The 122,561-nt window shown below is 36.4% G+C and overlaps 13 protein-coding genes and 2 pseudogenes across 13 annotated transcripts in view; 6 read left to right on the forward strand and 9 right to left on the reverse strand.

Annotated features, from left to right (window-relative positions):
- The window catches only part of LOC137944814 (cell division control protein 48 homolog C), a 10,521-nt gene extending 10,485 nt beyond the window's left edge, over nucleotides 1–36 (forward strand). Inside the window, exon 11 of the transcript XR_011110855.1 lies at nucleotides 1–36. This exon is cut by the window's left edge and continues 230 nt beyond it. The gene's annotated coding sequence lies outside the window, so the exon portion shown is untranslated.
- A 6,170-nt stretch (nucleotides 37–6,206) lies between these two features.
- Nucleotides 6,207–6,641, forward strand: LOC137944815 (protein SMALL AUXIN UP-REGULATED RNA 12-like). The gene has a single exon (XM_068790576.1). It carries the CDS (start codon nucleotides 6,220–6,222, stop codon nucleotides 6,553–6,555), a length of 336 nt encoding a protein of 111 aa, XP_068646677.1. The 5' UTR covers nucleotides 6,207–6,219; the 3' UTR covers nucleotides 6,556–6,641.
- Nucleotides 6,642–10,162: 3,521 nt separating this feature from the next.
- Nucleotides 10,163–10,789, reverse strand: LOC137944817 (protein SMALL AUXIN UP-REGULATED RNA 12-like). The gene has a single exon (XM_068790578.1). The coding sequence runs from the start codon at nucleotides 10,687–10,689 to the stop codon at nucleotides 10,375–10,377; it is 315 nt and encodes a 104-aa protein (XP_068646679.1). The 5' UTR covers nucleotides 10,690–10,789; the 3' UTR covers nucleotides 10,163–10,374.
- A 4,294-nt stretch (nucleotides 10,790–15,083) lies between these two features.
- LOC137944818 (transcription initiation factor TFIID subunit 14b-like) lies at nucleotides 15,084–28,008 on the reverse strand (annotated as a pseudogene).
- Nucleotides 28,009–60,502: 32,494 nt separating this feature from the next.
- LOC137943790 (auxin-induced protein 15A-like) lies at nucleotides 60,503–60,865 on the reverse strand. The gene has a single exon (XM_068789224.1). It carries the CDS (start codon nucleotides 60,863–60,865, stop codon nucleotides 60,503–60,505), a length of 363 nt encoding a protein of 120 aa, XP_068645325.1.
- A 5,098-nt stretch (nucleotides 60,866–65,963) lies between these two features.
- Nucleotides 65,964–66,257, reverse strand: LOC137943791 (auxin-responsive protein SAUR21-like). The gene has a single exon (XM_068789225.1). It carries the CDS (start codon nucleotides 66,255–66,257, stop codon nucleotides 65,964–65,966), a length of 294 nt encoding a protein of 97 aa, XP_068645326.1.
- A 2,546-nt stretch (nucleotides 66,258–68,803) lies between these two features.
- Nucleotides 68,804–69,079, reverse strand: LOC137943792 (auxin-induced protein 15A-like). Its single transcript, XM_068789226.1, has one exon. It carries the CDS (start codon nucleotides 69,077–69,079, stop codon nucleotides 68,804–68,806), a length of 276 nt encoding a protein of 91 aa, XP_068645327.1.
- A 7,340-nt stretch (nucleotides 69,080–76,419) lies between these two features.
- On the forward strand, nucleotides 76,420–81,314 carry LOC137944820 (phosphomevalonate kinase, peroxisomal). Its single transcript, XM_068790580.1, has 10 exons — nucleotides 76,420–76,605; nucleotides 76,813–76,969; nucleotides 77,146–77,243; nucleotides 77,912–78,024; nucleotides 78,167–78,219; nucleotides 78,382–78,780; nucleotides 79,350–79,454; nucleotides 79,648–79,875; nucleotides 80,486–80,608; nucleotides 80,889–81,314. Exons 1-10 carry the CDS (start codon nucleotides 76,598–76,600, stop codon nucleotides 81,153–81,155), a joined length of 1,551 nt encoding a protein of 516 aa, XP_068646681.1. The 5' UTR covers nucleotides 76,420–76,597; the 3' UTR covers nucleotides 81,156–81,314.
- LOC137944819 (pentatricopeptide repeat-containing protein At1g31920) lies at nucleotides 81,298–83,665 on the reverse strand. The gene has a single exon (XM_068790579.1). The coding sequence runs from the start codon at nucleotides 83,290–83,292 to the stop codon at nucleotides 81,487–81,489; it is 1,806 nt and encodes a 601-aa protein (XP_068646680.1). The 5' UTR covers nucleotides 83,293–83,665; the 3' UTR covers nucleotides 81,298–81,486.
- A 1,464-nt stretch (nucleotides 83,666–85,129) lies between these two features.
- Nucleotides 85,130–85,444, forward strand: LOC137943794 (auxin-induced protein 15A-like). Its single transcript, XM_068789227.1, has one exon. It carries the CDS (start codon nucleotides 85,130–85,132, stop codon nucleotides 85,442–85,444), a length of 315 nt encoding a protein of 104 aa, XP_068645328.1.
- Nucleotides 85,445–85,981: 537 nt separating this feature from the next.
- Nucleotides 85,982–88,158, forward strand: LOC137944821 (pentatricopeptide repeat-containing protein At1g03540-like). The gene is made up of 2 exons (XM_068790582.1): nucleotides 85,982–87,761; nucleotides 88,134–88,158. Exon 1 carries the CDS (start codon nucleotides 86,023–86,025, stop codon nucleotides 87,379–87,381), a length of 1,359 nt encoding a protein of 452 aa, XP_068646683.1. The 5' UTR covers nucleotides 85,982–86,022; the 3' UTR covers nucleotides 87,382–87,761; nucleotides 88,134–88,158.
- Nucleotides 88,159–91,440: 3,282 nt separating this feature from the next.
- On the forward strand, nucleotides 91,441–93,990 carry LOC137943795 (pre-rRNA-processing protein esf2-like; annotated as a pseudogene).
- Nucleotides 93,991–94,919: 929 nt separating this feature from the next.
- LOC137943796 (auxin-induced protein 15A-like) lies at nucleotides 94,920–95,216 on the reverse strand. The gene has a single exon (XM_068789228.1). The coding sequence runs from the start codon at nucleotides 95,214–95,216 to the stop codon at nucleotides 94,920–94,922; it is 297 nt and encodes a 98-aa protein (XP_068645329.1).
- Nucleotides 95,217–102,850: 7,634 nt separating this feature from the next.
- Nucleotides 102,851–107,968, reverse strand: LOC137943969 (ATP sulfurylase 2-like). The gene is made up of 5 exons (XM_068789424.1): nucleotides 107,280–107,968; nucleotides 105,591–105,996; nucleotides 105,141–105,401; nucleotides 103,649–103,735; nucleotides 102,851–103,391 (listed from the first exon to the last, which is right to left on the reverse strand). The coding sequence occupies exons 1-5, from the start codon at nucleotides 107,828–107,830 to the stop codon at nucleotides 103,254–103,256; spliced, it is 1,443 nt and encodes a 480-aa protein (XP_068645525.1). The 5' UTR covers nucleotides 107,831–107,968; the 3' UTR covers nucleotides 102,851–103,253.
- A 7,183-nt stretch (nucleotides 107,969–115,151) lies between these two features.
- On the reverse strand, nucleotides 115,152–116,400 carry LOC137943970 (histone H3.3). The gene is made up of 5 exons (XM_068789425.1): nucleotides 116,303–116,400; nucleotides 116,031–116,140; nucleotides 115,773–115,849; nucleotides 115,598–115,688; nucleotides 115,152–115,504 (listed from the first exon to the last, which is right to left on the reverse strand). The coding sequence occupies exons 2-5, from the start codon at nucleotides 116,100–116,102 to the stop codon at nucleotides 115,334–115,336; spliced, it is 411 nt and encodes a 136-aa protein (XP_068645526.1). The 5' UTR covers nucleotides 116,103–116,140; nucleotides 116,303–116,400; the 3' UTR covers nucleotides 115,152–115,333.
- Between the last annotated feature and the right edge of the window lie 6,161 nt (nucleotides 116,401–122,561).

Genomic DNA, 122,561 nt, shown 5'->3' on the forward strand with positions numbered 1-122,561 from the left:
ATTAAACTTCCAATTCCTAAAGTATAATTAAGGATTTTTTTTGTGTTCCATTTTAAGGGCATTGGTTCAAATTGAACCTACCACCTTTCACAATATGACATCCTTAATCTCTAGTTCATTATTGATATAGACTTCCTAAGACAATCCCAAGACACCTTATAATTTGTCTCTATGAATCTTAATACAAATGCTATATGAAGTCTCACCTATATATCTCATAACAAAATGATGAGAGAGGAATAAATTTATATGGTAGCAATCTCATATTAGTCGTTGCAAACAAAATATCATCGTTATGTATAAGATTTCCCCTAGCGAATGTAGGGTCTTTTAATCGATGCATGCCAATAGAGGTGAACATGTTAGCTAATACAGTTGATATGTATCAGAATTTTAAGGTGTCTAATATGCATAAGAAAAAAATATGCCCATTCCTACTCTTGGAGATTTTTTTTAGTATTTTATAGATAAGATAGACCAAAACATGCAAAATAATATTAATATTTTGCTCACTAGATTCATTACATTATAACAATATTGTTTCTTGCTCCTTTTAATTTGAATTAAATTAACTTCTTATGAAGAATTCTAAGTTTTAGTTCTACTTTAGGGCCTTTTAGTGTGCTTCTGGGTCAAGTGAAAGTGAATTAGATTATACTGCCACTTGCTCAAATGCATCTGTGCATGCTTCAGGCACCAGTTCAAGTGGATGAATGGATTCATCCACTTGAACTCACCTATGAAGTAGGTGAATCAGGATTGCCACCGAAATCTTGGTTTATCTACTTGAACTCACGTTTGGGCTTGCAAAAGTGGATCTCTCTCTCGCTCTCGCTCATTATTCATTCAGTTAATTATTAAGTATTTTTGTTTAATTTGTTTATAATCAATTCAAGTAATACTTTTTAAATTTGTGAAAAATATATTATTTATTTATACTATGTAAAAAATCTATCTTATGTTATTAATAAAATAATATATTTATTTATGATATTCATTATTTTTATTACTATATTAAATATGTGATTTAAAAGTGGTAATTAAAATATTGTTAAATTAAACAACTGATCAAGTATTTTTGTTTAATCATCTATTTTTATCATTAATTAAACAAATGATTTTTAATTTTGTGGAAATATATTATTAATTTATACTACATAAAATATATCTTATGCTATTAATAAAATATTATATTTATTTATTTATTATATTCATTACTGTTATTTTTTAATTTTTATTTATCTATTTTTCATAATTAATTAGTGCGTCAATTAATTGTCACACATAATAATATTAATTTAGACTAAACTACGATCTATCTTAATTTATTAATAAAATATATTATTTAATTAATTATTATATTACTATATTTTAATACTACATTAAATTACTTATTAGGTATTGACCATGTTTGTTTTAGTTAATTATTTGCTTAGGTATATGATTTATTTAGATATATTATAAAAAATAACTTGTTCTCTTGTTTACGCTACATTTTTCATTTTAGGCAATAACACAAGAAAGTGTTTTCCGGTGCACTTTACATCTACCACACTAATACCAACAAGTGATTTACTTTCACATACACATACACTAGGTAAAATACACTAACCCCTCCGAACTTTGAAAATAATTATTCTAAAAGATTTACTATCTCATAAATTTTTAGAAAATAAATCTTATATGTTAAGTATCCAAAATTGTTCTAGGGCAAGACCTCTTTTTGTTGTCTCCAATTATTTGTAGCCCCTCTCTCTATTTCAATATTATATATTTTCCCATAGGTAAGCTTGGTTATGTGTTAGTTGGATTGATGGCTTCATTTTTTTTTTAAAAGGACAAGAACTCTAAAAATAGGTGATTTGAAGGATAACTAATTTTATATAATCATTTAAAAATAAAGGATAAATTTTGCATTAGTAGCTAATAATAAAGAATAAAATGTCTAATCTAGTTTAAATATATTGAGTAAGACCATTTCAATAAACCCGACCCCCATACCTGACCATGTACAAAGTCGGCTTCGTATAGTGTTACTAAGTTGGATCGAAATTTGCTACCCCTACTAACAATGCTATAGTAATGGGTTTGAGCCTGAGCCCACAAAGAGAGAGCACTTCGGTACCGAGCCTCTCTCCGTACTTGGGCATTCCTTGAAGAAAAGAGGAGAAAGAACAGGGTAATGTGTGAAGAGCAATGAGTCTGGATCAACTACCCGTAAGGCAAGTCTAGTTATAGTACAATCCAGCTAAGAGAGTGGGGGCCAGGAGCACACGGCATTCGGACATGTGGGCCTCTTGCACGGCAACCGTATATCTTTTTAGTACTAACAATTCGGCCCACAAGTCATTGATTGACGAAACTTAGCCTTTCTCCAGCTTTTACCCACTTAGGCTAATTAAGGCCCCTTGTCCTCTTCTCTTATCAAAACTGAAAGAGACCCTCCTCTTTTGTCACAGAAAACACTAAAACCCCAAATTATGATCTTCTCTTTTGTTTAGTACTCATCACTGTCCATGAAAACGACTCTCTCTCTCTCTCTCCTGTGACATAGATGGATTCCTAGTAATCTACAAGTGCATGCAAAAACTATAAATTCTTACTATTGAGAAAACAAGAAGATGAGGAGAAAGGAAAACTTCCAAGCTACCACTCAAGCGTTGAAGATGAATCCAGTTGGATGCCATGTTTTTTTTATCTGCAAAGGAAGAATATGCCAAATTCACAATTTCAATTGCAACAAGACAAATTTTTCTATAAAGTAGCCTATCTTGAGGGTATAGATATAAGCATAATCCTTTCAGTTATCGGGTAAAATCCATTGGATTTATCCCATATTGTATTTATCTTCTAATGTAAAACTTATCTTTTATATTCTAAATTGTATAAATACCACCCTTAATCAATTGTAAAGGAGTGGTTCAGTTCACCCTTTAATACAAAGTATACTTGATGTGAAGTTCATGATTCTCTATATCACCAATACATTTGAGATCAGAGATTGGAGATTGAAACTCTCAAAGTTGAATTAGATTTAAAAAAGGGGCAGTTTTGTTCGATAATAAAACAAAATTGATCGGAGTTGTATGAAGGTTAAGAGGAAGAAAGATTTGGGTAGAAGGAGTAGTTGGAAAGCTTAAACAACCGAATCAGGAAGATAACCCAAGGGGAAGCAGCATATTAGCACAGAAGGCTCCATTTAAGTCTATTCAACTTTACACTTAGAGTGTGATTGATACTTTATATTCCATAAACCAAAATATGTATGGCTCCTAAATTTTTCGCCCAGAAATTATTTATTTCTGGTTGTTTTGGGTCCATTGCCAGCAAGTAATTGTCCAGTATCCAATTTTTGAAATTCACCTTTATTTCAATCACTATAACAGTGCTTAAAAAGCTTCTTTGATCTGTTCTGGTAGCTCACTAACACAAATAAGCCACTATAATTGCCGATATTGGCTAAGGGTCTGTTTGGAATCCAATGGAAAGGAAAAGAAAAAATAAGAAAATAAGAATTTGGCATCTACTTTAATAAAAAGAACAGCATTAAGTGCCAAAAACCAAGTGATTATCACATTAAAGAAAGAGAAAGGTGGGAGTGCCCTCCTTTCTTTTCTTTTTTGTTTTTTTGCTATGAACAATTCCCAATTTTTATCAATCTACTTCTTAATGAGTCACCAAACATAAAATACAATTCTAAACTCACTCTTTTATTCACATGATGATAATAATAATAAAAAAAAAGTATTAGCAGATTTTTGTGAGAAAAACCAACAGCATTAACAAACACCAATCAAGCATAAAATTCAAAGCTCAACATGTTATTGACTAAACATTAAAAAGCCATTTCAGATTTTTTTTAGGTGAAGGCCAAGAAACCCACATGGAGAAGAATTGAATGTTCCACATCTTCTATTGTTGTGGGGTAAGCTTCACATGCCTCTTCTCCTCCCCACCATAGCTGATAAAGATGACCACTGCTAGGGTCAAAAAACAGTTAAAAAACCCTTCTTAACTAAAACAACTTCCAAGACAGGTGGACCCCCACAAACCCCCAGATCTCATCAGCTAATAAGGAGGACATGGCCCACCCACATGCATACATGCAAGACAAAAGCTCCCAAAATTATTTGGATTCCATAAGAAAGCTCCTCCCTCCTCTCCTCCTTCATTTTCACTGTGGCCAGCACCCTGTGATGCCATCCTTTTCCAGTGCCTCCCCCTCCCACTTGTACAGATTTGTACCTAGGAGTGGGCTCCATCTGAGGCACCTCTCCCAACCCAAGAAAGGTAGAAAGATTTTGGGGGAGATCCTCGCATTGAAGGGGGAGGCTACTCTCCTTTTTTGGCGCTCTTGGAAGCACAAAAGCTTGTCCCTCCAAGGACAAGAAGGACCTCTTTGATACTTGCACTGTACTAGCAAATTTTTTTTGCTTTGGGTTTAGACTTCAAAGAGATTGAGAGGACAATAACTACCTCCCCTCCAGTGGGTTGCTTCCATAATTACCAGACAGCTTTCTTGGTAGCTTCAATTCTCAATCCATTTGATCCACCCTCATTGGGAGATGCATTTTTGTGTGTATATGTGAGATGTCCCATGGAGAAGGCAGACCTCTTCTTTTGAAGTTGTAGGGTACTAGCCCTCTCCTTCTCCTTTCACAATTTTAATTTGTTAAGGGAGAGAACCAAACCAAGTTCAATCCTTCTCTCCTAGTTGGGAATCCTAATTCTTTGCTCTGTTCAATGAATGGTATGCGTATAATAACTCTTCTGGTTAGTGGACAAGGATCATCATACTCCAATCCTCTTTTTCCAACCTGGTTTGAAGCTATAAATAATCAAGCTAATTTGTCTCAGCTATAATTTTGATTATCTTAATAGTAGTATACTGCCACATTTTGAGCTGTCTTGGGTATTGAAATTTGGGTGTCCAATAAGTCGGAACTCCAACCACAGGGGCTGATCTATATTGGATTCCTGGTCTTTTTAGAATTGCCAAATAGTTAACTTTACAGGGAAGAATACGGACACTTCTGAGATATATGGTACAAGTGAAATCTCTGAGAAAATAGGGGTCAGTTGGTGGCATTTCTCATCATCCTTGAAACCTGGAAAGCTGTTCTGCAAAGAAATAACAAGAAACAGCTCCAGCTTTTTCTTTTGTTCAACACGGAATGTCCTCCCCTACGAATCTCCGACTCTGTACTTGTTCAATTATCTGGAAAAGAAAAGAAGGAACTCACCGAATTCTCTTGGCGTCTCATTGAAGCATATGAGCTGTTATTATGCTAGTCCTTGGCTTTGTTATACCGGACTCTTGCATTTTGATACCTTTCCGCCCATTAGAGGTCCTCGCCGTCTCGCAACTTGATCTTTTTTCAGAGTTTTTCTTTTTCCTTCTTGTGACATTAAAACAAATCTGAAACGCGAAACAGTAGCCGACACCGAGTAAGACATAGGCTGCTCATCCATTCCATTCCGAACAGCTCTGCCCTACACCACACCCCACCTTCCAGCACTCGCCTTTCCGTGTCCAATCGCAACCTAAAAATCAAGTTTATCTCTAGCTTATATTTTGTGGGATTAGTACAGCCAGTCTAGCTTCACCAATTGTTCCATTATTGTTAATTTTTTTTTCAGTTATACTGTTTGAAGGGTCCAAATCTCTATCGCCTTCTTTCACAGATGTTATTTAAATCAAAACTTCATGTTTGTCTAGATTGATTTTTGAAAACGACTTCTTTTAATCAATGATAGGAAATCTTTATTGAGTTTTTACAAAAAAAATTACTCTTTTGCTAATTATTGTATCCAATGGTTCAAGGAAACGCTGAACCAATTTGGATCTACCAGAGCTAAAGAAGGGAAAATCTCTGGAAGGGAGTCAGGGGATCAGGACCACAGTTGTTATGGATCTCACCACTAGAGGAAAAGAGGTTGAACCAATGCCACCAATTTCGTAAAATGGGTTACATTTGTGGCTTGTTCATTACCAAAGCTAAGAAGCAGGAATCCCCTTCGTGGAGAGATTTTTTTCCAATGTCCAATCCATGGTGGACCATCCTCTAGCCATTAAAACTCGGCAGAGCAAATGGTACAAGCACTGTACTCGGTAGTCTGTACTCTGTATCCTATACGCTCACTCATCTGAATATAAATATCTACACCTCCACCATTTCCCACCTTCATTCCACTCGCGTCAGGTGCAGAAAGGTACCCATGAAGGAGATATTCCGGAGCATCCAAGTTGTTTCTTCACCCAAGAAGGGCAGATATGGATCTTTCAGATACAAGAAACAGAATGAAGAGGAGTTTGAATTGCCTGTAGATGTGCCCAAGGGCCATTTCCCTGTCTACGTTGGCGAGCAGAGACGTCGTTACATTGTGCCCTTGTCTTTCCTCGAAGACCCCAAGTTTCAAATGCTGTTGCAGAGAGCAGAGGAGGAGTACGGCTTCGAACACAAGATGGGTCTCACGATTCCGTGCGAAGAAACCGTTTTTCGATCTCTGACTGATCTGCTCGATCATAACTCGAGGAAGCAGAGATGGCACTGATACACGGTTCCGCAATCGTTCTTGGAGACGAAGATCTCTGTTCCCTTTTTTCTCCTTTTGGAGTTTGAGTAAAAGATGTTTTTTGACTCGCCTTCTGTACAGAGATATTGAACTTTGAAAATTTTATCTGCTTCAAATTAATTGTTCCTTCCACATCTAAGTAACTTGCGAAAGTTTGTCTGTTCTACCGGACTCGTTTTTTTTTTCTAAACTACTCCTACTCAATTTGACCTGTAAATGTATTTTCTTTTCTGTAATTTGAGCTCTGGAATCCAGCGAGCTGACTACTCCCAGGAACACACTAGATGTGTGTCTTCCTCATAATCCTTTTCACAATTTCACACCGTCTAATTGATGAATCTGGTTTAGGACTGGTTAAATCCAACTCCGACACAACTAATAATAGAGTCAAGTAGCCTGGGACCCAAAACAAAAACCCAGTTGATTAACCGGTTCCAATCTGTTCAAATCGACCATCAACTCTTTGGATAATCAATAATCAAAGAGCAGCAGAAATTGAGCAAGGGTATGGTCAACAATAAGCTGCGTGGCACATGTTTTTCAGCTTCCATCCGCCATTGAAGGGGCCTACAGCGATGAGAGGAATTGTTCTTAATAAACAGATCAATCAAGGCAGTTATCCATCTCTTCTTCCATTCATGAAAGTCTTAATTGGAGTGGGGGGTCTGAGGTCCCACCCACATGAGAACTGTCCTTTGGGTTACTTGAGTGTACTCCTTTCGGAGTACAGTGACCAGTGCTCTCACAGGCCCCATTAAGTACAGAGGAAGATGGCCACCTTACATTGTTGATCTAATCATGAAGCGTGTAATTTTGACGTGAAGGTGAGTTTTCATTGGAGACATCTGAACTGGTTTTCTTTGATTTGAATAGATGCATAAAAGCACCAGCCAGGTTGTATTTGGTTTTCTCTTGCAGACATTGATGTGAAGTTTGAAAATAATGGAGGCCAAACTCAGAGAAAGTATGAATCTACAATAAGTTGTTGTCTAAGTGCTTATGATCGGGTCTTTCTTTTCTAAGCAGATTTGTGAAAGATCGGGTCCTCATCCATGGCGTAGCAACTGTCTTGCTTGAGACTCGGCCAGTCTGTGAGTCTTCATCTGATCATCTCCATTGCGCTCTTTGAAAAACTTTAGTTCACCTTGTTTCTGTCGCTGAATCCTTCTGGGTCAGCAGAGACAGAGGAACAGTCGAGAGTTGCAGCAGAAGTGGAGGCGAAATTACCCAGCAGATCCACTGGAACAAGAGTTAATTTCCCGGGACAAAAGAAACAGTAGAGCTTAAGACACACTAGGCAAACTCTGAGCTGCCAGATGTGTTGTTTTTGTGTTGGAAACACTTGGGGAATATTTCGTAAAAATATATATTATTATATCCGGAAGGGGATGAGATCTAGGTGAAGAATAGTTTCAGGTATGGATCTCTCCTATAATATGCAGATCTCAGTTTCAGGTTTTCATCTTTTCCTAACAATGGACACATTAAACTAATGTCTTCCTGATTCCTAGTAAAATCAATACCTGGTTTTCTTCTTTAAGTTTTTTTCTATTCTGAGGCGCAACCATGTCTGCCATCTTTGTTTAAAAGAGAGAGAATATTGGGCGCCACCCTATCTTTAAGCAGCACAGGTGTCACACAGAAGAGACCGAGCTCAGACATGGATAAGACTCGGAACAAATTAATCCAGGACGAGACAATCTAACCTCTGGATTAGTGACATATAAAACGATTAAGCTTTGCTTGTTAAGTCTTAAATGTGCATTTCCACAGCATCTAAAGTGTAACCAATCTCGTGGGAGAATACTCATGTCTAGGTTCCCTTTATCACCTTAAAATAGGACGCAGGTGTGATGGCGATGGAAAAGAACGGGCTTGTGACTGGTTCTCATGAATTACCCAGGAGCCAAACCAGCTCCTTCGTGAAAAAAAGTTAAAAAAAGAATTCTCCTAAGAGGTGAATGGAAAGACAGAGTCAGGTGGAGTAGACATGATCTGCATGGCTTCGAAGACTTGCATTTACACTTTACAGATTGCCCATCAGCAGGATTGGAGACCAAGGGAGAGGAAGAAGCAATGATGGGTAGATTTTTTTTTTCTCTTATTATGAGAGATCCTGGTTGGATTTTGCAGAAGAAGTAACATAAGTTATTCTTCTGGGGGTTATAGGGAGTTGGAGGAGTGGGCAAAAGCAAGTCAAAGTATACGAAAGAGCTGTAGTTGTCAGAGTGCTGTGGTTGAGAGCTAAAGCAGCAAATACTTTAAAAAAGTGGGCAAGCTAGTAATCCTACTGAGGAAAGGTGAGGCATGTGGAGGACACGAGCCATAAATAAATGACACAAGACGACTGGCTTTCAGTCTTCTGGAACTTTAGATTTCAAAAATGTCGGTTCATGGGGCCTCTTTCCACTATTATTTGGAGAAAATATGAGGGGGGGAAAGAACAGTTTTGAGGAGAGCCACCCTTACAGGGCCTTTTCATGGAGGACAAAGGGCACCCATGATTTGGTTTTACTGGCTCAAAGCTGATCAGCTTTTCCCACTTAAAAAAAGGAGATTAAGGTTTGTTTTTGTTAGGTCGAATGCTCTCTTTTCTCTTTCGGAAGGAATTGGAATTTTATTGCAAGCTAGGAGAAACAAAAAGAAGAAAGCTATGGATATGTTTAAACCTTTTCAAGTCTTAGACTGATACTGATGTTGAAAGAACAAGCAATTGACAGAGAAAGAAACAATAATTTTAATGAGAATTGGCACGGGGAATTTGTTCTTATTTCCATCAGTTCTCTTCTCTGAAAGAAATGATCAAGGATTATTCCTCGTAGTCTCATGAGAGGACCATGGGACTACTTGTACTTTTCTATTTACATAAAGAGATCAAGCTATCATTCTATAAGTCTTAAGGGTGGGATCTTACTGCAACTGTTATAAACTGGAGTTGGAGAGAGATAAAATGGTAAAGTTATTTTGAATGATTTCCGGTGAAATTTTATGATCAATTTTTTTTGAAAGGAGTCAAAATCCAAAGGGTGATGAAAATATAAAAATAAAAAATGAAACAAGCATTCAGACATATCAATTCGAAACAGCTGTTATTTGTTTATCCTTTTAATTTCTTGCAATTTGATCTTTTGGATGGTTTTCTATCTTGTCGCTGGATCTACCAAATCAACTCTCTGTAAAAAGTACAAAACGTCCTCATTCTTGATTTCAACTTGCAACTGAAGCTGCATGCTATTGTTACAGAAGGATTTGCGTATGGAGAAGTGTAATGGTGATCGGGATACTCAAATGTAAACAAGGAGTTCTATGCCGAAGCAAAAGAAACCATGAAGCGTCCGGAAAAGATTCTTTCGAAACAAAACTCTGGGATGTTTTTTCTCTACATTTTCTGACATTTACCGTTGGATAGATTCCTCTGAAACTGTTGCGAAGTCCACACATGTTCTTAATGGTTTGTTGATAGAAGAGATTCTGGTTTTCATGTCGATGGGTAGAATAAATATAGGAGGCTACCAGTTTGTACGCTCACGACTCTTGATTGCAACTGAGAGTTGAAGAATTGAAAAGGAAAAAAGACGAAAATCAGTTGTGCAAAAAAGGGAATCACCCTTCATCGATCAGCACTCAGAGGGCTGTAAGTAATTCGAGATCACAATATACAAATCCAACCCAGAAAAAAAAAATCATGGGTCTTGGGTCAGAATCATTGAACAATATCAGGATAAACCAATGAAAGAGAACAAGCAAAAACAGCCGAGGGAACAACTTCTTCTCCTACTCCAATCGTCTTTCCCGGCTTCATCTGAGCATGTTAGTTAGAGATCTAAACACGACTTCCTCGCAAGGGATGGTGAGACCCATATCATGATCGAACCCGAACTCTTCTTCAGCTCGTTGCAGAAGGATTTGGAACTCCGGATGAGTTAAGTAAGAGATGGGGACTATGAATCTGCTCCTCTTCTCTCCAACATACACGGCGAAGTGTCCTTTGGGTACGTCCACCGGGAGACCATCCGAGTCGTAGCCTTGCTTTTTCCCGAGGCTGGAGCATCTTTTAAGAATTTGCTTGATAACAGCAGTTTGAGGAATTTTGTTTACTTTCCGGATCGCCATTGAAGCAAATGCAAGAGAAGAAGACGAAGAAAATCCTCAGAGAGAGATATAGAGAGAGAGAGAGAGAGAAGCTGTGGAGAGGAGAAGAAAGGTGGTGAGGGGTGAGTGATGACTGAAGAGAGGAAAGGCTGAGAGGCGTATTTATGGAGAGGTGAGAGAGAACAAAGTCATGTGGGCTGTGGGGGCAAAGGACAGACCACGGGTGTTTTGGGGAGTGTGTGAGTAGCAAGGACATGTTGATGGCCAAACCAATTGGTCTTAATCCCTCTGCTGCCCCTCCAAAAGACAACATGGGTCCTCCCTTTCTCTCTCATAGGCCGTTTCTTTCACCAGCAACTTTCATGGGGCCATCACTCCTTCAAGAAAAAAGAAAACAAAAAAAAACCTCCTCTCTTCCATCAACCATGTCATTTTCTCTGCGTTTTGGGTTTGAAGATTAAGTGGCAACCGACTCTTGGTTTCCCATATTGTGTCTGCTTGTTTTGGGAACAGATTCAATTCTCAAGTCACCTGTTTTTTTTTTCACTGCTCCCTGCTTTTGGCTTCTTTAAGCAGTAGTTCTCATAATCTCTCTCGTTTTCACATCAAACCGGCTCCATTTCCCATAATATTAGTACTCCTGTCTCATAATTGCGGAAATAAAAGCATCCAGATCTCCTTTATCGATCCAGCCTGCTAATGTGAACTCTTTAAAGTTTAAATTTTATTCAGTCTTTTTCGTCTTGCTGTTCTTGAGTTTTTAACTTTTCTTTTCCTATCTCCAATGAAGAAGTCAACAATGAGAAAAGTGATTGTACAGGGGAGTACGGTAGTGTGGGGGTCTGGATGTTTTTGCTTTGCAAGGTGTGTGATTCTGCGGATCGATTTGCTCAGAAAGGGAACTATCTTTCAGTTCTAAATGCCCAGAAACTGCAGAACCCATGTGTTTTTCCTACTGAATTGCAGGTCTTGACCCTGTACCCAATCAATGACTGCTTAAAGCAGCTTTAATGTCTTCAAGAACTATACTATAAATCTACTCTTTCTGTTGTCTCTTTTATAGCTCGTATTTCGAAACTTTCCAAATCCAAAGATACTTATGTACTTACGAAAGCAGTTTTTTTTTTTTTTTTCATTTCTGTAGCTCCTTTTTCTGCATGATTTTACTTCTCTGTGTACTGAATGGTGATGTATGAAACTAGTTTACTGTAGACCTTTCCCCTCCTTTATCTTCATCCCTTACAGTCTTCTTCTGTGTACTTAATAGATGGAGGATACATCTTATGTATAACCTGAAAATCTGAATCCCACACAAACTACAGCAGCAGAGAGGGTATTGGTTGAGAAGAGCAGGTTTGAGCAATAAAGATTTGGAGGGCATGTGATCCTCCAACTGAGAGCATCACCACATATATAGATGGGTTTCAATCAAAGTTAAGGCCCCAGAAGATACGATCCACTGATTCTTCTCTAGCCTGGCCATGGGGGCCATGTTCTAAGGTTCAGACTTCAGAGAGCCATCTCAATAGTAAATACCTCACCTACACCTTCCCCTCTGTCTTTCTCTCTCTCCCTCTCCCTCTCCCTCTCATCTTCCCCCTTCACAACAGTATTCACATAATCTTTCAGATTTGGTTCACTGGCCACAACACAACTAGCTCAAAGATTGGGAAGGACCATTGGAATGATTGTCTTCCTTCATGAAAATAGGGTCCAAATGTCTTTCATTGCTCTATTTAATGGTGCTGCAACATCAAGAGGTACCCACCCTTTCCAAGGATCCTAATTCCAAATGCAGCAGCTTAGTGGATAGAAGTGATCATCTCTTGTAGGATTCATAAGACAAATTACACTGAACTCCCTCTCTTTTTTTCTCATCAATTCCTCCAGTAAATACATGAAGTAGGTGGTGGGGCAGAGAGAGAAAAGGGGTCAGCGTTTCTGAGGTGATTGGGTCGGCCATGAGTCACATTCAGGGAGTAGAGAAAACGAACAGAAGCCATGTTCTGTGAATGACGTTCGTTGGGGAAAGAAAGATTGAGATCAGATACAAGAGAGGAAACCCAGTGCCTAAAGATTCCATCCAAATTGAAAAACGGCCAAGAGGGACTAGTGGCTACTTCCAAAGGTATTTCTGTTGGGGCATGAAAAGGACTCTCTTCTCTGTGTTTCGCACATGAAGGCCATGTTACCTTGCCTCTTATTTCTCTCCACACATAAAGACAACACTGTAAGGCTTCCATATGAGATCAACTCTACAGTCTCACCCGTTTCATTCCTCTAATAAAACCCAGAACAGACACTCCTACCAACTCTTCCTAAGCACAGCAAAGGGTTTTTTCATAACCAACAGGCAAAGTCGAGACAGGGACGAAGACCATGAGATAAGATGATGATATCAGAAGAAAAAAAGAACAGTTGCAGGAGCAACCAACCATCAACAAACTGAAAGGGCAAGAAGCATCCTCATGTAACCGAAGAATGGGTGGTTAATATATTAATTTGGAAATTATAAACCTGTATTCGGTGTTTCCGTTCAATGGTCCAAAGTAGGACCCTTGTTTGGGGTGAGGCTTCCCTAACTGCGTGATCGGTTGGCTGAAGATGCCAATAAGAAAGAAAACAAAGGGATTCTAAAAGTCCAAATTCAGTGAAGAAATTTTGACTATTTGTCTGATGATTTGGGTTTTCAAAGGGAGCAGCTTAAAAACACAGGGACCCATACCTATAATACCTATAATATCATATACTAATCCAGGATTTAACATGGAGGGAGGGAAGGCCCTTCCAAAGAGACAGGGAGGAATGGGGTTGCCCTCCCGTAGGGTAGTCCAGTGGGGCAGAATGGAAATAATTATAGGTATCATCCAATTGGTAGGAGATAATTATCGTATTCTTTGCTTCTATAAATGGATCGAGTCATTAAGGATCTCTTTGGAACCCCTAGAAAAGAAAAAAAAATGAGAATTTAACCAACAGTAAGTGAAAATGAGATAATGATCAGATTTTTGTTTTTATTAACTATTTTTAGGAATAATAATTATCAAAATTTTATTTTCTTTTCCTTGGAGTTCCAAACAAACCCCGAAGAGTTTGACATCTCTGATTTGGAAAGGAACCGATACCTTTCCACTTCAAGTCTAACAATTTTTGCGTGTAAACCACCGATGAAACATTTTTGAAGCTGTTTTCTCGTGTTATATTAATTATTTTTGAGAATAATAATGGTCAATTAATGTTTGATATCTTCTCCTGTTTGCATACAATGATGCATGAATGTTTGATAATGACTATATTTGGGTCTAATAGGTTTTCACTTCAAGAGAGATAAAAATACCTGCCATTTCATCAAATTTTGTACTTAAAAATGAATATTGTTAAAAAAAAATGGGTGTTTAAATAGTCTCTTCCTTCTCTCCTAGTCAAATCAAGGATAAAAATAATTAATTTTATTTTCTTTTCCATGGAGTTCCAAACAAACCCTGAAGAGTTTGACATCTTTGATTTGGAAAGGAACCGATACCTTTCCACTTCAAGTCTAACAATCTTTGCGTGTAAACTGATGAAACATTTCTGAAGCTGTTTTCTCGTGTTATATTAACTATTTTTGAGAATAATAATGGTCAATTAATGTTTGATATATTCTCCTGTTTGCTATGTTACAATGATGCATGAATATTTTATAATGACTCTATGTGGGTCTAACAGGTTTTCACTTCAAGAGAGATATGCCATTTCATCAAATTTTGTACTTAAAAATGAATATTGTTAAAAAAAAAAAAAGGGTGTTTAAATAGTCTCTTCCTTCACCCCTAGTCAAATCAAGGATGAAAATAATTAACTAAGGCGCTAGAGGAAGGGGTTGAACCTTCGACCTTGTGGTTAACAGCCACACGCTCTAACCAACTGAGCAACTCCAGCTGTCTTTTATCCATAAATACATTTATAAAAATAATAGCATGATATACACATATATACGTATTTCCAATTCAACAACTACGTTTTGTTTAATTGCTGTACTTATCATGTACTCCAAATGGCATTCTATTACACCGTAGCATATGTGATATTTCAGCACAATCTGAAAATAATGTTTCAACTTCGTTTCAGTATTCCTTTTACTGCTCTTGTTTGTTGTTTCCCACTTTCCCTGTCACCAAACAAAGTCCGTATGCCCTCTTTCCTGGTTCAATAATCGACTGCGACTAGACTGAGCATTGAACACTAGTACCATCTGAAAATACCACACAGAACACTAATGGGTCTCCTAATCTCTACTCAACAACCAAATCCTGCAGGCTCCCTCTGCTCATGACCATGGGGACACTTCCCTCTGAAACGTTACTTCAAACAACTGTCTTCACTTTCCGCAAAGGCGACAACATTTGTAGCACCGATGCACAAATAAACGACCCTTGAGCGTGAAATGAAGAGTAGTGCTGTCCATTCATGGGTCTGTTTGGAACCCATGGAAAAGAACAGACAAGAAAAGAAAATGAGAATTTGCTCAAACAGAACCAAATAGCATACACTAATTTTTTTTGCTCTGTCATGATACAGGAAAGACATATACTCGTTCGAAGAGATTCTCACACATGTTTTCCATCTTCGTACTTGCATCTTTTTCGATCTAGTTGCACTCAGTGGTTTTACTGACCAGAAACTGAAGCTGGTCTCGAGAGTTGAGATGGTCCATCAATCATACTCAACTGCCTCTTGACCTTAACAATATGAGCCTGAACCTGCAATAAAGCACCAACATTGAAGATCTAATGTCATCGGCTGTCTATGGTTAAACTATTCACTGATATAGACGAGCTTTTATTCTACAATAACACTTGAAAAAGTCAAGTGCAATATAAGAGAACTTCAGAGTAAAATTTCTTCCAAGGGAGAGCTGCATGAATTATTTTGAATGCAATATGCTGCTTGTCACCTATTTGACAAGCTCTATTATTTGGCTCATGGGCAAACAGGTATCTATATAATTGTTAGAAAATAGAAGTGTAATTGGGTGAAATGATTTGTGTTAAAAACTTAGAAATTTTTACAGATTATACAGCTAATTTGGTTGAATACCTAATTGTATACTAATTTATAACAACAATATATAACTTTAACAACAGAAACATGCTCCCATTTAACATGGTACTATTGATTGCAATAATATATTATTATCAATGGCACTAACCCAGCATGCAGTACTTGGTATGATTATTATGGATTACACCAACCTAAAGTTACATAAGGTGATCAAAGTGAGTTTGACTTCAACACAGCATTGTGCACTGAACACAGATTTCAACACAGTATCAGAATGGGACCATTTTACCTGCGTTTTGTCATTTAGTTATGAGGAGACGTGGAATTGATAATTAGCCTGCACTCAACAGAATTAGACATAATTGGCCAAAGTTTCAAAAGGTTGTACAATACGATAGAGTAAATGGTTTGGTGGACTTCTTTTTTTTCTAGAATGTGGCGGACTGGTTGGTTATGCGCTAATTAGTTGTAGCTCTACAAAAGCTCTGCAAAAGCTCTTCAAAAAATATGGAAGCGCTTCCCACAATGTTATGTAACTTTGAGGAGGGTTAAAACCCCATTCACTGTTCCAGTTTCCCTACTCAGCTACAAAGAAGTATATAATTGTTTGAGAGACATTCAGAGTGAATATATGAGATATTCCAACAAAATAATAGATCGTCGTGCATTTTGATAAACAAATATGCGCATACAAACATGCCCGGGAAGCAAAAATCATGAGAATTCATGTGATTGAGACATGACCATGGGACTAAGAAAAGTGCTAAAAATAGAGTCATTAAATAATTTTTTTAGCAGAGACATTAAAGGATAATCCATGCTCCATTCCTCTATTCATTGACCACTTGAAAAGCTCTATTTCAAAGAGTACCAAAAAGCATGATACTTATCATTTCAAAATTAGTCAGTTTCCAAGATTAAATTTGCCCTTCAAAGTAAGATGCAGTAGAATATCATCAAGTAATTTTTGCTGGGCTCTAATTCATTGTCATGCTGGCAAGTGTATATATTTTTATTTTATTTCTATAAATTTTGATTACATGTGCACACTAAGCCTCCCTAAGAGACTTAGGCGCATAACTTCAGAAACCAAGCTACCCACATGTAACCATCGAGCTGAAATTGACGAGCCAAAGAGGGTTAAAGACATGTTCTGAAGATCAACCCCATTGACAATGGTTTTTATTGATATCATCAGATTTTCTGTTCCATCTCTTGTGCCCAATGTGCAGGTGTGCCTCGAAAATCAACATTAGGCAGAAATACACCTACTGACGAATACCCTGACACATGGAAATGAGGCTTAGCAATAACTCGAGAAAGCCTTGACGACTCTGGCATGAGTAGGATATTGTAAGAGGTTATATGCCCGTGTCTGATATACTGAAAATTCTAACTTCCTGCCAATTCATGCAAACTAGCAATTTAGTATACTAATTTATTTCTTCTGTTTTCTCCTTTTCAGTTTTTCATAAGAAGAGAACAAAGTCTAATGGTTCATTCCTTTTTGTAACGTCTCTCCCCTAGAAAGTGTAGATAAGAAAAAATGGTTCCTAAAAATTAGTCATAGTCATGAAATATTCTATTGTTCATTTTTTTGAAGTGATTCAAGTTCCAATCATTTTCTATCTTTGCTTGATGGGGAACTTCTCAGTTTCTAGATTTTCTTATTTACTTGAATTGGTTTTTTGGAAAGTGTTTGCTTACTTGTATTTGGACAGGAAAGTCATGCAATGTTGATTTAAGAAACTCAAGCAGCCATAACTAGTTCCACAGTTTGACTTTGCAAGTATAGATCAGATGAGTAGTATTGGGTCAGTATGGCATCTAAAATGTCTGTAAAGTTAACGGTCATTACAACGTTGATAAGGTCAAGCAGCTTCCCTTCTACATACCTGTAATTAGAGTGGCCAACTGATTCTGCTTCTAATTTCAACAAAAAAAATGAGGTGATAAATAGTTGAGTAACGAAAAAGTCCTACTATGGGCTTTTGATCTAGTCCGTAGTACCTTATTTCTCATACTCAAATCCTCTTTTTCAAAAAAATAACCTTATCCCTAGCCTCACTAGGGGCTCCAAAAACAACCTTTTAATCGAAGAAACAGAAATTAGACCAAACTTAAATTACACATGGCAGCCACATTCTGATTCTTGGTAACTCAATTGATCAAATCTTTCAAGCACTTTTTTTGGGGGAAATAGCCTTTCAAGCACTTGATCATCTAAGGATTCACCCAGGTCCATGCTCTCTACAGTTCTAGCCTTTAGATATGTTAGAAAACAGTATTGAGAGGTAATTTTGTCATTTGACATGGTCCGTATTTTCTAGTAAGGACACTATCTTACTCAGTCTCTAAAGGTGTGTCTATAATCCAATTTTTTATGTAATTTGGAGGTGTGTGTGAGGAGTTATATGCTTGTAAGTGTATAGAATGTATTTGTGACTTTTTACCCTCTTTTCACTCAAGTTAATAAAGGGAGATGCAAGACTTTTTGCCCTGATCCAGAACTGTATGCTCTTCTCCTTAATACTTCTTTCTTTGTTTCCTTATCTCTTCTCTCTTTGAACTCTCTTTCCTTCATTATTTTACAAGGTATCAGAGTAGGAGGTCTTGGTTACAAGCATGTGAAGTATCTTCTCCTCCTTGATTGAAACCAGTATCTCATAAAAAGGACGGATTTAAAGGTTTGGTTTGACTGGTTGTCAAAAATTCTACTGCCTTTAGAGCAGTTTAAAGCTTGGTTAGTGCCCTAAGTGGGTCATTTGGCTTGGTTGATTTCTAGGAAGTGTTGAAGTGGAAGTTTTTGTTCTTTGTGCACATTCTGAATTATTGCTTATGTGTGCAATTGCACAAACGCAAGGCCCATAGAGTCTAAGCAGGTGGTTGTTTTGTACAAAGTTGTAGTTGCTTGAGAAATAATCACCCCCTCAAGGGATTCTGGAAGCTCAAATGGAAACAATTTGATCTTTATTACTTTTGAGAGGTTAAATGGGTAAAATTATCTCAGCTTGTCAAAATCATTAGTTTATACCTCAAAGCCAAGAGGAAATCTAAATTCATTAGGTAAGATCCACTAGGTCCCTTGAATGATGATTAGGACGCAGAAGATAGCTAGGTTATGACCTGGCTAATCAACAACATTTGTTCCAAGTTAAGGAATTAAATTATAAATTGCGAGACTGCAAATGAGTTGTGGATGTCTCTAAAAGCCCTATATACTCATGAGAGCAATTTGTCCCATGTTTATAAATTTTATACAAAATTATTTAGCCTCAAGTATGGTGAGAGATAAGTTTACTATAGCGAGATGTTAGGAGTTCTATAGAAGAAGTATTTTTTACCCCTTCACTACTGATGAGAGAGAACTGAGGAAACAATAAGAACAACTTCATATAGCTAAAATTTCTGGATGGCATAGACCGACTTTGATGTAGTTAGGGCACAAATGTTGGCCTCAAATGACATTTCGTGCTTATCCATTGCATTTAACAGAATTATGTATGTAGAGACTGCCATTACATCCAGGGGGAGTAAAGAAGCTAAGCATGTTGATGTGTCTGCCCTTCACATTACAGGTAACTTAGAATCAATTAGAGGTCGTGGTTGAAACAATAGAGGTAGAGGCCAAGGTGATACTAGACCTGAAAGGAAATGTATTCATTATGGCCGCTCCAACCATTTCTCTGATAAGTCATAGAGTAAATTTGGTAAGCTTGCATGGGCAAATTTCCTTGTTCATAAGAACACTGAGACATCCACTAGGTTCATAGAAAGTATTGTACCAAGAGCACCTGATGAGATGCAGGTACTTGCCCAATGCATGGCACAATTGGCAGCTATATGCACTACCTTAGCATTTGTAGCTCAACCTTACCTTCCCACTACCACAATAGCTAGTTCAAGTATGTCAGCCCTACATGTGCGTCTTATCTCTATTTGGGTTCTTGACTCAAGAACTACTATTCATATGTCAGGTATGCCGTCCCTATTTTCTGATTTAAAGGAGTCATCTATCATTAAGCATGTCACTTAGCTGATGGGTTGGTGTCATCAATTCAAGGAATGGGTATACTTATCCCATCTTTGTTTATGTCACCTCAATCAGTGTTAATTGTTCTAAAATTTCTACTTAATCTGTTGTTAGTACCATCTCATTGAGTTTTTTAGGATCTCACGACGAGGAGGACAACTAGTTCCAAGTGTGAGAGATGTGGACTATATCATCAAGAAAGTCACTCACAATCTCCTTCCCATCATCTTCATGCTACAGTATTGCCCTTCAATGGAATCAATAGTTAGGACATTTGTCTCCAACAAAGTTGATTCAGCTATTTCCTGATTTTCCTTCCAGTTTATCTTTTTAGTGTGAATTGTAAGGAACAACTGTTCAAGCATCATGGGACTTCGTTCCCCTTAAACCACACAAGTAGTAGTTTATTTGAAATTGTTTACTCAGATGTATGGAGATCGTGTTACGTGTCGAGTGTCTTTAGTTACAAGTATTTTCTTTCGATGACTTTAGTTGATGTACTTGGGTATATCTCCCACAAGAGAAATCTGAAGTGTTTTTGTATTTCAAAATTTTTATAATGAGATAAAGACCCACTTTGATGCTTCTCTTCCTGTTCGTCGCATTGATAATGAATTGGAGGTTATGAATAAAAAATTTGATAAGTCCTACCAGAGTCATGGCACTATTCACCAATCTTCATGTGTGTTTACTCCTCAACAAAATTGGGTAGCTGAAGGCAAGAATCGTCACCTATTGGAAGTTGCACGTGCTTCTTCATATGAGTGTTCCCAAATCATATTGGGTTGATGCAGTTCTCACTGCTTGCTTCTTTATCAACATAATGCTTTCTTCTATTCTTGGGGGAAAAGTTTTTAGTCAGGTGTTAATGTGGGGTATTCTTATACACAGAAGGGGTACAAATGTTTCTCTCCCTCCACTAGAGAGACATTGTATCTGCTGACGTGATATTTTTTTAAGATGTCCCCTTCTTTTCTTCAGCTACCATGGATATTATTCCACCTTTTACGGGTCCGAAAATTGTTGTTCCCGCTCCTATGGAGAATGCTCCTTATTTCTCACTAGCTATTACCATAAATAAACCATTAAAGGTGTACTACAAAAGATGTGTCACCTAGCACCCAGCACCAAGCACCAATTCCCTCTCTCTCGCTAGTTCTAGTATCCTTTTCGTCTGTTGATCTTGTGGTAGTGATTTGAACCTTCCTATTGCCATTCAGAAAGGTGTACGTAAGTCTAGTAGATATGCGTTGTTCAATTATGTGTCCTTTGATTCCTTATTTCACCAATACAAAAAGTTTGCTTTGTCCTCGTCTTCCTACAAAGTTTTTTCATTTGTGCAGGATGCTCTCTTATCCCTCAATAGAAGCAAGCTATTGATATTGAGATGGAGGCACATGGGTTTTGTGTGATTTGCATCATGGTGCTATTGTAGTTGGATGTCACTAGGTATACTCTATAAAATACAGGACAAATGGTTCCTTTGAGCGCTATAAGGTTCGGATGGTAGCAAAGAGATACACTCAACATATAACATTGATGTGTTTGAAACCTTCTCTCCAGTAACCCAACTAACTTTGGTACATATTTTAGTATTTGTTGCTATGAACCAAGGTTGGCCATTATTTCAATCGGATATAAAAAAGCACCTTCTTGTATGGTTTTTTTTTTTTTTTGAAGATGTATTAATAAAGCAGAAGAAAATTCACCTTCTTGTATGGTGACCTAGAAGAAGAGGTGTATATGGAATAACCACCTGGGTATGTTACTCATGGGAATATTGGAAAGGTTTTTAGACTCAAGAAGGTAATATATGATCTCAAACAGAGCCCCTAGGGCATGGTTTGAAAATTTTAGCCAGGTTGTTATGTCCTTTGGGTTCTTTCAGAGCCACTATGATCACTCCCTATTTGTCATGAAGAGGCCATCTGGTATTGTAGTTCTACTAGTATATATAGATGATATCATTTTATCTGGGAATGATATAAAGGGTATTAAGGAGGTAAAGATACGTCTTTCTAAGTATTTCCAAAATAAAAATCTCAGTTCCTTGAAGTATTTTCTTGGAATTGAGGTGGCTAGAAGCAAGGCAAGACTCGTATTGACACCAGAAATATATCATAGATATGTTATAAAAGTATGGCTTGTCAGAGGTGAAACCAGTGGAGACTCCTATGAAAGTTGGTCATGACCATCATGATGAGCATAGCGATGAACTCAAGGACAAGACAATATCATAGATTAATTGGAAAACTGATCTATGCCATAGTTACTTGTCCCGATATATCTTTTCTGTCAACGTGGTCAGTCAGTTCATGGATCGTCCATGCAAATTACATCTCGAAGCTACTCAGAGAATATTGAGATATTTGAAGGGTTCACCTAGACAGGAGTTATTCTTTAAACGTCATGGTTCCTTAAAGATAGAAGCCTTCTCAGATGCAAATTATGTTAGATCTAAACTTGACAGAAAGTCTATTGTGCGTCCTTAGGATGAAACTTGATACATTGGAGGAGTAAGAAACAAAATATTGTGGCCCGATCTAGGGCTGAAGTTAAGTATAGAGTTTGACTCATATTGTTAGTAAGTTGATGTGGGTGAGATCACTTGTCCAAGAATTGAATCTACAGAGTGATGAACCTATAAACATGTATTGTAATAATCAAGCCACTATATTCATTGCAAAAAATCCAGTTTTTCACGAGAGAACAAAACATCTAGATGTTGATTATTAGTTTTTTCGAGATGCAGTTGTGAAGAAGGAGGTTGTTACTCCCAATGTTTGGCCAGGAGATCAAGTTGGTGACATGTTTACAAAAGCATTGGGCAAACATGAATTTGGGATTCTATAATAAGCTGGAACTTATGGGCATCTATGCTCTAGCTTGAGGGAGAGTGTTAGAAAATAGTAAGAGGGGTAATTTTGTCATTTGTCATGGTTTATATTTTCTAGTGAGGACATTATCTTACTCAATATCTATAGGTATGTCTATAGTCCATTTTTTATGTTATTTGGAGGTGTGTGAGGAGTTATATGCTTGTGAGTGTATAGAGGGTATTTGTGACTTTTTACCCTACTTTGACTTAAGTTAATAAAGGGAGATAAGGCTCGCCTTTTTTCCCTGATCCAGAGCTGTACGCTCTTCTACAAAACCCTTCTTTCTTCTTTTCTTTACCTCTTCTCTATCTCAACTCTCTTTCCTTCATATTTTACAAGAAATACACCTTGAAAATTTTAAAAGCCTAACTTCATCTATGGAATTCACATCCAAGTTCAAAGTGGCACTCTAATCAATTTTGTCACTTGCATTGGTCAAGGAAACTGAATTAACTCAAGGTGTTCTCCTATATTTTCAGAATTTAAAGAGACTTTCTTTTTTAAAAAAATTGCTATAAGCTTTGAATTAAATAATAGAGAATACAATAACGAAGGAAAAGGACATCTCATGCCTCAGGACAGGACAAGGGAAAGAACAATTCATGCCTAATGGTACAAGGAAGAATTGGACACAACAAAATGGAAGACACGAAACACCCCTCCTTTGCCAAATAATAGAACTTCATAGACTAAACAGAGGACATGCTGACAAGAGATGGTCATCAACGAACAAAGATCCATAGTGTCAGACCAATCACCAAAGGGTGCTGCTTTATTGGTCATCTAAGAGCACAATGGCAGAATCACCTTTAAAAAGAACTGGCTAGAAAACTCTTGAGAGTAGCTTCCATATAAGAAAGAAAGATCAGATCTCCGCATCAGCCAAGTCACAGATCAGAACCAGGCTGAAGTAGACTAGGATGATAGAGCTTTCATGATCTCAAATTGCACCCCACATGGTGGTGGTGACGGGGTGGGGGTGGGGGTGGAGGAAGATATAGGGAAAAGTATGGTATCAGAAATGTGCATGGGGAGATAAAGCTTGAGAAGGCATGAATGGACAATGGAGCAGGATGTCGTTGCTGATTCCTCTACCCCAACACTTTGTAAAGTTTATTAACTACTTGAAGCTTCTCCTTTTTTCCAGTTCATCCCCTGGGATGCTATCATTATGGAATGAATCGCATTGGAAGGGCTTAGAGCCTCCATGAGAGACCTGCATTCAAGACATACTTCTGGATTGATAGGTCATTTGTAGTTCATAGTAGGAGGCCACAGAGAGTTGTCTGGGTGGGGCTGGATACCGAATTGGCATATCTGAACTGCTTCCAGCTATGAAATGTCCATCAAGGAAGCAACAAGTGCAACCACTTATTGTGCTTCAATATCATGTAAAGCAGTTCTAAAGTTGGCCGTAGCCAAGGGGAGATTCATGACTATATCAAGAATTATGAACTGAGACAGGCTGAACACAAGCTAATTGATAGAGCCTAGAAAGGCTTTGCCCATTGTAGTTATGAATCTCTCTATAATACTCTCTTTTCAGAGGCTAATCTCCTCAACCTGTCAGCAAGTAAAGTAGAATTCATCACCTTGAACATTCTAAAACCCAACCCACCGTCCTACTTTCTACAAACAATGTTACATTTGACATAAGGTCAACAAAGGAACTAAAGGAACTCAATAAAGGGATTTTTTTTGTTCTTCTCTTTGACAGACTTCTCTTCTTAAATCTAGCAGATTGGTGTGCTCTGATCAAATTTATGTACAATATCAACATACTTATATCCTAGGTTTTATCACTAAACAAGGGACTTGTAGAAGTCTATTTTTCAGACTAGCTGTCCACTGACCTTTCTGACATCCTGTTCTTTGATATCATTTGGCATCTACATACTTAAGATGGCTGGATTTGAAATTGTATAAACAGGCTGACACCCTAGAATAGTGAAGAAATAAACTCTAAGAGGTGGTCATCAATGACAATTAGTTCCATCACCATTTTCCATTTCCCTGATATGCAGCAACTCACCTGTTGATACTGATCAGGTGTAGCTTTGCATAGGACATGATAGTGTATTTCTCGGCCTCATGCATGTACAGCAAATATCTACAACTAACTATTGTATGTTCATGTAGCTTTTTCTATAACAATAAGTTTATGTGCTTTCACCACCTACCATTATCAAAGTGCTTCTCAAGATCTCACATAATTCATCTTCTATTTTTAACAAAGAGACAATGAATGGAGCAGCAATGGAAAGGAGGAAGAGTAGCAAGTGGAGATAAAAGGTGAAGCTAAAGTAGCACTGGTAATATTGATGGAAGAAAAGTCCACAGAGGCAGACTTGAGAACCCTCCTACAAGACCTCAAGTTGTATTAGGGAGTGCTTCTCTTGCACTCTCCTTGTGGAAGGTGATCCGTCCATTGTTATCATGTGAACTTGGGAAAGAAAGTTCCGGCAGAGAGACTTTTTTATGTAATTTGATGAGATAGAGCTAAACATGGGACCTCCCTTCCCGCAATGGCTGTAACGGGAGGCCCCCTTAGTTTGTTTTTTTCTCTGTTAAATATTATCACTTTTATCAAAAAAAAAAAAAATTTAGTCACTTGGCTGCATACTCCTAGGTTGGCCAATAGTGTAGCCGGCTCACTACCTAGAGAGGAGCTGCTCGACAGCACCTCTCACCTCTCTATTGGCAGCTCATTCCCATTATGATTATTTTCTTTGCAGTATTGTTGTCCTTTGTTTTCTTTGGGGTTCATCTTGGCCTTCTTTGTATCTGTGCTCTTTTGGACCCCTCTAATGAATGCTTTTTTCTCATCCTCAAAATGAATGTTGATGGAAAAAAAAGGAAGCAATTTTAGAAGGGAGGACATTGCAAAGAACAATTGAAAGATAGATCCAGAGATCTAGAAAAATTCTAAATTGACATATAGCAATACCAAGTTTCTTCTGTGAATTAATTATTGTTTCTTTTTACGTAAATATGAAGCATAGAAAAATTCAACCTCTAAAAAAATCATAAAAACCACTTATTGAAAAAAAAACACTAGCAGTAGAAGAAGCCTAAAACAAGAGCCAGGTTCTCCTAGGACTTAGGAGAGAAGCCTAAAACATGAACCCTCTAGCTGAAGGATCTTCTCCTCGATTTCATCCTCATGGAACTCAGCTTATGCTCCAGCAATTGAAAGATCTAAAATAAAACCAGAAAAAAACCAGCCAATAATTATAACATCCTTTCATACCAAAGTGACTGTCAAATGCTAACATAAACATAGAGTTTTTCTATCCTCTATTACTCTACTTTATAATGAAGGATTTCAGCAAAAAGGAACAATGCAAATGCCTGAATTTAATCCTTTGATTATTGTCATTCCTCTCAACTGCTCTAACGTATGTAAAACAATTAACAGCTAAAACGTGTCTTAATAACTTAAACGATCACAAGGCAGATCTGGTTTTCTCTCTCACTTTCACCAAACACTGACTCACTAACAACCCAACAAAAACTTGAAGCTTTAGATTTGGCAGCATCACAACATACTCTCTGACAGTTCCAAAATAAAAAGGCACATGAGTACCAGTTAAACCGAAAGTACCTAGCAAAACAAGATCTCCTAAAACATTGTTGTTGTTGTTGTTGATAATTTTTTTTTTAACGCATTATCTCCAAAACTTGTTCAACAAGTCATACAACAAACATCCCTCAAGAATTGTCAAAGGATAACCGTTTTGTCTAAGACCACTCAAAGAAATCAGGTGACCCAAGTTCCCACTTGAATGAGAATGGGCTTCATGAAGCCCAACATATGCCCTAGAATGCATTCTGTCCACCTTTATCACCATAGAAGTTACTTATTAGGTAGTCTCATTATCAAATGACTATAGATGCAGTAAGAATCCAATTCCTTCACAAAGAAATATTTTCTAAGCAATCTAATCATTTCCTTTTCTATGCAATTGCAACAAACATATCTTTCATTTTCTGTCCAATTTCAACACAAAAAAGATATATCTGCCATAATTTATTTCGAACTTACCATCAGATTGCAATCATAATCCACAGCAAGCATAAACCAAAACGAGTTTGATAATCTTACTTGCTGACGAGCAGCTGCAAGTTTTGACACCTCGTCTGCCTCTGAAAAATTCTGGAACCACTGACTTAGAGGATGATCTTTGCTGTCTCCCCTTTTCTTTTTGTATTTTCAATAGGTACTGTTACAGAAACTTGTCTTTTTTTATAATCCACAGCAACAAAGCAAGAAAAATTGCATTAGATGGAGACTAACCTGGAGCAGGTAAACTTGTTCCAGCAGGTAGCCTCGGTACTATTGCCACTGGATGATTTTGGATTTTACCATAGAAGCTCTCCGTGGGATTTGGGGAAACAATCTCATCATAAGATTCCACGATAACAGGCTTTTTCGTTGATTGAGGTCCAGAATCTTCATCATGGTACAATTAGAGACCATGATACCTGTAAGATTAGTTAAGATTAACTAAAAAATAAGTTTGTTGACACATATCCCAGTAGATGACAAAGAGGTTTAAGAGTTTGAAAGTGGCAAATTAGACAAACTTACAAGTCCAACTGCTTATCACAAATATCACTGTGAAAAAAGAGGGTGATGGCTATTTCAAACTCTCCCCACCCATACTCCGACACTTCAAAGGGAGCCGATTCCACGATCCTTGTGGGATTACTAAAAGTGGGATGCAGTTGAAACACTGCTCGCTTGACTACCGCACTAAGATCTTCGTTTGTCGCCCCCCGAACATAAACAGTCCACTTATGCGAGTGACCTCTACAGGGTGAAACATGTAAATGCATTCAAAATTCAGCACAACTTCATCACATCACAGAACATGCAGCTCGAAACACTCACTCACTGGCTTTTTTACCGAGCCAAAACGAGATTGTTCCATATACTATAGGAATGCTAATCTCCACATCCTTCAGTCTTTTGGTTTGAACCTAATTGTTACCATTTGAGAAGTCTTAGTTGAATGATTCTCACTTTAGCACGAAGACGACAGCACAGTGACCGTTATTGTTGAGCTCTTCATAGTATAACCAATGCCAGTAAAATTACAAGTACCTTTTTCTCGGCCTCTTCTGCAACTCCCACCCTCTTTACCCGTGGTGTCTTTTGAGCAGTGCCACAGTCGGACTGGTCTCCCCCGTGTTTTCTCCCCGACGAAGTATGGGGCATTTGGTGGCACTTTTTCTCCTCGCAACACAAGCAAAAGGAAACTACAAAGCATGGACGAACACGAGTTAGAGAGGGAAAAATCGAAGAAGAGTGGAAGAAAGTATGATTCACCATGAAGAAGACAGACCGGGCAGAGAGGAAAAGCCTTAAAGGCTTAAAAGCAATGCAACAAATTTGAAAGATAGGAATGCATCCAATACAGAGGAAATGCAGAAAGGAAGGGCAGGGTCCTGTGTATGCGAACCGACTTTGCCTTCTCCGACTAAAAGACGAGGCATGGTTTTAATAATCTCAGTGCTACCTCGTTCATGGACCAAACATACTGTAATTTATTAAAATTTTGGTCGTAGAGCACTCCAATGAGGGTGATATTCAAATTAAGTGCAATTACTAGTTCTCAAAAAATATATTGTGATAAAATTGGATCAATTGAATGTTATTTTATGTGAGAAAGGTTATAAAATGAAGTGTAATTTTTATTTCCATTGGTGATCAAATATAGATATGTTCATGGGTGATATTCAAATTAAGTGCAATTACTAGTTCTCAAAAAATATATTGTGATAAAATTGGATCAATTGATTGTTATTTTATGTGAGAAAGGTTATAAAATGAAGTGTAATTTTTATTTCCATTGGTGATCAAATATAGATATGTTCATAAAAGCATTTGGCTCCGATAGACCATCACTTGAAATCAAACTCTATTTTCTCTTCAACATGAATTTGAAGGGGAGTATTAGTGCTCGTGAACAAACCAAATGCTGATCCATAGTTACATCTACAAGAGCCGAGGTCGGATGTTATTGTATGGTGAAACTTGATGAAGCTATATGTAGCCCCACCATGCCAACAAGAGCATTATTGTAGATATAATGTTAAGATAGGAGAATTAAAAACCCTAACTTTACAATATTGAGTCGTATAAAGATTTTCTCTCATATGTATTATTTATTTATTTTTGGTTAATTAGATTTCATTATGTACAACCCCTAGAAAATTTTTCGATATAATTTTTTAAAGAAATATGTATGAAAATCTCTAGAAAAACTCGTAGTACCTAACCAATATGATTGCTACCAATGGTGCAAACTCAAATGCATGCAAATAATCTTCCCTCTAAGTGCTTTGTTAATATTGGTTTGAGTGATTTCATTGGCCTTCTTTTTTTTTTCTTCTTATAGATGTCAAAGTTCATTGGCCTTCTATCTTTTTTTTTCCTCTTAGAGATGTCAAAGTTCGTTGGCCTTCTATCTTTTTCTTCTTCTTCTTAGAGATGTCAAAGTTCATTGGCCTGCGAACTACCTGTTATGATAGCATATATACCACGCAACACATTTAACAAGGTCACTGAAAAAAACTTGCATGAAGTAAGTAGACTAAACTCAGAAAGCAATTGGTTTAGCTTCTCATCATCTATGTTGTCATCCAGGTTCGTCAAGTACAGGTGCAGCCCTTGGTACTTGTCTCCAATCACCTTATAAATCTTCTCAAACCGTCCCTTTAATGTTCGTATCACCTTTGACCTAGCTCCAACAGCTTCAGAAATAAGTTTTTCATCACCATTTCGGTTGGTCAAGCTATCAACATTTGCAAACACACTGGCAGCAGTACTGTCAGATTCCACCTTCACATAGGCAACAAGTGCAAGAGGCTTATACGCACTGCTGTCCACACTAACTTTTTTAAATTTGGCCGCTGAACCAAACCCATCAGCATAGACAACACACCCATTTTAATCCTATCGTCTCTGAAGTCGATTTCACGCTTCACATCGGCAAAAAGTGCAAGAGGTTATATGCACTACTATCCACACTGACTTTTTTAAATTTGGCTGCTGAAACAAACCCATCAGCATAGACAGCACGCCCATTTTAATCATGTCGTCTCTGAAGTCGATTTTGCACGTGTGAAAGTCACACATGCGAGATCATAAAACCGATTTCACACGTGCGAGATCATAAACAAGTAAAAAAAAGAACTCTTTGTCCCTTCCTCACAGGTCTTGAAGAAATTGAAATGATATTTTAGTAAAAATAAGTTTTTAGAGACTATTAGTGGTTTTTTCAATAAATATTAAAAAAATATATTTAGTAGAAATATAGGGACCATTAGTGCCTCATGTTTTTTGAAAATATTTTTCTAATTTTAGTATAAATAAGTTTCTAGAGACTATTAGTGGTTTTTTCAATAAATATTAAAAAAATATATTTAGTAGAAATATAGGGACCATTAGTGCCTCATGTTTTTTGAAAATATTTTTCTAATTAGAAATTCTTGTTAAAAAATCATATAATTTTCTAAGTAAGATTTTCTTGCCAAGATGGGGTAGAAAGCCGTATAGAAAAATTTTGAATAAGTGTTTGACAGTTGATGATATAATACTATTAGTATGAAGCAATTTTGTGTTTGATATTTTATTTGATTAAAAATTTATCGATAAGTATAGTAATATATTAGATTAATTATTAATTTTTATTTATTTATTTAGAAGAGGCAATAAGAGGTCCATTTAACTTTCTTAAGAAAAATTTAAAATATTTCTTGTAATTTTCTAGTAATTCTCTAATAGTAATAGGATTTTATTTAAAGGTTTTTTTGGAAATGTGTATCCTAGGAACATTTCTAGTGTTTCCTAGAATATAAATTTTCAATGAGGGGCACTAAGGAGGTCATAGTAAATTTATGGCCAGATTCAAAAATTACAAAATAAGTTCGACAATATTTAGGGTAAAAAATATTAATATTGGTGGATTTTAATCCATTATCGAGATTCAATCCCGAACCTCCCCTATCATTCTTTTTTTTAAAATGTATGCATAATTTAATAGATAATTTATTTGACATATATTTTTTGTAGAGTATTAAATGTAGGTTAACTTTGAACTCGGCTAGAGCTCAAGCTCGAACTCGGTTAAAATTATTAGGCTCGAGCTTGATTACAATTTTAGGCTTGAGGCTAGGTGGGCTCGAGCTCGAGTTCGAAATCATTAAATCAAACTCGGCTCGAACATAGGAAGGTTTAGACTCAGCTGGATTCAATGCCACCCTTATGCTTAATTTTAAGTAGAGGTAAGGCCCAATTTTATGTAAAATGTATGTATAACTTTATATACTATTTATTTGACATGTATTTTTTGAAAAATTTTAAATGTATGTTGAAGCTCGAACTCACATGTAATTTTTGAAAAGTTTTAAATGAATGTTGAAGTTCGAGTTCGGCTCAAACTCGGTTAAAATTATTGGGCTCGAGTTCGATAACAATTTTAGGTTCGAGGCTAGGCTCGGCTCGAGCTCAAGTTCGAAATATTTAAGTCCAGCAGGTTCTGGCTCAGCTCAGCTCGATGCCACCCCTAGTTGTAGCTCCCCTTGTTCCTCTAATCTCATAAACAAGCACTATCCAGTTCAGAAGCAAGAGCCATGAAGACATCTTCATTACAAGGAATTGTGAGACCACCCATTTGATGATAAAAACCAAACTCTTTCTCGGCTTTCTCCAGTAAGCACTGGAAGAAAGGCTTCTTCAAGACGGATATGGGCACTACAAAACGATTCTGGGTCTCCCCAACATAGACTGCAAAATGGCCTATTGGGACGTCTGCAGCCGGAGCTGATCGATTCCTCGTAAGAGGCTGCCACAATATCTGCTTGGCATGAATCACTCGCAGTAACCGGAAACCCATCGTTCCCTCGTTGAAGTCCCACTGGATGAAAATAAGAGCAGGGTACAAGAAAAACTCAAGACTCTGGAGAGTAGATTTCCGAATCAAGAGAATGAATGGAAATATTTCCTTGTTGTCACGCACTTGCACTAGCGAGGGCTCCATAGAATTCGGCCTAGCCTTCAAACATGAGGCTTTGGACGTGTTTAAAGATGAGAGATTGAAGAAGTCAAGTTGTGCCGTGTTTGTAAAGCTTTGGATTACAGTCATGGTGGGGTAGTCTGAGTTTTATGAAAGAGAAATTATTAGAATGTTATTATTTTATTATTTTGTAATATTTGTGTTTTTACCATTTTACCCTTCTTCATTGTATAAAACCCTAAGTTGTAATTTTTAAAGCTACGAATGAGAAATCAATTTATTTTATTGTTTGTTTTCTCGACTTCGCCTCCCTGACGACAGAGCTCAACGGCTCTTTTCCGTTTGAGGTTTTAATATGGTATCAGAGCAATCAATCCTCATTCTCTGATTATCTCCGGACAACGGACCTCTCCTCGTCTCTTTCCCCAAAATTTTCGGCGACTGGTTTCGGCCATCGGTGGTTCTCACTCCGTTGATTAATTTTTCGTCTGGTTCGGCCATCGGCGTACCGACAAAGAGGTTAGTCCTCGTCCCTCCTCTATTTTTATTTTGTCTGGTTCAGTTACCAAGAGGACGGATTTCAGCGAAGCTTTTCGGCCTTCAACGACCTATTTTCGGCCATCGGTGTTTTGCAGCGGCTGGTTTCTTCCTCCGTTGGCTCCGTTGGTTATTTCCTGGCAAAGAGGTTAGCTTTCGTACCTCTTCTAATTTTTTTTTCTCTTCGTCTGGTTCCGCTGCAGATTAGATTTTCTGTTTGGGCGTTTCCGTTCTTGAGGAGATACGAATTTGTTGGCAGTGGTATTGGCAATGGTCGATTGAATTTTTTTTTTTAGGTAATACAAAATTGTTGGCAGTGGTCGATTGAATTTTTTTTTTAGGCAATACAAAATTGTTGACAGTGGGAAAAATATTTGTGTTGGATCTGTTTGGTTGGCATAGCGTTCACTGTTGGCTTCAGGTGGAGAATTTTTATTGGATTATGTGGTTGTGTACACGGCTTTAATTTCTCGGTGAATTTTTTTTGGCGTTGCATTGGTGGTCTGCTTTGGTCAGTGCTCCATGGAGACTTACTCATCGACGACTGCTTCCGATTCTGGTCTTCGTACCAGTTCGTCTCATTCCGTTTTTGAAGAACCATCGAACCCATATTATATTCACCACTCGGACAGCCCCGAGCAAGTTCTTGTCTTGCAGCTGCTCACCGGTGAAAATTACATCAGTTGGAATTGTGCGATGTTGATCACCTTATCCGTGAAGAACATAGTGGGTTTTGTCGATGGTTCCATACCTGAACCTCAAAGTGCTGATCGTATTTTGCTTAACTCTTGAACCCGAAATAATAACATGGTCCTCTCTTGGATCCTAAATTCGGTTTCCAAGGAAATCTCTATGAGTGTTATTTTTGCTGCTTCTGCCCGAGAAATTTGGCTAGACCTTCGGGATCGTTTTCAACAGCACAATGGTCCGCATATTTTTCAGCTTAAACGAGAATTGATAAACTTGCGTCAAGACAAGGATTTCGTTAGCACTTATTTCACCAAGCTGAAAACCATTTGGGAAAAACTAAGCAATTATCGCCCTAATTGCTCTTGTGGGACATGCTCGTGTGGTGGCGTTAAAAATCTTATTGATTTCCACCATATGGAGTATATCATGTCATTCTTAATGGGCCTTGATGACTCTTTCTCCCAAGTTTGTAGTCAGCTACTCCTCATGGATCCGATGCCCCCTATTAATCGTGTTTTTTCTCTAGTTGTCCAAGAGGAACAACAAAGGAAGACTACTCAAGCCTCGGGTTCGCATACTCCCACTGACACGATGGCCTTTACGATTAAATCTGGGAAGACAGAAATTCATAAACCTGGTTCACAGTCCTCTCAGAGATTTCAATCCAATTACAGTGCCCCCCGGAATCCGAATTATAATGCTCATCGGAATCAGAATTACAGTGCTCCCCAGAATCAGAACAAGGATAAATATTTTTGTACTCATTGCAAGATTGCTGGTTATACTATCGCTCGTTGTTTCAAGCTCCATGGCTATCTGCCTGGCCTCGCATCCAAACCCAACCAAAATCCTCATGCCGCTGCTCATCAAATTTCTATTGCTGATGATAGCCAAGGTTCTCCTTCTGTTGGAAGTTTTGTTCAAAATTTAGACCCTACTCAATATTAGCAACTCATGTCAATGCTTTCTACACACCTGCATTGCTCAGCAACAATCACTACTGCTCCGATATCTTCTACATCCAACTACTTGGTAGGTATTTATTTTTCTGTAACTTTAAATCCTCTAATTTCTTCACCTCAATCATGGATTGTAGACTCAGAAGCCACTAGACATATCTGCTCTCACGCTCATGTTTTTGTTTCCTTGCATGTTATCCCACACACTACTGTTACTTTGCCCAATAATTCTTAGCTTTTGGTCCACTTTGCTAGTAATATTAAATTGCATTCTCACCTTATGCTTAAAGACGTACTGTTTCTTCCTGATTGTTTTGTTATCCAGGATCTCTCCACCCAGAGGACGATTGGCAAGGGTGACAAAATCCAAGATCTCTATGTCTTTAGTGCTCAAAATTTGAATTATGTTTCTCATATTTTTGTTAACAATATTTCTGCCCATGTTTGGCATAATAGGCTAGGACACATTTCTTTCAAGAGACTTTATTTTTTGAAGGATCAGTTAAATTGTGATGTAACTAGATTACATAAATCCGATCCTTGTTATATTTGTCTTCTCGCTAAACAACATAGAGTTTTTTTGAATCTAATAATCATTTGTCAGCATGTCCTTTTGATCTTGTGCACTGTGATATTTGGGACCATATCAAATTGTTTCTTAGACTGGTCATCGTTTTTTCTTAACTCTTCTTGATGATTGTACTAGATTTACTTGGATTTATCTATTGAAGACTAAATCTGATGTTGTCTCTGTGATACCGCATTTTTTTAACATGGTTTTTACGCAGTTTAATGCCAAAATCAAGGTTTTTCGATCTGATAATGCACCTGAGTTATCCTTTGTTGATTTTTTTCAAGCTCAAGGAGTTTTGCACCAGTTATCCTGTGTTGAAAGGCCTCAGCAAAACTCGATTGTTGAACGAAAACATCAACACCTTTTGAATGTGGCTCGATCATTGTTTTTTCAATCCCGCATCTCCGTCCCTTTTTGGACCGAATGTATTCTTACTGCAGCTTTATTAATTAATTGAACTCCTTCACCTCTCTTACGCCATAACACCCCCTTCCATTTGCTCTATAACACTTCTCCTGATTATTCCATCTTCCACGTCTTTGGCTGTTTAGCCTTTGTTTCCACCTTAGCTGCGCATCGCACCAAGTTTCACCCTCGTGCTCGGGTTTGTGTGTTTCTTGGTTATCCAGTTGGTGTGAAAGGTTATAAATTCTATGATGTGGAAACCAAACAGGTTTTCCTTTCCAGAGATGTCGTGTTCCATGAGGAAGTTTTCCCTTCCCATACTATCACACGTTCAGATCAACTTACTGATCCCTTTCCTGATTTAGTTCTGCCTCACTCCTCCCTCCAAGCTCATCCTTTTTCCGACCTCAATTCTTCCCCTATACCTGATTCCCTCGTTATTTCTAATATTCCAGTTGATGGTCATCCACCTCATGATCTTCCCACACTTGTTCCTTCCTCATCCACTGGTGCTCTTCTTCACACATCTACTAGGAAGACTCATCCACCTCATTACTTGCAGGATTATCACTGTAATTTACTTGTTGGTTCTCCTCCATCTGTTCCACTCTCTCAGCCTTATCCAATCTCTAACTCCATCTCTTACCATGCCCTTTCTGATTCCCACAAATACTTTGCTCTCAGTCTCTCTTCTCAGGTTGAACCTCAATACTATCATCAAGCAGTGAAGTGCCTTGAATGGAGGTCAGCTATGCGTGATGAGTTGGCCGCTCTGGAAGCAAACAACACCTGGATCGTCACTCCTTTGCCCCCTGATAAATATACCATTAGATGCAAATGGATTTATAAAATCGAACTTAACTCTGATGGTTCTCTTGAGCGACATAAGGCTCGTTTGGTAGCTAAAGGCTATACCCAACAAGAGGGTTTGGACTTTGTCGATACTTTTTCTCCAGTAGCCAAATTAGTAACTGTGAAGGTTCTTCTTGCTCTTGCTGCCTCCCATGGTTGACATCTAGCTCAACTTGATGTCAATAACGCCTTTTGACTTGGTGATCTTTTTGAAGAAATCCATATGTATCTCCTTCTTGGCTACCTTCGACAGGGGGAGTCCTCTTCCTCTCACAACAAACTAGTATGCAAGCTTCACAAGTCCCTTTATGGTCTCAAACAGGCTTTGCACCAATGGTACTCAAAATTTTCTCACGTTTTAATCACCTTTGGTTTTCTTCAATCGAAATCCGATTACTCTCTTTTCACAAAAGGACATGGCTCCTCCTTTGTCGCCCTCCTGGTTTATGTGGATGATATCATCCTTACTGGCCCTTCATCTAGTGCTATTGCTAAGCTCAAATAATTTCTGCATACTCAGTTCAAGCTCAGGAATCTTGGTTGTCTCAAGCACTTCCTTGGTTTTGAAATTGCTCAGTCCAAGGCCGGTATTGTGTTTTCTCAACGCCATTACACCTTATAATTACTTGAAGACTCAGGTTACCTAGCTTGTAAACCCACTAGTATTCCCATGGATCCCAAGCTTCCTTTAACTGCCACTGACGGTGACCTGCTTCCTGATATAAACCACTATCGACGGCTTGTTGGGAAACATCTGTACCTCACTTTATCGCCTTGACATTACTTTTGCTGTTCACAAGCTCACTCCATTTGTGGCCCAACCCCGCCTTCCTCATCTCTAGGCAGTACATCTCCTGCTTCGTTATCTCAAGACTAGTCCTGATCAGGTACGCACTTACTTTGATGCTGGTTGGGGATCATGCCTTGACTCTCGCCGATTTACTACAGGCTTTTGCATCTTCATTGGTGATTCTTTGGTCTCTTGGAAGGCCAAAAAGCAAACCACCACCTCCCGCTCCTCCGCCGAAGTTGAATATCGAGCTCTTTCTTCCACTGCCAGTGAACTTATTTGGTTGTAGCAACTTCTTCAAGATTTTCAAGTCAAAGTTGACTCTCCTGCGCTACTATACTGCGACAATCAAGCTGCGATACACATTGCTTCTAACCCTACATTTCATGAGCGCACCAAACATATTGAGATTGATTGTCATTTTGTTCGTGAACGTGTTACTTCGGGAGTCCTCAAGTTACTTCCCATTCGTTCTCACTACCAGCTAGCTGACATGTTTACTAAACCTCTCCCTTCTACCCTTCTTTTTTCTTTGTTGTCCAAGATGGCTGTTAAGGACATTTACAAGCCACCTTGAGGGGGAGTATTAGAATGTTATTATTTTATTATTTTGTAATATTTGTATTTTTACCATTTTACCCTTCTTCATTGTATAAAACCCTAAGTTGTAATTTGTAAAGCTACGAATGAGAAATCAATTTATTTTACTGTTTGTCTTCTCAACTTTGCCTCCCCGATGACAAAGCTCAACGACTCTTTTCCGTTTGAGGTTTTAATAGAAATGGCAATGGAAAGCTCAATGAGACTCAAGTAGTGCTAATCTGGTGGATCTTTCTTGGAAAATCTTGGCCTTTTTCCAAGAAATTATATGATAGGGAAGACCTGAGAATACTGTGGGGTCTCACCTTCTTTTGCAAAGACAGGTCAAGAGCTTCCAGCCACTGCTCGAAAAATTATTGTGGTTGTGTGACTGAAATTTTGGTGGTTGACTTGGATTTTTTTGCCATAATTTTCAAATATCCTAATGCCAATTTTTTTTCAAAATCTTACTATTTAATGATATACAAGTTCTCTAAAGCAGAAATTATTTTACATATGAGTAGTGGGACAAACACATAGTTAATTAAATGAAGAACTTTCTATTACTTCTTACAAATTATACCCTATATGATATCCAAACCTGATAGAGGAGAGATAAATTGGAAAGTACCATGAACTCATGTAAAAATGGAAAGGGGCGGGTACGGGTCAAGTTACCCGAAAACTAAATCTGACCCTGAAACTTGAACCCAAAAAGTTAAACTTGACCCTGACCCGATCACCATCCCTGCAATCCCGACCCCTTTCCCCATGTCCTTATAAATCCGACTTAAACTAGATCCGTCCTTGCTTTGTCCTTGCCCAATCTCCAAAAACTTGACCAATTCTTACCTGTTTTATAATCGTGTTTGGTCCCCATGTGTCGGTTTTGGGAAAACCTGTCCCTGACCCAAAACCCAAGTGTTTTTGCCCCGTACCCAACCCATGGGTTGAAATTCAAAACCCGAATTAGAGTTTTCAGGTTGGGTTCCCTGTGAAACCCGACCAGATGCCCACTCCTAAAAATGGGGCAAATAACAAACAATCAAATGGGCTTAGGTCCAAACTTAGCTTTGATACTCAATTATTGTGCTAAATCTATGTATATTCTAATAATCATATTTAGATGTCTTTTCCTAGCTAATAGTTGTAGGAATTTAGTAACATTAATCAATGTGACATTAATCACATGAGCAACTCTCATATATTCTAATATGTAATATAAATGTGGTACAAATTAACAAGGAAAAAACTAGGTCATAAGACATATTCCTTCCTCTTATGTAATGTTAAATTTTTGCCAAGATCCATCCCAAGGTACTAACTGTTAATATCGCCTATTGTCTAACTTTATTAGTCAAGAAAATTCAATATCATTTTTCAAAATGTCTTGTGTTGTCTACAAAGAAAATGAAATTAATTTGAAATTGAGGTCAAAGTGGATTTATTGGTAGCTTTATTAGTTTGTGTTTTACAAGGCTTATCTCCTAGGTAAGACTTATCCACCACATTTAAAAAAATTCTTTTAGTGGCTATCTATCTACCATACAACCTGGTTGAATGAGAAGAATAATCCTCTTGCCATAATGTAACATGTAACATGATCCTCTCCCTATTTTATTTGACTTGCTTCTTTGATTTTATAGTGCGCTTAGGACAGCTACAAACATGAATAGTCTCTTGCTTTTTTGGATGCTTGATTGGGTTGGCTCCCAAGTCAAAATAATTTTTAATGGTCAATATCATAATATCATTCTCTTGATAACTTGAGTTTCACTAGTTCTCTCTTGAACTTTCAAAAGAAATAATTGAACCCTCTAGTTGTCTACAAAGGGTTCCTCCATATGGGCTAGGAACTCAATGGCAACACTTTGAATTTATTGGATGATTCCGAAGAACGGATAATTTATGCTCTTTAGTTAATAAACAAATAACTAAATTTTCCTTTGAAAATTTTCAAATTGAAGAACCATTCATTTTAATTAATATTCTTGAGTTGTCACTACAATGGCAAGAAACATAGAAATTAATTTATATAGCATTGTGCCTACATTAGTTCATAATTTCATGTAATACATTAGTCCATCTTCTTTTGCTCAAACAATTTTAGGTCCAATCAATTGAATTATGATATATTACATTAGATGTGTCAAATTTATGCCACCACTAAATTGACCCCCCAAATAGCTTATTTGATTATAAATTTTATTTTAGTCTTTATTTTGTTGGTCTTAGGATCCCATTGAGATAAATTTGATACTGACAAAGATTCAAGTTACTAATAATATATGTTAAGTATGTTGCATAGCTCATGAGTCCTATATAAAGGGAAGCAAATAACTTATGCCAAAAAATAAAATATTTAAACAACTTCGCAACATTGTTTGATTAAAGAAGAGAACGAAGTAATCATTACTATAAAAATTTGACTTTTCTCGATGAATTTTTTCCCAAAGAAAGGTGCATTTGTTTCTGCCAAAGGAAATTTAGCCAAGAACTTTTACTAGAAACAACCACTAAAAAAAGATATTATCAACGAAAACAAATTTTGTCAACAACAATAAAGCATTTCTCGGTGTAATTATTTCACCAAGAATTAATTTTAATTAATTTACATAAACTAATTCTCAGTGAAATAATTTCATTGAGAAATATTTTTAATTAATTTTAAAAATTAATTCTCGTTGGAATAATTTCATCGAGAATTATTTTAGAAATTAATTCTCTATGAAATTATTTTTTTACACTAGTTTTATTTATTTTTAGAAATATTTATAAAAAAATATTTTATGGAGAATTGTTATATTTATTTTTAAAAATAATTATTGAAATTTTTTTTCATGAGAATTATTTATTTAATTTTAAAAAATAAGTTTTGATAAAATTATTTCACCAACATTTTTTTTTACAATGAACTCCTTCAATACCTACTCACTGATCCACTAATTAGACATTGAGGTAAAAATTAAAGAAATAACATATGAGGCCATATAGTTACAACCGAAATGTCACAAGAAAATACATAGAAATGCCAAAACTGAACAAGAAATAAAAAAAATGGTAGTTACAAAAAAAAAAAAACATTACCTATACCCAATTTTAAAAAAAATAAATATGTGCTCAATATTTATTTTATGAATATGTGTATAAACAAGTTCCATATATTTAGGTTTCAAGTATTTGGTATAAATCATCATCAACTATAATGGAGATCAAAGGAAAATGCGTAAGGATCTTCATAGCAACTCCGCTCCATGCCTCACTTCTATAGAACCTAAAAGCAACTATATTTCATTAGATTCCATCCATAATTCAAATTATATTTAATATCTCTCAGGTGGAAATGTCATTTATTTGTGAAAGAGCCAATGGTGTGTCAACTTGGAATTATCACAAAATAACACCATACAGATTGCCACTCTTTCAATCCTATATATGATTCAATATTATGTTAACCTTGAATACGAGTAATGAAGCATCATTGTGTGCTTCAATATCCTGAAATCAAAATACTCCACTACATTAACAAAATGTTTTTATTTTGACTATACACACTGGTTGCTTAGAACAAGTGAAGGGTTATGGACGTAGGCCAAACCTTTCCCCTGAAGTTCTATTTATAAATGATAAAAGTACCAATATTATAATTATATTATTTACCTTATTAAGAGCGAAGAAGAGACAAAAACATAAACTAATTACATCAATGACACTCCAACTTATTCATATCTTCCAACACTCCCCTCCCTTTCAAGCAGGGAGGTAATGGTAGTGATCCCATTTTGAAACAAATAACATAGAAATAGTAATAATCTCCTCTATCACAGTGTCCCAATGATAAGTATGAAACCAGACACAAACCCTCAAAAGGTCAAAATGGGTGATAAAACACAAGTCAAAACCAACCTCAAAAGATTTCAAATAAAAAATAGTGATAATAATCACTAAAAGTGGGCAATGCCTGTCATTCACAAGATGGCGATAAAAAACTAAATGTACCAAATTAAAAGTCACACTAGAATTAAAACCTCCCATATATAAAAAGACCAACCAAAGAAACACACCAAAAGGGTCGGTGTAAGAGGGTAAACGAGATGCAAATAAAGGACGATAGGAGAAAGGGTTGCCAAATAATAAAAGGATAATGGGTAATGAAAGGAAGACAAGGTGAAGAAGCCAGGGTCATCATATGAACCAACCAACCAATGGTGACAATAATCAACAAATAATGAACCCAAGGCCAGCAACCGAGGAGTTCTTCTTCAATAATAATGTCTCAATCAAAGAGACACAATAGCAACAGCGGTAGTGAGCCAATGCCAAAATAACACATACCAAATATGTTGTTATATAGCAGCGAATAACCAATAAATAGTAAAAATCCTTAAGAGTAATAAGGACACATGTGATCATTTGTAGTAAGTCCATCCTTGAATAAGGAAAATGTGCACCAAATAATAAGTTGGAACCAAGTAATAAGTTGCCAATAAGTTGAATCGAGTGCTACCAATCTGCTCAAAAAGCATAACTGAACTGAGTGTCGCTAGTTCCAAGAGCAGTTGCAAAGTCTTCTCAAAACAAAAAAGAGTGAATAAAATAGTAATGGATGTTGCTTCCATGCTTATGCATCAGTGCTTAATTCTAATACCAAACCAAGAGCTAGTCATATTAAACCAGCTAATTACCAGCCAATGACATAAATATCTTGTTTCTGAATATAGTTCACGCTCAGAGATGTAATTAGAGAATGAAACCAATTCTGAAAGGCGAAATAAAAAATTGAAGGCAAACCTTAAGGCTAGACCAGTTATAGCTTGAAAAGATTTCACCGAGTGGTAGGTTGAGCGAGACTGCTCGCTTCAGAAGGGGATAAGTACACCGAGTGCTACTCCAACATGATGTTAATATGCTGCAAAGATTCTCATAACCAGAGAAGAAATACACAATTTGAATATGATCCTAGATCATAATCTCCTTACATAAATACTTTTGTAATTTACGACATTATATCAAATAACTACTTTTTTTGGAAGTTGCCATAATTCAGAATAGGAGTACTTCTTCTCTTTGACAAATAAAACAAGGAAATTTTTTGAAAATAAGATGATCTTCTAAAGATTCTTTCTAGATATTGTTAGTTAAAAAATAGAAATTTTCCAAGGGTAGTTCATGAGATACTTTCTTGATATTGTTGATCAATAACAATAACTCAAAAAGTGAAGAAAAAATTTGGCTCAAATTTGAATCTTCGCATGCAACAGGATACCAACATGACCTTTGATTCTCCCAATACGAATATCTCCTTAAATATAGATCAGATTGACATAAAAATTTCTCCTTTTGAAACTAGACTTAAATATATTTCATCAAAGTATAACTTCTATTTATAAAATATACTTATTTTGAGATAAATAATCTTATATATTTTGGACTTGGTAATCTGGCCGAATTTAGTACTCTTTTTTCTTTGGCCAATATGATCATTGACTCTTCCAAGATCGATATCTCCATCTAAAAAACTCAGATTGAAAATTGGTTGAATAGGTAAGAAAATAGACTTATATATATTTATTTTTATATCTAATTATCCATATAAAGTCTCGTTCTTGATGGCATAAAAAACTCGAAAGTTGAAGCCTTCTACTGATGAACAAAATTTTTTTGCTATCCTTTGTTGCTTCAGATATCCATTTCTCTTTCTATAAAAATATGATTTGAACGATTCTTTTTTAGTTCAAAAATAGACTCAAGTATATTTCCAACAATATATAATTTGATATATGAAAAATACGGTAAGAGAGTGAAACATCCAATGAAAAACAGGAATTGGGAAAGAAGACTTAAGGAAAAAGGAGAAACTTCTCTTCTTCTTTTTTTCTTGTTCTTCTTCCTCCCTTTCTTCTCCATATTATTCTCCTTTTCCATCTTAGATCTTTGCCCGCTCTAATACCACATTGAAACTTTGGATTCCATGATGTATAATCAAAGTAGAAATAGATTAGAAGAAGGAGAGTTGTGGAGAGAAGGTTTAGGAGGAGAAGAAGAAGAGTGACAAATTTGGAGAAGGAGAAAGGGGCTGGAGAATTAGGATTGTGGATTTATTCTAACCCTTCCCTTTAAGTTTTCTTTATAGATGCTAAAAGTACCAATATTATAAGTATACCCTTCACCCTAGAAAGAGTGAAAAAAGACAAAAATCATAATCTAATTACATCAATGACACTTCAACTTATTCATATCTTCCAACATACAGAATCTAGATAGAAAGGCCTAACTAGAGATAGAATCTAATAGCAATTTCTTGGGGAGATTGGACTTGTAAAAATCATATATTGAGTTATACATGGCCAAAGAGAGCCGGGATTTCTTTATATAATTCCAGCTATTAGAGCTTTTAAAATAGTAGAATTTTCCCAAGAACGGTTTCTTGGGCGGTGATTACCACTAGGGGAATATCGATAACAAAAAATCTTTTTGTTCCTATGGTGTGTGCATGCTTCAATTTACTTTAAATTGCTCTTATGCATAATTTTTAGTTACACACACAACTTGATTTTAACTTGATAATCTCAATTCACCCCCCTCTTGAGAAGCCACCTCGGCCAACACCACAAGGAGGCCAAGACTTTTTATTATCAATATTTTTCTAATGATAATCACTGTCTAAGAACTGTTGCTTGGGAATAAGTTCAATAATATGCTCTATTAGTTGAAATTGCAAAAGATATTCCGGCCTCTTTAAGCCGAGTGTAATACCTAATTAATTATCTTAATCTCTCCCCATGTGATTCACTTACAAACTAGATTCCGGCTCTAGTGGCACTCCATTCTTGATTGGAGGCTCTAGAATGCCAATTCATCTAACTCTCAAGGTACTAGAGAACCTCTAACAAAGAAAGTAAAAATACAAAAGGGAAAAATGAAACTTATATTTTACTTTAGAAGAGATAGTGCTTCTCCTAGTGAGATCTAAACTTTCAATAGTTAAATATGTGAAATGAAATGTGTGGAGTTTGATAGAATTATGCCAAGAAATTAAAGAATTTGGAAGATATGCAATTAATGGGCTTTTCTCATGCAAAAGGTTAAATTTGAATTTAAAACACAAAAATATTTCTTCAAAGGTTTGGGAGACTATTATAAGTTGCCTAGCCAAATAGTTATGTTTTAATTATTTACAAAAAAAACTACACAAAGGGTTGATCGATCAATTAATTGTAACTTATATATATTTGTAGTTACTTAGGTGCTATGATTAACCATGCTATCAATCAACCACTTTAAGAGCCTTTACAAAACAGGTTGATCGATTATCGCTCATACTTTATAATTTTGCCTTGCAACGTTCTGGATGATGGATCAATATTGTAGCATGATCCATAATGCTTTAGAATTTTTCAATGTATGGTCAATCAATATTGTAGCATTGATTGATCTTGTTTTGTGATTTAGTTGACCGATCATGCCTATAAAGGTTGATCAATCATACTGCTTTGTAGTGTATCTTATTAAGTTTTAAGCATGATTTATGCCATTTTCAAGGGATTTAAAATTTCTAAAATATATATGCACCATAAAAACACAATTTTAGAAAACATTGCATATCCTAATACTTTTCAAAGATTGGTATGATACAAAAACATGAGATTTGAGTTTAAGTGAAGTTTATATTTGGTGAAAACTTATGTTATAATTTCAAAACCTTTCTATAATATGTATATGATAACTTTGAGTATAGTTTTGAAAATATGAATGTTCCAATGCTCCATAACATACTTGCACTTTATAATTGGCAATTGGCTAGCTATCTACATATATGACTAAAGTTCTTGAGATTTATTATGACACTTGAGCTCCAGGTCTTGAAATCTTCAAGCTTTTCTTTGTATACTTTCTTCTTCATAGCAAGAATCTTCAATGAGTTTTTTCTTCGGGTGGGTCTTGACTAGGAAACTTGATTGATCATTGTCTTGTCTTGAGCTTTTGTCATAGACCATATAAATTTGTGTTGGAAGCATGTGTGTACACATACTAATAACACCATTATTAACACACTTTCAAGCTACCTCTTTTATCATAAAAATAATGGAGACTAATATGATTTTACCATTACCCTAACACTTCGACCATTGTGCATGAACGTAAATTGTAAAATTGATCTTACACTTTAAATTAATTAAAGAAAAAATACATACACATATTAAGAAAAAAAGGAGTAAATTTAATAATAAAAATTAACAAACTCATTCACCCCCTCTCCCCTCCTCTGGGTTTATTCCTCATTGGACCTAACATATTTTGCCTTTTACGGTGTAAATTTTACCTTGTGGTAACTTAATATATTCTTTATCTTCATCAATTTATTACATTATAAAATTTTCGATTCAAATACTATCTTTCAAATATGTACAAAGGGTATTTTGCATTTAATAGTTCTATATAATTAATCATTTATAAAATTATTTAAGTTATTTTTTTACTTATTAAGTTACTAATTCAATAAATACATAAGGAATCTAGATAAGAATATTATTATTTTTACATATAATATTATTTTGAATATCTTAAAATTTTAAAAGAGATAAACAATTTAGTATGCATAAATACTATTTTGTCATTTAGAACAACACAGGAAGCATTTACTTGCAGTCTATTTCAAACGTAAATTTTTTAAAAATATTTCATCTTTGCTCTTCTTTAAAATAACTTGGAATAGGAAGCTAATGTAAAAAATCAAATTAGAAAAACATCGGAAAAATAAAAGTTCTAGTAAAAAGGAATCGTTTTCCATTTTTTATTTTTCTTAAATTCTCATTCCAATCAAGCCGTCTCGTCGATATAGATAGACTGGGAGGGGGAGGGAGGAGACGGGGGTGCCCCCACCTCTCCCTGGCACCCTGTCTTATGAGCGGGGTGCCCCCTTCTCCCTGTCTTCATGAGTTGTTCTGTGTGGGTAGAGGAAGATTAGTTCTTCCGACTGCATCAGTTTGATATCTGCTTCAATGGTCGAATTCAGAGAAGTGGCCATATAGACCCGTATTTTCCCTTCCTCCAACTCTATAAATTACGCATCTAAAGGAGAGACAAAGGTCCGGTTGAATAGAACTGAGCTGACCAATCTAGGTCGAAGAACACTGATACAGAGCCAGCAACATTTTAAATCCTTTTAAATCCAATGATAGTATGCCTCATGAGCCCACACCTGCCATTGACCTCTCACTCTCAGGTCACTTCTCTTGTCCTGAGGTCCTTCACGAAGAGAGTGGCCCTTCAAGCTTTGGTACCATCCTTTTCCATCTTCGTCCTTCGCCTGCTGAAGCATTAAAGTTTTGGAACATCAGGGTCATCCTCTGATGTCTCATAATAATGCTGTTTGGTTTGGTCTTCAATTCGTTTCCAGGGTTCGATCTTTCACTCTTTCTTACAGACTATTTCTCTTTTTGATTCCTTTTCTTTTCCCTTTTTCTCTTTTTAGGTGTGGAGAACTATATTTGCTGACCCAAAAGGGAAAGCAGGAGATACCACTTCAAGAACAGTGGTTGCGCGGAAAAGGACCTCACAGTGATGTGGGTTACTGCTTCTGCAATCAGATGGTGAAACATACCTTTGCTGCAATCTTCTTTCTTGGATCACCCAACTAAACAAAGCTTAGTGATGCTTAAAAACTCTTAAATCCATATCAATGCCAGGGATGTAGTTTAAGCGACTTTAAAAGAAAAAAAGAAATTCATCTCTTTTGATGTATAGGATCCTGTCTATTTCTTCCCAATATGTATGGACAGAGATTGAATGTTGAGAAAGTGTGATTAGATGCGATCTGTTTATATGCATGAAAAGGTTTTTATAGATGAGTTAATAGCTTTAGTTATTTGAATATTCACACCAACACGGCTGATCCAATACGAGAAGCCATTTGGTGCAAAACATGCGAAACAGTTATTTCTGTTGTCCGATCTGATCATGAGCGAATGGCTAAGATAGCCGTTGATCATGATCGAATGACTGAGACATGTTTCACAACAAATAGCTTTTTGTATTGGATTAGCTCTCTCCACACCAGTTATAATAGGTTTCTATAACACTAACACAAGTTATCCTTATTTTAATAGCTATTGCATTGGAGCACGTTCTTCATAAGGATTCTTAAATGAATTCACCTGATTTAGTCCACAAAAAATCCTTTTATTGGCATGTTTTTCTTTGTTGAATCTTTATCTTGTAACCTCAAATCTGATAATCTGGATTGCCCCTTTTCAGTTCTCTCCGATTTTGAGCTTATGCTCTTAGCAAACTCTTGGTCAAGTGAAAGACAAGTCAGTACTCTAATGGAGATAAACTCAATACAATTGAAGAAATACTCACAAAAAGGAAGAAGAATGACAAGCTCTAGAATAAATTCAAGTAACAAAGATCAAATTTTCAACTGTTAGAAGTTATTTTAAGATGAATAATTCGATTGAGCTCAAGTGAAACAGTAAAGAATACAACAATCGCATTAGGAATTGCAACACAGATGAGAAACAAGAGCAACGAATACATCTTCTTCGCAGGGAATTATCAAACCACCCAGTTGATGATCGAACCCAAACTCCTCTTCCGCCTCCCTCAACAAGCTCTGGAAGGTGGGTTTCTTCAAGAACGAAATAGGAACAACGAACCGCTTCTGCCTCTTGCCAATGTAAATAGCAAAATGACCCTTCGGAACGTCTGAAGCTGGAACCGTTTCATTCCTGGTGAAAGACTCTCTAAAGATGTGCTTGGCGTGAGTGATTGCATGGAGCCGTTTACCCATTGCCTTCTTCTAAATGAAACGAGAGAAAAGAGTGAAGATCGATTGAAAGTTCTGCGTGTATATATAGAGAGAGAAAGAGAGGGAGGAAATGATAAGGTTGACCTTTCTGTGCGTATGGTTTGAACTGGGAAGAGAGACCTGCAATTTCCATGCAAGAAATGACCCGGGCATCTATCTCTCTTCGCGTGATATTAAATTGACAATATGATCCGTAGCAGCTACCATGATTTCGACAACTCCTTTCTCTCTTGTCATTTCTTCTGAGACAGTGCCCGCCCTTGGGAGACTCTGTGGACCCTCGAACAGTCGCGCTCGTGGTTTAATCGCTCTCGGCATTGTGTCGCCTCGTCTTCAGCCATCAAGAGCTCATCCACTTCGTGCCAGTAGCAGAAGTAGGTTTTTGGAGTTTTTCATTTCTTTCTGCTTTGGGGAGACAGGTTTAATGGGAAGAAGACAGGAGCATGTCTGCTCCTCTCTCTCTCTCTCTCTCTTCAACAATTGGATTCTAACTGGAAGGTCATGTGGGGAAATATCTTTCCCAAAAAGTGTAAAGAAGGCGAATGATTCAGTAGCAGCGTTGTAGGATATTTCTTAGAATCAGAAAAGACTTTCACAGGGAATGCAGATGGGAGATGATAAGGGTTCATCCACTTTGGGACCCATTACGTTGCTTTTAATAATTCTTTGCATGGTTAATTGTTGAGGATGGCCACCCCCATGAACATAAGAATCCATTGCTGGACCCAAAAAGTTCACTGGAAGAGTTCACTTTTGCGTTTCTGCTACTATGGGTTCTGCGAGCAAATTCGAAAATTCGTTTTTTACCACCGAATTCTAAAATTCAACGGTGCAAAATATAAATCTCTACTAGTTAATTTCAAATTTCACTGGTATACTATACAAAGTACAACATAGAATTTTGAAATTCACTAATAGAAAATTCAAATCTCTACCGACGAAAAAGGCGCTATTGAAGTTCAAATACACCGACGAATTTTGAAGCTCACTGAGAAAAAAATACAAATCATAAAAAATAGTGAAAAGTATATAATTTTTGGGGGGGAGGATCTGAAGAATGATGACTCTAATGCTGCATCTACTGAGTCGGTTCCCCTCCCCTTCCCTCCCAATTATATGATAAACGATTATCTTCCTTTTGGTTTAAGAGATAAGATTTCTTATTGTAGAATTTGGGACTCCTTCATAATGATCTCGAGCCAAAGGGAGAGAAAAGAAGAAGAAATAAATGAGAGAGAATTTGGAGATCAACTTTCAAGAGAAGAGAAATGAGAGTTTGGACGAATTTGAGCAGAGAGGCGAGAACTTTATACTCTATCTCTTAGTCAAGGACTTAGGGCTACAACATTATAAGAGAAGAGACATAAATAGATAAGTAATTACATATTCATGTAATCTTGAGAAATCTTCTTATTTATCAATATGCCACCTCTTGGATGTGTGGCCTTTCTTCCTTGGACATGTGGGCTTGAACCCACCTTCTAACACTTACCCTCCGTCCCCCTCCTCTCCTCCTTGATTCCCCTACCTCTTTCAAAGACATTGATGCCTTGTGTCGTTCAAGTTTGGGTGATTTGGGTTGTGTAATGGAATTTGATGCATCACAAACAATATTATAAGGGTGAATTGAGAGCAACGCATCAAAATACAATGATATTGGATGAACAAACTTTGAAATATTTCATATGATAAGATAAATATCTCACACTACACTTCCTAGTTTTATATACTCATACCTTATAGAGCAGAAAGTTGACAGCCCAATAGAACCATCTTTAAATTACCTTCTTTATTTCAACCTTTCGAGGTGGTGGTTCATGATAGAAGGTAGGCATTGACGTAGCTCTAAATGCCAAGCTCTTTCTCAGTTGCTTAATCTTAGCCTCGTGGTTTTCCTGTAAAATACCATCAGAAGAGAACCTCAATTTCCATCTCTTGTATTCAAAATCAATAACACTAATACCTTTATTTTGCCTGCAAGTCATTCTTTTAAGCTTCATTTGCTTGAATAGCCTCTTCAAGTTTTAGTAACACTTGCAAAAGCGAAAAAAAATCAGTTTTTTGGTCAATCAAACTGTAAATTGCATGCATTGGAGTAATTCAATCCCACATTACGTCTTCGTGCATGTTCAACCAAGAAAAAAGCAAAGCTTGAACTACTGGATTTCCTGAGAATACAAGAAGTGCCATTCCTCAAATAACTTCTCTATATAATAAGCATTTGAAGAGGATGAACAAGAGGAAATAATAATTTGCCCAAGGAAATAATATTTCAACAAAGGCATATTTGAGAACAAGGGAACATGTAAGATAACACTTGAGGATTTTTCCGGTATACCTGTTACAGTTGACATATCCATTGTACCCAATGCCAAATAACAGGATCGGAGAATGAACTAGAGATGGTACAAAAACTTGTTCAAGAGGGAGATGAAACGAAAGCAAGAAAACCCGTTATTCATATCCAATGAAAACAATTCTGATCATATAAAGATTGGCTTAAAAATTAGTCAAACTCCAATATTCTACATTGTCCTACAAAAGTTGGAGTCTTGGATATCTCAAAGGAGAAGGTTTCACTCCAATTTATAAGGGTGTAAATTCTTACCTTTCTTTTGTATTTTTGTTTTAAGATAGGTTCATCTAAAACTTAGTTAAATCTAGATAGAAAATGTTTTGCTAGAGCTAGAATCTAGCAAATTTCTTGGGGAGATTGAATTGTAAATCGTGTATTTGAACATATACATGGCTCAAAAGAGAGCTAGAATATTTTTTAATTAATTCCAGCTAATAGAGGTTGATTAGCGGATTTCTTCAAGCACGGGTTTTCGGTAGTGAATAACAATGTGGGAACATCGATAATGAAACATTTGGTGTCAATTCTTGTTGTATCTAAATTTTTATGGTTTACTTTGCATGTTTGCATGATTTATTATTCCACTCCTTGAAGTTTTTCAAACATGTAATTCTAAATTCACCCCCCTCTTGAGAAACCACTTGGGCCAAAACAACCGGATTTCCCCTCTTCTCCCTTGGACAACCTTCTTCCACCATCTATCCCCCTTTGCGCTTGTAATTTTTTAATTTCATTTCCTAATTTTAAATTAAGAAATATTAATTATTAATCAAATATAAGTTATTAATAATTAGTAATAATTTTTTAGTATTAATTATTAAGTATAATGATCAACAATATTAAGTATAGTTTTATTTATTAATCAGTTATTTGTAAAATTTATTTAGTGATCTAATATAAATGATGGGGTGTACATGTACTATAGTTTTTTTATAATTTTTAGTTTTTTTAAATATTTTCGGTCTAATTTAAATTAATATTTTATTAGTAGTAATAACAACAAAGTTTAAAAACTAATGATATTGCTAAAAAATATTAAGTCAATAAATAATAGAAATTATTATTAATAAGTAGATTAATACTAATTATTTTAATAGTGCCAACTTCTATTATAATTTATTATTACCAAATAATTTATATATGATTTTTATCTCTTGTCAAATAGGTACTTAGTCCCCAAAACACACTAATTTTATGTCTAAAAATAATGTATATTTATCTAATTATGAATACACTATATATATCAAAATTCAGAAATATTTATGAAATATATTTTTTGTAATATTTTATTTTTTTGAAACATATTTTTATATCAGAGTATATAATGAAGAACAAATTATGTCTATGTTTTAATTTGTCAATTATAAACATGTAATTAGTTTATTTCTAAATAATTGAAAGAATAATGTCAATTTAATTAATTTATATATTAGTATGCTTTACTTAAACATTTATGATGAATAAGGCTCTTAAATTTCTATATAAAAAATAATAATAACCAAAATACAAAATAATAATCAATAAATTTTAGATATAATAATTGATAAACCCTAAAATACTAAATATTATCACATTAATTATGTAATAATAATTCTAGTATAAGAATTATTTTTAAATTATTAATAATAAACAATGCTACTATTAATAATAGCATGTTTTCTAACTCGTCACGATGTATCCGATTTTTTATTAGGCTAGTTGAGTTGTAGGGAACTGCTCAACTCTTTTGTTTTGGTCGAATCCCTTCCTACTCAAAATTAAAATATTTTTAAAAGTTTTTTTGAATGTTTTTGGCAGATTTTCTATGTACTTTAGAAAAGATTACAAGTCTGAGTTGGGATCGAGGAAGTTGTGTATCATAATCATTGGAGGATACAAATGAATCGGGACTCAAAAGGTTATATCTAAAGTTTTCTAACTCTTAAAGTCAATTCACAACTTGTGTGAATCTAAACAAATTGTTGAATGGGTGATTCGAGTCATATTTAGAGACTCAACTCTTCTATTATGGTTAAAACAAGTACTTAGTCATGAGTCATGGCAGACCCATAATACACTAAACTTATGCATTAGAGATTATTACAATATTTAGTTGATTATATATAGCATATTATAAAACATAATGAAGATGTCCCCCTATTTTTAGTTTTTTTTTTTTGTTTGAAATTTTTTCTAGTTGATTCGCTCTATTGAAAGATATGGGCAAATCAGCCAACCAAGTTGGGATCGGCAATGCCGAGTCAGATCACGATCCTGAGTCACAAAACCTTGGTTAAAACTCTTTTATAAATATGAATTAAAAAGAACTATGTCACTTCACCAAATCAATTTTTATAACAGTATAATATTACATATAAATAACCACATTAAGTGACAATGTTTACGTAACTAACCTAATTAACCTAATACCTAAACCATTTAAGTAACTACATTAACCTAATTAATCAACAATGTGTATCTAAGTAATTAATAACCAGGTTACACTTAACTAGTCCTTAATGTTCATATATTTGATTATAATAGCCTAATTATTCTATATCTTATACAATTATTTACATTAACTAATTACTTGATCAATAACTCAACTAATTACTTAAATAAGGTTATATTATTAACACATATAACTCAATTAATATATAATGTGCATCAATATGACCATACAAATTATTATACTTTAGTTAATAATAATTTAATAAGAAACATTTGTAATTACAAAATGTCTATAGCATTGTGATTAATTATTATTTTTCATCTTGATTTTTCAGGCATCTTAATTTTGAAATTCGTTGTTGCAGGCATTCAATTGAAACAATTGGATATCCTATAATAGCAAATTTGAAAATTTGTTGGGTTAGGATCCTTGCACTTAGGGGTGGCTTTGAACTGAGCCGGCTCACGAGCTGCTCAAGTTCGGCTCGGTTCGAATCGTTATCTCTCGAGCTTGAGCCGAGCTCGATCGAAGGCAAGTTCGGTTTGTTGGCTCGCGAGCCTGCTCGAGGTGCGTCGGGATCGGGATCGGGAATAGGGGAGCGCGAGCGAGGGGGGGGGGGGGGGGGGGGGGGGGGGGGGGGATTTTCCTCCCCTCGTCACCACCGAGCCCCTCCCGTTGGCTGTTGTCGCCGTCTACAGTTGCTCGTCGGCCGCCTCTGTGGTTGTCCGTTCAATTTTTTCCTCTCCTTGTCGTCGTCTCTGTTTTCTTCGTCGTCGCAGCCTTCATCCCAAATGACAGTTCCTCCCCGGCGCCATAACCCCCTTCCCTCTGCGTCATCTCGGCAGAAAACCGAAACCAGTAAGTTCAGGGGAGAATTTAGGGGAGAAATAATCTCCCCCCTCCCCCTCGCGAAGATGATTTCACACGAGTGAGTTTGCACATGCGAGATCATAAAGTTAAAAAAAAAATATTATATATTTTTACTTAAACTCTCCTTCTTCATAGGTCCTAAACAAATTAAAAATACATTTTATAGAAATAAGTTTCGATGAACTATTAGTATCTCATGTTTTTTGTAAACATTTTTCTAATTGAAAATTCTTATTAAAAAATCATATAATTTTCTATGTAAGATTTTCCTGCCAAGATGGGGTAGAAAAAACTGTATAGAAAATTTTTGAATAAGTATTTAATAGTTGATGTTGTAATACTTTTAGCATGAAGCAATTTTCATTGCAATTTTGTGTTTGACATTTTATTTGATTAAAAATGTATCGATAAGTAAAATAATATATTAGATTGATTATTAATTTTTATTTATTTCCAAAGAAGAGGCAATAAGAGGTCAAAAAAATTTAAAATATTTCTTGTAATTTTCTAATAAGTCACTAATAGTAATAGGATTTTATTTAAAGGATTTATAGTTTTTACTTGGGTGATTGTAAATTGATATTGATATTTCATTTAATTTTGTTGTGTTTGATTATTGTATGGAGTTTACTCATAATGTTATGCAGTGTATGGAGTGTTTAGACTATTTTATGGAGTGTATAAACAATTTCATGGAGTGTTTATGGAATGTTTAGACAACTTTATGGAGTGTTTATGCAGGTATTAGTATATAGATTATGCCCAATTTTAAGTAGAGGTCATGCCGAATTTTATATCGGTATTATATACATAGATTATGCTCAATTTTAAGTAGAGGTCATGCCCAATCTTATAAATGTATTATATATATATAAGTTATGCCCAATTTTATGTAGAGGTCATGCCCAATTTTATGTAAAATATATACATAATTTTATATACAATTTATTTTATATATAATTTTTGAAAATTTTTAAATGTATGTTGAAGATCGAGCTTGGCTCGAACTCGGTTAAAATTTTTGGGTTTAATCTCGATAAAAATTTTAGGCTCGAGACAAGGTTCGACTCGAAGCTCAGCTCGAACATAGGGAGGTTTGGGCTCAGCTTGGCTCGATGCCACCCCTACTTGCACTAGTGAATTTTGAATTCATTGCTGCAAAATTTGCTATTGCAACAATTTAATGTAAAAAAATTGGAAACCCTACAATAGTGAATTTGAAAATTCGCTAGTGTAGGCTCCTTGCACATGATTTTTTTTTAAAGAATAGGTATGGAAGAGTCTGACATGATTCTAAAAAAAGAGGTCTTATAGAGTTAGAATTAAATGGAGTCTAAGAGGAGTCTCATTGAAGGAGGTCTCACAAAAGAGTCACAGTTAAAGGTATTTTAATTATGTTAGTCTTCTATTTATGTTCAATTTTTTAATTATTCTAGGACTTACCTTTTCGGGTTTGACTGTGGGTGTAACTGAGACGAGCGTAGTTTAACTATAATTGGATTCCACTCAAATTACAACAAGTTAGTAAAGTATTTTTTTTTCCAAAAATTCAATATGGTATCAGTGCGGGTTTTATGAGTGAACTCGATTAACCCACACAGATAATGTGATCTTTTTTCGGCTTCTCATATCTAGTAGTTTAAGTTCGTATTCTACCTTTTTCTTTCTTTCATGTCCTTGTACTTGTTGTTTCTTTGGTACTCACACCTTCATACTGAACTTTTTCATATTATAAATTATATATTGACAAAAAGATCTTTGAGTCCATTTTTCAACGTAAAATGATTTCGGCAATCAAAGTTTTCTACATGGAGAAATTGATATTTGAAGCAGCAAAGGTAAGACAACAAGAGAGGTTCAAGCAGCAACACAAAGCTTCAATTTTTTAGGTATTTTATGGCGTCAAGAGCTAGACTTTATATGGAGAATTATATGTCAAAAGAAATATCTATAAGTATATTTTATAATTTATCAAACCAATTATCAATTTGAGTTTTCTAAAGGGAAATATCAATATCAGAAGAGTTAATGGTCATGTTGGCCAAAGAAGAAAGAGTACTTAGTTCAAACGAATTGAAAATGATGAAAGTCTATGAGATAATTTCTATTAAAAAAAAGTATATTTCATGAAGGATTATTATACTTGAATGAAATATATCAAATTCTAGTTTCAAGAGTAATTTTTATGTCAATCTGATCTATATGTAAGGAGAATGTTACATGTGTAAGGATGGCATGGATAGTAAATAAGGAGAATTTCATAGAGATAGAATATAATTATAATTATGCAAGTTGATGTGTGTCCACTTACGTCTTTTTCCTTTTAAAGAATGTAGCCCTAAGGGCATTGTAATCATTATAAACACTTTTACACAACTATAAATACAACCTCAAGACATGGGGTAAAGCATTCAAGCCTCTTCCTCTTTGCTCAAATTCGTTCATACACCTCTCTTTTTTCCTCTTATTTATCTTCATTGGTTTCTTCTCTCCTCTCTCCCAAGTTCCTCTCTTCTCTCCTTCCCTTGAGTTTAAGTTTTATCTCCCTCTTGAGTCAAACTTGGTCACTCCCTAAAAGTCATACTTGGACAAATTTGTTAAGCTATTTCAATACTACTATTACGGTCTCCTTCTTATTATGGTGGTGGTTATTTTCTCTTTCTTTAATCTCCCATTATCCTTTTACCCGGTTGCCTTTCTTCTACAGTCCTTTTTGTACTCTTGTTTATCCTCCTAGGCCAACTATTTGGTGTGTTACTTTGGTTAGTCCTTTTTTTTATATATGGGTGTCCATCGTGAATTTTTTATTTATACCCTTTGGGTTTTTATCACCATCTTTTGAGTGACAAGCATTGCCCTCTTTAGTGATTATTATCACTATTTTGTTCAAAATCCTTTAAAGTTGGTTTCGACTTCTGTTTTGTCACCCATGTTTTATTTTTTGAGATTTTGTCAGATTGAATACTTATCCTTGGGACACCTTGATGGAGGAGACAATTACTACAACAATTTTTTTTGTTTCAATCTGGTATCATTGCCATTACCTTCCAACTTGAGGGAGAAAATAGAAGGAGAAGTATGAAGGATGAGATTGGAAGTTGAGTCTTGTAGTAGTTGTGCCTCCTTCCGAATTGAAATATGGATGTTGGTATCATTTGGCCTACAATATCATCTTTCTAGGTCTGAACTTCCCTTAACTAATGATAGGAGCTCTTTGTCCCCTACAAGAACATGAATTCCCCGCTGGGGTTGCTGAAATCTTTGTAGCAAAGGTTCTCATTCTTCCAGTCTATTTTCTTTGTCACTCCTCATCTCTGTTTTGACGAAGCTGGACATCAGTATGAAACAGATAAATCTAAAATGTTATAAATCTATAAAGTTTTAAAAAAACCCAAACATATGTGAATACATATTGCAGCTTGGACCATGCCAATACGGTGAGATCTGAAATGGCTTACAGTGTTGATAAGATTTACAACTGACATATCACCAGTAAGGATTCTGTAGATTGTGATATAAATGGTGCAAAATGTACTTGTCCACCCAATGCCTGCACTGAGCAGAGTAAAAAAGGAAATTCAGCAATAGAAGATCACTCAATAAAACAAGAGAATATCCAGCAGACTCCTCATAACAATTGGCATGAAGTAGTAAAGTATGTAAACTAGAAGTGCAAATCAATTGGACATTTAGATGCTAGAATAAAAGAAGGGATAAACCTGCAATATACGACTATAGGGCCAAGATCAAGTGGAACATGATACAACCTCTTAAAGATTTCACCAACAGCTAGTGTGTTTCCTGGAATTTCATGATCAGGCGATTCAAGGTACTAGATATGAATGACACATAATGGAAGGTCCTCTGATGGCAAATTACATGAAAAAAGAATAATTTATTTATTATTTCATAGCCTAAACCTATGAAGTAAACATGCTTCATTAGCAACATTACAATTTACTTCGGTGACAAAAGGATTAAAGTACATATATTGAGTTCATATTTGTGGCTTCCATGGAGTTGTAGAGGGTTTCTAATCATAAAAGAGTTCTATGGGAACCAGTCATGAGGGGAGGCCACTCTCAATCAATAACTCCCCTGATATGGGCAAAGGGCCATCCTCTACCTTCCCACTACCTTCCCATATGTACCCATTGCCTAGATCCCAATTGCCTTACCTATAAAAAAGTTAGAATACGATGTTTGAAAATGATTTGAATTCAAATGTCAACTAGATTGTGTTTTTGTTATAGAAATTAAAACGATGTTTGTGTCAACCAGGTCTTACTCTCACAATCTATAACTAGAGATGACCATGTAATTGCAATCCTCTAAGTATGGAAGAGCCTTCAAATTAATAAATTGCTTATAAATTCAAAAATTAGGTCATAATCGAACAACCAAATGCATACTTAGTCTAGAGCTGTTCTACTTCAATTATTTATGGACTTAATCGTTACTTATAATTATCAATTATTTAATTTTTGAGTTCAAATCTAGACCCATGCAGAAAATAAACATGACCAACCCAAGGAATCCAAAGTAGCCAACCGGACCTCAATGGCCAAGCCAAAGGCATTGTAGCTTTCTCACGTATATGGGGTTTCTTCTTGTTCATTTTCTTTGTGGTTCATTTTTTTCCTTCATGCTAGTGGGTTTCAACCCAAGGATTAGGTGACAGTGATGATGATGTGTGTGCGAACGGGAATGAGATGAATGATGGGTTACTCCGTCATTGATGAAGATCGAACGGCTGGAATTTTTGTTTCATGTTGTTCGCACGAAACTGGGTTTCGTATTAGATCAAGCCTCTATATATTTTATCTATAGACTGTATCCATGGAATCAGTTCAAACATGCATACTTGCATAAAGGTGATTTCAGGTCTTTTTCTTCTTCTCATTTGATCTAATTATTTTCTATAAAAAATAAAAAATTCTCCATGATCTCATAGAAAATTGTAGATTTTACCACAAGGACATAGATCTGTGTAGAAAATATGGATTAGGTGCATCATTTATAGAAAAAAAATGAAGAAATAAGAGAAAGAGGAAGGTTGTCCTTACCTCTTCACCTTCCATACCTTGGTTCATCTCTAGTTGACATAGGTGGGATGTTTTGGAATAAAAAAGATTTACATCCCATGAAGTTTCATTAGAAACTGGTACTTTTTTTGCAAGATATTTACAAGAGAAATAAGGTTGTTCGCAAAGAGGGGATATTTTTGTATATTGAAGATATGACCCCAAGAATTCATATTTGGAAGAAAACATGGATTTGTAGAGAATGTGAAGAAAACGAGGAGAGCTTCCTCACCACTTCATTTTTCTGACCTGCATTCACTGAATGCATATATCGATCGATGACGGCAAGATCTATCCTTTTGTGTTATGGAACCAAGAGATGTACATTGCTTTGAAGTTTTTTCTAGGAAGTGGGGGTGCTTTTACACCTTTTCTATTTGTATAACACCATACATGGCCTTCTCATGAGTCTTGCGGTTCAAGGATATGTAATGTATTGTCTTCCTCCTAAAAAAGTACCTAGATGACAATAGTTAGACTCTTTGGAACACAAAAAGTGGAGAGAGAAAAAAAGGATGAGAAAAGAAAGAGAAAGAGAAAAGAAAATAAAAGAGGTTTATTTTCTCTTGTTTGGATGCCCATGAAAAATGAAACATAAAATGGAAGAGAAATATACTTTCTTTTGTTTGGACACACATGGAAAATGAAAAAGAAAGAAAATTTTAGAATTTTAGAATTTTGATGATTGAAATTTTCTCTCAAGTTTCCATTTCTTTTCTTTTTTCCCCAAATTCCATCATTTTGTGAGAGAAAATTTATTAACTGAAAGAGAAAGTGATTTTCTCTGTTTTCTCTCATTGATTATTTACTGTCAAACAACAAAAAATAACTTTCTCTCCCATTTTATTTTCTTTTCTTTTCTTTTTTGTGGGTTGCAATTTGCAAACAAGCCCTTAGAGACGGCCAAAAGAAAGTGGTTTTTCCTTTATGCCACTCCTGACTTTTCCACAACTTGTAACTAATGACTTCTCACTCTATGTAAGACGAATTTGCTATAAGTCATTATATTTCTTTATTCCCCTACCAGCAAAATTTCACTAAAATGTATCAAGAATTTTTTTCTAATGGCTATTAATTGATACAAATATTATTAATAATGAAAATCATATTTTATGTATCACCTTAGGTTGACACATATTTGAAATTAGGTAATATAAGGAGTGCAGCCAATTCAATTAGACCCCATACCATGCAAATACTCAGTTTAATCAATCTAACTCAAACAATTCAAGCCAAACTCGGATCTCACTCAGTCAGACCTAATCTTGTTTTGACTGAGTTGGGTCAATTGATTTGGCCCAGACAAAATGTTTTGATGGAGTCTACTCGGAGAATCTCAGTCTGCCATCAGGATCCTTCGTACAGGACCACATGACGTCATCTACAGGTAAATGATAACCCTAACTTCAGTCCTAAAGAAAATCGAGCAGATTCTTTAAAACGATAAACAAAAAGAAAACTAACAAGCAGATGAATACAATGAATGTTGAATTTGTGAAAAGAACGTTACAAAGATCTGAATTCGGAAACCAAGTGGTGGGAGAGTCTCAAATGGTTCCACGAGAGTTGCCGGGACTTCGAGATATAACCAGTGAGCCATTTCCGTTTTGGCCGAGCATATTACTCTTTCCCCGCTGCTACTTCGATTACTGTTTCTTGGGCTTCTGTAGAAAACAAGAGGATTCGTTGAAGACATTGCGAAGCCCACAAGTTGACGATCCACATTGGCTTCTTCGTCTGTCATGATGACTGTGTAAACTACTTGTCAATAGTATTCCGCAGTTGCTGCTAAAAAATTGTAATCTGACTCGTTCGGCTGAGCAGTTCAAAAAGCTGAACCCAGTTCTGCTACTGAGAAGACCCACATTGCCAGATCAGAATTCCGGGACTCTTCTTTAGCAAACTCAGGCTGTTTTTGTTTATAATCTTCTACGTAATTGAGAAATAAGAGCAATAAAGGCGTCTTCTGCGCAAGGAATTAGAAGACGGCCAATTTGGTGGTCGAAGCCAAACTCTTCTTCAGCCTTATTCAATAAACGCTGGAACGATGCGGTCTTCAAGAAGGAGACGGGGACGAGGAAACGTTTCTGGGTCTTTCCAACATAAACGGCAAAATGCCCCTTTCGAACGTCTGAAGCCAGAACTGATCGAATTCGTTTCTGGGTCTCTCCAACGTAAACGGCAAAATGCCCCTTTGGAACGTCTGAAGCCAGAACTGATCGAATTCTCGTAAGACACCGCCAGTAAAGCTTCTTGACAATACCCAGAACTACAACACCCATTACTATAATTAGCAGGAGAAGATGAAGCACTAAGTTTCAGAAAGTTTATGGGCGAGAGAAGGCTGGCATGAAGACTGGTATGAAGTATCTAGGTATATATAGAGTGGCAAATCCTTCCACGTCTTTGTTGTAAAAAAACATCTTCCGTGGCTCTTGAATACTTTTTTCTGGAACGAAGGGTGTTCCCTAATCATCCTTCTTTTATCTTTTCATATACGGAAGAGTGATCGAAACCCAATTGACCAGGTACCAGAATACTAGTTTTAAACTTTACAAATAAACTATCCAAAATAAAAAAAAATTACTGGCACTCGATTCCTATCGTCTGCTTCATGCTTTTCCATTTTAATGGCGTGGGACCTTTGAGCCGCTGCTTTGTCTATGTTCAAATGCTCAAGACGCGCCATCAACACGGCATTAGTACTGCATCGTACCAGGTATGCTGCCTAACACAACCATGACTACGGATTTCCCCCACGGCTGCTTGCAATTAAATTGGCCAGCAATTATTGCTGACAACAGACGAAACAGCAAGAAGCTCTACTTTGTCATGACAGCTTCAACTTCGTCTGTCTTTTTTCATAAATAAATTGCTTATGAATCATGAAAGCGATACCCCAGGGATGGGCATATGAGGCGACACACACCACATATTGGTCAAAACATATTGAATTTTGCCTTGTTAATATATCTCATATCAACTACTACACCTAATACATAGCGGATTTTTTAGGTCCTTAATATATATATCAAGAGTCACATAGGCCATTACGCTATTACATATATAACCATATCTAAAGTGTAAGGTCACATGATGATAAACCTAGACGAGGGTCAATAGGTTTATCAAATTTTTATTTTAAATTAACTCACAATTAAAGTAATGATAAACAATCACCACTACATTTTAAATTTTAGTAGTGCTTCATAATCACTATTTCAAATTGCTACTTCACTCTCAAGGAGCCTTTGAGATAAAACTAAAATACCCGCTAAAATTAAGTCAAATGATATCTACATCCAATAACCCAAAACGGGTTTACAACACCCGTCTAACCTTGGGATTTAGGTCAGTAACTACTAGGTACAGGCACCAAGACTCAGTTAAGTCAACTTAAATTATTTATGTTAGACTCTAGGATTTGTTACCTTGAGGTGTGCTTTGTGGTGAAAAGGAAAAGAGTAGAGAGAGAGAGAGAGAAGATGAAGGAAGAGAGAGGAGGGGAACTCATGGGGAGAGCTTGTGTTAAGGTTAGCTCTCCCATTCTTATTATTTATAATAAAAATCTTACAAATTACAAATTAACCCTTAGGTACAACCGAGATTATAACTTGAAGACTTTACAAATTAGCCCATAAGTACAACCAAAGATTATAACTAGAAGACTAAGTAAGAACATATTACATCATAATCTTTAACAGTTGTAAAAATGCAAGGATACTTGCTTAGCTAGTTAAAACAATAGAGACTGTTGATAGGAAAATATTAATATAATAAAAAAACAAGATTATACCTAAACCCGAGGTGAATCTACTAGCAATTCATCAGGTTTAATGTATTAGATCTTAAAGTAATTGCAATCCAAAACTTTACCTAAGCTGATAATATGGGGAAGATTTCAAATCAAACAATCAATGTAAAACTCAGTGCCTAATATGATATGAAAATTAGCTAACAAATTTGCACCAATCAAAAACCAAGTATTTCAATAAGATAATATTAGAATCAATGCATAGAAATACTTAGCTTTCACTAAAAACCTCCATCAAAATAACTTATTCTTGAGCTTTTAATGGTACTAGAACTTGCAAATCATTATTGGAGCACTTGGGAGCTTTGGAATTTGTGTAGGCAAGAATATCTTAAAGTATGGGATAAGTTTAGTATGAGTTTAGTATATATAGCACAATTCTCAAAGCTAAACAACTAGCTTCTATGTATGGATAAGGTTATTTTTTCATTTAACAAAAATAGGAGAAAGCAAGATCCAAAAATTATGAAAAAATAATCAATAAGTCCTATTTTTGTTGCTCAATGTATTGGTAAGTCACTTACAAAACTTAAAGATCTACAACATTAAAATCTAGGGCTAGCATTCATGAACTTTGAATTTCTATAGCATGGGGTCGAATATTGTGCATAGGTTCGACTCAATTTTCTTCCAGTGTCATGATTATGTAGTCAAATTCTCCACTAGGTTTGACTCATCTGACTTATGCACCCTTTAGAGGTCAACTTCCTTTTCTATTCCAATACTTTTTGTTAGGTGCAGTCACATCCTTTTTGCTATTTTTCAACCAAATGGAGTCGAACCCTCCCATGTTTTTGACTCCTCTAGCTTCTTCACCACATAGGAGCAACTCCCTCTTTAATTCCAAAACTTTATATAATTAGTGAGACTCTTTTTTCCTTTCTACTTGCCATAAGGGTTCTACTTCTATGCATGGGGTCGATTCTATTCTTCTTTTTAGTGTTCTCTTGTTCATGTGATCCGAATCATGTTACCTAATGGCTCGGATCCTATGGAGGATTCAACACCTTTTTTAATTCTAAAACTTATTGTAAACGGGGTTCAATTCATTTTTTTCCTTCATGCTAGTGGGTTTCAACCCATGTATAGATTCAACTCCTTTTTTTTTCAAAATCATCAGAGTGTCTTTCTTTTCTATAAACTTCTCAATCAAAGATCAATTTAAAATGACTGAATTTGTAATCATCAAAATTATAGTACTTAGAGGAGTCTTGAGCCTCATTTTCAACATCCCCCCCTCTCCCTTTTTTTATGGTGATAAACATAATTCAAGTGATAATGGCAAATCCAGTGCAACTGACTAGTGCAACATATAATGTGAATTGAAACTAACTCTTCTTGAGTTTATACTCTATCTTTCAATGCGCTTTAGCTCCCTTTATTTTTTGTTTTATGTTTCAATACATTTGAGCTCCATTCAAAATTTCAATGAGTTTGTTGTCCCTCACTGAGAAAACTCCTTTCTTCATAGTCTTAAGGCTACTAAATTCTCTCCCCCTTTTGACATCATCAAAATTCAAGTATAGTTGTATCTTGAGGAAAATAAGAATGACAAATCAGAAGAAATTGTCGCATTCATTAACAAAAATGATGTTTCAAAATGTAATTGAGATACAGCTAAGAGGCGCATAAACTCCCAATGATAAAAAAATGATCATAGCTAAGAGAGGCAACTACTTATAGGTACTAGTAGGGGAAGTAAAATCAGATGGTGGCTTCCCTATAAAAAATCCAAGCTCATGGAAGATGGTCGTGAAGGTGTGGTTGTCTTCATCCATGAAATAGGCTCCTTGTGCTAGTTCGACTCTTGTTGAGGATGATGTGTGGTGTCACCCAATTGATCTTCTACATGCAAGTAAGTTAACACAACAAAGAAAAATCTTGGGAGTTAAGTGAAAATATGTTAGTGTAATTTTTTATAGGGAATTATTTTGATTATCCAAAAACATTAATTGAGCATAATAAATAAATTTAACAATGATCATGTTGGGCCTATTAGCCCAAAAGTTCAATTCATGTTGGTCTCTCTAGTTTGATAATAACAAAATGTATAGCTTAAAAGTATTCTATTGACGGTTCAATAAAGTTTTTAGACATAGACCTTCGAGCACATCTTTAATAGATCTACAACATGAGTTCAAGCCAAAAAAGTGAAAACTCAAGTTATTGAGTCAAGGCATTAGAGCTAAAGTTTCAAGATAATTAGTGCGAAGAAGATTGGACAAGTAGAAGACCTTGAACATTGTGATAAGGCAATTTCTATAAAAGGTAAGTTTTTTCACTTAAAAACTCTATTTAGGTAACTTCTCCAAGTTCGGATGGACAATCCTTTAAAGTGAACTAGCATAGAAAACGAACATGTGCCACGAGTAAGAATTTCAAAATCACGAATTTGTCATTGAATCTACTCATTCTGATCCAAAAATTGTGGTTTGATAGGGCATTGAGCTGACTAAGCTTTTTCAACTAGTTTTGTACACATTGATTGATTAGTTGTTGGATAGAGTTGGCAAGATCCTCTAACAATACAAAAACAAGTAGTTATGTATAAAGTTCTACAAATATCCCCTTGGTATAATTTTAGAGTAAGAATAAAGATAAATGACCACCCAACCTTCTAAGAGCCAACAACCTATGAATCTTTAAGAAATGTTTGCTCTAAAACTTACTGAACTCATTCCCAAAGTGCTCCAAACATTGAAATTCATAGTGTTTAAGACATTTTCCTTGCCCAAACAAAAAGAAGAGAGAGGAGGGGGGTCGATACCCATCTCCTTCCTCACTTTCTATGGATCTCCTCCCTCATTTCTAAGCTTGACATTCCTGCCCCTTCCTTCATCTTTTCTAGCATTTTCTGGTTAGAAACTTTTATCTAAAATATAATCTTATTTTTCAGAGGAAGGTTTTCAGTCCTGCTCGAATGCTCGCAGGAAACTAATCTCTAGCTAAAAATAAAATTTCACAGTATTGCATAAGGCAATTAATGCGGGCCTATATAGTACCGCTGCACATGACGATATCTACAGGAAGGTGATAACGCAATCTCTATCTTCTTTAAATACGATCAAGCAGATTCTTACAGAAAAGGAATAAATAAATTACAATCGAGTAAATGAATCCAATGAATTTTGAGTTTGTGCGAAGAACGTTACAAAGATCTGAATTCGGAAAACAGATACGGACGTTGCATGCAAGCAGTTCGACAGAGTAGGTAGTTCCTCGTCCTCCTTATCTCGTGATTTCGAAGTTTTATATCTATGAACCATTTCAATTTCGACCATTAACATTTCTTTCATCGGGAGGCTGCTTCTTCGCTTAACTGTTTCTCGCGCATCTGAAGCAATTACTAGGCTCCGTTGAAGAAATTGTAAGAGAACCCAGTTGAGGATCTTCATCGGCCTGCTCTTCTTCCAAGACTATATAATCTACTCCTACACAACATTCGTCAAATGCTCCTCTAAACTTCTAATCTAACTTGTCGGCTGAGATCACAGTAAGCTACTGAGAAAGCAAACTTGCAAGATCACAGTTCGATCTCACCTTCATAAAACTCAGCCGGTCTTTGTTCATAATCTTCGACGTAATTGAGAAACAAGAGCAATAAAGGCGTCTTCTGAGCAAGGAATCAGAAGACCGCCCATTTGATGGTCGAAGCCAAACTCTTCCTCGGCCTTACTTAGTAAGCACTGGAATGATGCGTTCTTCAGGAAGGAGACAGGGACCAAGAATCGCTTCTGCGTCTCTCCAACATAAACGGCAAAATGGCCCTTTGGAACTTTCGAAGCCAGAGCTGATCGAATCCTCGTAAGGGACGGCAGCCAGTAAAGCTTCTCGGCAATACCCATTGCTGCAACACCCATTACCGAATAAGCAAAAGATGAGCTAAAATGTTTGAGGAAGAGTATGAACGAGAGATAGGGATGAAGATTATGGTGAAGTATCGAGTGTACATATAGAGGCTATCCCCCGTTGGTCTAAGAAAGATTTTTAGGGACTCCTGTAGTGATTACTTTCCAAGAAAATGGATGGTGGAATACACTATTGTATCCACAGTATGAAAATGCGTCTTCATATTCCTTCCACTTTTGCTGCACTAACATAGTAAATGCCCCCGCCACAATCTCCCATTGAAGACTCATTTTAGTGAGGAATTTTGGGTCTCCGTGTCAGTAATTACTCCCTCTTTTGACGGTAAAAGAGAGCATCGAACATGGATCTCTTCTGAATACTATGAGAAGATTTTTAATCTTTGTAATCAATGTATACAATTTCAGATTACAAATATTGCAACAGAAATTATAGCGTGATTTCTTCAATTTGCTGGCCTTCTGCCTCTGTCGCAGGTAACTGGTCTTTGGGCGTCTGTGACGGCTTTTGTTACACCTTTTGATGGAGTCGGGATATCCTTCATGCCGTGTTTTGGACAACTCAAAAGCCATGTACCTTCTTTCATACTTTTCCAGTTTAACGTCGATCATGTAAACCTATCACACGTTTCAGACAAGGCTTTAGTAAAACCAGACAGCAAGTAGATTTCAATCTTTGCCATGACAGCTTTGAGATGTTCGTCCTTTTCATGAATAAATCGAACATGATTTTGGATCTTGAAAGCTATCAACAGTAAACATCAATCTCAGAAGTAAAAGCCGAGTGCCCACACTGAAGGAAAAGCCAAAGGACGTACCAACTCAACCGTGCTTCATTCTGTATAGCGCGTTCTTCGCTTTCGATGATTGTGCATCTCAGTAGCAAGTGGTACTGAAGGGGAAATATCTTGGAAATGATGGAAGGAGCTTGAACTCCAATGGTCCAAATATGGATTAGATGACCTATTAGATCCATAAATACCCTTCAAGTTCATATTTTGCAAATCTTAATCAAAAAAAAATTTCACTAATGATGAACAATCTTCAAGCTCTTGTGAAAGTTGGGTCAAGGTTGATTCCAAAATCACTAACCAAGTAAGAATATTCGTAAATAACAAGCACAAGATATTTTTTATGATGGGTCCATGTGGGGATTCTTTGTTAGCCAAAGGGTTCAAATCAAAAAAATTCTGTCTATGCCAAAACTTGAACATCATTAATACATAGTCTAATGGTGAATAATCTTCAAGCTCTTGTGAAAATTAGGTCAAGGTTGATTCCAAAATCACTAACCGAATAAGAATATCTATTCGTAAATAATAAACACAAGATATTTTTTTATGATGGGTTCATATGGGATTCTATGTTCGCCACAAGATTCAAATCATGTCGAATTCCATAGTTTTGGTGATAACAAAACAAATAGTTTAAATAAATTACTTTCTTTTGTGTTATTTGAAACATGTCTTCTAACGTATAATCTAACCGTCTATGGAATGAGTTCGATAAGTTAAGATTAACCCAATCCAAAAATTGGAAGAAAGATCGACAAAACCAAGTTCAACCGTGAAAAACCCGGGTTAAAATGGTTATGAACACCTAATCATCAGACTTATATACAATATATTTATAAAGTAGCTTATTATAAAAAAATTAATAAAATATTATATAGAAAATAATGTATATGTAGCAATCCATATATAATTTATTGTAAAGTGTAAATATTTATTATATATAATAGAGATTAGCTCTATAAATAAATAAATGGAAAGAGGAGGGACTTTCACCCTCTTGGAGTACAACTGGAAGGGCAGGGCCCTCTTCCCTACATGAACAAAAACGAAATAGAAGCAGGTGGTCAGCTCTCCCTTTCTCCTCTTCTGTTCCCATGGTCCCTGGAAAGGAATATGTCCCCTCTCTTCTTCTTCCTCCTTTCTCCGCCTCCCCATGACTTTTCAAAAAAGAGATTTTTAAGGAAGATATCCCTTCCAGTCTCATAGTAAAGGTAAGGCCCCAAATTCATTGATGTTGCCCATATACTGCAGCTCATGACGCTATCTACAGGTAAGAGATAACCCAAGCCTCGGGTTCTTACAAAAAAGTAAATAAATAGAAATTACAATCAAGCAGATGAATGCAATGAAAGATAACCCCAGCTTCGTCTTGAAATATAATCGATCAGATTCTTAAAAAAATTAAATATAAAAAAATTACAATCAAGCAAATGAACGGAATGAAAGTTGAGTTTGTTTAAAAATGCGACAAATAATTTAATTTGGAAAACCTATAAAACAAATATGATTATACGAGGGTGGTTCAGGGTTGCATGCAAGCAGTGGGAAAGGCTCAAATGGTTCCCAACTCCTCATCGTCCAGATTTCCTTCCAGAGAGTTGCCGTGATTTCAAGATATTATCTGTGAGCCATTTCTGGTTCCGCCGGGCATTGATTTTTCTTTCAGTGGAAGGTTAGAGGAGAAGAGCCTCATCTGCAAGATTAGAAATCAGGGTGTCACCTTCATCAAACTCAGCCAGTCTTTGTTCATAATCTTCGACGTAATTGAGAAACAAGAGCAATGAAGTCGTCTTCTGCGCAAGGAATTAGAAGAATGCCCATTCGGTGGTCGAAGCCAAACTCTTCTTCTGCCTTACTCAATAAACGCTGGAATGATGCGTTCTTCAAGAAGGAGACAGGGACCAGAAAACGTTTCTGGGTCTCTCCAACATAAACGGCAAAATGCCCTTTTGGAACGTCTAAACCCAGTGCTGATCGAATTCTCGGAAGTGATTGCCAAGAAATCTTCTTGGTAATACCCATTACTACAACACAAGATGAACAACAAAGTTTGAGAAAGCAGATGGGAGAAAGAGCGAGATAAGATTGAAGGGAAGCATCAAGTCTATATATAGGGGCTTTGTACGCTGTAAAGAGATAAGAAAGGGGACAAATGCTGGTACTAAAAAGCATCCTCCGTGCTCCAATGGTGACTACTTTCCAGGAAGAGTAGATGGTGGAATCAACTGTAGTATCCCCAATATGCAAGGGTGCATTGTCTTGGCTGATTCTAATTGAACGGTGATATCGGATAGGACCATTTCTTACATTATATTTCAGTGTAGATCATTCAAGCAATTAGACTAAACCAGCTGGTTGAGTTGGATTAAACAGGATCTACTCCCTTAGTGACTACATTATGGGAAGAATGGGGGACGGAATCCAAAATTTTATAGGCAATATGCATCCAAGTCTAATTGATGGGAGATATCAAATGAGTCAAATTTTACATCATAATTAGTTATTTCACTTCCTTTGGTATTTAACTTACCGTTGAATAGCGGATATGGAAGAATCTTACATGACTCTCATAGTAAGAAGTCTTATAGAACAAAAATTAATATGGTTGAGTCATATAGGACTCTCACATGAAGAGATCTCATAGAAGAGTCTTAGTTAAAGGTGTTTTAGTTATGTTAGTCTTCTATTTATGTTTAGATGTTCAATTGTTTTAGGACTTATCTTTTTAAATTTAGGTGTAACTGGCATAATGGTTGTTTAATTTTAATTATATTCTATTTATTTCCTCTATTATAAATAAAGACTCATTGTACTCAAATTACAACAAGTTAGTGAATTATTTCTCTTTTTCAAAAATTCAACATGGTATCAGAGCGGGTTCTATGAGTTGATTTGATAAACCCACAGATATAATTTGATCATTTTATGATCTGTCATCTCTAATAGTTTAGGCTTGTATTTGTATTTTTTTTTCTATCATGTCCCAGTATCCATCAATTTCTTGGCTTTTGCACCTCCATAATGAACTTTTCATATTACAAATTATAAATTGACGAAAAGATCATCAAGTCTAATTTCTAACACAAAATGAATTTTTGAAATCTAGTTTTCTACAAAGAGCAATTAATATTTGAAGCAACAATGATCAAACTACAAGAGAGGTTCAAGCAGCAGTGGAAAGTTTTAACTTTTGAGGCATTTTATACCATCAAGAATGAGACTTTATATGAAGAATTATATGTCAAAAGATAGATCTATAAGTTTATTTTTTTACCTATTAAACGAATTCTCAATCTGAGTTTTTTTAGAGGGAGATACCAATATCGACAGAGCCAATGGTCATATTAGCCAAAATTGAAAGAGTATTCAGTTCAACTAGATTACAAAGTCCGAAATCTATCAGATTCTTTCTCCCTAAAGAAGCGTATTTTATGAAGAAAAAATATACTTGAATAAAAAATATCGAAATCTAGTTTCAGAATGAGAAAATTTCATGTCAATTTGATTTATATGTAAGGAGATATTTACATTAGAGTCAACAAACGTCAAACTACAAAAGGAATAAATAAAGAGTTTATAACAGATTCAAGAAGGAAAATTTTTATGTCAAATTAGGTATTAAATTAAAGCTTGTTGAGTCTAGTTTTTAAAGCAACAAAATGTTTGTGATTCTGATCTATATTGATGTAGAAGTACTAAAGGTTAGTTTTGCCAAAAAGCTATTTTTTTCTATTTTCTCTCCTATTATCTCTCCATGCATTGGCATGAATTGAGCTTCCTTTTCTCTTAGAATCCAAGTTTTTTAGCAAAATTTCTTTTCTAATGAGAGAGTTTTGGTTAGAATTAATTACTTTGTGATGTGCTCGCTCAAGGAAAGCAAAAATTTGTTGCTTCAATGTTATTTTCAAGGTTTGCTTTTTTCTTATTTGGTTGTGTATCTTAACGCATCGTCAATTCTAAAAATTGCGGTCACCCCCAAAAAAAATTATACTTCTACCATTATACTTCTATCAAAAACTATAATGTCAACTTTATTAAGTACTACCGTTATAGTCTCCCTAGTTTTTAAAAACAAAAAAATGCATCATATTCTAGATTTGTTTGGAAGTATGAGTATTGTATAGTTGCCTCCTTCCAGTTAAAGTTGTTTTCCTTTAGTATTTTTTCAATTTATTTTTTTTTGTTTTCATCACCTCAAAACAATGTCAAGACCCACTACCTAAAAAATATAGGAGTGTGCCCAATTATTATTCACCGAAGAGGTGATTTGTCTTTGAGCTACCCTTAAAAAGTTAGTAGTCTCTTTGTTGAGCTCTAAAGTTGGGTCGTTTTTCCGCCTTTAAAATTGAGTGGAGTGTGTTTCAGGCTATGACCATTTTGACTAGTGTATGGAGCTTTGTCATACAAGTAAGAGTGATTTTCTTCTCCCACATTGTGTTTTGTCCAAGTTGGGCCTTTATGTCCTTTTTATCCCAACTTGAGGGAGAAAAGTAGAAGAAGAAGTGCAAAAAAAAGGTATTTTGTTCCACATGTTGTGGTAATTTTTATGTGACTAAAATATTCAAGAAATGGAAAAAATAAAAAATGATTTTTTTTATCTATGAAGAATTTTTTCAGCAAGTGAAGATTGAAGACTAAGAATCATTTTCATTGCAAGTGGAGGTTATAAACTCCAGTTCAAGGGGGAGTGTTGAAGAGCAAATATGAAAGAATCTTATATGACTCTCAGAGTAAGAAGTCTCACAAAGACAGAATTAATATGTTGGGCTCCTATAGGAGGTCTCATAGAATAGTTTCAATTAAAGATGTTTTAGTTATATTAGTCTTCTATTTATGTTCAGTTGCTAAAAAACTAAGGTAAATCAAACCTAGTCTTCTCTCCAAAACTAAAATTTTTAGGGACCTGAAAAATTGTAGAACCTGGTTGACTGTGTCAGCTACAAGATGGGTAACACATGGGAGAGGTCTTTCAGTCCTCTCCACATGACGCAAGATTAGTCAACCCCTTTACCCTAATCTCTCTCTCTCTCTCTCTCTCTCTCTTTTCATTGACAAAGAGAAGACCCGTTGTTCCAGCTATTGACCGCGGGGAAGGCCAGCAAGGATACTTCTCCAATCGGTGCCAAAAAACTAGGGACGAAGGGGTTGGCTACATTTTACACATATTCTCTTTAGAAAGGTGATTACTTTCGATCACAAGAATACCTTTTAGAAATGTGGGCACTTCAAATTACATCAATCCCTCTCAGCAATATCTATAAAATCATGTATGTCACCTTATGTGAAAACCTTAAATTAAGTAATCAAGTCTTTGGAAATGATAATTAGAATCTATTGAGTTTGTTATCCATGGACTCCCAAAACAGATATGAACGTCTTACCATCATGTTATAGACTAGTATGCACAAGTGTTTAAGTTTATCTAGTGATATCAAATCAAGACCAAACCAACAGATTGAACTGAGTTTTATTCTCTTCGACCTCATGGCTAGGTTTGAGAATGAAGAAAACTATAGGAGGAGAGGAGAGGAGAGGCTAAAGTCTCCCTTGAGTTTTCTTTAAAAATTTCTAAGAAAACATAACATCTACATTATCTTGGGTCGAGTAGTAGTCAACTTGATTGAATTGGGTTGGACCAAACCCAATCACCGAGTCATTCTCACCATTGATGACAGGGAAGGAGAGGATCCTGCTATCTCTAGATCTTGTCGATATAACTTTTCAACTCGTTAAATTTAGTTTCAGACAGCTTTGGAAGTAGCCGCCGCTGCTTTGACCGGCATGACGCGTCGCAAACACGGCCAGTGCTACGGCACTGTTCGAGGGATGCATCTACATAAGCATTTATACGGTTCTTCGTGGGTGGGAGGTAGCTTTCAATTAAATTGGCCTGGATTGTTTGCCATCAATAGACGAAACATCCAGACCTCTCTATCACGTCATCAAAGCTTTCACACCCTGTTTTTTTTTTTTGGTTTCGTTTCCAACAACTCCACTATTGTCATGGGATCTTGTGTGAAAATTTCAAATTTGCTATGGTTCCTTTTGGAAGCATGCTAAACTAGCAATCCCACTAATAGGAACTATAGAAGTGGCACAAGTTTTGCTCTGGCAATGTCTTCTCTTGGTAAGACTGAGGATTTGAAGGCTTGAATATTTTTAGAATATGCTACTATGTCCATCCATATTGGGTTAGGCAAGTTAGTCTTGTTTTTTTGTTTTTTTTTTGTCTTTTTCCATTACCAAAATTGGTTTTCGTATTAATTCCTCTACTTCCTTTGAAGACATGGGAGAAGTAGACACTTCAGGAGTTTGTTGATGGGTCATCCAAAACTTGGTTTTCATCACTGTTAGTTTGTTTTTTTGCTAACCAGGAAATTAGGTTATTTTCTAAGAAAACAACATAATGTATGGTTGATCTCCTTGTCAGTGGTCAACCATCCCAATCCACATCAGAAAAGGCAAGGATGTCTAGAGATGAAGGTATGGAGAAGACTATAACATTGTCAAGGGTTCCTTTGAGATGTTCGACTATAGTGAAATCTATCGGAGGGTGCATGTATTGAGTTACAAGATTTACTGAGTAGGATTAATCAGGTTTGGTAAGAGTTAGATATTGTAGTGTTCCTATAAGACTTCCATAGTGTGTAGAGTTTGAGTAAGGTAGATTTTTAAATTTTGATTTTTGTGTTAAGTACAAGAGATGTTGAAATAGTTGTACATGATTCCATAACAGCCCTATGTGAGATATCTTTTAAATATTGGTTTTTATTGAGAAATAGGCTTTTTAAAGCACGATGAACTTGAACTCCTAAGAAAACATCTAGAGATCCTAGACTCTTAACTGAATACAGGATAATATTGTCATCATAAAGAAGGAGTTATAATCGGTTAGAAAAAGGGTGATAACATAACAAGGAGAGATCTTCTTAACTTTGTTTGAATACCAAAATGAAGTAAAAAATCAGTAAATTGATCATACCAAGCACGAGGTGTTTGTTTAACACTATAGATTATTGTTTCGAGCCTATAGACTTGTGTTGAAGAGCATATATGGAAGAGTTTTATATGACTTTCACAATAAGAAGTTTTACAGAGCCAGAATTATTATGGAATGAGGTTTCACAAAGGAGTTTCAGTTAAAAAGTTTTCTAGTTATGTTAGTCTTTTATTTATGTTTAGTTGTCTAATTATGCTACGATTTATCTTTACGTGTTAGAATTTGGGTGTAATTGGGACAAAGGTAGTTTAATTATAATTAGACTCTACTTTTTTTGCTATTATAAATAGGGGTTCATGTACTCAAATTACAATAAGTTGATGAAGTTTTTTTTCTTTTCTAGAAATTCAATATAGTATCAAAGCAAGTTTTTTTGAGTTGATTTGATCAACCCACAAAGATCATGTGATCCTTTTTTTATCTATCATCACTAGTAGTTTAGGTTCATATTCTATCTTTTTTTCTTTTTATCATGTCCCAGTACCAGTTATTTTCTTGGCATTTGTACCTTCATAATGAGATTTTAATATTAAAAATTATATATTGATAGAAAGATTTTTGATTCTACTTTACAATGAAAAAAACAATTTGGCAATTAGAATCTTCTGCAAAGATAAATCGATATTTGAAGCAGTTAAGGTCATATTGCAAAAAAGGTTCAAGCTGCAGCATAAAGCTTCAACTTTGAAGCCATTTTATGCTATTAAAACCAACATTTTATATGAATAATTATATATTAAAAAATATTTGTAAGTCTATTTTCTTATCTATTCAACCAATTCTCAATCTGAGTTTTATATGGTCATGATGGTCAAAGAAGAAAGAGTACTCAGTTCAGCCAGATTATAGAGTCTAAAATCTATCAGATTCTTTATCTCAAAATAAGTATATTTATGAATAAAAGTTATACTTTGATGAAAGGTATTAAAGTTTATTTTCGTAAGAAGAACATTTCATGTCAATCTGATTTATATTTAAAGAGATATTTACATTAGAGTCTACAAGGGTCAACAAAGAGAATAAAGAGGTCATAAAATATTTAAGAACATTTTTTTGTGTCAAAATAGTTAAATATATTTTAGTCTAGTTTTTTTTTAAAAACAAACTGTTTGTAATTTTGAGCTATATTTTTGGAGATATTGATATCAGAAGTACCAAAGGTCAGTTCTGCCAAAAATATCTATTTTTTCTTAATGTCTCTCTTATTATCTTTCCTAGCATTGACTTGAATTGAATTTTCTTTTCTCCTAAAATTGGAGTTTTTTATCCAAATTTGTTTTCTAATCAGAGAGTTTTGGTCTGACTTCAACACATCTTCTTTTTTAAGCCTCTTTGATCCCATAAATCTCTTATCTCGAAAGTCTAATTTAGGAAAGTGTTGCTAACTCAGGAAAGTCTATCATTAAAAAGTTCCGGGTGTGATTCAGTAGAATTTGGAAAGTATTCCAAATAGGAATTCGTTGAATATTTGATTAAAAACTTTCCTCATATGGATTGATCAATTTGGAAACAGAAACTTGTGAGTTAAGGTGAAGAAGATATGCTTGTGATATCTTCCAATAGAATAAAGCCAGCAATCTCACACCAACAGGGTTACTATAGCCACTTCCAGTTCCCCTTCAAGTGTAGGAGGACATCTCCCTCGATTTCTTAGGTGGACTCCCAAAGGCTTTCTATGACACTATTCTAATGGTGGTAGACACATTGACAAAATATGGTCACTTCATCTCACTCAGTCACCCTTATACAACAAAACATGTTGTTGCTATCTTTTTACGAATGAGATCATTCGTTTACATGGTTTTCCCCATCCATCATCTCCAATAGAGACAAGTTTTCACTAGCCATTTCTGGAAGTAACTCTTTTCTCTCTCAGGCAGGACAGGCACAGGCACAGAACTCCGTATGAGCCCAATGAAAAGCTCTTTTCTCTCAAGCTCTGCCTACCACCCGCCTCAAATCTCTAGCCGCCAAGCCCAATGAAAAGCTCAAAATCCATGCGGTCTTCCATGTCAGCCAACATAAAAAATCCACCCCTACCTGACATCTCTCACAACCACTGCCTGCCTATCTCTCACGAAAATGGGAAACATCATGGTATTGAATACGTAAAAAACCAAGTTATAATCAAATGGATAATACTAAAAAAATCATTCAATTCAAATGAAATGAATAAATTAAAGATTAATTACGTGTATCTTGTTCCAAATTGGAGGCAGACTCGGTGTAAATTTTTGAAGAGATTTCTAAAACATCCTCCTGTAAATTGAAGCAATTCGCATACACAAATATTTTTTATTATTTTTCTTCAGGACCTTTCCGTAAGCCTTCCAAACATTCATTTTCTCGGCGTCAGGTCCAGATTCGGTGAATCGACCATCAAGGCTGCGGTCTCACCCAGAATCTAAAACTCGCTGACCCACTTTGCTGGTTCCATAAATCGATCCACTTCGCCCTGCCCAACTTGAATTGCTTCACTGCCCTAAACCCTAGAGCAAACTGGGATTCAAACTGGGATTCGGATCAATAAACGGATAGCAATGGCTGTGTGAGTTTTACCAGAAATTCAATTACCCCATTTTGTGATTTTCTGAGTTTTCCTACTTTCTCGTCTACAACTTCAAATACAAGCACAGGCCATTTTATTCTTGCTAGTTCTCATAAATCATTATAGATTGTTTTTGCTTCCTCTATGGGTATTGTTCTTTTCTTCGTGTCCAAAATTATTTCTATATCATGCTACTCTTTGTTACAGAGTTGTATCTGCTCCTGGGAAGGTTTTGATGACTGGAGGGTATCTGATTTTGGAGAGGCCAAATGCCGGATTAGTTCTAAGTACAACTGCTCGATTTTATGCGATTGTGAAGCCGCTTTACGAAGAGATGAAGCCTGATTCTAAGAGCTGGGCTTGGGTGGGTTTCTTTCGTTTGAATTTATTAACGCAATCGGAGGATTCTCGAATTTAATGGGCTTTTTGGAAATCAAAAATGATTCTCGGATGAAACAACGTTGAATTTTGTGTATTCCGGTATCACCTGTGCTTGCTTTATTAATTGGTGATAATATTAATTTTGCTGATTACTTCCAGGCATGGACGGACGTGAAAGTAAGATCTCCTCAGCTATACAGGGAGGCCGACTACAAGTTGTCTCTTACAAATTCAGAACTTCGTATTGTATCTTCAAGGCAAGTACTGGGGTTTTGTAGTATTTTTTGTAGCTTCTGCCTTGAAGGAAGGAATTACCTGCTCTTACTCTTGTTGTCAATGATAAATAATTCACAGCAGACCTGGCAAGTGTTGGGCTGTGGTAGCAGTTTTTGCAGTTTTTGCCCTGAAAGCTACCATGAATCCCGGCTTACTCTTGTTGTCCAGGATAAGTAATTCGCTCCAGAATAAATGCAACTATTTTCTTTTCTAACAACATTTTTTGGCATGCAAAATTAACAAAAATTCAGGGTACTCACTGTCCAATTCCTTGTACGTTTCTTTTGACCATTTTTCTACTAAAGGAGAAGCTCTTGTGGTTATTGTCAGTTAACTATTCATGGAATCCCTAAAGGCTAGGGACTTGACTTAACTTTGAGATCACTTGTAGTTTCTTTTTTCTTTTTGTCAAACAGATACTTTGTTAGTAAGATAAAGAAGGAATAAGGACAGAAAGAGGGAGAAGAAAATTAAGAGATTTCGTATAAGCAAAATGCATGTCCCAAGTACTCTCTAGATGGGGCATCTGCCACGTATCTTGTCAGCCTAAAGTTTGACTGTGAACTAGATAAAGCATGCTGTTTCCCTTTCTGAACGGATGTACTGCATAATCTTGAAGATCCTAATATTGCTGTTGGCTACAATTCAGGGAATCAGCCAACCCATTTGTAGAACAAGCTGTGCAATATGCTGTAGCAGCAGCGCAGGTGATTCATACCGATAAGGGAAGCAATGATATTATACACAAACTACTATTGCAAGGTACCATATTAGTTACCATATTCTCCATTTAGTTGTTCTTAACTTTTTCTCTTAATAATGTGTCTGAGCAGCATCAGTCTAGGCCAACCTGAGAAGAATTTTTTAAATGTAATAATATTGTTTTACACCAATCTTCATGCAGGTCTTGATATCACAATCTTAGGTTCCAATGATTTCTATTCATATCGGCGTCTGGTTGGTATCTACTTTTATACGCATCTTAAATTCTCTCACTTCAGCTCCTTCTCTCTCTCTCTCTCTGTTTTTTTTTTCCTTCTAGTTTCAATTTTGTGCAGATTAAGGTATGCCTTCTTTGATCTGTTGACTGATGTTTTCTAACCACACATAACTAGTCAGATTGAAGCACGTGGCCTTCCATTGTCACCAGAAGTATTGGCTTCCCTTCCACCTTTCTCGTCAATTACATTTAACACAAATGAGCTCAGTGGAGAAGATCTGGGTGTGAACTGTAAACCCGAAGTTGCAAAGACTGGCTTAGGATCATCTGCAGCAATGACAACTGCTGTGGTTGCAGCCATTCTTCATTATCTTCAAGTTGCTAACCTTCCAGTTTCAAGTAAAGCCACCCAAGGGGAAAAAGTTACTGGTTCTGAGCTAGATTTAGTTCATATTGTAGCTCAAAGTGCTCATTGCATGGCACAGGGAAAAGTTGGAAGTGGTTTTGATGTTAGTTCTGCTGTCTATGGTTGTCAACGTTATGTTCGATTTTCCCCTGAAGTTCTTTCTGCTGCTCAGGTTCTCTCTCTCGCTCTCTCGCTCTCTCTCTCTATCTCTCCCCCTTTCCCCCTTTATCTGAATCTCTCGTATGAGAGTAATGTCCACGAGCATTTGTGTGCGCCATGGACTTCTCAAATTGTTGATTAGTTAACAGCTAATTATGTAATAGACTCTCTCCTTGAGTCTGGACACTTGTGAATCTGATTTATGGCAGTATACTACTTGGATATTTAAGTGAATGAACTGAAATATAAGCTTGATGGGAAAGATGCAGCTAGTAATTCAAGCTTTGATAATACTGAAAAGCTTGTTTGATCATACATATGAAAGCCAGGAAGCTAAATTCAGTAGAGTGGCATATTTGGTATTAATTTTTAATTGTTGATTGTGAGTAATGCCTCATTCGGTACATGTTTATAAAACTTACCTGCATGTTATAGCTGTGTTCCGATTCAATGTATCTTTTACAAACTTTCTTAAGTAGGTCAAATTCCTCTTTCTTTTTCTCCTCTTTATTTTTTCAATAAATGGAGAATATTTCAAGAAAACTTCTGAAGTCCTTGTTTTTATCATCTATGGAAATACAGGCTGGAGTCGGAGGAAGGTCCCTGCACATGATTATCTCTGACATTTTGAAAGGAAAGTGGGATCATGAGAAGAGCCATTTTTCATTACCTCCATTAATGACTCTTGTGAGTTCATGAATTTCTCTTGCTTATCCATTTATGACAGGCTTCTCAAAAGGTTATTGATCAGAAGACATTCTAATCCACTTATATTTGAGATAATAACTGCTTGATATCTAAGTGCTTCATACACTACCAGAGACCTTTTGATAGGAGATTGACGTTTACTAATTTGCAATGGCATTATACACTTTTGCAGCTGCTAGGAGAACCTGGAACTGGAGGATCAGCTACCCCTTCTTTGGTTGGTGCTGTGAAGCAGTGGCAGAAGTCTGACCCTCAGGGGTCCTTAGAGACATGGAAGAGATTAGGGGAAGCAAACTCAAAGCTGGAAGTGCAACTCAAATTATTAAAAAAAATTGCAGAAGAGCAGTTCGAAACATACAAATACATTATTGGAAGCTGTAGTCATCATACTCCTGAAAAGGTTATCATCTGCAACTAGAACAAAAAATTGTGATTCACTTTTGGGTTCACAACATGATAATAGTGCAGCTATCAGTTGAAAGAACTCAAACACACTACCCTCTGCGCTCTTTTAACAATTAACTTCTTGAAAGTAGTGACATAGCGTTGTCTTGAAACTGCAACATTTTGTCACAAAATTTGTTGTTAGCTGGAAGAAGCAAGTCTAGAGATGTTCACTTTATCTAGAATAAATCTTTCAGGAAGAGATGATCATTACACTCATGAAAGTCTATCTCGTCCATGAATGAGACTGCAAGTTAGGTTTTTTACTCATTATTTATCTGAGCTCACTGCTTAAATTGGATTTCCCTATTCTTTTGTGAATAATTTACATGTTTCCTCCTCCTTTCTCATTTTCCCACCTCCCTCTTTCAGTACTTACCTATCCTTCTTATTGTTAGAGACTGTTTAGTTATATTAGTGGTAATTGGATGTCATTGCTCTTCCACAGCAACTTGTGATGTTTTTTCAATTTTACTAGTAGTAGGTTTCTAAACATGAAAAGACTACTCTTCACTAAGTTTTTCATGATGCTTTGTTAAAACGAGTGAATTGAAATGCCTATTCAGTGGATGGAGCAAGCAGCAGACTTGTGCCAGGAATCAATTGTGAAGTCATTGTTGGGTGCAAGAGAAGCCATTCTTGAGATCAGATCTTACATGCAAAAGATGGGGAAGGCAGCTGGTGTTCCGGTATTTTTCATCTGGAGTTCTTAGTAATTTGTGTGCTCATAACTTCTGTTGAAAATATCTTTCAAAAATATCTTTCAAAATAAAAAGCTTCAGTTGAAGATACCTTTAAAGCAATAATCAGATCATCTGTTTGTTCGTCCCAGTTTCTGTTGTTGTTTTAAGGTTATACCAGGAAATTGTCTTTGGTGATATTTTTCTTTCAGAATTTTAACAATCAGCCACTTGGGTTAATGGGCATTCACTAATAACTTTTTCTGCCTCTCACTTTTTCAATATGCAGATAGAGCCAGAATCCCAAACTCAGCTCGTGGATGCCACCATGAGTATGGAAGGAGTTTTGTTGGCTGGAGTTCCTGGAGCTGGAGGTTTTGATGCAATTTATGCCATTACTTTAGGAGAATCTGGTACCAATGTCGCCAAAGCCTGGAGTTCGCTAGGCGTTTTACCCATGCTTGTCAGAGAAGATGCAGAAGGTGTTCATTTAGAAAGCGATGATCCAAGGGCAAAAGAAATCTCTTCTGGCATTTCATCAGTCCATATTGAGTAGGGCTGATTTGTCTCTACTTCTCTGCGGTGATAATTTATCCCAGTCAAGCTGGGTACAGGTTTACCATGGAAAGGAAGTACTGGATTACTTCTTGTAAACTTCATTTGATGGAATGTACAATCACAAACTGAGAATGCAATAAATGTTGGTTTTCTTTCATTTACTTCTCCTAATTATATGCATGGAAGCATTGAGTATTCCACTCTTCAAATTGTTCTCTCTCAGAATTAAAAAATAGGTACCCATCTTCTGTTCGATTCAAGTAAGAGGAGGGAAATCGAAGAATCAAGAACCCCCAATTAATCTTGACAACCGCTCAAGCAAAATCAGTTCACCAGTAATCTCTACAGGAGCATGTCCCCTCTCTAAAGTGATGGAACCTGTTCCTGTCCCTGACCACGATTACTCTATCATATATCTTGGAAATATATTTCGTATAAGTGTGACAATCTTTACACATCCGGAGGTTTCTAACTATCCGAATTGGTGATTCTTTGTTTGTAATGAGCCCAAAAGCAATGGCCAGCTTTTGACTGTGGCCGCCGAGTAGTCGCAATTTCTCTTCATCATCTACATCAAATGGTACCTGAGATATGTCTGCACAGTAACCTTCAAATCTCAATTGCCACCCCATCTGATGGAGCATTTTGTATATCTCATCACTCTGTGGGTGAGATTTGTCCTGAGATACAAACTTGTATACCTTCCTCTCCACCTCTATCATGCTAAAACCAGGTGTCTGTGGAGACCCTCTTTGCACCATTTCTGCTCTGACCTTTGCGACACTGTCCCACTGCAAACTTTGTGCATATAGATCTGACAAGAGAATGTAATCTCCACTATTATTGGAGTTCAACTGCAAAAGGTTTCTCTGAACATGCACTCCTAGTTCCAAGTTGCCATGAACCTTGCAAGCACTAAGCAGGGAGCGCCAAAGCACATCATTTGGTTCAAATGGCATGCTTCTCACAAGTTCATAAGCTTCCTGGAGCCTTCCTGTTCGACCCATAAGGTCGACCACACATCCATAATGCTTAATTGATGGCTCCAAGCCATGCTCAAATCTCATTTTGTCAAACGCTTTGAGGCCCTCATCCACAAGTCCCGCACGACTGCACGCACTCAGGAGACCCACATAAACGGCTTCATCGGGTTTTAGTCCTTCCCTGAGCATGTCAGAGAATACCCACATAGCCTTTTTGCCTTCGCCGTGCATTGCAAGTCCTGAAATCATAACACTGTAAGACAGTATGCTCTTACTAGGCATGTTTTCAAACACATAACACCCTCTTTCGAGACATCCACATTTCATATACATGTCTATTAAGGAAGTTTCTACAACAACATTGTGTCCAGTGAAGTGCCTAATCAAGGATCCATGGGCAGACCTCCCAAGACGGAAAGCACCCAACTGTGCACATGAAGATAAGACACTAACAAATGTGCTCTCATGAGGCCTCCAATGCTCCTCGGTCATCCCCCTGAAAAGCCTAAGAGAATCGTACCACAATCCCAAACTACTATAAACTGAAATAAGAGCACTCCAAGAAGCACTGCTCTTTACCTCCAGCCGGTCAAACACACCGCAGGAAAGCTTGATCTCCCCACATCTTCCATACATGTTGATCAAGCTGTTCTGCACATATATATCAGAATGAAACCCAAGCTTTAACACATGCCCATGAATCTGCATTCCTTCTTCAAGAGCACCTAATTGGGAGCAGCCCTTTAGAACAATTGGGTATGTAAAGTTATCAGGTTTCACATCTCTCTCCAGCATCTCCAAGTATGATAAAATAGCAGCATTTGGATTATTGTCCTTCAAATAACCTCTAATCAAAATACTGAATAAGAATGAGGTTGGCTTCTCAATCTGTTCGAAAATTGAGCAAGCATACTCCATGCAACCCCAAGCCGAGAGGGCACAAGTTGAGATGAGAGTGGTTGCACTGTGGATGTCGTGGTGGTGTCCGAGCTTTAGGGACTGCACATGAGCCTGCTTGAATTCCTTCATACTTCTGCATTTTAGCGCTGAGAGATTTCCTTGATCCCAAAAACTGACATCAGGGTTATGTTTTGAAGTTTCAGGTGTCACAAAGAGATGGTTCCGGTGCAGTAGTGAAGAGGTAATCATCATATCGTCTTCATATACACCGTGAAAAACGTCATCAAGGTTGTTCACACATCAAGCGCAAAGAAAACCAATTACAAGAAAGTTATTACTTGAACAGAGAAAACGGCAGATCCTTTCAATTTGAAATTTGTGAAGCGGGTGCTGCATTGGACTGGCGATAAGCAGTTTCTTTTCAACATATTCACAGGGTACGAGAGCTCGTGTGAACAAGAAATAACGAGGGGCGCAGCTGGAGGAAAACCCAATTTGATAGAGAAGTTGGGGATAAATTCGAAACCAAGAAAAGGAGGAGGACGAGAAATTACAGTCTTTACACTCTGTAGTGCACAGCTTCCTCCATATCTGAGGGCCCAAAGCTCTGGAGAACGTTGAGGGCTTTGAATTTCATCCATGAAATTGAAAAAGCGAAATGCAGAAACGTCCATGAGATCGTTATGGGAAGAGTTTGGATAAGATAATGTTGGGATTTCTTATCTCCGCTATTTGTTTCTCGCACCTGAGAGGTTACAGAGTGGCATTTCTTCAGGTCGTCAGTCGTGTCCTTTCAGTCTGTGGAGCCCGCCCTCATTATAGACATGGCCCCTGCTTTAGAGAATTGGGCTAGAAATGAAAGAATAAGCCCCTAATTATTTTAATATCTTATTAATGGACTTTGAACTTTGCAACCAAGTAAGAATTTGGATCAACTATCTCACTGTTTTTGGGGAAGCATGAATAAGAACTGGGAAAGCTGCTCTACATTCTACAAAATCTATTTGTTGTTGGAAATTTCAATTCTTTTTGGATGGTTTGGTTGAGTTGATGATTCAAGATAAGTTTTTATATCCTTTATCGCACGGTTAATCTAATAAGAAAAGTTATTTGGTGCGAAACATGTAAAACAATTGAACAGACGACTGAGATAACATTTTACACGTTTCAAACAAAATCGTTTTTTGTATTGGATCACCCCTCTCCATCATCATCGATGTTTTAGATGAATGTAAGATACCCATGAAAACTTCAACCAAAAAGAAGAGAAGATAGCATTGCTCAGAATGTCCATGGCCGACTGGTTCAACCAGCTAGACCTCATGACATTTGAATACACCGACCTTCTTATGCTTGTAGCCTCGTTCTGTTCACTAATAAATAGATATGAACTCAGGCCTCAAATTCTGAATTTCTTCGATGGCAGTGGACTGTTTCTGCAGGCTTTGTTTATGGGGCACCCTACTCTCTGAAGCTCACAGGACACAAAGAGCTGTCATTCTTCAGAACTTACCCATTATTTAAACTCTTTACCCAAATCGCAGCCTGCATCAATTCAGTGTTCATCAGTGTTTAGAACCAGTAATGAGTTTGTCACTCTCATGTCAAGTCTGAGCTGGTCCACCATGAGAAACATCTTTATGTGTGCTATCAACTCCACCCTACTGAGATTGATGAAATTGTTACCTGGACACCTGCTCAGGTCTTCCACTCAACAGTTGCAAAATCATCAAGCTCAAAAGTAGCCAATCCTTGGTTCCCTAATGGTTCTAAACATGTCTTGAAACAGAGGGACCCATTAATCAATCAGCTTGGTGATACAAAATACCTGTGAAGAACCTCAAATTTGTATATTGGAATGAGACTCTCACATCCACGTGATGCCCACATGGATATGCCCTTTAATCCATGCAGAACCAGCCCATACTCCATAGCACACAAAAGCTTCCCTCTTTCTCTCTTAGTATATATCTCAAACACCTAGGCGAGCATTTTCGTCAAGCAAGCTGTCTCTCCTGCCCAAAAGTTTCCTGGTTCCCAACCTCGGCGGCATTCTTATTTTCGAGTTTGATCATCAGAGAGAAGCACTATGGGCATCCGTTGGCCTGGAATGATTCAAACCAAGCAGATCATCCAGCGCTCTCTGGCCAGAGATCGAACAGGTCCTGCTCCAAGCATCAAGAAAGGTTACTTTGCAGTTTATGTTGGGGAGACCCGGAAGCGGTTTGTGGTGCCTGTGGCACTCTTGCAGCAGCCTTCGTTCCAAAACTTGTTAATGAAGGCTGAAGAAGAGTTTGGTTTCGATTACCAGATGGGTGGCCTTACAATTCCCTGCAAAGAGGATGTCTTCTTGGAGCTTGCTTCCCATTTTAATGGTGGACTAGTAGCTGATCCAAGGAGCTAAAGGAGTCACGAGAGGCTACTGGGACCAAAAAAAAAAAACAGAAATCCATGTTTTTAAGAGGAACCCACCAATTTTGTACATTGCTAGTCTCCTCTTTTTCTTTTTTTCCCTCCCTGGAGAGAGTCAAAATGTCTCCACGGAAAGCTTCGGATATATACACTTTTCTGTTAATTTTTTTCAGAATTTGTTTATCATGGGCAAGTTTAATCCAAAAACAACATTTTCAACTTTATAAATTTCGCTCTGATTCAATCCTTTTTTATTATATCAATTATTGTGTTTATTATGCTCATGTTATGGTCATATTATTTCGTTTTTTCTTATCTCAATTATTAAATATTTAAATTCAAAAACACAATCGACCAATTTAAAAAAATATTATAACTATATATAAAATTCAAACAATTTCTTATACAAATTACAACAATATATAAGATTATCTAAAGGTCACAAATATACAATTAATTCATTCATTAACAAAATACATAAAAGGTCTCCCTTTGTGCGAAAAAGGCATAACAGTTTCTGAGACTTGTCGTGCGATCCATGGTGTTGGTGAACCAATCAACTACAAAACCATGGTCACCTTACTTGCTTCTTCTCCTCAACCCTTCCAAAATTTAAACAAACTCCCGTATCTAACCCCCCCGCCTAAGCTCTCCTTTCAACGCTTTCCTGCATCTAGATTTTCTACCTCGGGCTCGAACCACACCCTTAACGTCTCCTCAAACGATTGGCCATTCGAGCAAAGAATGAGGGAGGCCCTTGATGTCCTCGAGCTCATGAAGGCCCAAGGTATGAATCCGGAACCCTCTCTGTTCTGCACTCTCCTCCGGAGCTGTGCTGATGAACAAAATCTGGAAATTGGTAAAGTAGTTCACGCCAAAATCACAGAATATGCGGTGGAGGAAGACGCTTTCGTGGCGAATAATCTCATTTATATGTACTCAAAATGTGGTGACCTAAGATCAGCTCAGAGACTATTTGACGAAATGCCCACGAGAAATACGGTCTCCTGGACTAGTGTTATTTCTATGTACAATCAATTTGGTCATCCTAAAGAGTCTTTAAGATTATACCGTTTGATGAAATCCGCATCGGATGTCAAGCCAAATGGTTTTACTTATGCCACAGTATTAGATTGTTGTGCTAAAACAAGAAATTTGAAGATGGGAATGGAAATTCATGAAGATGTCATCAGGGATGGATTTGAAGAAGATGGGTATGTTATTACTGCATTAATAGATACTTATGCTAAGTGTGGGAAAATTGATGAGGCGCGTAAGATTTTCAATAGAATGACTAACCCAACATTTGTTGCTTATACTGCAATGATAGAGGGCTATAATATCAATAATCGAGGTAAGGATGCATTGGATATTATAAGGGGAATATTTCAGCTGGGAATAGATACCAAGGTTTTGAAGGAGCTAGGTTTTGGATGCATGATCAGGTCTTGCATTCTTGAAGCAGCACTCAGGCAAGGGCAGGAAATTCATTGTCTCATTATCAAATTTGGGTTCAAGATGGGAGTTCGGACATTAAGCTCTCTGATACTGTTGTATGCGGAGGCCAATAAGATGGCATTTGCACGCCATCTTTTTGAAGATTTGGTTGTCGTAGACATGAAATTGTGGCATAGAATGATTTCAGGATATGTGAAAAACGGCATGAATCAAGAAGCTTGGCTGATTTTCTCACGGATGCTGTCTTACAACGCCGAACCTGATCAATTTGTGTTCTCTCAGATTCTTAGTGCGTGCGATGCTATACTGAATCTGGATGAGGTGAAACAGATACATGCTTGGTTTTCTAAAGGTAGTTGTGGATTGTTTGATGCTTCTGTTCGCGGTAACCTTGTTAATCTGTATTGTGGACTGGGTGAGTTTGAAGAGGCCCAAAAATTGAGAAAATGGCAGTGTAAGGAGGTGTTATAAGACAAGAACCAGTACATGAAAAGGTGGTCCTGCAGGTTTTATAGCTCCAAACTTCTGCTCTTGGATGTCACAATTGAGGACAGAACAATTTCCTTCACGGAGAGTTTGGCTGAGGGAAGAATTCCTGTACAACAATCCTTTTCTCAATTGAAAGATGGAAGTCATGCATCGGTTGATCGGGAACATCATGTAGTGTTTAAGGCACCTCTGTACATTTAAGTTTTGTAAAGATGTTCTAACATGTGCTTGTGGTGTGGATTACTGATTCAGAAATATATCTTGTGATTAAGATAGGCTTTGATTTGCTCCTGCATCAAAATAAGTTGTTTGGTTCTCGCTGAACTGCTTAAATAGAAGTCGTGGCCATTCATGACACCATGGTAAGAGTTGGCTCAATTCTAAGCCAATATGTGACCATAGATACTTACTACATAGGGAGTGCTAAGATATAATGCTTCTTTTTACTCTTACTAGACCATAGCATCTCTTATGCTTTACATTACTAAGAAGCAAGTTTAATTATAAAAATGAGCCTAAGAAGCATATCAAATTTCATTTCATCCACTTCCTTTTGGTCTTTTTATGTTGAGTAAATACATTAAATTACTTATTTGTGTAGTAATCATATTTTTTTACCTAATTTGGGGTTTAAGTATTATCTTTTAATTAAGTATACTGTTACAATGTACTAATTCTCTTGTTTTTTATATTTTTCTCATGTTGGAGCACTAACACTAGAAACTTTTTTCCAGTGCACATGAACTCGTCCACACTAACACCAAGTTTGAAGATGAAGTTCATGTAGATGAATGAAATGAATTTGAAGCAGGAGATGAAGATGAACTTCAAATTTTAAGTTTGTTGACTAACCCCTCCTTAAGCATGATTAGTTGAGTAGGGGTATGGATTATTGAAATTGAAGGTATAAACTGGATTTAAGTTATTTAGTGTTTGGAAACTTCATAATTATGTTCAATTTAGATATGACTACCTAAATATGGAGTGTGGGTTACAAAAATTAGTGACCTGAGTTAGATTAAAGTAGTTAATTCCTGGAATTTCATACTGCTGTTGGGTTTATATGCATGAATAGTTGAACATAGAGGAAGAAGCGATGAAATGGAGAGGTTTGAGTAGATTAAATGTTGTTTAGAATTCTATGATTTTATGTTCTGTTTGATCTAGTGTGTGGTTAGTTGGATATAGGGAAGGAGTCGCTGAAATTGAAAGCTTGAGTAAATTAACCATTGGTTGAACTTCTAGAATTTCATGTTTCTAATACTTGGTTTATAATTAGTGGGATATGAGGAAAGTTACTGAATTGAGGGTCTGAAATAGATTGAAGTTGTTTGGCTTCTAACTTTTCAGGTTTGTCAATTTGAGACATAAATAGGTGAATATCCAGTGAACCTCTAAAGTTAGGGGCTTGATTTTGGACTAGTGTCAGGTTCTAAAGATTATACTTTGTATGTTTTAACATGATCAGAAATATATTGAATTAGATTTTTGAAATTGATAGTTCTGATTTAAACTAAGAACGAGTTGAACTCTATGAATCCGTGTTTTGTCTAGGTAAGCATGAGTACCAATGTAGTAAGTTCAAGGTTTTGAAAATGTTATCTTATAGGGTAATGAGTTGGAGAACTTACTAGATACTCTCTGACGGCTTGATGTTGTACCAAAGTAGTATGTTGCAAGTTTCCTTATTATAAGAAAGTCTCTTCGAATGAATCAAGAAAAGTTCGTCAACTTAAGTAGTAGGATGTTAGGGTGCAAGGGTTCCCCTTTTTGGTTCCAGAATCTCCCAAGAGAGCTTATTACTTAAAAGGTAATGTCTCAACCACAATGACAACCAACCAAATCCTGTTATGGACTATCTTAGTGACAACCACAAAGTCAGCCATCCATGGATTGAACAAAGCTAAGTGAATGCTAGAAAAAAAATCCTTAGGGCAAAGATATTTTCTTAAATAAGTACCAAGTACAAGATTGTGGGGTCAGTGAACAATAGTGCATGAGTAATTCTAGGTTCTTGTGTTGTTTAACGTGGAGAAGCTTAAGAAGTCAACTTACATCCCAATTGAGTCTTGCCCTTAGTTTTCTCGCAATGTTATACAAAGACATCAACAATATGCTAGAGGTTCTTCCCTTGTTGAGAAATCTTTGCTAAAGTTATAAGGAAATATACAATGTTCTAGGAAATTGTGTTTGGAATCCTAATGAGTCAGTTTGTAAATCTTCTTGAATAACTAAAAAGGTCAATTAGTCATATTGAAGTACAATTTTGGACCAATTAGTGAATTTTTAAGAAATAATAATAAATAAAATATTCGAGATTTGGATTAAGAGTCTTATAATAGGCTCGAGTGAATTGTCATAATTGACCTTACTTAGTTATAAGAGTGAGGGACTATAGATTAATTTAAAATAGAATAAATAAATAAATAAAACGTTAAGATTTGGACCCTTGGCATATGGGGTTAAGGATATGCTTACAAGTGAATGTGTGCCCCTACTACAGAGGGGAATTTGGGCCTCAACTGGATAACCAGGAAAGGAAAAATATTGTGCCCTATCTGCATAGAGGAGTTTGAGCCTCAACTGGGTGACTAGGAGAGGAAAAATAATTGTGCATCAATTGTGGTGGGGAGTCTGGGTCTCTCCTGGTTGTTTTGGAGGAGGATTATATGGACCTTGTCAGGATACTGACAAGATTATGTGGACTTCAGTTGGGACGCCAAGTAGGGAATCATGACCTCTTTCGGGACATTGATTGAAGGTCGTGAACTAACCAGTATTATGGACTATTGAGTCCAGCTCTGGAACATTTTTAGGGATGAATAACGACCTTATTGGGAAAACCAATAAGGGTATGTGTGTGTGTGTGTAGAATAATCACTACATGAGGAATAAGGACCATATTGGAAAAACAATATGGGTATGTGTGTATAAGTGAAATTACTATTACACAAGAAATAATGACCTTATTGGGAAAAACCAATAAGGGTATATGTGTGTGTGTAGAACAATCACTACATGAGGAATAAGGACCATTTTAGAAAACCGATATAGGTATGTGTGTATAATTGGAACTACTATTACATGAGAAATAAGGACTTTATTGGGAGGCCAATATGGGTATATGTGTTTGTAAAACAAACTATATCTAAGGAATAAAAACCTTACTTTAAAATCAGTAAGGCGATGCGTGTGTGAGTAAAACGACTACTACATAAGAAATAAGTCATACGAGTATGAATAGAATAACTCCTACAGGATAACTAAGGACCCTAGTTGAGAAGTCAGTAAGGGTGTGGATGTGTGAATAAAATGAAGCTATGTAAAATTTAAAAAGTTTGTGTTTTACTAGTATTGAGATGTAAGGACCCTATTCATGCGTTTAATAAGAACATGTCCTTAGGTAGTGTTATATGTAAGGAATATTCGCATATTGTAATTTACTAAATATCTTTTTCAAAAAAAAAAAAAATAATGTGTGAATTCATAGATTGAAGATTAGAAGTTGAAATAGATCCATGTTTATGCTAAATATCTTTACAAGTTTCTATGTTAAATCGATGTCATTATTATTAGACATTCTTCATGATATTCGTGGAATGAGATATACATTAGGATAGTATAGTTGGGTTCATGGTAAATTGAGACATGCAAGATTCCTTAGGAAACCACACATAATTTTTTTTATTTTTTATTTTTTTGGAGGGGGGGGATGAACGGGCATCCTGCAAAGAGTATGGTCGTTTGTAAATACAAAAGATATCACTCCATCCCCTCAGTTTGGTCATCTCTTCTTCTTGGCAAGCTGCTCCATTTGATCATTCTTCTTAGCTGTTTGGACTACTTTCTCTTATCTCTTTGATTTTCAGGCTTAGCGCTATCAATCTTTGGCTTTTCTGTTACGGATCAGCCGACAGTAAGTTTTCTCATCGGCAATTTTAGTCTCTCTTAGATGATTGCCATAGTGTTTACTGGAATTTCTGCTCATTTTTTAGTTTATCACTGCTCCTCGTTAGGTTTGCATATCACAATTACACTAAGATGAATGATGTCGAGGAAATACAAGAACTTAATATTGTTGAAACAATGTCAGTTGGGGTTGTTGACGGCAACAAGAGTAAAAAGGGGAAAGTGAAGAGAAAAAAAACATTCAGACGAAGAAGCTGGTGCTACTGACAGACATGGTGTTTTCTACTTGAGTCAGGTCCCTCCTCACATGAATCCCTTAAAACTCACATCAGATTCTGTCCCAGTGTGGAGAATTACAGAGGATTTATTTTACTCCTAGAGGTATTGAAACTTTTTCCATTTTAAGTTGTACACTAGATTCATGTTGGTATCCAGTTTGTAAACTCTTGAGGCCCTTAAATTTTATGCACAAAATAAAGTATACGGTACTCTGGAGTTATTACTGAGTGGTATTCAAATTTTGTTCCTGCTTGCAGATCCTTCAGCTTGCATTCAGCAGAAACAAGCCAATGGATTTCGTGGTCAAGAATTTTCTGAAGGGTCTGTATAAAAGTCAACTATAGATGCCCTTGTTAAGCTTTTTAAGATAGTTTTCTTATTTCTATTTGTCAAAAAGTAAATTTATTGATGAAATAAAATGAAGATGCCAACCTTAAATTTTTTGGATCTTCATCTTTCATTCCGCTACATTTTTATTTATTGTTACATTGTCAGACTTTTTCGGCTGGGTTGAATTTGCAAAGAAGAGTGTGGCAAAGAGAGTTGCAAATATGTTAAAATGGAGGACAAGTATGTAGCACATTGCGGAAGCATCCTCATTTGTTATGTGAAGCTTCTTTGCATCTTCCATGTTACTTCAAAATCGGTTATGTATGCTGAGGTCAAGTTAAAGTTGTATAATATTTTGTTAAGTAGTGGGCTTTCATTTCTTTTACCCCTAATAGCTGTAATGTTATGATTAGGCGGGAATAAAAGATCCATCATCTATTATGATCTGTAGAACATCAAGTACCTAAGTAAATTCAAGTGGGATGATCGTACAGAAAATTTTGGTAATTGCTTATCATTGTTAGATGGTCTGCCATTCATCCGTTATTTGTTAATGCAGCTAACAAGGAAGCCATTCGGAAACAGAAGTTGACTCTGGAGTTATCTTTAGTGAAGAAGGAACAAGATTTCTACCTCTTGAGGGAGGAAAAGTCTCATGCTCAGGAGGCAATTTAGAACATTTGCAGAAGGTTAGGCTCATCAGTTTTCATGTTCCCATAATTTTTTGCCTTAGTTTTTTTTGATTGCGATAAAAAAAATATGGTACAAAAAAAAAGTGAAAGTTCTCCATCAGGGACCTTGAGTGGTGTGGGCAGCAGAAATTAAGTTAAAAGTCCTCAAAATCTAGGAATTGCTGTGGACAACTGTTAAATGGGAAGTCATGAATCAAACATGAAGATTATGTCCGAGGAACTATGAAAGACCAATCATGCCACATGAGAGCAGATCCATTGCACTGAAAGTTTAATAAAATGTTGATTAAACTCGCATGCCCACACATGCACTACTGATGCCGTTGTGGAGACTTGAACAATAACTCATATTAGCTGAAAAGTAAGCCCTTAGACCCACTCTTACTCACATTTTCTAGTCTCAGTCTACGTGGCACCATATTCAATTATGCTGATCCTTTTCCTAAGGCTCAAGCATAATGAAGAACACTCTGCCTCTCCTGACCTTGTCAGTCTCGAATCCCTAGACTTTATAGAAGAAATAAGAAAGCCCCCTCTCAACTATCAAAAATGGAAATGAAATCTAGGCTCTTACACTGCACTGGAGATCTTTGCATGTGGCCATTGAGCCAAACACCCAATCCACAAAGTCTAAGAATATTAGTGCAGATCTACTGCAGAATGTCCTGCAGCATCAAAGCAATAAACTGGTAATAGGTGAAAGTGTCATTAAATTACACATATGCAGAGACTTATGTTCTTTTGTTGTGAATGACCCACAGTAAGGTTATATATTTGCAGCTTTTCATTGTTTGCCTCCTGATCCTAATGTTTTCTCTTCTAACTGACTTACTACTTTGCCTATTTTGGCATGTAAAGAGTGCCAACATTTGGAGCCAGGTATTATATCAATGATAAAGTATGCATTAAGTGTATGAAGCACAAATCTCATACATGTGAAAGAACTTGATAGCATATGTTTTCTGTGTAGAAGGGTGAATCTTCTAGTTTTTTTGAATTATTGTCCTCTTCTGAAACACTCCACTAGACCAGGCTTTTCAATTTTTCTTCTCTAATGGAAGGGTTTAGTCTATGCTTTCTGATATAAATTTAGCCAGCTTGTTGTAGTTGTTACGTTTGTACTTCTTTCTAAAACCAATTTTACTGCAATCTGTTATCTTTTGTGATGCAGGACTGGTAATGTCTGTGAAGATTCTGAATTTTTTTACCTTTGGATACTAACGGCTTAGACACATATAACCTTCCAAACATGAATATGTATCCATTCTTTTCTGACTATTGTTTCAGTACTACTGCAGAAGCAGAAGACTCAGGAGTGTACAGATTGAATGCTAATAGTGCTATAGACATGGAGACCCTTTCACAGATTTTTCTAGAGGTGCTTAACTATGTTTCTAGAGATGCTTAACTATGTTTCTAGATTCAACTGTTTTTACCTAAATTGTCCTTTTTTTAGGTTTTTGGTGGTTCATTGTGATCTAGTCCCCTAAATGCTTTGGGAACTGATAACGTGCCTCAAGCTTCTAGGAGATTAGTATTTGAAACCTAATTTACATGGTGAAAGAGTACCTCTGTGATTTACTCTTGTTAAAAGAGGAGCAGGTACTGAGGAAGAAATAGAAAAACAGGAGGGGACTGGCCATCCCTTTTCTGCCATCCTACATCCCTTTCATGTCTTCCTACCAATTTGTGAAAATTCCTATTATAGTATATTGTTACATGAATGTGAACCGTACTACCACAACGTAAGTGTTTCCGCAATTTGTAATTTACTACCATATTGTAAAACTTCGCCCACAATGTTAAACCTGTTAGCATCTACAAAAATAAAGAATGTTAAACCTGTTACTCCATTGTCATACTTGCAATCTAGCCACATAGGAGACAATGGCTGTTTTGGAGTTTGGAGGATCATACACCACAAATGTGCTTCTGTTTACAGTTTCTTGGAGCTTTTCTTCCTTACTATTTTAGTTTATCTGTAAATATGCTTCTGAGACTCTAAATGCTGTTTATTACATACAGTTTTACTGTGTTGGATAGTTGAGCAGCACAGATAGGACTCCCTCAGAATGCTTCAAGTTTCTGTGGTAAGACTAAAGTGGTAAAGGGTTACCAAAACAGATGAAGAGAATGATGGCTAAGTGATCGATCAGCCTCTTTCTACATCATGTTAACAAGAATAGCAAAAACAAGGGGATGGGAAGTCATTGCAATTGAAACTGCAATTAGCTTGATTTCAATCACTCTCTATCTTCAGCTTTTCAATGAGGTGAGGCCATCATAAATTTCTTTTGCAGGGCAGATTCCTCATTTCTTTATCGTTCTTTGGCCTGGAAGAGTACTCTTCAGCTGAGAAGTGAGATCTAAAAAGGCATCTTCCTTGCATGGAATGGTGAGGCCACCCATTTGGTGATCAAACCCAAACTCCTCCTCCACCGTTGTCAGTAAGTTTTGGAACAAAGGGTGCTTCAGAAACGAGACAGGAACCACAAATCTCTTCTGGGTCTCCCCAACATAAACAGCAAAATACCCTTTTCTGATTCTCTCACCTGGACATCGGTTGACCTGCTTGGCTTCTCTCATGCCCAGCAACCGAACACCCATGATTCCAGCTATAATTCTCTGACAATGAAGAAAAGAAAGACCTGGCAACAAAGAGAAGAACCAGGTTCCTATATATATGGGATGAAAAAGGGAGATATGCATGCATGGAATAAACAGTTTTTGTTGCATCTCATGGCCTGCTACAGCCTCTCACTGGTCATGTGGAGTGTCCCCACCTATGTTTATGGATCTTCTACACTCACTCAAGTGGGTTTTTCTGTAAACTGGATACTCTTAGTACCAGTCCCACCAAATATTCAGTGGTTGTGAAAGGATTATGGTGGGTCTATTGTGTCCTTTGCCAAATATCCTTCTCCCTCTGTCTCTTCAATGCATTGAATGTGGAAAGAAATTCTTTTACATAAAAAAGGAGGAGACCAAAATCCGCTGCACCAACCTGATTTTGTTGCTGCTGGAGAACATGATAGATGTAGAGCACATTAAAAAAGAGTTGATAATGGTGTGTGGAGGTGGGTCTCACTCTTACCTGCTCCATGGAAGTAGACTCAAACAAAGATAAGAACTTGGGAAACCTGGCAAGTTAACATAGTAAAGCAGCTGACATGATTGAATTAAATCCATCACATTAGAGATGGATAACCGGAGCATACATAAACTGACAATCAATCAATATGGTGTACCTTATCAAATGATTAGTTATGGTTTGAGGAAGGTAAATTATTTAGTGCATTAGGTTTTATTTACTCTCTCAGGGATGAGCCTTGGTTGGAAGCATTCTTGTGGGAGACATGGATCCCCTTGAAATGCTCCGGAACTGAAGGGTATGTTTGGAACCTCAAGTAAAAGAAAAAAAAATAAGAATTTGATCATTATCTCATTTTTACTAACTATTTTTGGGAATAATAATGGTTAAATTTTTATTTTATTTTCTTTTCGATCACCCAGACCTAAATTTCTTCAAGTCAACGAAGCTCATGCAAATAGAAAACTCAATACCATGGAAACTAGAATGATAAGATCACCTCTAAAAACTAAAAAGTGAATTGTTGGTTTTATAGTTGATGTATGAGAATAATTACTTTGTAAACTCTTACTCAAACTGGAAATATGAGTTCATATACATAACGCCCGGATTGTCATTTCTTTTATGAGTTTCCTTTTCGTGTTATGGGCTAATCCACAGTAAAATTTGTGCATATTCTTTTATATTTTTTTGTTTTTCGGAGTTCTAACACAATACACATAAATGAAGTCAACTGAAATGACAAATCATAAGACCACATTCGTGGGCATATAAGGGAGCATAAATGCATGTTGTGGTGGACTCAAATTTTACTATGTCACCTTTTTTTAAAAATAATAGCATAAATAACCAACTTTTCAACTTAATCTCACAAATACCCAACTTTGACTGATCAATTGCATGTGTATAGTTAAAGGTGACATGTAAGTTTTGACTGCTTACATGGTGCCCACATCATCATATTACATTAGCACCCCCGAAGAACCTAACGATATGTCACATACCACGTCATCATACCATATCATCATCCATATTGTAAGCCACATCATCACGCGTCAAGTAAGTTTTTTGAAAAAAAAAAAACTAATTATTTTTAGAAATAGAAAATGTCTTAAATCAATAAAACAATGTGTTAAATATTAGGAGATTTTTAATTAATTAATATAATTAATTTATACTTTATTATTGTAAAGATAAGGTAATAAAACGTGTATTGATAAATTAGATTTTTAAACACTAAAATAAAATTTTCAAATAATTTTTTAAATCGATAATGAAAGGTGTTAAATAGGTAAGAATAAAAAAAATTTAATTAATTAATTTATGAATTTTATATTTTTTATCATAAAAAAGAAGGAAGTAAAATATGTACCAACAAATAAGAATGTTTAAAACTAAACTAATTTTTACAAAACATTGTATTACATTAAATAATATCTTTAACGATAATGTAAGGTATTAATTACATTAAAAAATTAATAGTTAATCAACTAATTTATTTATTTTTATTATATTCAAGTGAAGGTAAAGAAATGAAACGTGTAAGATTTTTAAAACCAGAAATTAAAGTTTTTAATTACAAAATAACTTAAATCAATCATGAAAAAAATAGGAAAAAAAAAGGTAAACTAAAATGGAGGGCTTACGTGACGCTCAATGATGTGGCATCCTATAGATGATGACATGGTAGGTGACTTATCGTTAGGCTCTTCAAGTGCTAATGTGGTATGATGATGTGGCACCACATAAGCAGTGAATACTTACATGTCACTTTTGACTGTACACATGAATAATTGACGGGTCAAAGTTAGATATTTAATATTAAGTTTAAAAATTGATTATTTATAAGACCACATTCGTGGGCATGTCAGGGAGCATAGATGCAAGGTGGGTTGGACTCAAATTCAATGAAGCTATCCAATATTGTCAAAAACATGTCATAGACCAAAGGGGATCATCAACATTTTGGGACCCTAGTGCTCTCAAAGTGGGAGGAGATATGGAAATATTTATATATCATTTGCAATGACACCAACAAGCAAACTATTAATCATCCTATCCAATTCATGGCTTCAGCCACCCATCTAGACATCTCCCTTGACTGGTTTATTATGGTCATTGATTCTACAGCGGAAACTGAAGGATGCTGCTTGGGCTTTATTAATATATGGGTGCAGGATGATTTCATTGATCAAAAGCCTGCTCTGGTGAATGCTGAGCATGACATTCGACGATCTCTGAGAAGAGATAGATCAGCTGCTGCGACTGTTCCAAAAGGCCATTTTGTTGTTTACGTCCGAGAAAGGCACAAGCGGTTTGTGATTCCGATCTCTTTCTTGAAGCATCCTTCGATCCAAAGCTTGCTTAAAATGGCTGAAGAAGAGTTCGGTTTTCGATATGAAATGGGCGGCCTACCAGTGCCATGTAGGGAAGAAGACTTGGCAGCTCTCATTTCTCATCTGAATAGCTTGTGAATGGAGGAAGAAGAAAGAGTACTGGTCAACATCTCTCCAGAAAACTTTCGTTTGATCATTTTACAAGATTTTTGTAACATTTAACTTAATATAATATTACCATATGTATTTTTTTAAAAAAAATTGACAACTTTGTTAGTTGATCCTCCTTGAATCATCTGAATTGATGATTTCGTTGTTATAAACGGCCATAACTGACCAGTCAAGGGACATGTCTAGATGGGTACCTAAGGGCATGAATTGGGTAGAATGATCAATAGTTTGCTTGTTGGTGTCATTGTCCTCATCTCCCCAATTGACAGCACCAGGGTCCCATTTGTTGTTCATATGCTGTTTAGACTTTCAACATTTTATGATTCCTCTTGGTCTATGGCATGTCTTGACAATATTGGACAAAATATATGTCATCTCAAAGAATGCTTTAGGATTAGTTTCATTGAATTTGAGTCCACTGCTCCTTTTATTTATACTCTTTTATGTGCCCATGAATGTGGCATGGTTTGTCGTATCAGCTGATTGCATTATTGTGACAAACAAGTGCATTCTTGAACCTCATATTTAGTGTTGGTTGAGTGGCTAATTTTTCATTATATTGATGTTTTAATTTGTTTTGTGGGTGATTGGGAAGAGGGGTGGCACCAAGCCAAACTTGTTCGTAAACCGTTCGAGTTCGGCTTTTTACTTAGATCTCGGCTCGAGCTCAAACTTGAAATAAGACTCGTTAATTATAACAAGCCTAACTCAAGATTTTTAAAGCTCATGAGCCTATTCGTTAGCATAATTTTTTTTACAAAAATATTTTTTACTCTAATTACTCTTTTCAATTTTCTCTTTTGTTGGTTGATAGTTACTTCTATTTACCTCAAACCTCAAATACGATCGATAGTTCCAACCCTTTTGGGTCCCTCAACATCTAATGTTGTTGTTTGTCAATGTAATAAACACTATTGGTGGAGGTATTTGTTCTTTCTTTTAGGCCTATTAAGTTGGTTATTATATATTAGTATGCTCCATTACAAAGTCTTGGACTTCTCTACCAGAACTTGCAGTTTAATGGTATTAAGTTCATCACAATATTCTCTTTATTTATTTTTATAGTTTTAAATGTAGGTTAAAGCGTGAACCCGACTCGAGCTCGAGCTCAAACTCCATTAAAAAATTTGGGCTCAAACTCAATTCCAATTTTAGGCTCAAGTTTGAAGTATTCAAATCAAGTCAAACTCAAACATATACAGGTTCAAGCTTGGCTTGGTTCTTTGCCACCCCTAATTAGGAACTTAACTTATTTTTTATACATGTTTTACCCACGAAGGAGCTTCCATTTGAACTCAAGTAATCAGAAACATGAAATTTCTTGAGAAAACTGGAATAATAAGAAATATATACAAGTCTTCCTTGTCATAAAGTGGGATCCAGCTCTCTTATCATCTTCAATGGTCTGGTAGTGGTAAAAAATAACATCAGTAGCACATGGCTGGTACTTGTTTGTACTAGCAGTGCCCTTGTTGTGTTTGGGGAATTGCCCTGGACTCACATGGACCCCCTCCTCATTCTCATCCTTCCAATAGATAAGATTCAATAAGATTACAATAGATGCTTGTGTCATTTATATATATATACACACTATGAGAGAGAGAGAGAGAGATCTTACAATTTAAAACAGCCTCTAGTTTTCCTGATAGAAACTGTGGACTGACAGAATGCAATTGGAATTCCGATCCATTTGTTTACAGTTTATACTGGTAGGAGCATGATATCCAGGGAAGATCAGAGCTCGTGAAAACAGGCTGGAAGGCCACATAGAGCTAAACCCATGCATTATTCTCCTCGAGTGATGTCTCCGACAGAAGCCCCATGCGAAAAGAGAGAGAGTGAGAGATAGAGAGAGATTTGCTTCTATTTCTGACATCTCCCACGACTGATTGGATTGGCATATCCCCCTGCCAGTATAAATACCAGCAACCCTGGCTCCTTGGTCTCCATAACTCTCAAATCTCCACCTTGACACATTTTCAACCATCACTAGTCGAGGTCACGAGTAACAAAGAACCATGGGTATCCGTTTGCTAGGTGTGGTTCAAGCCAACTAGCTAAGCAGATGCTGAAAGGGTCCCTGACAAGAGGATCCGCCCTCCCATGCTGCAGCAGCAGTAGGCATGCCAAGGGCCATTTTGTCGTCTATGTTGGTGAAGAACAGGTATGAAAGAGTCTTACATGACTCTCATAAAAAGAAGTCTCACAAATAAATAATAATTAAAATAATAAAATCTTACAGGAGTGTCTCAATTAAAAGTGTTTTATTTATTTTAGTCTTCTAATTATTCTAGGAGTTATCTTTGGAGTTAGACTTTGGGTGTAATTGGAATATGGTAATTTAATTACAATATGATTCTACTTGTTTTCTCTATTATAAATGGAGACTCATTGTACTCAGTTATAATCAAGTCAATTAATTATTTCTCTTTCTCAAGAATTCAACTTAGTATCAAAGCAATTTGTGAACTGACTTGGTCAACCCTCAGAGATAATGTGATACTTTTGTTATCTGCCATCTCTATTCGTTTAGGTTTGTGTTCTTTTTCTTCCTCATTTATGTTTCTAGTCCCAATACTTGTGTTTCCTTTGACATGCGTACTTCTATAATATTGTTTTCATTCCACAAATTACATATTTACATAAATGATTTTGAGTCTACTTTCCAATGCAAAAAAAAATTGTCAATCGTATTTTTTTACAAAGAAAAATCAACATTTGAAGTAGTAAAAGTCAAACAGTAGGAAAGGTTTGAGCGATAGTAGAATGTTTCATTTTTCGAGACATTTTATGTCAGAAAGAACGAGACTTTACATGGAGCATTATATTTCTGAAGAAATATATTGAGTTTAGTTTATTTATAAACAATTTTTTTGAAATTTTAAGCTATATTGTGGGAGATATCTATATTTGAAGTAGTATAAGGTCAGTTTTGTCGAAAATCTCTTTTATTTTTTCCTATTACTTGTTTATGTATTGACGTGAATTGAGTTTCATTTTCTTATAGAATCTTATTTGTTACACATACTTCCCTACTAATGAGAGAGTTTTGGTTAGAATTAAACACTCCATGTTGCCATCTATTAATTTGGTTTTGAGTGAAGATCGCACGAGGCAACTTGTCCTGGCATCTCATTATTAGTATTGATTTATCTGCACTAGTTGTGTATCTTTCGCATTGTCATCTCCAAGAATTATGTTCACCCTCCTGAATTCTTTGAGGTCATACTTGGTCCAACTTGTTTGTTATTTTTCCAAGTCTACCTATACAGTCTCCCCTAGTTTTTCAAAAAAAAAAGTCACATTGGTCATTGATTTGATAAGCAAGCCCCTTATTATTCTCTTTAGAAACTCATTTTGAAGTAGAGTGTTGCATTGTTGTCTCTTTCCATCTAAATTATGATGTGATGTTATCCTTGTGTTCTTCTAGTGTTTCTTTAATTTATCATTTTTTTATCACATTAAAATCAATGGCTAAACCATCTACCTACGAAGTGTAAGAGTACGCCCAACATCCAACGTAGGTCAAGTTTTTAATTCTTCACCCAAGAGGTGATTTTTGTTTGAACTACTCTTAAATTGTGAGTAGGCTCTATTTTACATGCCTAAAATTAGGTTTTTTTTCTACCTTTGACAGTGAGCAATGTTTTTCGAACGATGAACGTTTTGACTGGTGTTATGGAGTTTTGTCATACGGCTAGGAGTGATTTTCTTCTCCCATATTGTTTCTTCACTGTATCTCAATGTCATTTTTTATCCCCTAAATTGAGGCGGAAATTAAAAGAAGTAAAAAAAATATTTTATTTTATGTAACCAGAATAGTCAAAGGAGAGAATTAAAGATGAAGCATCTATGAAAAAATATTGAAGACTAAAATTCTTTTTCCTTACGAGTTGAAGCTAAAATCTCTAACTTGAGGGGGAATATTGAAGAACAAATATGAAATAATCTTACACGACTCATAGAAAGAAGTCTCATATATCAATAATTAATATGTTAGAATCTTATAAGAGTCTCATGAGAGAAAATCTCTAAGATTTATCTTAAAGTGTTTGACTTTGGATGTAAAAAAGATTAATCTGATTCTATTTGTTTCTTCTATTATAAATAAAAATTCAATATACTCAGTTATAATCAAACTAATAAATTATTTTTCTTATATTGTTCTAATTCATTTCATATTACTCATGTTAAGTTATAAAACCTAATTAACACCTTACACCTTACAAAGATCGTTATATCACAGAACGACCTAACATTAAGGGTGGTTTGAAAATTTCACACTTGTATTACGATTATCCTCTTTTTCTCTTTATATTTGAGGGCACCGATATTAAGGTTTTATCATTATCGAAGAAGGATCTTGAATTACGGCCCAAGAGAAGTTAGAGAAAAACACGTGTAAGTGTATATGATTTCTCTTGTAAACTATTTCAACAGCAACAGAAGACAGAATGTAATCTCATCTTGAGGCAAACTTGTATAAATCATGTGTTCTTCGTACTTGCCTTTTTTTCTATAATTATTATTGCTCTCGTTAATTTTGAATTAGGACGTTTAATTCCTAACAACTCATGCAAACATCTAAATGCGGTTCAATAATGTGCACTTCAATTAAGTATTAACCAAATGCAATTGTAGTATCATGGTTAGTATTAGAGCACTAATGAACAACAAATAACAGTCACTAGGGAGTTCAGTAAACAACCACAATAGCCTCAGCAAGTAAAAAAAAAAAAAAGAGATTTCTCACAAAATTGTCAACAAATGAAAATTACACAACTACTTCATTTGGACCCCCATCTACTTTCTCCTACTACTGCACCAACTACTTACTCTCGGATTTCATTATCAACCCGAAAAATAAATAAAGCAATGAAAGCAAACATCTCAGCATCCAGATCGCAGCAGAAAGGGCTGGCATACCTGCCCAATATCATCAGTACTCTAGTGCAATCTTCCAAAAAATCATCGGCATCCTAAGAATGCAGCAAGTTGAGCACCATGAGAATTACTGGCACCTCTGCTCAATAGTATTTCACATTCTTAAGCGGAAACAGGAGAAGGTGATGGACTTGTCTCCTCCGCTTGCAAGCTCTCATAATAGCTGACAAGAACCTTCCATCCTCCAGAGCACATAAAACCATCAGGAGGGTTCTCTCCGCTTCTAGCATAGGCCCTCATCTGTTACATCATAATCCTTCCAATCATCACAAAGCAAAAAACGATCTATCGTGTACAATGTTTACAAGTGGTTTACAATCCATGGTTCATATAACTTGATGGGTCAGTGGACACTCTTAAGATGTTTCTATAATTCCAATAATCCAATCCTACTCATTCATAAATCTCAAAGGAGAAAAAGACAAGAAAGAGGAAAGAACTATAGACATTCAACTGCAACATTCTTATTTACTGTTTACCACTGAAAGCATTCTTACCTTTGTCCCAGAAATGAAAAGAAAATCTTTAGCCCGTGAAGGATCAAAGAAGGCCATCTTTTTTTCCGACATGTCATAAGCTGCTACCTATCATGAGTAACAAAAAACAATAATTCAGGAGTGAAAGAGATAAAAAGGATACATTACTCTTTGGCTTAAAAGAGAAAAGGTAATATTTATGGGTAAGACAATTTTCTCCTCCAAATAATAGGAAGGCTGGCTGCAAAAGCAGAAGAATTCTTGTGCAACTAATCTCATTAACAGCCACTTTTAATGACTTGCACCCAACATTTGACCCATGAAAGAGACATCTCAAGGTTAGGCTAAGAATCTTAAAACCAAAACATCAATAAAAAGAAAAGAAACTTAATTTCTCCATCTCCGATCCAACCCTGCAGAAGACCCAAGGTCTCATAAGGCTGCTAAACAGGCAAATATAAGTTCATCCTGAATTAGAATAACATAGAAGCCATTGAACAAAACCCCTGTAGATGTTGCAGACAGGTTCTAAATGCAGTTTATCCTACTGATAGTTCAGGTAAATGAATCCTATTTCGGGCAGCATGTTCAACACCAATTAAAGATAACATTTTAAGAGACCTTACAGCCCTACTTAGGCACTAAAAAAATGAATGTAAGAAACAATATTATTATATATTACATATCAGGAAAAATAACAGTTCAATGAAGACAGAAGAAAAAAGGACAGGCGCAAACTGAAGGAAGTAAGGTGAAAGCATGAGTTCATAAGAGACTTGTTTGGAAGAAGTTATTTTCATGAAAAAGATTTGGAGCCTCTTCCTGAGTGGAAAGGATTTTGAAAAGAGAGTCCACATGTAACTAAATCAATCAGTAAATCCAGCGTACCTAACTAAATGTGAACATACATGAAACGTTTAACTAAACATGGTCAGATATCCTAACTAAATGTGAACATACATGAAACGTTTAACTAAACATGGTCAGATATCCTAAATGTCTCGGCAACCATGCTCCTAACACTTCAATCTCATTGAACATCAACATTCCTCTGGCAAACACAGAGCAGTTTCTGAATGTTCCAAACAATGTAGCTACTTTTGACAATTTTAAGACAATAGGAAACTCACTCTATGTTTGTCTATTTTCTTTATTTCTCTGCCATCCACACTTTACTTCTGAACAAATATTTTAACATCAGTATCAAATTCTGAAACATTCTGAATCATTTTTGCAAGATCAAGGTACAATTCCTATAAGAGGTAGTCAAAGCAGGTTTCTGGGAGCCAAGAAACTATGGATTTTCAGTTTACAAGATTCACAGCATACAATGACCGTCAAGGGCTTATTCTTGACCTAATAGAGATATTCAAACAGGTTAACCATTTGCAGCTACAAATGCTGCATATCCAGATCTTGTCAACAAATCATGGCACGAAATGTAAAAGCAGCACTCAAAAAGATGTAGGCAAAAGATAAATAAGTTGAAGTTTTGGAGGTTAGAAGTGCTTACTCTGAATGGTAAAATATTAAGCTTTTCTAATCCAGGAGCCATGCTTAAGACCTTCTTGCCATGATCAGGGTCATATAAATCCCTTTTCTCCATAGGATGACCCATTCCAGCAGGATCACGGCCCACAATATAGAAGTTCGCCCCTGCATTTATCCGTGCCTTTGCATGCCATTGTACTTCTGTGGGACCTGCATAATGCATTGGTGAAGGAAATATAGACACAATAGTGGTCTCTGGGTCAAGAACTCCATCTTCCAAAACCTGAAGAAAAAATATCCACCATGAGAAGCTAGATAGGTATTCCATAGAGGCAAAGAAAATCTCACTTATAGGGCTGACTAAAGGTCACTGCATTCATCATCATCATTTCTTCAAACAAAACATAGCAAGCGTAAGCAAAACATACTAACATAAAAACTAAAAAGTAAAACTATGAGTTTGGAAACAAACCTTGCTATGCTGTTCCATACGAACATCCAATGGTACATCATCTGCTTTGGTGAAACCACCTAGGGGATGGAGCAGTAGAATTGGATTCTTAAAACCCATTTCAAGAAGCCGCTTACGTGTATCATTCATTAAAAGGGCATGGCCATTATGTACAGGGTTCCTTAATTGGAATGCAAATACTGCATCTGCTTGGCGCCGATCATACTCCTTGCGGAGTTCTTTAGGGGAAAGCCTGTAGTGGTCAAGACCATCATTATATTTGATTGGTTCAAACACTTCTAGGTCTCCACCAATCAGCCAATCGCCAGCAGGGGTTATTACCTCCTCAACATAAGGTAGTCCAGGTGCAGTTGTTCCCCATGTTCTCGCAATTCTTTCCTCCTTGTTGTGTTTATATATTTCAACTCTGCACCAACAGGAAAGATTTTTTATACTTGTAGAAAAACGCTCTAGGAGAGGACTACTTAGATTTAGTATGACACATACTTGATTTAATACCCAGAAGTCATGAACTCTTGATATGCACTTACCCCACACTTTTGCCAGATTTAGGTACCCAACCAAGGAAAATACAAGACTTAAACAAACTCAAAGAGAAGCCAGCAACCAAATTGTGAAATAATTCAGAACAAGAAGGAAGTTTTCACATTCAAATGGCCTAGCAGTTAGAAATTTTGACAATGCCTTAATGGCTCACCAAGTAGAGAAAATCAATGAGCAAGAGAAGTTTTGTGAATTCCATCAAAAGACATCAGGGCTCACAGTGTCCGAAAGATCAATCTAGAAGATATCCTCCAATATCTGTCAGACTGCTTATTTAGTATGACGCAGACTTGATTTACTACCCAGAAGTCGTGAACTCTTCATATGCACCTACCGCAAACTTTTGCAGGATTTAGGTACCCAACCAAGGAAAATACAAGACTAAAACAAACTCAAAGAGAAGACAGCAAACCAAATTATGAGAAATTCAGAAGAAGAATAAATTTTTCACATTCAAATGGTCTAGCAGTCAGAAATTTTGACTTATGCCTTCATGGCTCACCACTACAGAGAAAATCAATATGCAAGAAAGGCTTCACGAATTCCATCAAACGACATCAACGCTCAATTTTTTGCAGTCCGAAAGATCAATCTAGAAGATATCCTCCAATATCTATCAGACTGCTTAAGGGAAGAGGTCCAGTAGCTTCGTTCCTTGCACTCCATCTAAGAGTAGTGGATAAAAAAGCCAGTGGCGGTGTGCCGGTGTCTACTATCACAGAAGGAGAAGAATAAGCTGAAGACGTTGATGATCATGGGCCGGAGTATATTAATTGAAATTGATATTGGTATATTGACCGAAGACCAGAAGCTATCAAGTTGAAATTCTCAAACGGCAGCAAACCGACAGACGGAAAGAAAAATAAAATGCCAATTAGAAAATTGCACGCAACAAACAAAAAACCGTAGTTTCCAGGAAAAAGAACACTGGAAAGAACGTGCAAACAGAGAAAAAAATGACCACCACATAAAAGAATTTTTCCCGTATTCGAAATTTTGATGCTAGAAAAGGCAGTCGTGAGTGACTAACTTGACACCCTTAACAATCTGCCATGAAAGCCTCCTGCTTTTCCTTCTAAAATTAAAAGGAGGGAACTGTCTAAAGCAAGCAGAAACGAGAAAAAAAACAAAACAAAACGCACCCACCTTCGGAGAACACCAACGAGGTCTCCCTTAGGACCAACCAATCCGACATCAGGGGACGTCCCGATAGCTTCCTTCTCCCGATCATCAATATCCAACACAATGGGCAACGACATATTAACAACGGAGCCATCCTCCAACCTTAGAGAATTAAAATGCAGGCTTTGCAAATACTCGTGCTCCCGCATGAACCCTCTCAAGGGGCTAGCCCATCCTTCGCTAATGACATGCACCCATTGCAGATCAATAGCCGATAGCTTGGCCGTGGGCAGTTTAGCGGCTTCTAGTCTCCTGCTCTCTCTCTCAGCAGCGGGTACCACCAGTTCAACAAGGGAACCGCCATCAGGATCAATGAGAGAACTCTTCACAACCAAACCACCGGCGGCGGCGCTTGCTTTGGAGGAGGCAGAAGACATTGGAATAACAGAGGAGAGAGAGATGGAGAGGGGACAGGAATGGTAGATTGAGATGGAAGGGGCTTTCCGGGTCCGGGAAGTGCGGACGTTGAGATTGAGGTTGAGGCTTATGAGATGGGGTCTGGCTGTTAGAGCCATCTAGCCGAACAGAAAGAAGAGCCAAGAGAGAGGGAGAGGAGCGGCGTAACAGAAGAGAGAGAGAGAGAGAGAGAGGCAGTGGCGGCCGGAAATGTTGGGAATGGAAATTTATTAACAAGTCTAGACCGGATGGAAATGGCCACAGTCCACACGTTCAATCCGTGGTGTGCATGGTTCATGTATGTAATATATATAGAGGAGGAGAAGTCGACAATAGAAATCCTCTCGAGTGCAAGTACTCTCGAGAAAGTTTTAAATGGAATGGACAAAAATATAAAGCCGAGGCGGCCAGGCCTTCGAGAGTACTTTATAAAAGCGAGTCAAATATTCCGCCCATGACTCAGAACTGACATCGCTGCTGACGTCAACCAGGTTACGAAATCCATGTCGCGCGTCTCGTATTAAAGCCAACGAATCGGGCCGCTAAAGTCTAAGTTGCCGAGTAAGCACGTATTGACCAAAAATTCCTTTGTTAAACGTTACGTGTTACGTGACATGTGCCATATCTTTTTAAAGTTTCTTTATTTTACATGACACGGCAGCATTACAATTTCCATGTGGCTCTTGAAAGTCACACGCAAATGATTATTTACTCCGAACGAAGGGTTCTTTCCAGGAAATTAGCACATTCCATTTGTTTAGAAGAAAAATCAACTTTATGTGGCAAGTTTTCTAGATCGTGGTAGACTTCTCTATTCAAGGTCGTGGACTTAGTGATTATAGGATAAATAGTGTGTTCGGAGAAGTTCAAAAAGTTAGTATCCGCAAACTCCACAACAATAGTAAGAGAAAATGTTCCTTATACGGGCTGGCCTATTGAATGTGTCTCTTCTCTCCCTAGATTATTGATTCATGAGTATTCATATGTCTTCTTTTTTCATTCTATCACTCCTTAGTTCCATCATCATGTTACTTTAGTTGATGGGTTTACCTCCCCGATTAAGAAAGAGTGTATTGTGTGCACTACACTTCAGATATCTTTGATTTTGTTCTATTTGTTTGAAACTTTCTTGTCAATCTTTTGTCTATCAGTCATATCACTAAATCTCTAAATTGTTGTACATTTTCTATGTCAATTTCTTGTATTTTTCAAGACTTATAAATGAAGAAAATGATTAGTTCCGAATATGAGAAAGGAATGCTCTACTTGTTGGATGATGTGTCAATTCCATAAGTGATGGCTCTTACAATTAAGTACAAAGCTCTACTTGTTGGATGATGTGTCCTTTGGTTTTGATTCTAATTCCGATAGTCATGTAAGCGAGCTTGATGTAACAAAGAAATCACATTGTTGTTCTTCTCAACACATTGATTCTTTGGCAGCTAGATGGATCCATGTGATCCAAGCAAACTTGATTCAACTTATAGAATCCTTTATTTTATTTTATTTTTTTGTTCTCGCCCTTTGAGAGGAGGTATTGGTGTAATTCTAATTTAAAACAAAAACATAATTGTATTCATTATCTTCTTTATCTAGGTATTCCGAGGACAAAAATTCAGTCGAATAAGTATTCTCAAAAAAGGGCAGGGTGATATATATATATATATAAATTACAGTCGACCTCATAAGATTTCAGACAAAATAGTGATAATAATCACTAAAAATGGGTAGTGTTTATCACTTAGACGATGGCAATAAAAATACACTAAAGGGTGACCAAAAATCTCAATAGACTTAAAACACAACATATATATAAAGGAGGAACTAATTGAATCATCACACAAAATATTGGCCCAAAAGGGCATGCAAGAGTCAAAATGAAAAAACTAACCGATAAAAATGAGTATATAGAGGATGAAACTAAGGGAAAATACCACCACATTAATAAGAAGGAAACATTAACGATAGAACTACAATAAATTACAAATTTGACCAAGGGAATTTGTGGAGGTGTCCAAGAATTTTCAGAGTTTAAAGATGCCAAAAAAGTGCAACCAATGCAAGTAACCTACACGAGAAAAGACACCTCAAGCCAAATAGTCTCGTGCAATCTTATTTTAAACTAAAAAATAATAATTTTATTAGAGATGAACACATGAACAGTCTGAACCATATATTTCAAGTGAGAACAGAAATCGGATCCAGATCCATACCAGATTTCAAAATTTTCAACCAGGAAACTTTTTCCATGGATTTTTTCGAAAGTGGGATTACTTATTGAGACCACTCTGTTTCTGGACGCCGAAAGGTGGGAGAAGATCAACCAACTTACGACTCTTTGATTCAAGGAAGAATTGGAACTGGAGAAAGAGAAAATTGTCATCTTCGTCTTCCACCTAGAGTGCTTCTTCTTCTTCTCGACCATAGATAACACCCCAACTGTGAGGCATGAAAGGTCGGTAGACATGGGAAAGCAGATAAACCATAGAAGGATGAGTAGAAAGACGGTGGAGGCGATGTCGGCAAGCAGGCCAAAAAACCTTCCCAACATCTTTTGCAACGGAAAGAAAGACGGCAACCCACTTTGGATTCTTTGCATTACAATCACAACTCTTTCTCAAACTTGGATTTCTGTTAGTAAAGCTTTCTGACGCCAGGATCACTGCTAAAAAAATCTCATCAACTTTCTTGATCTGGACAACCGTCTCCGTGACGGCGTCGATGTCACCTCCCATGCAGTCCTACTTCAAGTCGGACAAAAAATTGCCAGCAGCACCAAACGCAGGAGCTATCTGCAGACAGCTTGAAACAACTCCGCCAATTCCAATAATAGCAACAGCATCTCCAGATGAGGTAGGTGACAGTGGCTGTCTGGAAGAACAAGCAGAAGATCACAAGTAGCTGGTAGTTTCTGTGGAAAGTTCTGTTTGTCCAGATGCGTCAGAAATCAGTGCAAAACTAGCTTTCTTTGACTTGCAAACTGCAGATAGAATCTCAAAGCAGCTTTAAGTTTTAGAAGAAGTACGAGAATCCCAACCACCAACAAACTTTTCTTCTACTCTAGAACAACCTCCATCATTATCATTATCCAGTTTTCCAGAAACAGAACCACGAAGAATAGCTCTAGAAGATGTTGAATCAGAACTAACTTGATCTTTGCAGTCTTCTGCAGGGCAGCCCATTACAATCGCCAGCCATGTGTAGAGATGCCAACGTTTCTTCTGGTTTTCACGTTGTTCAAAAAAAGCCAATCAATACAGAGAAGAGAACGACCACATCATGTTGTGGCTCTCTTCGTTGCTGGAAGAGACCCATACTTAGTTGCTGGAATACTTGTTTTAGGAAATTTGAGAGGGCTCGAGGAAGAAACAAGAGAGCTTCAGTGTTTGAAACGAAAAGGAATGTAACCTATGAAAAAAATGTAGGATAAGATAGAGAAAAATCATTGCCATGGATATTCCAATAGATAACAGAATTCAAGCATTTACTCTCACAGAAAAATTCCATAGTCATCGTTAAACGATAAACTCCAAATAAAGTATTAAAGAGAACTTCACTCATTAGACAAAGTGTTAATTTCAATAGAGAAAAATTTGGTTGATGGCTCTAAAATTAGTGGAAAATCAACTTTGATATAATAGAAAAAGGCAAACCTCACAAAGAAGAAACCCAAGAAACACCTTTGTAAACTAGGCAAAAGTTTCAAAAGGAATAGAACAATAGGGTTTATTGTGTCCATGGAAAATCGGGTCACTTTTCTAAATAATGTTGACACATAAAAGGTAAAGAAAATGGGCAAGATAACAATATGACTCCTTGAGCAAATATGAAAATCAAAAATCGATCAACTAGAACTAATAACAAGTTACTTACAACTAATTTACAGTTAAACATGGCATTTAATTCAACCAATTGGTGGACTGATGCAGAAGTAATTGTCCATATTTGTTTTGAAATTTTCTCATTTTCTTACTACCAGGAGGTCAAAGGGAGAAATTGATAATGGAAAATTCCAATGTTCCTCGAGTAATCAGTGAAGGAGAAGTAGAATTAAAGTTTACAACCAAGAACATTTTTACCCTCCATAATGTGCAACACATGCTAGATGTGCGAAAGAATTTTTTTTTTTTATGAAGATGTATTTTTATTAAAATAAAAAAAATTACAAAGGCGGAGGGAGCAAATCTCTTACAACGAGAGATTGCAGGAAAGCTCCCTCCTTCGCAAGCACATCTGCTGCCAAATTTGCAGATCTCAGAATGAGAGACCAAATACAAGAAAAAGAAGATACAATATCCAAAATCTACTAGAATACATCCCAGTGCCTCCATGGGGGAGAAGTATTGCGCTGGCATCAACCAATCACCACCTTGGAATCTCCTTCAATGTGAATAGGCCTACCACATTTGTCTTTGAACACCTGCAGTCCATTAAAAAGGCCATATAACTCAGCCGACGTTGAGTCGGATATGCCTAAAGGACCATCTTAAGAAAAACATTGATTCCCAGATGAGTCTGAAATGACGCCCCCAAATCCCGCCATCCTGGGATTGCCAAGAGAAGATCCGTCAAAGTTCAGTTTTAGGTAGCCAGTTTCCAAAGGGGTTCATTCCTACATAACTAGGATTTTGGCTCCAATGTGCATCCTCGCCAAATTGCTCCAGTTGTCTCGAATATCAATGCCTTTGAAAGAGGAGAGGGTTTTTTTTGTCAATAGTCAGGTTGATATTTGCCCTGTCACTCTGTCAACAACTCTAGCCTCAAATTCGCTTTTAGCATCAAACTGCCTTCTATTCCGTTCGTTGCAAAGCCCCCATGGAACGAAACTAGCACAAGTTGAGATAATCAATTTGCCGAGGCCAAGAAGGGAATATCCCAAGATCGACTTGCAAAAGCTTATTAGGTAGACAGCAATACAAAATTGAAACTCCAATTTGCTTAAAACAGAGGTCCACACAGTCCATGAGAATTGGCACTGAAGAAGAGTATGACTGGTGGATTCATCTTCATTGTGGCAGAAAGGGCATAATGGATCTATAGATGGGTGACCTCTTCTTCTGAACACTTCAGCCATGAGAATTTTACTTTAATAAGCACTCCACATGAAAAATTTTACCTTAGGGGAGGGCACATAGTTTCCAGACGAAGTTGATGTCATGCTCCCTTTGCGTCGGATCTCAACCACTGATGTGTATCCATATGCCGAAGCAACTGAGAATTTCCCACTTTTGTCAGGCCACCAAATGAGTTTGTCTTCATTGGAAGGCCAAATTTTGACATGATTCAAAGCATCTAAAAGGTTGTTGGCTTCCATGGCCTCCATGTCTGATAAACCCCTTCGGGGGTGTAGGTTCACATTCCCTCCCTCAAAAGCATCTGCAACTGTAATTTCCTTATGAGTGGAGAGAAGAAAAAAAGTGTTGAAATGAGTTCCGTAAAGGTGTCTGTCCTATCCACCAGTCATCCCAGAATTTAAGAGATCTGCCGTTACCCACAAAGAATCTACAGGATGATGAGAAATTTTGAAGAAGCAAAAAAATAGATCTCCATATTGAGGATAGTCCTCTCCGATTTCCTCCAACCATCCACCATGGCATATTCCAACCCAACTTGACTTGAACCATATCCTTCCAAAGATTGGAGGAATTTGTGTTGTACTTCCAAATCCATTTAAGCAGTAAGGTTTGTTTATTTCTTTTTATTTTCAAATCCCTAATCCTCCCAATCTTTTAGGTAAGCAGACTTCATTGCATTTGACCAAATGATATTTGAAAGAGTCACTTGATCCTCTCCATAGGAATCTTATTTTCATTTTATCTATGGTTTTACAAACTGAGGATGGACAAGGCATAAAAGATAGAGCATAGTTAGGAATGGTAGTTATACAAGATTTAAGGAGAATTAGTTTGTCTGCCTTACTAAGTAAACCCCCTTCCAACTGGCTAACTTAGATTCAATCTTTTCAACCACCGGGATCCACAAACTTTGGGAAATACGCCCATTAAACAGATGAAGACCAAGATACTTCGCTGGAAACGTAATCATAGAGCATCCAAATAAATTTGTCATCTCTTCAAGGTTTTCTGGGCTCACATTAAAACCTATGAGAGAGGTCTTCCTCCAATTAACTTTCTGACTTGATGTAATTTCAAAGAGCCCGACTTGATGTAATTTCAAAGAGCCCTAATACTGCTTTTATCCTCCTAACTGTATCCATATCACTAATGCCAAATATTATGGTATCATCCGCATATTGCAAAATCGGTATATTGAAAGTCTGTTGAGAGCTGGTTGGGGAGAGTCATCCAAGGTCAGAATAGAACATAGCTAAGAGAAATTTTGTTACTATATTAAATAAAAGTGGAATAGAGGGTCACCTTATCTTATCCCCCTCATACCTTTAAAATAATCGCATACCAAACCATTGAGGATCAAGGAGTAAGTTGTTGAACCCATATAACTTCATATCCAAAAACGTCATTTTTCTCCAAATCCCATTTTTTCCATAGTTTCATCAAATAGGGTCCAGTTAATGTGGTCAAAAGCTTTTTCAAGGTCGATCTTGAGGGCAATTCTCGAACTCCTGGTTACGCTTGAAGTGATCCATAAACTTGTGCACAGCCATTACAGAGTCTAAAATTTCTCTTCCCGTGAAAAAAACATTATGCCTTTTTGTGGATGACAAGAAGAAACAAAATCTACGTTTTGCCCTTTGTGGATGATGAGAAGAAGCAAAATCTTTAATCAATACGCTAAGAATCTTACAATAATTTGTATGCACTCAAAACCGAACTAATATGGTAAAAATCCATAATTATTTTCTTTGGGACCACACTAATAGGGTAAAAATTCACAATTATTTTCTTTGGTCCAGATAAAAGTTGCACCAATACCAAATTCTTTGGGACCAAACTGATAGGGTAAAAATCCACAATTATTTTCTTTGGTCCAAAGTTATAAAAGATGCACCAATACCAAACTATTAGGGTGAAAATCCACAATTATTTTCTCTGGGACCAAACTGATAAGGTAAACAATCCACAATTATTTTCTTTGGTCCAGAGTGATAAAAGATAAGATACAGTGATAAAAGATACACCGATACTGAAAAACTGTTATACCATTTTTGTAAAAGCCTCCAACCCATTATCTTCCTTAATCTTGTGTCAAAACTTTTTCAAAAAAAAAAAATCTCCATTAAATCCACCGAGACCCGGGGCTCTCTCACTTTGCATGCCCAACACTGCCTCTCAATTTTTTCAAACGAGAAGGGGGATTCAACAAGTAAAGCGGCTGCTTTGGAGATTCAGGAAAAATTGATGCACTGAAACCTCAGCATCCATGTTGGTACACTCCTCCAAATATAAACATTATTGTTGATGCATAATAAGTAAAATGCCATTTTTACTAGTGTAGTAACTTACTACACTAGACATCACATTTCAGCAACAATAAGTAAAATGTCATTACTACTTTTCACTGAGATTTCAGCAGAAAACACCGAATTTAAAGGTTTCGTCAAGGCCAGTATACGATATATACAAGACCAAAAAACCAACAAAAAAATATCCCTAACAAATAAGCCTTCAGAACCCAAGGATCTAGTAGAAAAGATGTGAATACTAAGCACGTTCGCCCCGAATTCGCCTAGCGAGTTGAATATCCTTGGGCATAATGGTGACCCGCTTCGCGTGAATGGCGCACAAGTTGGTGTCCTCGAAGAGTCCTACGAGGTAGGCCTCAGCAGCTTCTTGAAGGGCGAGCACAGCATGGCTCTGGAACCTCAGATCCGTCTGTATAAACCGCCGTATAATCAACGTTAAGACTTTTAAAATAAGGTGAGAACCGTAGAGGAAGAGAAAACCATCAAATAAAAGAAAACAAACCTTAAAATCCTGGGCAATTTCACGAACAAGCCTCTGGAAGGGAAGTTTGCGGATCAAAAGCTCGGTACTCTTCTGGTATTTACGAATTTCACTGTTATGCCAAAAAAATGGCATAAGCACGCCGAAATTACAAATAAAAACATTCAAACATAAATAAAAACCCTAATTTGCATACCGAAGGGCGACAGTTCCAGGGCGATAACGGTGAGGCTTCTTGACACCTCCGGTGGTCGGAGCCGACTTCCTAGCAGCCTGGAAAATTACAATATTCAAATTAAGCATACAAATTCAAGGTCCACCGAAAGAGAACATAAACTTAATCAATCTACACCTGAGTTTCAGGTTAAGCACAAAAAAATCAAAAGGGAACATACACTTAATCTACCTATACCTGACTTCACGCAACACCGTGGAATCAGATGAAGATGATTACCTTGGTGGCTAGCTGCTTCCTAGGTGCCTTTCCTCCAGTTGACTTACGAGCGGTCTGCTTCGTACGAGCCATCGCTTCTCGGATAACGTTTCAAGAACCAGATGAAGAAGCTAAACATCCAAAAGAACAAAATCAATTCAATTGAAATCCAATAAATCACAAAATTGAGATATATCACAGATGAGAGGAGGCCTAGAAGAGATCTAACAGATTCTAAAATCTCCAACGAAAAAATAAATCATTTCTAAACATTAGGGTTGCCGCTTTGCAACCTTTTCAAGGGGGGAAGAATGACTGCTCAGAAGGCCAAAAGAAATTCGAATCGTCAGGAGCAGTCAAGCAGATTTTATAGCCGCCGTTGAGGCAGTTGGCGTCCGAAACGAGATCGAGTTTCCAAATAAAGCACAAGATCCGTGTGATGTGCTATCATTGGCTGAAACGGTGAGAGACGGATTGCTGACTAGGATTATTTGTGTTTTTAACCATGGATGTGCATTCATGGCAGCTGATGGCTAACGGTAGTTCGCGGACTACTAACCATATAATATAAAAAAAAGAGTAAAATATAATTTTGTTCCTCGTGGGTGGCATTTGAACCCAGCCGAACCGGCCCGAACCTGCCTACTAGCAACCATCATCGTTTGCCGATGGGTGACACAGTAATCAGAACTGTTAAATTGCAGAAATTGTTTTGTTTAAATAATTAAAAAATATAAATATTGATATATATATATATATATATATACATATATTATGAAATATAAGTAAAGATAATTCTATGGATTCAATTATTTGGTCAGATATTATTCAAGTTTCAAGAAAGTTAATTTCCTCCCATTAAATCATTTTATGAGTGGTAAGTTTATTTTAATAATAACAATTTTACCAAATTCTATATATTGTTGTACTTTGGGTGCTAATGTATTCGTTACCTTGAAATGGATTCGGATGATTATAGCAATGGTTTCTCATCCAGGTAAATAATTATATCCTGTCAAAAGCCCCAGATGTAATGCTTTCATTAAATTTATACATGTAAAATATAAAGTTAAATTTGGATGAATATTAAAAGAAATTGATCATCCGTTGAGACTAGTTTCAATAAAACCCATATGAAAGGATTTTCAATCTAAATTTTTACCATTTATTAAAATTGCTTATAGGCAAGTATTCATGCCTAATAGCGTGGAGGCTTAAAAGCTATCTAAATGCATTCGATATGCAAGTATTGAGATTTATCACGATTTAAATAATTTTATAAATCTTCTAACTCAAATTATATGTTGATAGAAAAATCTTTGAGTCTGCTTTCCAACTAATATTTGAAGCAACAAATGTCATACTACAAGAGAGGTTCGGGTATATTGATATCAAAAGTACTAAAGCTCGATTTTGTAGAAATATTTATTTTCCTATTTTCTCTCTTGTTATCTCTCCATGCATTGATGTGAATTGAATTCCTTTTCTGCTAAAATCCTAGTTGCTTAGCCAAAATTTTCTTATAATCATAGAGTTTTTGTTATAATTAATCACTCTATGATGTACTCGTTTAAGGTATACAAAAATTTCCTACTTAGATATTGTTTTCAATTCTTTTTTATAATTGGTTGTGTATTCTATGCATCATCAACTCCAAAATTGTAGTCTACTATACTTGGTCAAATTTATTAAGTTTTACAGTTGTAGTTTCCCTTTGTTTTTAAAATAAAAAATATCATATTCTATATTCTTTTGAAAGTGTGAGTGTTACATAATCGCCTCGTTTTACTTAAAGTTGTTTCCTTTAGTATTTTTTTTTTCATCACTTCAAAGCAATGCTTAGACCCATTGCCTACAAAATATAAGAGAGTGTCTACTATTCAGTTTAAGTCGAGTATTTTATTCTTCACCCAATAGGTGATTTGTGTTTTAGTTTCCCTTTAAAAGTGAGTAGTCTATTTGTAAACCCTAAAGTTGGGTTTTTTTTCACATTTTAAATTGAGTAGAACTATGACTGTTTTTTTGTATGATTATGAGTAATATTCTTCTCCCATATTGTAAAAATAAATAAAAAATTATGTGACTAAAATATTTAAGAAATGGAAGGAGGAAATGATGAAGATTTAACATTTATGAAAAAAAATAGACAATGAAGATTGAAGACCAAAAATCCTATTTATTAAAAGTTGAAATCATAAACTCTAGTTTAAGGGGAGTATTGAAGAGCATATATGGAAGAATCTTAAATGACTCTCACAGTAACAACTCTCACAAAACCAAAATTAATATGGTGGAGTCTTACAGGAGGTGGTATCACAAAAAAGTCTCGATTCAAAGTGTTTTAATTATGGTAGTGTTCGATTTATGTTCAGTTGTTTAATTGTTATAGGATTTATCTTTTATTATTTAAATTTGGGTGTAACTAAGGATAATTTAATTGTAATTGGATTTTACTTATTTACTCTATTATAAATAGAGACTCATTGTACTCAAATTAAAACAAGTCAGTAAAATATTTATCTTTTCCATAAAACTCAACAAAAACCTTTATATCAACCCATTTATTGTACTACTATAAAAAAAGACATATTAAAGATATAACATAATCAAATGTTATAACTTCAAATTTACTCGGATAAGCTTTGTATTTGAGTGATAATAACTGGCATATAGACTTTAATGCGAAAAAAGGGTACAAGGCCGTTATAGCTCATTACATGGATGACTTTTAGAAGTCACAAAAACGCATTATGAAGTATGTCTTATATTCATATTCTTGATTTATCTTGTCTTGGATATCTTATATTATGTTTGCAATTGTTTGATAAAATCTTTTGTATTTGTTTATGTCATTAGGTTTACTTATGTTCCTTCTCTTCGTAAAAAAGATATGTTGTATGAAGTTCTATTGGGTTACTTTTTGGATTGGAATGTAGGAGGAAGTTATCTTGAAATACTAAGATAATTGTTCTACGAATGATCTTGGATAGCATCACTTAGAGAATAACTTCTCACCTTTGTTTTTCTTGATGGAAAGTTTCCGTACGTTTGATGTTTTGTTCATATTTTAAACATGGTAGTTCAATAAGATCTTAGATAGATAAAAAAAAAAAAAAAAAGTAATAGAGGTTTAAAAATATTGGGTTGTGTGTTGTTGCCTTCAAAGGGTTGAAGTCAAATGTGGAGATGAGTATATCTTCCACAAGCATGGATCCCTATAAGTAGAATAATATATCATAATTTGAGTCATATATTAACAAGAGTAAGAGCGAACAAATATCGATATTTGAATTGGATTTCTATATAGATGAGTTTTTAAATCCTATAAACTTTGATTTTTATATTTTGATATCGTGGAAGACGAATGGATGAAAATATTCGACATTATCGTTGATTGTAAGGGATATATCGGTTGTCTCTATTTCTATGATTTCATCTGAGTCAACTTTCAATGCAGGTAGTGGAGTGATTAGTGGTTTTTTTTTTATGAAGATGTAATTTTATTAAAAAAGGAAGAGAAAAACAAAACTACAAAAGCGGAGGGCGCAAATCCTTAACAACGAGAGATTGCAGGAAAGCTCCCTCCTTGGCAAGCACATCTGTTGTCGAATTAGCAGATCTCGGAATGTGAGACCAAATACAAGAAAATGAAGAAACAATATCTAAGATCTCCTGGAATACATCCCAATGCCTCCATGGGGGAGAAGAATTGCGCTGGCACCAACCAATCACCACCTTGGAATCTCCTTCGATGTGAATGGGCCCACTACATTTGTCTTTGAACACCCGCAATCCATTAAGAAGGCCATGTAATTCCGCTGACATTGAGTCGGATATGCCTAAAGGACCAGCATAGGAAAAGCATTGATTCCCAGTTGAATCTGAAATGACACCCCCAAATCCCGCTATCCCGGGATTTCCAAGAGAAGATCCATCAAAATTTAGTTTTAGGTAGCCAGTTTCCGAAGGGGTCCATTCCTGCATAGCTGGGATTTTAGCTCCGATGTGCATCCTTGCCAAATTGCTCCAATCGTGTCGAATGTCAGTGCCTTTGAAAGAGGATAAGGGTTTTTTTGTGAATAACCAGGTTGATATCTGCCCTATCACTCTATCAACAATTCTATCCGCAGATTCGCTTTTAGCATCAAACCGCCTTCTATTCCGTTCATTCCAAAGCCCCCAAGGAATGAAGCTAGCACAAGCTGAGATAATCAATTTACCGAGGCCAAGAAGGGAATATCCCAAGATCGACTTGCAAAAGCTAATCAGGTCGACAGCAATACAAAATTGAATCTCCAATTTGCTTAAAATAGAGGTCCACACAGTCCATGAGAACTGGCACTGAAGAAGAGTATGACTAGTGGATTCATCTTCATTGTGGCAGAAAGGGCAAAGTGGGTCTATAGATGGGTGACCTCTTCTTCTGAGCACATCAGCCATGAGAATTTTACTTTGACAGGCACTCCACATGAAAAATTTTACCTTAGGGGGGGCACATAGGTTCCAGACGAAGTTGATATCATGCTCCCTTTGCGTCGGATCCCAACCGTTGATGTATCCATATGCTGAAGCAACTGAGAATTTCCCACTTTTGTCAGGCCACCAAATGAGCTTGTCTTCGTTGGAAGGCCAAATTATGACATGATTCAAAGAATCTAAGAGGTTGCTGGCTTCCATGGCCTCCATGTCAGTTAAACCCCTTCGGGGGTGTAGGTTCACATTCCCTCCCTCAAAAGCATCTGCAACTGTAATTTCCTTGTGAGTGGAGAGAAGGAAAGAGTGCTGAAAGAGTTCCGTAAAGGTGCCTCACTTGTCCACCAGTCATCCCAGAATTTAAGAGATCTTCCATTACCCACAAAAAATCTACAGGCTGATGAGAAGTTTTGAATAAGCAAAAAAATAGATCTCCATATTGAGGACAGTCCTCTCCGGTTTCCCCCAGCCATCCACCATGGCATATTCCAGCCCAACTTGATGCGAACCATATCCTTCCAAAGATTGGAGGTATTTGTGTTGTATTTCCAACTCCATTTAAGCATTAAGGCTTTGTTCATTTCTTTTGATTTCCGAAGCCCTAGTCCTCCCAATCTTTTAGGTAAGCAGACTTCGTTCCATTTGACCAAATGATATTTAAAAGAGTCACTTGATCCTCTCCATAAAAATCTTCTTTTCATTTTATCTATGGTTTTGTAAACTGAGGATGGGCAAGGCAGAAAAGATAGTGCATAGTTTGGAATGCCAGCAATACAAGATTTAAGGAGAATTAGTCTGCCTGCCTTACTAAGTAACCGCCCCTTCCAACTGGCTAACCTGGATTCAATCTTTTCAACCACTGGGATCCACAGATTTTGGGAAATACGCCCATGAAACAGAGGAAGACTAAGGTACTTCGCTGGAAGCGTAGCCGTAGAGCATCCAAATAGGTTTGCCATCTCTTCAAAGTCTTCTGGGCTCACATTAAAACCAATGAGAGAGGTCTTCCTCCAATTTACTTTCTGACCTGATGCAATTTCAAAGAGCCCTAATACTGCTTTTATCCTCCTAGCAGTATCCATATCACCAGTGCCAAAAATTATGGTATCATCCGCATATTGCAAAATCGGAATATTGAAGGCCTGTTGAGAACTGGTTGGGGAGAGCCAACCAAGGTCAACCGTCGAATAGAACATGGCTGAGAGAAATTCTGCTACTATGTTGAATAAAAGTGGGGATAGAGGGTCACCTTGTCTTATTCCCCTCGTGCCTTTAAAATAACCCAAACCGAACCATTGAGGATCAAGGAGTAGGTTGCAGAGCCCACACAACTTCTTATCCAAAAACGCCATTTTTCTCCAAATCCCATTTTTTCCATTGTTTCATCCAGCAGGTTCCAGTTAACACGGTCAAAAGCTTTTTTGAGATCAATCTTGAGGGCAATTCTCGGCATCTGGTTACGCTTGAAGTGATCCATAAGCTCGTGCACAGCCATTGCAGAATGTAAAATTTCTCTGCCCTTGAGGAAAGCACCCTGCCCTTTATGGATGACAAGAGGAAGCCAAATCTTCAAACGGTGTGCTAGTAGTCTTGTAATAATTTTGTATGCACTCGAGACCAAACTGATAGGGCGGAAGTCTTCTGGTTTTTCCACAGTTGTTTTCTTTGGGACCAGAGTGATAAAATATGCACCGATGCTGCGGAATGTTATGCCATTTCTGTAAAAACCTCCTATCATATCATTGATATCTTCCTTAATCTTGGGCCAAAACTTTTTCAAAAAATCTCCATTAAAACCATCAGGACCCGGAGCTCTGTCGCTTTCCATGCCCAATACTGCCTGCTCAATTTCTTCAGACGAGAAAGGGGATTCAAGAAGTGAGGCGGCGGTTGTGGGGATTCGGGAGAAGTTGATGTGCTGAAACCTCAGCCTGTTGGTACACTCCTCCGAATATAGACCTGTAAAAAACTGAACCAACTCATTAGTAATTGAGGTCCGACATGAAGTTACCTCATTGTTGATGCATAATGAGGTAATTCGGTTGGATCTCCTTTTTGTCGAGGCAATTGCATGGAAAA

Source organism: Aristolochia californica, unplaced genomic scaffold (assembly GCF_029961685.1).
Source record: "Aristolochia californica isolate CCGP_79_NKW_82.1479 unplaced genomic scaffold, dmAriCali1.0.hap1 SCAF_11, whole genome shotgun sequence".
Taxonomy (NCBI): Eukaryota; Viridiplantae; Streptophyta; class Magnoliopsida; order Piperales; family Aristolochiaceae; genus Aristolochia; species Aristolochia californica.

Excerpts from the sequence above, each read along its gene's own strand:
- LOC137944815 (XM_068790576.1), top strand. The coding sequence starts at position 6,220 with ATGAAGGAGATATTCCGGAGCATCCAAGTTGTTTCTTCACCCAAGAAG.
- LOC137944817 (XM_068790578.1), bottom strand. The coding sequence starts at position 10,689 with ATGGCGATCCGGAAAGTAAACAAAATTCCTCAAACTGCTGTTATCAAG.
- LOC137943790 (XM_068789224.1), bottom strand. The coding sequence starts at position 60,865 with ATGGGTGTTGTAGTTCTGGGTATTGTCAAGAAGCTTTACTGGCGGTGT.
- LOC137943791 (XM_068789225.1), bottom strand. The coding sequence starts at position 66,257 with ATGGGTGTTGCAGCAATGGGTATTGCCGAGAAGCTTTACTGGCTGCCG.
- LOC137943792 (XM_068789226.1), bottom strand. The coding sequence starts at position 69,079 with ATGGGTATTACCAAGAAGATTTCTTGGCAATCACTTCCGAGAATTCGA.
- LOC137944820 (XM_068790580.1), top strand. Across the intron at positions 79,455-79,647 it reads TACCTCCATTAATGACTCTT|CTGCTAGGAGAACCTGGAAC; the intron begins GTGAGTTCATGA and ends ACACTTTTGCAG. Across the intron at positions 80,609-80,888 it reads GGAAGGCAGCTGGTGTTCCG|ATAGAGCCAGAATCCCAAAC; the intron begins GTATTTTTCATC and ends TTCAATATGCAG.
- LOC137944819 (XM_068790579.1), bottom strand. The coding sequence starts at position 83,292 with ATGATGATTACCTCTTCACTACTGCACCGGAACCATCTCTTTGTGACA.
- LOC137943794 (XM_068789227.1), top strand. The coding sequence starts at position 85,130 with ATGGGCATCCGTTGGCCTGGAATGATTCAAACCAAGCAGATCATCCAG.
- LOC137944821 (XM_068790582.1), top strand. The coding sequence starts at position 86,023 with ATGGTCACCTTACTTGCTTCTTCTCCTCAACCCTTCCAAAATTTAAAC.
- LOC137943796 (XM_068789228.1), bottom strand. The coding sequence starts at position 95,216 with ATGGGTGTTCGGTTGCTGGGCATGAGAGAAGCCAAGCAGGTCAACCGA.
- LOC137943969 (XM_068789424.1), bottom strand. The coding sequence starts at position 107,830 with ATGGCTCTAACAGCCAGACCCCATCTCATAAGCCTCAACCTCAATCTC. Across the intron at positions 105,402-105,590 it reads GTATGGAACAGCATAGCAAG|GTTTTGGAAGATGGAGTTCT; the intron begins GTTTGTTTCCAA and ends TTTTTTCTTCAG. Across the intron at positions 103,392-103,648 it reads TTTTCATTTCTGGGACAAAG|ATGAGGGCCTATGCTAGAAG; the intron begins GTAAGAATGCTT and ends ATGATGTAACAG.
- LOC137943970 (XM_068789425.1), bottom strand. The coding sequence starts at position 116,102 with ATGGCTCGTACGAAGCAGACCGCTCGTAAGTCAACTGGAGGAAAGGCA. Across the intron at positions 115,850-116,030 it reads GGAAGCAGCTAGCCACCAAG|GCTGCTAGGAAGTCGGCTCC; the intron begins GTAATCATCTTC and ends GTAATTTTCCAG. Across the intron at positions 115,689-115,772 it reads CCTGGAACTGTCGCCCTTCG|TGAAATTCGTAAATACCAGA; the intron begins GTATGCAAATTA and ends TTGGCATAACAG.